Genomic DNA, 144,179 nt, shown 5'->3' with positions numbered 1-144,179 from the left:
CAGTGAAGCTAGCCCTGTAGAGGCGCTGCACAGCTAGCCCACAGCAAGGCAAGTGCTGGTGAGGCATTGCACAGCTAACCCGCAGCAAAGCAAGTGTTGGTGAGGCGCTCCACAGCTTGGCCACAGCAAAGCAAGTGCTGGCAAGGCGTTGCACAGCTAGCCCACAGCAAAGCGAGTGCTGGCGAGGCATTGCACAGCTAGCCCACAGCAAAGCAAGTGCTGGCGAGGCATTGCACAGCAAGCCCACAGCAAAGCAAGTGCTGGCGAGGCATTGCACAGCTAGCCCACAGCACAGCAAGTGCTGGCGAGGCACTGCACAGCTAGCCCACAGCAAAGCAAGTGCTGGCGAGGCGTTGCACAGCTAGCCCGCAGCAAAGCAAGTGCTGGTGAGGCACTGCACAGCTAGCCCACAGCAAAGCAAGTGCTGGCGAGGCGTTGCACAGCTAGCTCAGAGCAAAGCAAGTGGGGCGAGGCGTTGCACAGCTAGCCCACAGCAAAGCAAGTGCTGGTGAGGCTTTGCACAGTCAGCCCACAGCACAGCTAGTGCTGGTGAGGCATTGCACAGCTAGCCCACAGCAAAGCTAGTGCTGGCGAGGCATTGTAGAGCTAGCCCACAGTGAAGCTAGCCCTGTAGAGGCGCTGCACAGCTAGCCCACAGCAAGGCAAGTGCTGACGAGGCATTGCACAGCTAGCCCACAGTAAAGCAAGTGCTGGTGAGGCATTGCACAGCTAACCCGCAGCAAAGCAAGTGTTGGTGCGGCGCTCCACAGCTTGGCCACAGCAAAGCAAGTGCTGGCGAGGCATTGCACAGCTAGCCCACAGCACAGCAAGTGCTGGCGAGGCACTGCACAGCTAGCCCACAGCAAAGCAAGTGCTGGCGAGGCGTTGCACAGCTAGCCCGCAGCAAAGCAAGTGCTGGTGAGGCACTGCACAGCTAGCCCACAGCAAAGCAAGTGCTGGCGAGGCATTGCACAGCAAGCCCACAGCAAAGCAAGTGCTGGCGCTGGCGAGGCATTGCACAGCTAGCCCACAGCACAGCAAGTGCTGGTGAGGCATTGCACAGCTACCCACAGCAAAACAAGTGCTGGCGAGGCACTGCACAGCTAGCCCACAGCAAAGCAAGTGCTGGTGAGGCACTGCACAGCTAGCCCACAGCAAATGCTGGCAAGGCGCTACACAGCTAGCCCACAGCAAAGCAAGTGCTGGTGAGGCATTGCACAGCTAACCCACAGCAAAGCTAGTGCTGGCGGGGTGTTGCAGAGCTATGCCACAGTGAAGCTAGCCCTGGTGAGGCACTGCACAGCTAGCCCACAGCAAAGCAAGTGCTGGCGAGGTGCTGCACAGCTAACCCACAGCAAAGCAAGTGCTGGCGTGGCACTGCGCAGCTAGCCCACAGCAAAGCAAGTGCTGGTGAGGTTTTCCACAGATAGCTCACAGCAAAGCTAGTGTTCGCGAGGCATTGCAGAGCTAGCCCACAGCGAAGCAAGTGCTAGTGAGGCATGGCACAGCTAGCCCACAGCAAAGCTAGTGCTGGCGAGGCATTGCAGAGCTAGCCCACTGTGAAGTTAGCCCTGGTGAGGCGCTGCACAGCTAGCCCACTGCAAAGCAAGTGCTGGCGAGCTGCTGGCGAGTTGCTGCACAGCTAACCCACAGCAAAGCTAGTGCTGGCGAGGCATTGCAGAGCTAGTGCTGGCGAGGCATTGCAGAGCTAGCCCACAGCGAAGCTAGCTCTGGTGAGGCGCTGCACAGCTAGCCCACAGCAAAGCAAGTGCTGGCAAGGTGCTGCACAGCTTGGCCACAGCAAAGCAAGTGCTGGTGAGGCGTTGCAAAGCTATCCCTGGTGAGGCACTGCAGTGTGCCCACATCAAAACAAGTGCTGGCGAGGCGCTGCACAGCTAGCCCATAGCAAAGCTGAGGCGTTGCAGAGCTAGCTCACATCGAAGCTAGCCCTGGTGAGGTGCTGCACAGCTAGCCCACAGCAAAGCAAGTGCTGGCAAGGCGCTGCACAGCTAACCCACAGCAAAACAAGTGCTGCGAGGCACTGCACAGCTAGCCCACAGCAAAGCAAGTGCTGGTGAGGCACTGCACAGCTAACCCACAGCAAAGCAAGTGCTGGCGTGGCACTGCACAGCTAGCCCACAGCAAAGCAAGTGCTGGTGAGGCTTTCCACAGATAGCCCACAGCAAAGCTAGTGTTGGCGAGGCATTGCAGAGCTAGCCCACAGCGAAGCAAGTGCTGGTGAGGCATGGCACAGCTAGCCCACAGCAAAGCTAGTGCTGGCGAGGCATTGCAGAGCTAGCCCACTGTGAAGTTAGCCCTGGTGAGGCGCTGCACAGCTAGCCCACTGCAAAGCAAGTGCTGGCGAGTTGCTGGCGAGTTGCTGCACAGCTAACCCAGAGCAAAGCTAGTGCTGGCGAGGCATTGCACAGCTAGCCCGCAGCAAAGCAAGTACTGGCGAGGCGCTGCACAGCTTTGCCACAGCAAAGCAAGTGCTGGTGAGGCGTTGCAAAGCTATCCCTGGTGAGGCACTGCACAGCTAGCCCACAGCAAAGCAAGTGCGGGCGAGGTGCTGCACAGCTAACCCACAGCAAAGCAAGTGCTGGCGAGGCACTGCACAGCTCGCCCACAGCAAAGCAAGTGCTGGTGAGGCTTTGCACAGATAGCCCACAGCAAAGCTAGTGCTGGTGAGGCATTGCACAGCTAGCCCACAGCAAAGCTAGTGCTGGCGAGGCATTTCAGAGCTAGCCCACAGTAAAGCTAGCCCTGGAGAGGCGCTGCACAGCTAGCCCACTGCAAAGCAAGTGCTGGCGAGTTGCTGCACAGCTAACTCACAGCAAATCAAGTGCTGTCGAGGCACTGCACAGCTAGCCCACAGCAAAGGTAGTGCTGGCAAAGCATTGCAGAGCTAGCCCACAGCAAAGCTAGCTCTGGTGAGGCGCTGCACAGCTAGCCCACAGCAAAGCTAGCCCTAGCGAAGCACCGCACAGCTAGCCCATAGCAAAGCTAACCATGCAAGGCACAGCACAGCTAGCTCACAGCAAAGCTAGCCCTGGCAAGGTGCTGCACTGCTAGCACACAGCAAAGCTAACCCTGGCGAGGTGCTGCACAGCTAGCCCACAACAGAGCTTGCCCTGGTGAGGTGCTACACAGCTAGCCCACAGCAAAGCTAGTGCTAGTGAGGCATTGTAGACCTAGCCCACAACAAAGCTAGCCCTGGCGAGGCACTGCACAGCTAGCCCACAACAAAGCTAGCCCTGGCGAGGTGCTGCACAGCAAGCCCACAGAAAAGCTAGTGCTAGTGAGGCACTGCACAGCTAGCCCACAGCAAAGCAAGTGCTAGCGAGGTGCTGCACAGCTAACCCACAGCAAAGCTAGTGTTGGTGAGGTGCTGCACATCTAGCCTACGGCAAAGCTAGTCCTGTTGAGGCACTGCACAGCTAGCCCACAGCAAAGCTAGCAGTGGCGAGGTGTTGCACAGCTACCCCACAGCAAAGCTAGCCCTGGTGAGGCGCTGCACAGCTAGCCCACGGCTAGCATACGGCAAAGCTAGTCCCGGTGAGGCACGTACTCTTGCAATGAAATCCATTGTAGTCATTTAGAGAAGTGTAGGCCCCTTTTCATTGTAATGTATTGCAGTCCTCTAGCGAAGTGCAGGTACTTTTAGATTGAAATGTATTGTAGTCATTTAGAAAAGTGTAGGCCCTTTTTCATTGTAATGTATTACAGTCCTCTAGAAAAGTGCAGGTACTTTTAGATTGAAATGTATTGTAGTCATTTAGAGAAGTGTAGTCCCCTTTTCATTGTAATGTATTGCAGTCCTCTAGAGAAGTGCAGCTACTTTTAGATTGAAATGTATTGTAGTCATTTAGAGAAGTGTAGTCCCCTTTTCATTGTAATGTGTTGCAGTCATCTAGAGAAGTGCAGGTACTCTTTGTGAGAAGTTGGCCTGGCATATGTTGTCCACTGTCCTAGTGTGTACCTTGCACCAGTCCAAATAACCCCTTACTGATGGTAGGTTAAAGACAACCTTATTGAAAGCTATCCTAGTGGTAGCTGTGGAGAGCACCCTTCAAGCTAAGTCTTGAAATAATGTAAAGCAGCTTGTTTTTCCAGTCTATAATCTTGTGAATGACCAAATGAAAGGAGAACCACACCGGGTATATATATAAAATATATGTATTTTTCTTCTAAACATATCCCTCTAGTCTCTTTTTGAGGCTAGAGGCAAAAGTACATACAGTAAACTTAATAGCTCACAGTAAATTAGCACAATATACGTTGAGCCCTAGGGGCGTGCCAAACCTTATATCAATAAAGTGATATAAGAACAATGACTTGCATAGATACAAGTCCTAGAGTCTTTAGAACCGCTGGAGCCACCAGGAACCACCCAAGGTAGTGACACAAGAGACCTACTGGGGACGGTTTCAGTGTGTAAACACAGCCGCGAATCACCATTAGCTTCTATGGGGAAAGTCGCGGTTGGAAAATTAAAGATAAAGGACACTTTGAGGAAGACTTGGAGCAAAACCTTTTAGAACTAGGAGTTTCTAGAGTCAACCCCCATGGGAGCACCGGAGTACTCGAGTTACCTCACCCAGGGAAGCCGGGTGCATAGGTGTCTTTTCGTGTCGGGTTTCTTCTTCGTTTTCAATGGCGATCTGCTGCAAAGTGCTGCTGCAGTCGAAGAGGAAAGTGTCCGGAGGGATCCAAGCCTGGATCGGAGATGTGAAGAACCTGAAAGCAGAGGGGAAAGAGTCTGGGTCACTTGCCAGTGACCAGGGGCATGATAGTCGAATACCCACTGATGTCGGGTGATTTCAGGTGAAGAAGGTGAAGCTTGACTCTTCAGCCAGGGGGTCCGGGAGTCGTCGACGATGACCAGGAGCTAGATTTGTTCTGTCCAATGAAGGATGTCGAGTGCTGCGGTGTCGGTCCCGGATTGGACTCAACAAGCTTTGGCAACAGCAACCCACGAAGAAAGCAGAGATAGTCTTCGGTAAAGACCAGCAAGGTCTGGGTGACTCACCACTTGGTAGGGAGTCAGGGCACATCTGGAGCAACCAGGGAAGCTCAAGGAAAAGTAGAGTTACCTTTGAGGGGACCCAGCAGTCAACTGACTAGGGAACATTAAGGAGCATCAAGTGGAAATGCAAGAGGAAGACCCACGGAACACTCGTGAAGAGTATGCTCACAATCGTCGATGCAGATGATGCTTGGGGGTTGGGCTACAAGAAACCCAAAGCACAACTTCAGGAAAGCTCGGGAAGTTAATGCACTTAGCAAATGTGCACAGTGTCTGGAGTTCCAGTTCCAAGTCACTCGTTCAGGCTGCAGGTCTCAGCTTTGCTGTGGACTGGGATCAGCATTAGAGAAGTCTGGAAATCCTCTTCCTGGGCTGCAGCTACTTCGGAGTCCGGTGGGAGCTTTGAAGGTGCTGACCTGCAAATGCTTGGTTGGTGCCTGTTTGAACAGGGGAGTCACTCCTTGACCCCAAGGGAGATTCTTTCGTCTTCTAGTCGTGTAGAATGTTGAAGTTCCAGGATATATGTTGCAGAGTTTCGTCCAGGTGTAATCTGAAGTCCTAAGGACTGGGGTCCCAAACTTATACTAAGATAGAGGGTTGGACATACTCTGGGGACCAACCAATGGGAGGGTCTGGGGAGAGGGGTGGTTACACCCCTTTTCCTTTGTCCAGTTTCATGCCAGAGCAGGGGCTGAATGCACCTGCAACTGGTTTGAACTGGGGTATGCACAGGGACATCAAGTGTGCCCCCAGCACGGTCTGAAAAGCATTCTCTGCAGGCACCCACCTAGCCCCAATCCACTAAAGTCTGGCTGGGAGGTGGTTACATCTCTCTGTGACAGGAAACCTATTGTCCAGGCCTCCCCTGCTGGAGTTTCATCCAGCAGCAGGAAGCCAGACTTGTGTCTGTGGTTGCAGCATCCATTTTGTGAAGCTAGGGTTCTTTTAGAATATTACCGGTTAGACCAGTGTGTACATGTCTCTCCTTCTAGAAGGGTGGAATTCCACCCCCGCCGCCAGGACTGCCGGGGGGAAGGGGGAGGGTAAAATACCAAAGTGTTTGACACCAAACACGACATGTTTCGATGCAGCCATTCCAAAGTTAGCATTTACCGCTAGGTTATATGCACTTAAGCGTATATGGTCTGGCTGCATCACAGAACAGCCTCAGAGAATAGATTCTGAAAGCTGCAGAGGGGTCCAGCTCATGCAAGGGCACCCTCTCACACAAAAACTAACACTCTGCCTTCAGGATTGATAAGGCCTGCCATAGGAGTGACTGATAGGTTTATATGTGTCAGAGATTAACGGTAGATATAGGTGACCTATATCTTAGTAGGGGGTGCGGGCACCACCTTACCCAGGCTGCAGTAGCAGACCTGTGGTGTCATTTTGGAATGCTTCCCAGGGGTGGCACAATACATGCTTCAGCCCGTGGTAGGCTTATGGGGTACCTATGCCCTTAGTACCTAATGTACCATATGCTAGGGACTCACAAAGGTAACTCAGTAACCAATTTGGAGTGTACCTAGAGTACATACAATCATTTTAGAGAGGAAGCAGCTAGGCTGGGGTCCTGGTTAGCAGGGCCCCAGTCAGACTAAAGTCGGGAAACAGTGAAACACCAGCAAAAAGTGGGGGTAACCATAGTAAGAAGATCCTACTCTCCTACACAACCCTCCCCCCCCAGACGCAGGGACATTAAACTAACGTTGACCAGTTGAGTCTTCATGTTCTAAGTGGAAATATCTGGAGAGTCCATCTGCATTGGCATAGTTACTCCCAGGTCTATATAGTCCACCCCCTGTAGGAAAATGGACCACATCAAATGTTTGAGGTTTTCACCCTTCATCTGTTTTAGCCATAAGAGGGGCTTATGGTCAGTCTGAACAGTAAAGTGAGTGCCAAACAAGTATCATTCAATTGTGACAGCACAGCCCCTACCCCCAACTAAGATGCATCTGTTTGGACAATGAAGTCTTGGAGTAGTTAGGACTTTGCAGAATTGGTGCAGTGCACACGGCCGGCTTCAGGTCATCAAATGCCTTTTGACAGCTAACTGTCCACTAAACTTTCTTTGGCATTCTTTTAGAAGGTAATTCATTCAGGGGTGTCGCAATGGAGCCATACCCCTTGACAAATCTTCTGTAGTACCTAGTCAGGCCCAAGAAAGCTCTGACCTGAGTCTTGGTAGTTGGAGCAACCCATTCCATGATAGTCTGGATTTTGCTCTGCAATGGTTGAACCTGGCCTCCGCCTACAAGGTGGCCCAAGTACACAACCTGACTCTGCCCTATCTGGCACTTAGTAGCCTTGATAGTTGGACCTGCCTTTTGCAGGGCCTCAAAAACATTTCTCAGGTAGACCAGGTGATCCTCCCAGGTGGATCTAAAGACAGCAATAGCATCTAGATATGCTGCACTATAGTCTTTCAGGCCTGTTAGGACTTTGTTCACCAACTTTTGAAAAGTGGCAGGTGCATTCTTCAGACCAAAGGGCATTACCACAAATTGATAATGCCCACTATGGGTTGAAAATGCTGTCTTTGGCCGAATATGACATCAAGGTCAAAATTCCCTTGCCTGACCACAATATGGCTGCCCCAGTGGTCCCTACCATGCTATGCTATTACTTTAGGACAAAAACTGTACATCGAATTGACTTTCACCTATCCCTCATCATGACGTACAACCTGCTGAACTTACCTCCGACCGGGGAGACCTAGCTATCTGGCCAATGCCCGGTGGAGCTACTTGATAGCTATAGAGGAGATGGGTTGTGGACTTCCCCCTTGACCTGCACCTACCCAGCCAATGCATTTTATTCATTTGAAAATGAACTTCAGGGCGATGAGTGGTGTGTGATCGTTGGGGGGAGATAGTCCTGAGATCCCCAAAGGTAGTCTCATGAACGAAGAGCGCGCTTGATCCAGTGTGCTTGTGATATATGTTGCAAGGAAAGGTTTGGAAAAGGCAAACTCATGTGATAGTGAAGACCTCCCTGGTACGGGCCTGCACTGGGGGGTTCTGGGGTGCAGGATACTTGCTCTTCGTTCATGAGACTACCTTTGGGGATCCGAGGACCATCTCCCCCCAACGATCATACACGACTCATTGCCCTAAAGAAGTTCATTTTCAAATGAAAGAAGCGCGTTGGCTGGAACTTATTACTGTCGGATGACTTTGAAAATAAATGATTTATTGATACAACAAAACAAACCTACATGACTTATTGAGATTACTTCTTCGGAGTAGTGCACCACTCCAACTTTGCTAAGCACAGACTGACTCGTCACATACTTCTTGAGGGGAATTTTAGAGTCGACCTTATGATTTTCTGTATTTTCTGTTTTGTTGCCTCCCATCCTTTGTGGTTTTTTTAGCTAATGAAATTGAAGGTGAATTTAATATACATTATCTGGCAAAGAAAGCCTTAAAGGAATATTCAACTAAGATGTTGTGTAACACTAATAAAGTGAATATATATGGCCAGAAACCTCTGAAGATCCACAGTGAGGTGAAAAGTGGGCTTGAACTTTCCACCAACAATTTATTCACCTCTTGTCCTAGGTCAGGCAGAAGAATCATGTTACTTTTTCACACTAAGGTAGGCAGGTTCACATATTGCATGTAAAGGGGAAAAGTAAAATGGTTCTTGTAGCTACACAGCACCTGACACGTTGGCTCATGTTTTACTCCTCTGGGTGACTTTTCAAAACAAAAGTAGGAAACATATTGGGTCCTGATTTAGAGTTTGGTGGACGAGTTACTCAGTCACAAACGTGATGGATATCCTGTTCACTTTATTACAAGTGCCATAGTATGCAATGTACTTGTAATAAGGTGCATGGAATATCTGTCACATTTGTGATGTAGTAACCCGCTTGCCAAACTAGGCCAGACCCAAAGTTTAGTAAAGAGTACATTTACTACAGTGGATTAAGGAGGCTTGTTTCTATACTCACAAATTACAAGTCTCTGTGCGGAATCATATTAGTTGTGTGAAAAAATGCATAATGTATTGCAATTGTTTCTATTGCCATGCTATGTATTACTCATACAGTGTTATGAATGTATAGCTTTTTATATGTTTATATAGACTAATTATCTTACAAAACATAAACACTTAAAACACAAACTGTGGGACAGATTATTTTTGAAAATTGTGCTTGGGGAATGGTGGGGTATTTCTTTTTTTTACATCCAGTTGCTAGTCAATATGTATTATTTTTATTTTCTCAATGTTTGTGAACTTGAGGAGTGATTGAAAAAATTGTTTAGAGGGACGGGTATTGGATATAAATCTCTTGAGTGTGAGGGAAATCAGAGGCATTTATGCACCCTCACGCTGCTGAAGGGAGAGTGTTGTAAGTTGTGAATACTACCCCTGGTCTAGCCGAAGGGCAGGGGAGCATTCCTTTGTCCTGTCCTAGTTTGCCCATGTGTTGTGAGGGATGTTTACCCAGTTACTCTCAAATTTCCCGAGGGAGTGTGTCTCCACAGTTAAAGTGAAGTTGCGGTTCCAAAGTAAAACTGAAAATCATCTGAAATTCCCATTGGGTACTCTCTGCCATTACCTGCCCCCTGCAAACTCTACATTCCACCATGTTTCAGGATGCACTAACCTTGTGCTCAGAAAACAACAGGAACGACACACTCTTCCGTCCCTCACCACTATCACCAATGGCCACATACACAAAAATATGAGAGGCAGTGTTGAAAAACAGGGACACAGGGAAGTAGGGATGGGATAAAAGAGCAAGCAGAGATTCTGGAGTTCACCACTCTTACTCATCACTTCTGTTGATGAAGGATGCCCCCAGCATGTAGAGAAAACTTAAAAGGCAAAGAGGTATTGTGTTAGTTATGATAGAAGGTTCTATGCTTAATTGTACTAGAGAATGGATATACTTAAGCAATATCTCTGTGTACCCAACTCTCTGTACTTTGATGTGGAGCGTGTAATTCATGAAAACAGGGTGCGGCTCGTACAGACCTATCTCCTTATTAACCCTGGAGGTGAAAGTGCTAGTGAAGGCCTTGGCGTCCAGGTTGCGGTCAGTAATCACCAACATTATTCATCCTGACTATCTGCCTTCATGCTGTTTAGGAGCACACGCCTAAATGTCAGACAACTTCACAGGTTATTGCATAAGACTAAAGCACCTTGTTTTAAACACGCGGCACTCATCTCCCTCAAAGCAAAAATGGCTTTTGACATGATAGAGTGGAACTATATATTTGTGACCCTCAAACAATTGGGTTTCGGCACAAGATTATGTGGCTGGGTGTAGCTCCTTTATCGGAACCCACAAGCTCGAGTGCGAGTCAATGCCACACTATCCAGGGTCTTCTTCACCCTGAAGAAGGGCACACGGCTGGGTTGTCCTCTCCCCCCCCCCTGTTGTTTCCCCTGGCACTCAAGCCCCAACCGGCCTGGTCTGTCAGGACCCCCTACTATGGGTGGTGAGAACTAGGGAGGCACAGTAGAAGCTATTTCCTTTTTTGCTGATGGCATATTGCTTTCTGTCACCAAATCACTCTAGTCCATAGATAGGATCTTGCAGGTCTCCCGAATCTTTGGGTACACTGTGGGTACCAAATCAACTCGGAGAAGTCCCTGATCGTCTCACTGGCAGGAGATGCTCCGATATTACCTTTGGACTGTACCGCACTGATAGTTATCTGCTAGTGCGGGGACACACTAGTTAGTGTAGCCATGTGCTTTATAAATCTGTTTATCAATAATATTATTATAGTTCAGGGTGGGTTTGAAAACCTGGGTATTTATGTAACTTGTGACTTGGAACATTTCTTATGGGAAAACCTTCTTCCCACAGTTGGGCAGGTTGCACAGGATGTGCCGGACCCTCCCGTTGTCACTAATGGGTTGGCCGCCCTTTTAAAAAAGTTGGCATTACCACGCCAGCTGTACATTCTCCAAAACACTCCCTACTAGGTCTCCCTAGATGTTTTTAGGCAGGTTGATCATGAGATCAAACTGCTATTGTGGGACGGAGGTAGTTCCCGCATGGAATTTCGTAGAATAAAAAGGGGCGTCTATGAGGGGTGTGGGTTGGCCTCTCCTGATATTCTCTGCTATTATTGGGCTTCACAACTAGTGGATGTCAATGATTTTGTATTCGGGGACCAAGAGTAACCAGCATTCCATGTCGACAGGGATGCTATGAGGAGCAGAGGTTCGGAGGCAGCTTGGTATATACAACTGAGCAAATGTAACCTACCTTCTCACACACAGACAGTGATCTGAGTGTGGAGGGAGGTGACAAGATACTTGGTTTGGGGGAGGGGAATGACAGTCCAGACCCCGTAATGGAATAGTGACCTCTTGTGGGAAGTTAGTGCTCATATGCAGTTCACGATATGGGCACTGATTGGCATCTAGCATCCGGTTGATTTGTGGAGGGGCAGACGATGGTGACATTTGAAACTCTGTGCCATGACTACCTGATTGTACGGATGTATGATGTTACAACGCGATCATTTAGATCTCGGTACATTACATTGCTGTTTTTACAATGTAAGTCTTTACAACTAATCCTGGGCGGCCATCTACGCTACGCTCGCTAAGTTTGCATAGTTTGTGCTGCTTCACGCTATGCGGATTGCACGTAGCACAGTGCAAAATCACGTAGCGTAGCGTAGTTGCCCTTTTTTGCTCGCTTGCGGTCTTTAACGTCAAGTTGGCGACCGCGAGTGAGCAGAATGACATCCCAGCGAGACTTTTTCCACGTTCGTGATCACCAACATCAAGTTGGCGATTGCGAACAAGGAAAAGAAACCTCCTGGTGAGATTCTCAATGCAGGAAGGTCAGGTTTCTCATTGCGAGTGGTCGCGTATGCTCGCGACCGCCCGCGATGAGAAACTACCAGTCCGCGATGAGAAAACTGCTGCTCGAGTAAAAATCTACTGCAGCGGCAGAAAACGACAGCTCGCAGTGTGCGAGGTGCCATTTTCAGTGATTGCCCAGTGCAGACAAGCATCCAGCACTGTGCAATCAAGGTGTACAGCGCACTACGCAGTTCGCGTAGCGCTACGCGTATCTCGCGTAGTGCGAAGTGCACTTCGCGTAGCGCAACTACGTGAACTATGCCCAGGGTTAGTTACAACGACTTGCGCTGTAGGGCGCTGGACTTAGGAATAGTATGATTTACTACTCCAACTCCAGCCTACGTATAGTAGGGAAGGTGCTGGAATAGTAAATCACACTATCCCTTAGTCTAGAGCGCCCTCCAGTGCAAGTCGAGGTAACGACTTGCGTTGTAAAAGCAGCGATGTAAATGTATTGCAGTGTTTTAACCTCGTTGTTAAGGTCGTTTCCCGATTGCACAGACCGAGCATTACAGATATTTGCAACTTGGGCATGTCCTTCGACGCCATATCCTGGAGGCAGACCAGCTACCAGATGCAGCCCTGCTAGAGGACCGCCTCCTTTCAGCCCCGATGGCGCATGAGATGGTGTCCAGATGTATAGAAAAATAATGAATGATTCCCCTGACCCACTGACTGCCCTGAGGGAGGCCAGGGAGAGAGACGTGGAGACACTTGAGGATGACGATTCGACAGAAGCTATTCATACCCGGGACAGGCATTTTGTATTTTGTCTTTATAGGTATTTGTATAGCGCGACATTCATCCCAAAGGGACATCACAGCGCTAAGTCTGAGCAGAGTGTGGTGCATGTAATTGTAAGAATACTATTTGGTAGGTCAGTATCTAGGGAATAAAAAGGTTTTCAGCTCAGTCAGGCGCGGGTCGTGTGGAAGTTTGTTCCAGAGGACCGCAGCTGATTTTGAGAAAGATCGGTCGCCCATCCTGACTTTAGTTGTACCTTTTGACTGTTGCCAAGGCCTGATGGGACGATCTCAGATTGCGCGAGGGTACATGAAAATCTAATTTGCCTTGCAAAATATGTGGACCTTTCTCATGTAAAGTTCTATGTGCATAGCGCATGAGCTTAAAGCTGGCTCTTTGGTGTACTGGCCGCTAGTGTAACTCCTTCATGCAGAGGGATGCTGAGCTGTATCTACTTTTATTATAGATCAGTTTAGCAGCAGCCTTTTGAACCACCTGGAGTCTGGTGAATAGATAGTCGGCCATGCCCACATAAAGTGCATTGCCATAGTCCAGCCTGCTCAAAATTATTGCCTGTGTCACTGTTTTCCTACAATTCAGAGGGATCTAAGGAAAAAGTCTTCGAAAGAGTTTTATTGTGGCAAAGCCTTTTCCGCACAGTGTGTGTACTTGATCCTGCATTGATAAGGCATCATCAAAGATGATGCCCAGATTCTTTGCAGCCTGCGTTGGTTCAGGGGCGGTGCCCAACGCCTGGGGCCACCAGCTACTGTCTCAAATTGCATGTGCGCCATCGAAAAGCAAGATCTTGGATTTTCCTTCATTTCGCTTTAAACAATGCCTGGACATCCAGCTATTTTCATAAGGCAGTGAATGAGATTGCTTCTAGTGTCATCTTTAATCCACCTGTTAAACAGGGGAATCATCAATCGTGTGTCGTCAGCATAAGAGCATATGTCAAAACCCCACTTCCTGCTGATGTCTGCCAGGGTAAGGGACATTTATACTAAAAAGAGTGGGGCTCAGAGTAGCTCCCTGTGGAACTCCACAGTCAATTCTTTTTGCGGTGGAGGAGTAGGAACCCATTTGGATTATTTGGGTTCGAATTTTAAGGAAAGGTGCAAACCATGCTAGGGCTTTTGCGCAGAGCCCTTTTTCATGGAGGATTTGTAATAGTTTATTGTGAGATAGAAAGCTGCAGTAAGGTCCAAAAGGATCAGTACTACAGCTCTACCTTGGTCGACCAGTGATCTAATATTGTCAGACACAGCAAGCAAAGGGGCATTGGTGCTGTTATTGGCCCTAAATCCAGTTTGTGAGGATTCTAGTAAATTATTAGTTTCAATGAAAGTGGTAAGTTGTCTATTGAACTTTCTCTCCAAGATGTTAGACAGGTATGGTAGTTGAGAGATTGGCCTATAGTTTCCTGTGTCGTAGATTTCAAGGCCTTATTTCTTTAGTAGGGGAAAGACCACTGTTTTTTCCATGTATCTGGAAAAGATGCAAGCTGTAGGGATTGGTTGAGATCTTTAGTGACCTGAGGGCATAATACTGACACCAGTCAGGAGAAAGTTAAATATGGGCAGGGGTCTAGTGGCGATCCTGCCTTGAGTTCTGTCATAGCTTTAGCTACTTGTTCTTCTGAGAAAAGAGTCAGAGTGTCGAGGTGAGCATGTGCTGCGGGATGGGGTGCTACATTTTCCTAGACCGTATTGTCATCGTCATTGTGTTGTAATTTGGCAGGGATCAGGGTTAGCATTTAGCTGAAGACATCTTATCTGCCATGTGCTCACCATGTGCTCTGTCTTTCCTTTCTGTTGTTTGCTCTTGTACTCTGCTCATAGACAGACTATATTTGGGCTCTGCTACTCTGCACATGCGCAGAAGAAACTGTAACTGTTCATGCACCTGTTCTAGTCTGTAACTGTCAGGTTATTCTTACCGGAGTCAGCAAACTGCTAGCTCCTCCTTACTGTTGACTGTGCATTTCTGTATGACCTTTCATGTATGTAAACCTTCTCTTCTGTACTTGTACCGCCTTCTTCCGAGCCCCTGTGTGGTTATAAAAGGAGCATGTTTCTTCTGTTCTGTGTGCTACTTCATACACTACCGAAGGGTGTTGTGTGAATGTAGTTCCACCTCTTGAGGTTAATAAAGTACTTTGTTTTATATTTCAGTTTCCGTGCCAACTTCTTCCTATTGGTCTGAGGACTTTGTGCAGAGAAGGGCGAACCCCTAGCACTGGTAGGCCTGGCTGAGGCTCACCACGACAATTGGAAACATTAAAGGATTCCTAGATTTTTGTCACCTTGTCGATAAAGAAGTTGTTAAGTAGCTCACAATTCTCAGACGTGGGTGCCATAGATTGAGACAGAGAGGTAGGCTTGCAAAGTTCCCAAATTACTTTGTAGAGTTCTTTGGATGAACTACCATTTTCTTCAATCCTTTTCATGTAGTACTTTGTTTTGGCATTTTTCAAGGCTCAATGATACATTTTTTGTTCAGCTAGATAGTTTTGTTTTTCTATGCTGTAGGAGAGTAGGGTCTGCTTCCCTACAGGGGATTGACCATGCCAATGCAGATGGACTCTCCAGATATTTCCACTTAGAACATGAATACTCAACTGGTCAAAGTTAGTTTAATGTCCCTGCGTTTTGCGGGGGCGGGGGGTGTAGGAGAGTAGGGTCTGCTTTCTATGGTCACCCACACTTTTTGCTGTGATTCTCTGGTTTTTCGACTTTAGTGTGGCTGTGGGCCTGCTAATCAGACCCACAACCCAGCTGTTTTCTCTCTAAATTGATACGATGTACTTTAGGTACATACCTTATTGGGTCACCTTTGTGAGCCCTTGTATAGTGTACCATTGGTACCCAGGGCATAGGTGCATCCAAGGCCTACCAGGGGCTGCAGCATGTATTATGCAACCTCTATCTGGCCATCCAAACTGACACCACAGTCTGATCACTCAGCTTGGGTAGGGTGATGTAATCACCCCTTACTTATATAGTATACCTATATCTACCCTTGTATATAGACACATATACACCCATGAGTCACTCCTAGGGCAGGCCTTGACAATCCTGTAGGCAGAGTGCTTGGTTTTATGTGAGAGGGTGCCCTAGCATGAGCTGAGCCCCTCTGCAGCTTTCGTAACCATCCCCTTATAGCTGTTCTATGATATAGTCATACCATATACTCTTAAGTGCATTATAATCCTCGTGGTTAATGCTAACTTTGGTTTGGCTTCATCAAAACATGTTGTGTAAGGTGTCAAACACTTTGGAATACTACCCCCCGCCAGTTCTGGTGGCAGGGGTAGCATTCCACCCTTCTAGAGGGAAAAGACATGTAGTGTAGAAGAGGTGTGGCGCCGCGGCCAGGGCGACTGACTCTGGGATCTGGGGATCACGGTTTGATCCCCGGCACCGGCGGCAGATTAGCCCAGCACCATGTGACTCTGGGCAATAGCTTGCTTAATCTTCCCGACGGCCCCCAGTGCCTAGAGACCCTTATGGGTGATTGTGCGCTTTACAAATGCGATTTATTATTACCCGGTTAAAGTTAAACAGAGCCTCAGCATCACAAAATGGAGGCTGCTGCCACAGACACGAGTCTGACCTCCTGCTGCTGGGGGGAACTTCAGCAAGGGAGGCCTGGAAAATAGGTTTCCTGTCAAGGGAGGTGCTAGCACCTCCCAGACAGCCTGTAGTGTATTGGGGGGGCAGGGTGGGTTGAATGGAAAGATGCTTTTCCAGACACTGCCTGGGGCACACAAGGTGCTCCATGCATAGCCCGGTTCAAACCAGTTGCTGGGGCACTCCAGCCCCACTCTGGCATGAAACTGGTCCAACCATAGTAGGGACCTAGTAGGTAATTCAGCCCATTTCTTTAGTATAAAGATAGGTGCTGTGTCCCCAGGACTTTAGATAATCCTGGAATGAAACGTTGATACAAACTCTTGGACCTTCGACATTCTATACCGACTAGAAGACTGAAGACATCTCCCTTGTAGTCAAGGAGTGACCACCCTGTGCAAACAGGCACCACCAGTAACTTGCCGGTCTGCTTTGTCAACGCTCCCACCAGATCCCGAAGACTCAGTGACACAGGAACTAAACTCAGACTTCTCTGACTCCGACCCACATCCACAGCAAAGCTGAGACCCGTGGCAGTTACGAGAGACATGAGACCAAACACCCTGGACATCCTGCATTTTGCTAACAGTGCAACTATCGAGGCACCCTCACCGTTGTGCATTGAGGTATGAAAAGCCCCAGACCCCAGCGCCATTTGCACTGAAACTCAGCCCTCCACGAGTGCCGCGTGGGGCCCGCTCTTGCATTTCAACTCAACGCATCTTCCCGGTTGCTAGCCCGCTGGCTAGTTAGCCCTCCGAAGACTTTCTTTTGAAACCCAACTGCTTTCCTTGTTGCTCCAGGCTTGCTCCAGCTTCCCTGAAAAGGAGAAGCTCACCAGACCTTGCTGGGCTGCTCCGAAGCCAATCTTCACTTCCTGCGTGGATTGCGGAGACCAAGGCTTGTTGGGTCCAGCCGGATAACAACACCGCAGTCAACTAGATCCTTTATGGGATAGCTTGAATCCAGCTCCTGGTCATCGTCGACACCTCCTGGTACTCGTGACTGTAGAGACAAGTTTCACCTCTTCACCTGAAATCAACTCGAACATCGCCTGGTTACTTCCTGGTTCCTTCCTGGTAACTGGCTAGTGACCCAGACTCTGTCCCCTCTGCTTTCAGGTTCTTCTCATCTCCGATCCACCCTTGGATCTACCCGGACACTTTTTCTCTGGTCGCCTGCAGCACTTCTTTTAGATCTCCATAGAAAACATCGACAAAACCCGACATGAAAAGACACCTATACACCTGGCTTCCCTGGGTGAGGTAACTCGAGTACCCGCGTGCTCCCGTGGGTCTTGACTCTCGAAGAGTCCTAGTTTAAAGGGGTTTTACCATAGTCCATCCGGAATTGTCTTAAAACTGTAACTTTGCAACTTCTTCGTTCTCCATTATAAGTCAATGGTAACTCGCAACTGTGTTTAGACACTGCACGTGTCTCCCGTGGGTCTCCTACTTCCTAACCTTTGGTTGTCTAGTGTAGCCCCAGCGATTCCCTAAGCCCTAGGACTATTCACTATTTCTGAAGTGGTCCTTATACCACTTACTTAGTATATGGTTTGTGAGGCCCCTAGGGAATAACTGTATTTGTGCAACTTATAGTATGCTAATTGAGTAACTTGTGGTGTATTTTGATATCTGACCTCATAAAGAGTGCAGAAGGGTTGTGTTAGAAATAAATAAATATATATTTGATATATACCTTGTGTGGTGTCCTTTCATTTGGTATTCAAGGGATTATAATTGGTAAAACAGCTTGCTTTACATGCTCTCTGAAGTTTTAGCCTAAGACTGCTGCTCCATGCTACCATGAGGATAACTTGTCTATAAGGTTGACTTTACAACCACCATAATCAATAAGGGTCGTTTAGACTGGTGCAAGGTGCCCACTAGAATAGTGGACATCATATGCCAGGCTAACTTCTCACATATGCATAAGTTTTCATTTCAATGTATACCACCTTTTCGATTGGGTTTTATTAGCAGATTTACTAATAAGTTTGGGGGCACACTGATCAAGTGTTTTTTTGATATCTTGTTGTAATTGTTCAGCTACTGTGTGTGCAGAATTCGGATAAAATAAGCTAGAGTCGTGGGGAAAGGAGGCAGTGAACGACTCTTCACTGATTTGATTTCCAGGCCCTGGTCCCTGGCTGATATGTTGTTTCAGCCTTAGATAGTTTATCGGGTAGGCTGGAAGAAAAATAAATTAGGTAGTGATCCATCCAGGATAGGGGTTTAATCTCTTGAATCTTCATAGTTTTTATGTTAGAGAACAATAAATCTAAAGTATGTCCAAACACATGAGTTGGTTTAGTAATCCTCTGGGTTAAATGCATTATAGTCATATCGTTATCCAGGTGTTTGACCCCCGGATTTGTGGGCTTTTCATAATGAAAGATAAAATCCCCTATAACTAAGAACTGATTTTGTTTTAAGCAGAGGGGGAGCAGTTGTGTTAGTATGTTGGTACTTGGGCCAGGATGGTAGCCTGGTGGGTTGTAAATGACCGGCTCTCCAAATAGTTTGTAGTCTCCCTCAGACACTGAGAACACTAGAATCTCATGTGTGCCTGATTGAGTGACTGTAGTAGGAACACAGGTGAGGTGATCTTTGTATAGAATTGCTGTCCCCCTCCTTTCTTGCCTCCCTTCCCTTAGAATTGTGATTTGAGTCTTTCTTTGGATATTGGACATGGTTTCCCCATATACAGTGAAGGCATGTGAATGGGCCTTTTATCTCAGCAGGGGATGCTTTTACACAGCCCATGTTTGCAGTTAGCTTATCTCCTATGGCTAAAAGCGTATCCCTTGTGAAGGAGAGGGGTTTATTTTTGTTTGGTGAAAATGGGCCAGAGTTTCTGGCCCCCGGACCCGTTCGGGCACTGACGGGTACAGACAGGCTTGCCTTAGGCATGCCTTCTGCGTGCCAGCAGCGCACCCGCTGCGCGTGTTCAGTCGTGCACTGACTTTTAATCCTTAACCCCGGGAAGTGGCGAGCGACTAGAGCGCCAACCCTCTTCCCCCAAGATGATGCCCCCGCCAAAGTCGAGAAATCAGCCCAGTTCCCCCTCCACACAAACGAGAGCTCCTGGGGCGGACTAGAGAATGAGGGACTGGTATGTAAGTGATCTGTGAATAGCAAAACTGTCAGTAAACTAAATTAAAAATAGTAAAATACATTTAGAATAAGGTCTGTGCAAATAGCAAATCTTGAAACAATTTATCAGCAAGTCTGTGCGAAATTAGCAGTCATTAGCAGCATATTATTATTATTAATATCATTATTATTATTATTATAGTCATTTATATAGCGCACAGCTACCTCCAATGGAAGTGTTCTGGCGCTAGTCACAACTGCAGAGACCGAAGACCCCATAAAGAGCGGGAGACCAGCCTAATCCAAACCAAACAACCATGTTTTCAGAGCTTTTCTGAAGGCCAATTCCTGAGGAATTTTCCTAAGCTCTTCAGGCAACGAGTTCCAGAGTGAAGGGTCACGTACTGAGAAAGCCCGCCTGCCCATTCTAACTTTTGAGAATCTGGGGACCTTCAGTAAGTTCTGATGATTGGAACGTAATGTCCTTGATTGCACGTGCCTCTGAATTCTAGCTTTCAAATACTTTGGGCCGACATCGTGCAAAGCCCGATGAACCAAAATCAGTGTCTTAAAGAGGACTCTTTTCTTTATCAGCAGCCAATGCAAACTCCCCAGATGAGGGGAGATGCTATGTCTTATCGGAACATTTCTGATAAGTCTGGCTGCTGCATTCTGAATAATCTGAAGCCTGGCCATCAAATATTCCTTACTACAGTCCAGCACTGCACTCAGCTTTGCCCACGGCAGTCACAAAGACCACCCTCCACGCTTCCGCCACAGGCAATCGTCACAATTGCCTGACTGAGCGGTCAGTATGTTGGGTAAAATGGCGGTGGTGCCTAGCAGGCACCGCTCGCCAGATAACAATGCTGGCGTCAGCCAGTCTTTCCATGGCGGTGGAACCGTCATGGAAAGGCTGGCAGAGGCTAGCTTCAGGGGCCCGTTGTGGACCCCCTCTGTGTGGGAGGAGTGTGCATGTGCACTGGGGGGACTAGAAATTTGCGAGTAGCAATTAAGGAATGTTTAGGAATCTCTATTTTAATAGCGATTCCTACATGCATAGGCTTTTGCTATTCCTAAATAGCGATTCCTTAAAAATCGCTATTTAGGAATAGCAAAAGGCTACGTTGTTGCATCTGCCAGTTAATGGCCAAACATTCCCGCCCAGTGATGTGTAATTTAACTGCTGGTAAGAATTTCTAACAAATGTGTGATACTGGGTGATCCTGACCAGTGTTTGGATTCCTGTGACATAGAACACCTTTCATAGAAAAATAAGAATCCTCCATCTCAATAGTCAAAGGTCAGTCTACATTAGTATGTTTTCTTTTGAAGCAGCTCTGGGCATGGATTTGTGATTTCAGAAAACTGATGAGTGAGCCATCTGCACAAACTAATTTGCAAATCCCAAAAAACGTTCAATAGTCTTCACTGAAGTTGCTGTAAGCGACTGTTAAGAAGCGGGGCTCGACTCTCTGCTTAATACTATGTGTACGCCATGCGCCTTTGCTTTGCAGGCGATTTTTGATTTCTAAAAGTGGTGACCATCATGGCGAGTGCAGTTTTGATTGAAGTTGTTTGCTTGCAGAGAATGCTCCGCATGGCAGCGTGCTGGCAATTCGACCTGTGTGGAGTTTGCAGCGTCCTGCAAAGTGACCAAAAAACTCTACAGCGCTACGTGGAGTACGTTAGGTCACACTATCTGCACTGATTTTTAGCGCCGGGTGTTTGTCCCGCACTGGATAATCAGCACGAACAACACCAGGCGCTGCTTCTTTCTGCCACTCTAGTAGATGTTCAACTCGAGCAGCAACTTCTTCCACGGAAGGTTGCTCAACGCGAGCGTGACTCCCTGCGTTTAGAAATCTAGCCGGGATGTGGTTTGGAGTAAAAATGTCCTCGCTCGTGCTCACCAACTCAATGTTGGCGATAACGAGCGAGGAGATAACTATGCTAAATGGAGTGGAGTGGAGTTTTTTAGAATTCAGAGCTGTGTAGAGTGGGAAAAACTCTGCAAACTCCGCAAGTGGAATTTTACACCCTGTCCTACTGACAATAAACTAGCAGACCACTAACCCTTGTGCGGCCCCTAGATATGGGAACCACCTTGGATAATTGGGTGTAATTCTCTTTATGGTTCACAGCATCCTTTCATAGGCAATCGTGCTTCCATATTGCTGCAGCCAGGACGCTACATGAATTCTATAGTTCCTCGCAAAAACTCACTTCTTTTCAAGGGATTCTTCTAAATGGATAATAGGACTAAAGAGATGTGACATAAAGTTGTGTTGTTGATCAAAAAAAGAACTTTGATCTATTTTGTTGAACATTTGGTAGACCTATTCAGACTGGGGTAATATTTACTATGTCACCCTCTGAAGAAACAGGGTGGCCCCTTAAAGTGGATCACTGCAAATGTATTTCCCAAAGTCGTGTATTAGGTATTAGTGGTTCAGGAAGCCCATTCTGTTGCCCGGGCCAGGGACCAACAGATTACTTACTAATGGTATGATATATTTTGCAGTTCTACAAAAGTCAAGTAAACCTATAACTCTTCCTCCACCACAGAATGTGTAGTGATGTAGCTTGAGGTAGGTATCTTAAATGTTCGCGAACGTACTAATGCACGTATATTGAAATATATATTTTTTGTGCATTTAGTTTTAAAGAATTGCCCAGAGCATGGAGAAGGGGATAGACAGGGCCACTGTCCTGGTAAATCCGTTCACAATTCCAGTTATACTTGGTTCTGTGAATCTCAAGATTCTTAAGCTATGTTTGGTCTCATGCGGTTTCACGACATTCTGCGTCCTTTATCAATCAGAGGGTCTTGTATAGCGCGGCTTGTCACCCTGGGGAGGGAGGGGGGTCTCCATGCTTTATCAACCAGTCAAGTGATGAGGCAGCAGTGGTGGAGTCCTGTGTTTCTGTTTTCTCTCTTTTCTCATTTCCCTTCTCCCGCTTGCAACATTGGCCTTCGGATTTCTTTATATGCTCAGGAGGTTCATGCAGTCTGACAGTCACTCAAGTCAAGTCAAGTCAAATAATTTATATAGCGCGCTACATACCCAGAGGGTCTCAAGGCGCTTGAAGAAGGGAGGGGAATTATTTGTCGAATATCCAGGTTTTAAGTTGCTTTCTGAATGCTAGGTGGTTCTGAGTGAGGCGAAGGTGAGTGGGAAGTGAGTTCCAGGTTTTAGCTTCCAGGTAGGGGAAGGATCTTCCTCCCATGGTGGTTTTATTGATGCGAGGTACAGTAGCAAAGGCTTGGTTGGAGGATCGTAGCTGGCGGGAGGGGGTGTAGAAGGAAAGTCGTGAGTTGAGGCATTCGGGTCCAAGTTCGTAAAGCGCTTTGTGTGCGTGGGTTAGGAGGCGGAATGTAATCCTCTTATTGACGGGGAGCCAGTGGAGGTTTTTCAGGTGACCGGAAATGTGGTCTTTACGCTGGATGTCTAGTATGAGTCTGGCTGAAGCGTTCTGGATGCGTTGGAGTTTTTTCTGGAGTTTTGCGGTGGTACCGGCGTATAGGGTGTTTCCGTAGTCCAGGCGGCTCGTGACCAGTGCGTGGGTGACCGTTTTTCTAGTTTCGGTTGGGATCCACCGAAATGTTTTTTTGAGCATGCGAAGAGTGTTGAAGCAATATGATGAAACGGCGTTGACTTGTCTGTTCATTGAGAGTGAGGAGTCCAGGATGACGCCCAGGTTCCGTGCGTTGTCCGTCGGGATGGGTGCTTTTCCAAGGGCCTCTGGCCACCAAGAGTCGTCCCGGGCGGAGGGGGAGGTACCTAAGATAAGGACTTCTGTTTTATCTGAGTTTAGTTTCAGACAGCTTTGCTTCATCCACTCGGCTACTACTTTCATTCCTTCATGTAGGTTGGTTTTGGCGGTGTTCGGGTCGTTGGTGAGTGAGAGGATCAGTTGAGTGTCATCTGCGTAGGAGATGATGTTGAGATTGTGTTGGCGTGCGATGGTCGCGAGGGGGCTCATGTATACGTTGAAGAGGGTGGGGCTAAGTGAAGATCCTTGTGGCACGCCGCAAATGACTTCAGTGGCCTCTGATTTGAATGGTGGAAGGCGGACTCTCTGAGTTCTTCCTGTAAGGAACGAGGTGATCCATTCTAGTGCTTTTCCATGGATTCCGATGTTTCTGAGGCGTTGTAGCAGGGTGCTATGACAGACTGTGTCGAAGGCTGCGGAGAGGTCGAGGAGGATGAGGGCGACTGTGTCTCCATTGTCCAGTAGAGTTCGAATGTCGTCTGTTGCTGCGATGAGTGCGGTCTCAGTGCTGTGTTTGGCTCGGAAGCCGGACTGTGAAGAGTCGAGGGATTTGTTGGTTTCGAGGAAGGTGGCGAGCTGGTTTTTGATAGCTTTCTCAATGACTTTGGCCGGGAATGGAAGGAGCGAGATGGGGCGGTAGTTTTTGAGTTCGGTGGGGTCAGCTGTGGGTTTTTTCAGAAGGGCGCTGAGTTCTGCGTGTTTCCAGCTTTCCGGGAAGGTGGCGGAGTTGAGGGAGCAGTTGATGACGTCTCTGAGGTGTGGTGCTATGATGGAGTCTGCTTTGTTGAAGATGTGGTGAGGGTAAGGGTCTGTGGGGGATCCTGAGTGGATGGAGTTCATCAGGCGGATGGTGTCCTCAGTGGAGATTGGGTTCCAGTCGTTGAGGATGTTCAAGGGGGGTGAAGGTACGGCAGACGGTTGGGTGGGTTGGTCTCCGAGTTGGTTGTCGAAGCTGTTGTGGATGTCTGCTATTTTGTCGTGGAAGAACGAAGCTAGGGAGTCGCAAAGGGCTTGAGAGGGGGTGATGTCGTTGGAGTTGGCTGATGGGTTGGTAAATTCTTTGACGATGTTGAATAATTCCTTGCTGTTGTGGGCGTTGTTATCTAGTCGGTCTTTGAATGCAGTTTTCTTGGCAGACCGGATTAGTTGGTGGTGAATGCGGGAAGCGTTTTTGAAGGCGTCCTTGGTGCTGGTGTTCGGGTCTTTTTTCCATGCCTTCTCGAGGGAGCGGCAGAGTTTCTTAGATTTCTTTAAATCATCGTTGAACCAGGTGGCGTTTTTTCAACGGTGCTAGGATGTCGGCGCTGTTGGTTATCCAATGGGTGAGGTTAATGGCTGCTTGGTTGGCGTTCGATGAGTGGGCAGGGGGGTTTTGAAGAAGCGATGAGGAGATCTGGTCGGTGGTGATCTTGTTCCAGTTTCTTCGCAGAGTAGGTTGAGGATGGTTGTGGGTTATGGTCTTATTGTAGATGAAGTGAACGCAGCTGTGGTCCGTCCAATGGAGAACTGTGGTGTGACTGAAGGAGACATGTTTGCTGGAGGTGAAGATAGGGTCGAGTGTGTGACCTGCATTGTGGGTGGGGGTATTGACGAGTTGTTTGAGTTCGAGGTTGGCGAGATTGTCCAGAAGGGAGGTGGCGTTGCTGTCATTGCTCTTTTCCAGGTGAAAATTGAGGTCTCCCAATAGAATGTAGTCCTCGGAGGGGAGGGCATGTGGGGTGATAAAGTCAGTGATGTCATCACTGAATTGTGCACGGGGTCCTGGAGGCCGGTAGAGGAGGGTGCCTCTGAGTGTGGTCTTGGGGTCGGTGTGGATCTGGAAGTGAAGGTGTTCAGCGCTGGCAAGGTTGACATCTGAGCTGGTTGAGATGCGGATGGAATTCTTATGAACAATGGCGATGCCTCCTCCTGTTTGCTTGAAGCGGTCCTTTCGGATGATCTTGTAGCCTTCCGGGATGGCAATGGTGATGTCTGGGGCTGAGGAGGCGTTCATCCATGTTTCTGTTAGGAAGGCGACGTCCGGAGAGATGGTGTCTAGTAGATTCCAGAGGTCGATGGCGTGTTTGTGGACCGAGCGGGTGTTGAGCAGGATGCATTTTAGGTGGTTGGTGTCAGGTCTCTGTTTGGTGTTCGTGGATGAGGAGGTGTTTTTGGTGCCGTCAAACCTGCAGGAGTTGCAAGAGAAGGGTCCATGGGTGTGTCCAGGAGCGGCTTGGGCGCAGTTGGGGAGTCGACCGGGGTTTAGGGCTAAGAGGGTGGTGGTGTCGTATGTAATGCGGGAGGGGTGGGTGGTATGGGGACCAGGGGGTCTGGCGCTGGGCGCGGGCTTGGCGCGGACGGGCGTAGACGGGCTTACCTTTGGCGCACCTTCGGCGCGAACTGGGCGCGACCGCTGCGCTTGACCGCTGCGCAAGAATGCTTCTGACATATATGGATGGTGGAGGGGGAGGGGCGAGGGAGGGTCAGCAGGGAGGCGGGGCGGGCTGTGGGGGCCGGTCTCTGGGGCACTAACAACAACAACAATGGCGTAAGATGGCGGCAGCTATCTATAAACAACGCTACTTGCGTTATGCTGAGGCTGATGTAATTGACTACGCTTGCAGCTGGAGCATCCTGTTTAAATGGGTGTACAAAGAGAGAGCGCCGATAGTACAATGCCCCCAAGAGTTCCAAAGTCGATTTAAGAGGTCAGTGAGCGCCGAGTCAGCACTCCCCTGTAATTTAAAACTTCCAAATGCGTGTGGCAGCACTCGCGCTGCAGCGCTATGCAAGCCGATCAAGTTAATGCAGATCAAGTTAATGCTGTAATTTAAAGCTCCCAAATGCGTGTGGAAGCACTCGCGCTGCTGCAGCGCTATGCAAGCAGATCAAGTTAATGCTGTAATTTAAAGCTCCCAAATGCGTGTGGAAGCACTCGCGCTGCAGCGCTATGCAAGCAGATCAAGTTAATGCTGTAATTTAAAGCTCCCAAATGCGTGTGGAAGCACTCGCGCTGCAGCGCTATGCAAGCGGATTAAGTTAATGCAGTCAAAAAATTGAACAAAGCACATCCAATTAACGATACCACACAAGGAGCAGGCAGCAGGGCAAAAGGGAGCGGCCGCTTCTGAACTGGTCAGGGCGGTCACAGCGCGAACGGGTCCAAAGCAGGCAGTGTAGTTCGTGGGAGGGAGGGTCAGCAGGGAGGCGGGGCGGGCTGTGGGGGCCGGTCTCTGGGGCACTAACAACAACAACAACGGCGTAAGATGGCGGCAGCTATCTATAAACAACGCTACTTGCGTTATGCTGAGGCTGATGTAATTGACTACGCTTGCAGCTGGAGCGTCCTGTTTAAATGGGTATACAAAGAGAGAGCACCGATAGTACAATGCCCCCAAGCATTCCAAAGTTGATTTAAGAGGTCAGTGAGCGCCGAGTCAGCACTCCCCTGTAATTTAAAACTTCCAAATGCGTGTGGCAGCACTCGCGCTGCAGCGCTATGCAAGCCGATCAAGTTAATGCAGATCAAGTTAATGCTGTAATTTAAAGCTCCCAAATGCGTGTGGAAGCACTCGCGCTGCAGCGCTATGCAAGCAGATCAAGTTAATGCTGTAATTTAAAGCTCCCAAATGCGTGTGGAAGCACTCGCGCTGCAGCGCTATGCAAGCGGATTAAGTTAATGCAGTCAAAAAATTGAACAAAGCACATCCAATTAACGATACCACACAAGGAGCAGGCAGCAGGGCAAAAGGGAGCGGCCGCTTCTGAACTGGTCAGGGCGGTCACTGGATAATTGCTGCCACTTAACTCCGCTTTAACTGTTTTTTTTTAGTAAATTTCCTTTTTTTTGTTAAACATATATTTGGTTGTTCTAACCAAAGCTAACCATAATATCACTTTGACTTTTGTTTCAGAGAGTGTTTGATCATATATTACATGCAATAGTTACCTTCGCCCAACCAACCATGGCCAGCCCGGTCCCGCTGTGTATAGAGCAGGCTGGCTGCCTTGTTTCAGCTTTGGCCAGACCCGGGTCACAACCCTCTGGAGGAGGCCCAACCTTTGTGCACATGGACTTCAGTGCGGCAAGATGGTGTTGGCTACAGGCATCCAACCCCTGGGGTGTCAGGCCTTTGGCTCTGCACAGCAAGGCTTTAGGCTTGGAGGCACTGACAACGCAGGATATCTCAAGTTTCTTATGTGACGGCAAACTTCTGTTGTCCGGGGAGTTTTCCATACTCTTATATCGGCGTCTGTTCCTTACACTTATCTTACCCAGGGTTGCAACAGCCTGACCTCAAACCTGCCTTTTAGTCTTGCTCTCTCCTTCTTTTCTTGTACCCTTTTGCCAATCCTGGCCATATGGTCCCTTAATGCTTGACAAGGCCTGACTGCTAGCTTAGGTTTTGGCATGTGCACCAAACACCAGCTCTTAAAAAAACAGAAATTGGACTTACCTGGTTGCCGCCAGGTGCTGCTGCCTCTCCGCCGTTGTTTTATGGCAAAGCAGCAGGAAGTGCACTGCTGCCCAGAATCCCCTGTCCAATCACAACGTTGTTGTAGCTGCGCTGTGATTGGTCTGAGCGCTGTGGTTCGGTGCTCAGACAAGGGCTCGGAGGCTGGGCATGTAATGCAGCCAGATGGGAAGATGCAAAATGCGCTTGAATGTTTCGCCGACCCAGTAGGGCCGGCCAAGCAGTCTTGCGCACTTAGGGAGTGAGAACAACGCCCCTTTCCCGCCCCTATGCACTGGCCAGCCCATCCCCACATGCCCCACACCCAAGCAGGAAGGAAAACGTTAGTTAATATCAATTTCGTTTTCCAAGCAGTGGAGCGACGCTCCTCCCCCTTAGCGGAGGTCCCGCCACTGGATGAAAGTGCCAGAGGAGGCAGATGAACCCAGTTGAAATGCCGCTGAGGTGCGAACCTTGACCATCAAGCTCCAAGGAGCTGATAGAAAGCTCGGGGAGAGGGTGGAGCTTGCAGATGGGATTTCTGGATCAAGATGAAAGAGGGTCTCTGGAATTGTTCTTGGGTGAATGGATATGAGGTTTAACCTGCAGCCCGAAGAGCTCTCGAAGCTGTTTTGGGGTGCGACTGCTCATAGGTCATTGGAGCCCCTTCTGAGACCGGAAGTTCCTCTCAGGGTGGGTCTAGGCCGTGTGACCGGTGCCACTGCACCGGGCGCTGACTTCGGATGGAGGCGCCATGTTTGCAAGTATATTATAAATTTCAAAGCACCTGCTGCCACTCTCCTGGACTCCAGTAATTTACAAGCAGCAATAAAAATGTCAAGATAACTCCGGTGATTAATGTTCTTGGAGTTTTATCTAGTGGAGGTTTTGACTCATGGTAGGGTAGTGCAGAAGGTTAATATGCCTGCTACAAAGAATGTGTACCACGCAGATCGCAAAATGCATATAATAGAAATAGGTCACTGAGTTACAGATTTTGTTACTTGCAGTTAAATGTTAAAAGCGATTAACTGCTAGCTATTAACTATTAAATGTGAGCTATTAACTGTCATCAAAGAGCTGCATGCAAACTGCAAGTTAAAAATTAGAGTAGTTGTTCTCAACCTGTGATCCAGGGACCCCTGGGTGTCTGTGAAGCCTCCTGAGGCGGTCCGCGACTGCTTAGAAAATTAAATATTATTAACAGATTAATAAAGTGCATATAAATAAAGAAGCTAAAGGTATAATTGATCATTTTAAAACATAGTATAAATGGGAAGGAATTTCTTTTTTGTGTGTTCTTTTTCTAAAAATGCAAAATGAAACACTTAAAAAAAAGTGAAGGAATTTGAAATTGGAGGCTAAACATTAAATTATTGTCCTTAGATTGATTCATGGGAGCAGTGCAAGTGCATCAAATGAATACAGTATGGGTGATGAGTCGACCTTAATTGAATTTAGAAAAGCTCTAACCTTTTTATTAAAATAAAAATAAAATGTATGTGTATGTGTTTGCGAATGAAATAAAATGAGTCATCATTTGTGCATGTGTTTTTTGGTGGTTCAAATCATCAACAATGCTTAGGCTGGGTCCCTGGCTTCCAGTAATGACTGAGTGAGGCGTCCTCGGATTCCAATAAAGAATCAGCGGGGGATTCCGGGTACCAGTGATGATTAAGTTGGGGTCTACAGAAGTCAAAAGGTTAAGAACCACTGGATTAGAGCGTTATGATTTTCTCCCAGTCTTGCATTATCCTAATGTTGAAAAAAAGGTTCATTTGCGTAGAAATCAATTTCTATTATTAAAGAGAATTCCCAACCATGGTGTTATGAATTAAATTCTGAGGGCCTCATTTACGAGGGTTTGTCATAGGGCACCGCTGCAGACCTTCCTCTGTGCTGCCCTATGGCAATGAGCTGTATCTATCAGATAAGGAGCATTCCTGACTTTTTTCCCTTCGCCGGCAGACAATGGGCTGCCGTGTACCAAAGCAGGCACCTTTGTACCATGGTGTAAGGGTGCCTGCGTTGCGGGAATGGTTATATTTGTGCAGGGAGGCCTGCAAAAAACGACCACAAGAGGCCTTTTTTCCTCTTTCTAAGTGTGCTGCAGAAAAAGGAAACACAAGGAAAAATAACGATATTTCTCTTCGTTGTGTGAACATTTTTGGCGCTGCCTCAAATTTACCATTTCTCGTAAATCTGGGGTAGTGTCAAAAAGCCATGAATGTTGCTGGGAACGCCTCCAGCAACACCCATTGCACGCCCCTTTAACACAGAACACTGCGTTAAAGGGGACAATATTTATGAGGCACCATTAAGACTAAAAAATGGCTTAGCGGTGCCTCGTACATATGGAGCAGGCTCCTGCGCCATGGAACGTCACAAAATGTGACGCACCGGTTACGCAAGGGACCTCATAAATGAGGCCCTGAGTTTGGGCTTCTTCAGACCAAGCACTCTTAAACTATACTGCCTACCAGTACGGATGACATGCAACTCTTGCATCTTGTAGTCTTCTGTCTTACGGGAGCGTAGCTTGGTGAGTAAGATTGGAGGCGGTGTGAACTTCAGGTTTCCTCAACAATCATGCAGGTTACAATACATTATACTAGAAGCAAAGCTGGAGGGGGCCTTAGGGAGCAGAAGGAAGGTAGAGGAGCGTGGATTGTGAGGGGTACTAATAACTCACCAATTTTAAAGACCTTTAAAACAGAGACAATAGTGTGTGTGTGTTTCTGCCTGCATGTGTATGTAAAAATCCCAAGGAAAATGTGAGAAATACCTCAGCAACGTAAAGCACTTGTACACAACAATTTACTACAGAATATATTTATTAGGGGGTGTAACACCACAACCCCTCTCCCCTGAAGCTACGCCCCTGCTGTCTTATGTAACATTCCCTACACACTGATTTACACAGGTATGATTGATTGTCTCTGTGCAATATGTGTGTGATGTAAAGTGCTCTGATACCCTACACTGATATGAGTGGCGCTATAAAACTAATTAAATGCACCTGTGTGAGAGTGGTTATGGAGATTTGGTGGCCCTGTTAAACAGTGGTAGTGAGGGAATCCGAGGAGGAGGTGGTAAAGTCAATCTTGATACAAACCTTTATAGCTTGACTCCTGAATTTGTGATGTAAAAACGTCATTCTCTAGTGCTCGATAGTGGCCGCTAGAGTATTCTAGCAGGGCCTAACAGGTCAGTTTTTTGCTGATTACATACAAAATGTTCAGCAACAGAGAAAGTGCCATGATGCATTAAAACAGAGGCTCCTCGAAATCACTAAAAATACATGTTTCCCCCTCCCCCTCCAAAATTAGGGTCATACGAGGTGTCAAATCATACTTCTTTAACACCCTGGAGGCGGAATGGGATTGGCTTGAGGGCTTCAGACAAAGAAGAAGGAGAAGAAGAAGAGGGGAGAGAAATCCCTGAACATTCTGACCAAGACCTGATCCAAATGCTGGTGGACCCAGATGGAATGCTCAGCTCTGATGGAGGAGCCCAGCAGAAGCAGGGACTCTGAAACCTGGTGCAATTCAAATCAATAGGTTGTCCTGTGTCAAGACGTGTGCAATGCTTCTGAACCTTCTGGGGACAATGTACATGCGATGGTGGACATACGGTGCAGGCCCTATAAGATTACGGCTTGCCGCAGTGCAATGCTGCGTGAATAGGACCAGAGTGGGGGCCCTGCTGGATGGACCCTCAGATGATGGCTCAGAAGAGTGGGGTGAGCTAGGGAGGACATACCCAGAAGGCACCACAACGCTTTTTTGTTTTTCTGTTTACTATCGTTTATGGAAAGCCGTTTTTGAGTTGAGGGTGCGGCATGTGAAGGAGTCACCCATGTATGAGACGTGGTTGTCTGGAGCTCCATCAGTGTGAGTGTGCTTGGCCATGGTGAGGTCTGTGAGGCCTGATGATCTATGGCCCTGGAAAAGAGTGTAGGAGCTGGACAGGTGATGGTAGGAGACTGTCTGATGCCCTCCCATGATGATTGACCTATGTCAAGCTTCAATGCAGCCCGCCCCCCCACTTGGCGCCTTTGGATTGAAGCATTAGAAGATGGAGTATTTAGAGAAAACATTAAAAACACATTTACAGAATATTTTGACAAATATTGGAGCTCGCATTGACTAGGGCGATGGAACGGGGTGCATTGAAAGCTGTGATGAGGGGGCTGTTGGTAAAGTATGAACAGTGAGATAACAATTTCAGAAGGAAATTAAGGTTGTGGAGGGAAGGATTGCCTTGACAGTGAAGGATGTTACAGCTCACACGCAATGTTGAAGTAGCACTAGAGCTGAGACTGAGCCAGACAGACCTGAATACATGACTGGATAATCATTGGCACACATCATTCTGCCAGAGGAGACACATTGGGGAAGTTGTTTGCATGGCTATTGAAAAGGGAAACTCAAAGGCAGAATATCCTACACATAAAAGATGAAAGGGGTGAGACTCAGAGGTCCCAAGAAGCTATGAATGGAAGGGTTTGTAGAGACCACAAGGAACTCTGCTGACCATTGCTCCCTCTAGATCACAATAGCATGAAAGAATATGTGGAAAAGGCTAATCCCCCAAAATTTGCTTCTGAAATTAAAGAACATTTGGGAGCACCTTTGAGTACACAACAACCCGCACTTATGGTTAGGCAGGCAGGTACAACCCCAGCAAAGATGAACTCTCGACTTACTTTCATGCAATGCTACAAAAGAAATGATTGGAGGCCCTGCAAATTGGTGGCTTACCGGACTCTCTAAAAAAGACATTGATAGCGATGGTGCAAAACCTGAGTTAGGCAAACTTTAGCTCATGTAGGCCTGTGTCTGTGATTAAGGCTGATGTTAGAAATGTTAGCAGGGCTAAGCAACACGATTGGCAAAAGTGGTACTGCTGCTGGTTCAGCAAACCTAATTAGGTCTCATCACACTGTGGAACATGACTCCTGACGTGCCGGTTAACGCTGTCACTATCCTTTTGCTGTTGATGAAGGGAGCTTTGTACAGTTTGCTGGAACTATTTATCTCAGGTCTTGGAAATCTTTAGCTGTGGCCGATAAATTCTAAAGTGGATAAAGCTATTATATTCTTGCCCAAAGTGAGAGTTAGACTTGGGGTGTCGGGAGATGTGGGGGGGTAGTAAGGAGACAGACTATTGACTCTTCTTGCATACACTCTTAAGACGCAAACTTGCTGATCAGCGTATTGTCGTGAGCAGGCAGCATTGTTCCGCTCTACGTCAATGGCAGCATAGTATTTTTAAGAGAGCTCCCCTCTACTGTGCACTACTCTACTCTATGTTGGAATGCAAGTTGGCAAAGTTGCAATCTGTGACTAACGTTAAAACTTTTATTGAGGAAGCGTGGCCTGAAAAGACAACTCTGAAATCTGCATTGAACATTTGCAAGTACGCAATGAGGTATCTGTGGTCAAAAATAATGTGCTGAAAGGAGAGAAAATAATTCCACCCAGGAGTTTTGATTTAACTTTGCCATGATGGACATTTAGGATTAGTTAAAAGCAAAAAAAAAAAAAATTAAGAAATGTATTGGTGGCCTGGGCAAGAAGTGGTGGTGAAAAAAGTTGTCAGGCAGTGCAGTCTGTATATGAATGTGGATCAATCTCGGGGGTAATTGAAAGCATTACTTTCTCCGCTCTCTCGTCTGGAAATGGTTAGAGAAACATTATTTATATTGCAACTGACCCGCCACCTCGAGGAGAACAACATCCTAGACCCGTCCCAGTCCGGTTTCAGACGAAACCACAGCACCGAGACAGCCCTCATCGCCGCCACGGATGACATCAGGCGCCAACTCGACAACGGCGAGACATCAGCCCTCATCCTCCTTGATCTGTCAGCCACCTTCGACATGGTCTGCTACCACACACTAAAGACATGCCTCCAAGAAGTCGGAATCCAAGCAAAGGCCCTTGACTGGGCCATGTCCTTCCTCTCCGGCAGAACCCAGAGAGTCCGCCTCCCACCCTTCTGATCTGAAGCCACCGACATCATCTGCTGCGTACCCCAGGGCTCTTCCCTCAGCCCGACCTTGTTCTACGTCTACATGGTCCCCCTCGCACAAGTGACCCGCCAGCACGACCTCAACATCATCTCCTACGCCGACGACACTCCGCTCATCCTCTCCCTCACCAAGGACCCACACACCGCCAAAACCAACCTCCATGAGGGAATGAAGGCCGTCGCTGAGTGGATGAGGAGCAGCCGTCTGAAACTTAACTCAGACAAGACAGAGATCCTCATCCTCTGCCCCACCCCCTCATCCTGGGACGACTCCTGGTGGCCGACCACACTGGGAACAGCACCGACACCCACGGACCACGCACGCAACCTAGGATTCATCCTCGACTCCTCCCTCTCCATGGCTACGCAGGTCAACGCCGTCTCCTCTGCCTGCTACAACACCCTCCGCATGCTCCGCAGGATCTACAAATGGACCCCGACCAAACCAAGAAGAATGGTGACACAGGCCCTCGTCAGCAGCAGACTGGACTATGAGAACACACTCTACGCAGGAATCCCTGCCAAACACCTACGACGGCATCCAAAACTCCTCTGCCCGACTGATCCTCAACATCCCTCGCCGAAGCCACATCACCCACTACCCGAGACACCTGCACTGGCTCCCCCTCAACAAGAAGGACACCTTCAAGCTCCTCACCCACACACACAAAGCACTCCACGACACCGGACCAGCATACCTCAACAGCAGACTCAGCTTTTACACTCCAACCCGCCAGCTCCGCTCCGCCAGCCTTGCACTTGCAACTGTCCCCCGCATCCAACAAACAACCTCCGGCAGCAGATCCTTTTCCTTCCTCGCCGCCAAGACCTGGAACACCCTCGCTACCCACCTGAGACAGACCCAAGACCTACTCACCTTCAGAAAACTCCTCAAGACCTGGCTCTTCGAGCAGTAGCAGCACCCCCCTCCCCTCAGCACCTTGAGACCCTCACGGGTAAATAGTGCACTTTACAAGTGACCGATTGATTGATATTGTGGCCCCAATTAATGATGGTAATGAAAACTGGCATGTCTTACTGGCAATGGATTGTTTCTCAAAATGGCCTGAAGTCAAATTTGTAATAAGGTCAATACTAAAAACGCAATTTTGTTTATGAATGAGTTGGTCCAAAGAGAAGGTCTACGAAAGAGGGTGATCACAGATATGGGAGTGCAATTCACAAGTGTGCAAATGGACACTTTTCAGAAGCATTCAACACAATTATCTCAGAGACAATGGAGAGGTTGAAAGGTTTATTTGTGTATTTAAAGATTCATTGCAAAAGTAGGAATCTTAACTGCATGCTCCGTGTCAAGAAAATGGTGTGGATGTATTGTACCACCCTAAGGTAACTGAGTATCGTTCCTTGGTGATAATGAGGGGGAGGGTTCCCTCTAACAAAGGTAATCAAGGGTGGTTGCCTAATTCAAGACTTGGTCAGTGGTCACCTACAGAGGTGAAAAAGAATATCTTGGAGTCTCGAGAAAAATATAAGGAGCACAGGGATAGGAAGAGTGGATCCAATGATTCATGGCAGGGAAAGGAAGCTGTGGTTCATGTCAAATTGCCATTTTAAGTTAAAAAGGTGAAATGTAAGGATGAATGAATGGGATGTTGAATGACTTGGAGGGGAAAGATTACAATTGGCTGGAGTCACACACACTCGATGATGCTGAGAAAATACACCTGTCGGAAACAAACGAAGATGTGTCTAACGAGGTTATTCATGGGAATGGGGAAGGGGAAATGAGACTCCAAACCCAGCCATTTTCACCCTTAGGTTGAGCATCATTGGACTAAGATGTTATGGGGCAATCCTTATGGAACAAGGTGACGCCTCGCTTTGTGTATTTGCCTATTTCTTCCTGTAATTCTTTTATAGTGATCGGGTCTACTGTGCCTGTCTTAACATTGTTAGCAATGACGGCCCAGGATTTCACCCCCTTCGCTGTGGTAATACAGCAGGCGGCAGCCCAGATCTTGCTGGGCACATTAACCCTCCCTTTCAATGTCGTTGTCTTCCCAGGGATGACTCCTACAAGGGCGTAAGTCGTTTCGCATTCCTTAGTGTTTTTCTTCATTGTGGCGTCTTCGTAATCTTTCCATAGCCCCTGGTTGAGTGTACTGTCCTGTGGCACAATGTTGGTCAGGGTGCAGGTGGACTCGGAGGCGTGTCTATCTTTATGGTGTGAAGCGGGGTTGAGGTGTCCTCGGTCATAACCTGACCCTTCGTAATCTGCGTCAACAGCCTGGCTCGCCTTCAGCATGTCTTCGTCAATTTCTATATCATGGCCCGCCTCCATTGCCTTGCTGTTCGAAAGGTCCACAAGCTGTAAAACATACAGTGGGTAGATTTTCAGGAACTTTCTCAAATTATTTTACATTTCACCAGCTGCACACATGCTTCGTGAAAAAGACATCCTATTCAGTCATATTCGCTTCTTTGTCTTGCAGAAGTTTGCAGCTAAGCACTGAGCAGGGGAGCAGTTGGCACCTAAACTTCAAACATGCTTCTCCTCTAACAGATTACATTTCAGGCTTGGGCCCAGATTCTCGTAGGTGTCACGCAACGCAGCGCAGCAGCCAAAGGCGCTGCTCTGCGTTGCGCAAAAGTGAGGGAGCAGGAGAGCACCATGGGCCTCATTTACGCCGCCGGTGTGTCACTTTTTGTGACGCACCAGTGGCGTAAAAAATGCGCCTTGTTGCGCCATATTTACAAAGTGACGCATCTAGGTAGATGCGTCACTTGGTAAACCCCTGCGCCACATTATACCTGCACCAGGTATAATGTATGCAAGGGGGGCGTATTGACGCAAGGAAGGGTCGTAGAAGTGACGCAGTGAAATCTATGAGATTTCACTGCGTCACTTCTAGGACGCCGTTGCGTCAAAATCTTGCGGCTGTCTCACAGCAGGCGTGAGACTAACGCAGGCCCTTTCACATGGGGCTTTCCCCATGTGAAAGGACGCATTGCTGGAGTTGCGTCACTTTTGTGACACACTCCAGCAATGCATCACTTTTGCGCTTACAGAAACGGCAGAAATACTGAGGTATCTGTAACTCCTTGCGACATGATGCGTCATACATTAAATATGACGCATCAGGAATGTCGCAAGGAGTGCGCACTGAGAAGTGACGCATCGCTGCTTTCACGCAGCGGTGCGTCATTTCTCATAAATGAGGCCCCTTATCTACAGAGTAATGGCACTCCCCTCTCCTCTCCTTAGCGCCATAGCGCTGAGGTGTGTGCGTCATTCTAGCATAGGATTTGTACAGGAAAGCTCCCCTTCCACTACAAGATACTGTGCCTAGACAAGTGAAAGTGCTCTTCCTAATTTGTCTGTGGGCTGTGCAGTGCATCACACATGCAAACTTGGAAAAGCATAGAGAAATAAAAACATTTTACCATTTAACGCCTGTTTTTCTTTTTTGGCACAAAATCCTTTCTGGTTCTGATGTTTGAGAATTGAGTTTTGTGTTAAAACCCACGGGTGGTTGCACGGGCACGACCATGTACCACCCATGTAACGCCCCCTTGACGCAAACCAACGCAAATACCAAGTTGCGTTGGTTTGGGAATCCCTAAAAAGGGTTGGTGTCGATTTAGCGTTACAAAACTAACTCTAACCCAACGCTAAACCTTTGATACTCTGGGCCTTAGAGTAGAAGCCTTGAGAAAGATCTGACTCCGCACCAGGGTTACACCTTGGCAATCTTGCTTTGCTTGTTAAGGGATAGATGTATCTATGTTCCTTTTCTGAATATGCCAGGATACCTATTTTGGAGGTCTGATCCACTGGTTTTATGTAGAAATGTCCTTCTAGTGACCACAGAGAGCCAGTGAAGTGCCCTGATGGTGAATGAGAGAAGTGACCTCTTTACCACCCTCTACACTCTCTACTGCACACCCATGAGAGGGGTCAAAGGGCGGCAGTGATAGAGTGCACAATGGCAGAAGGTTGTGCTATTGTGAAGCTGGACATGCGAGGAGGAACAGAGGTGGCACAGCACATCAGAGAAGAGAGGTGTGGGCATTGCGTTTAATCCCTGGTTATGCGGGTGGTTTGAGAATAAAAGTAGAACCCTCCTATGAAGAGCCTTCTTGAGGAAATGCGCTCTAGAGGGCCTATATCAGAAGATTGTCAGCAACACTATTGTTTAAGGGGAATATCGTCTAGATTGGGTGTAGAGCCCATATTGATACGGGCAACACTGACTTTGCATCACCTCTTATCTTGAATGCAAATCAAATGATTGAAGGCGCTTCATGCGGGGGCACCCAACAGACCACTTTAGGCAGTGTATCTACCCCTGAAAATGTACTAAGCGATAGCGGCCCGGAGATAGCTCATGCCTCAAACGCGGAAAGCAGTGAAAAATCCGTTTCTGGCAACAAGAAGGATTGTCAAAGTATTTAGGGCCAGATGTAGGTATCCAAATACCGGTCGGTAACAGCCGAAAATACCGATTTTCGGCCGTTACCGACCGGTATTTGGATACTGAGATGTAGGGCCACCTAAAATACAGATTCGGTAATTTTTCAGATTAGGTAAAATTACTGAATCTGTAAAATTACCGAATCTGTATTATGAGATGTAGGTAGCACTGTAATCAGTGCTACAGGGCTTTTAGAAATCGTTATTTACCACCAACTAGAAGTTGGTGGTAAATAATGAAAAGCCTTGAAAAAGCATTTTGTAATATCTTGATGTCCATAAATCCAGTATATGTAACAATTTAGGTTTATTGTAGAATAAAATCAGGTCAGGTAGATAAATAGAATAAGATTGTATAATGATAGAAATAACCCCACCAGGAGCAGATGGACTTTGTAGTAAACACTATCTTCACTGTTCCTCTCTGGCTAGACAATACTACAATACCTATGACATCATAGAATGCCAGAGTATCTCTCTAGCTGGTTGTACCTCTCTATTGCTGGTTGTGGCAGTTGGTCACCTGAGGCTGAGCTACCAACAGCGAGCTCCTGGTGGGGTTTTCCTATCTATCTACATTATAAAGTAATCTATCTGTCTAACCTGGAAGGAACCTGAATAAAGGATCTTAACCTATCAAGTGGACTCCTGATCTTCCTTTACTACAGTTTGGCGACGAGTTTTAAAAGGAGGAACCTACGCGTGGTAAAGACTATTTAAAGGACTTTTCAAGTTAAAGGAAGGATCTCAAGGAATCAAGATTTAACAAGAAAATCTCTTTTCAGACTGAAGGTAACGCCCTGCCTACCCCACCAGTGTCCTGTTCCACCTGGACAGCCTACACTCTGGGCGTGTGTCTCTCTACAGTCTCCAACCGCCTGTGTTACCTATTTGCCTGCTGTCACCCTGCTGCTGTCTGGATAATGTTGCACAGTTGGTTCTATCTGCTTCATGGGAACAGTAACTGCGTACTTTCCCTGCAGTATCTGCACTGAGTTTTTGGTGTTATTGTGCTCCAGAGCGTTTTTTTTTAAAGCAGCAATGTGGCTCACGGATTTAAACTGTACACACGAGCGTCATTCTTGGTGAGCCGACGTGCGTGTTTGAGGAGACTGCACTGAAGGAGAGTTTCGCCGGTCAGTGGGAGACACTACTAATCTTTAATTCAACCTCTGCCTCTAAAAAACAGGTGAGCCGATGTGCGCGATTGAGGAGGCTAGACAGAGACAGAGTTTTGCCGGTCAGTGGGGGGCACTAATAATTGGCAGTTCAACCACTGCGAGCCCCGCAAGCGCTCTCCATGCACAGAGTCTTACCTGGTTCGTGCTGCCTGCACCGTCGACCGTTGGTCACAAGCGATCTTTCCACCTTCTTGCCTGCTGTCCATCTGATGACGTCCATGGAATCCTTCTTGAGTTGGTGAACGGAGATTCTCCTATGACGCCAGTGTTATCTTTGGAGACACGCTCCTTACGTCGCTACGAGCGACGTGGCGGCCATTTTGGGTTTGTTGGGTTACCATGGCAACAGTGTACTGTGAACCACTTTGCGCTGCGTGAGGCAGCGTCCTGTCATCAACATATGACTTTAGCGTTTAAGCTAGAAGGTTGACTGTGGTAAACGTGCTTTGTCCAAACTATTGTTTTTTTTACAAGTTCAGTGTTGGAGTTTCACACGAGCGTACTTGGAACTTCATTTTCGCCGAGGTGCGATGCCAAGGTGTCCGATCTTCCTGGTCTTTCTTGCTCCTTTTCACCATGCTCCTGTCGAAGTTCGAGTTTTGTTGCTTATGTGAGCAGTGGCAAGGACTTTGCCTCTCGAGGGACTATGGCTCCGGGAGCAGTGTTACTAACACTGCATCAACCTACAAGTCTTCTACTGGGACACAGCAAGTTGAATTAATGTATATCCTTTTTAGTAAACGGTTTGTGCATTTGGATCCCGGGTGAGAGGTCGCTCACCGGAGATAATATCATTTTTTATTAATATATCTGTGTTACAGTTATTTCATGAATGCATTAGAGTTAACACTGTTTTTTTTTCCAGGAATGTGGTGTGTTTTTGATATAACAAATCTGTTATGCTCATATGAAAATTCTATATTCTACGTTAGAGATTTAGTAAGGTGTCTTTAGGTAGTAAATGCTATGAGTTGTCTGTATTCTATGTTAGAGATGTATTTTGGTGTTTTTGGGTAGTCCATGCCCATCCATATTATCTGAGGTATTTTTGTGTGGGTAGTCCATGCCCATGTTATAGTGCATGTTCATCCATGAGGTCAGACCCTACATAAAGGTGGTGTTTTTGGTGTGAGTAGTCCATACCATGTACTTGGTGTTTAACGGTAGTACTTACTCCACCTCTTGTCCCAGGGTTATAGTCTTTACTCTATGCTGTACCCTCTCATAGGGACGTTGGTGTCTATGGTGGTCTATGTCTTGGTTGGTTGTTCGGGGATGTTGATGGGTAGTCAACACCCATAGTAGGTTCCATAAGTATTTATGGCTAGTCCATGCCCCTTTTCCCAGAGATTTTGTTGTTTGCTCTGCGGTGTACCCTTTTTCAGGGGAGGTTATGTGTTTTTTTTGGTAGTCAACGCCCAAATTAGATTCTTAAGTGTTAATGGCTACTCCATGCCTTGTTCCCAGAGATATTTAGTCTGCTCTGCGGTGTACCCTATCCAGGGGAAACTTTGTTTTTTTTGGGTAGTCAATGCCCATGCTGTCCTGCAGTGTTACCATGCTGTCCTGCAGAGTACCCTTCTCAGGTTCAAAGTCTCCTGTTATCGATAAAGATTGTGTTTACACTATGTCTTATCTGAGTCTACCTTCTTGTCGCTACTGGCCAGGGCTTCATTTAGGTAAGATTCGAGTTACATTCTTGTCATACATTAAGTGTTGACATTTCTTCATCAAGGGTTGTGTTGAGGGTAGTCTTGGTTTGTTTCAAAACCTCACTCTTTTGTTAAGGAGAGGGGATGTGGTATATTATGTCATAGTCTGATGTCATAATATTGAATCTTTGTGTTTTTCTCAAATAATAATACCTCATGTTAAAGTCATCTTTTATTGTACACTACTACTTTTGGTTGTTCTAAAATGTGTACTTCCTTGCTGTTTGAGACTTATGAGGTATTGTTACTGAGTTTTCCTTTGTTCTGTTATTTCTCTATAAAGAGAGAGGATATGTAGTAAACACTATCTTCACTGTTCCTCTCTGGCTAGACAATACTACAATACCTATGACATCATAGAATGCCAGAGTATCTCTCTAGCTGGTTGTACCTCTCTATTGCTGGTTGTGGCAGTTGGTCACCTGAGGCTGAGCTACCAACAGCGAGCTCCTGGTGGGGTTTTCCTATCTATCTACATTATAAAGTAATCTATCTGTCTAACCTGGAAGGAACCTGAATAAAGGATCTTAACCTATCAAGTGGACTCCTGATCTTCCTTTACTACAGACTTCAGCTCAGCCTCCAGATGTAACTGTTCCAGCTTTCAAGCAAATACAATTGGAACACAGATGACATCATAGAGACATGCAGAGATAGAAATGAGAAACACCAAGGAAGGACAAAGAAGCAGGATGTAACACAGGATGCAGGATGTAACACATCTCCCCCCTTGACAAAATAAAATAAGATAAGAAAACAAAAGAGAATAAAACATTGATAATAGAACATATAGCATATACACAGGAAGAATTATGGTAAAGTAAAAGAAAGAGATAGAACTTTAAAAAGCGAAAGTACAATAGAAAATACTGTAACCCTCATGGTACAGAATCCATATCACAGAGCAAAAACACAGCTCTTAAAACACACAACAATATGAACACCTCTAAACTTAGAGCACTTAAAAGTGGTTCAATAACTAGATAAAAGATAGCGAACAACAAGAAATTCTACGAAAGAGCAACCCCAGCGGCTCTTTAAACATCAAAGATAGCAACCTGCGGCTCTTCACATTGAAAATAAATGAAACTCCTCCTCTAAAGCGGTACACATCCTAGTATAGAACAACTTTCACTCTCACACATCCTGAATACCTGAACACCTCTAACAAAGTTAGAGCACATTGTGGTTCAGCAAAAAAAAAAACTAGAACTCTTCAAAATAATGAAATCTCATGAACATGGCTCATCCTAAGATGCAAGCCGTAAACACATAAAAATACAATGAAAATGGTAACTCTTCAAAATTATGCAATCTCATGAACATGGCTCATCCTAAGATGCAAGCCGTAAACACATAAAAATACAATGAAAAATGGAGCACCTCAATAAATGAGCACAAAATGTGGCCCCCTTCAAAATACACATGTACACATCCCATGCACATGTCAAACATGCAATCCACAACGGATTTAAATAAAATAACTGAGCACCTCAAACAACGTTGAGCATAAAAATGGCTCACTCCATCGAATAACTAACACACCAGAAATCTGAATAGAAATTACAGAGCACCTCAACATACGTTGAGCATAAACATGGCTCTCACATTAAGGACGATACTATCTGACTGTAGTATAACTAAACACCTTGCAAAATTAAAACAATACTATCTCACTGTAGTATAACTAAACACCTCAACCATCATAGAACATGTGTGTTCTATAAGTTCCAGAACACACATACAAAGTACACACATGCAAAGTACACACATGCAAGCAAATTATATGAAAAGCAATACATGGCAATCAAATAATGCGCAGTTCTCCCCAAAAACACATATATGAAACATCCACCACCTCCCTCTAAAAATAAGTTACAATAAAGGTCTTAATTTTCCACAAAACGATGAATCTATAACACCGGTGAGCGATCCCTCACCCGAGGACCTCTCACAAATGGCTTCCTTTAAACAAGTAGAAAGATTTGCAGTTCTTTGAACACAGTTTAGAGGTTATGATTGTAAATCACTGGGACAGGAAGTTCACAGCTGAAGACTTCATAAGCATCACCCATGCAATTTTCTTCACAGATGACAATAGTCCATGACCTCAAATAAAACTGCCAAAAAAAAAAAAATGACTCCAAAGCTGACGAAAATTGATTCGTGTGAAACAGTGAATTGTCCGTTGAGTTTTAATACCAATACATATCCGCTGCTGTACATATTCGCTGATGTACAATGATAATTAAACTCACCCCAGGACTCCGTTCCGCCATGAGATGAGTAGTCAGATGCAGCGATGTCTTTCTCCCAAAATAAACTTGGATCAACACTTTAAAGGAAACTGCTTGCAAATGCGCATTGCAAAATGGCGGCACGTACACAGACGCTGCACCGGGTGGCTCTCCTCACGCCAAAGCTAGAAAACGTCTATGAGCAGCAAAAATGAAGATGCAGACGTCACAGTGAACGCTCAGAAAATGCCGGTGCTCGAGCGATTGCCCAAGTGAGTCGTTCGTTTTTATTTCAAAAATTGCCTCAATAGCAAAACGTTGACATGTAAAAAAAAATCACTGCTTTAAATGTGCTAGAAACACAGAAATTCCGCTAATGTTGCACCCCACAACAAAATTGTACATTTTTCTTCCGATGCAACAGTAGACTGTACCTTGTGCGTTTGCTCACAACCGCCAGCATCCCTGTCTCTCTCCCAGGGCCAAAACGCTTCTCATCCTCTGAGATATCGAAGAACAAGCAAACACAGCGCATGCACTTCCCTACAGTTGGTAGATGCGTGTTTTCTTGTATAAATCCAAACCATGTGTGTTCCTGGTCAGACCGTTAAAAGCTTTGTATGAACATAGTTCTTGCAAGAGGTCTCCTTAAATTCAAAATTTAAATCTTTTAAGTTCTCTTGAGATTCAGGCCAAATCATAAAACGTGCAGCAAATCTATCTTTAAGTTCTCTTCAGATCATGCAGTTGTAATTCCTTTAGATTTAAGCCAAATCACGCAGCAAAAATTCTAACACCCAAGGGAAACAGGCTGTCCAGATCACACAGGACACTGGTGGGGTTAATCAGGGTGCTCTCATAAAATACCTTTTCCTCCTCTTGGCTTGAAAAATTCTTCAGTTGCAGTAGTTCCAATAGTCTTTAAGTTCCTTAGTTCCTTATTCTTTAAGTTCCTTAGTTGCAGATTTCCATTACTCCATTAGACCAGTCTTTTTCCACGCACAGGTTCTGTACCTCGTCGCCAAATTTGTAATATCTTGATGTCCATAAATCCAGTATATGTAACAATTTAGGTTTATTGTAGAATAAAATCAGGTCAGGTAGATAAATAGAATAAGATTGTATAATGATAGAAATAACCCCACCAGGAGCAGATGGACTTCAGCTCAGCCTCCAGATGTAACTGTTCCTGCTTTCCAGCAAATACAATTGGAACACAGATGACATCATAGAGACATGCAGAGATAGAAATGAGAAACACTAAGGAAGGACAAAGAAGAAATGAAAGCAGGATGTAACACATTTTTTTTGCTTTTCAAACGTTGCCATGTTGCAGACATACATGCCCTTAGGGCACATGTGCACCCATACATGATTGAGGGGTGCAACAGGGTGTCAAAGTGACACGCTGCCACCCTTCAATGTTTCCCCCAATTACCAAATCGGTTGATTTAGAAAATCGGTCCAGCAGGAATAATCTGAGAGTTCTGCAAATTCCTGAATGCACGGAAGGGCAGGATCCACACAAGTTTATTATCGATCTGTTTACGGAGGCCTTCCCAGAACTTACGCAGTGGGACTGGCAGAGAGAGATACAGAGGGCGCACCGTTTTCCGTTTTCCCTCTATCCTTAATCTGATCAAACAGTAACTAGACCTAGAGACATTTTTATATCTCTCAAACATTTTCTTGCCCAGGAAACTGTATTTGAGTTAGCACGTCCTGATAAAAAGAGAGCTGAGAAAGGGGTGGAGTTTTTCATCAGGCCACATTTCTGTCAGAAAACTGTAGAAAAGCGCTGGCAACTACGCCAGCTTATTGCACCATTTCAAGCCAAAGGGGCTCAAGCTTTTTTATTAAACCCAGCTAAATTAAAAGCCCTACATAAAGAGCATTCTCGATTCTTTGGGCAGATGTAGGACGACAAATACCGGTCGGTAATGGCCGATTTCGGCCGTTACCGACCGGTATTTGCTGTTTGACATGTAGGGGGCCTTATAGGTACAGAATCGGTATATTTACCGATTCGGTAAATTTACAGATTCTGTAAAATGCAGAATCGGTACATTTACTGAATCGGTAAATACAGATGTAGGTGGCACTTTAAACAGTGCCACAGGCCCTTACCGATTCGTTATTTACCACCAAATATTATTTGGTGGTAAATAACGAATACCTGTGTACATGCACATCTGTGCATGTACACCTGTGCCATGTGGTACACAGACATGCCCTAAGGGCATGTCTATGTGTCACATGGCACACAAGCCTGAATCAGGGGTGCAACAGGGTGTCAAAGTGACACCCTGTCCCCCTTGCAAAATCGGTAATTTTACCGTATCGGTATTTACCAATTCGATAATTGACATTGATTCCTATGGGCCTCAAGGCCAATAGGAATCAATGGCAATTACTGAATCGGTAAATACTGATTCGGTAATTACCGAATCATACAGATTCGGTAAAAATTACCGATTTTTTACCTACATCTGATTTACCGAATCTAGAATACTGAATCAGTAAAATTCGGTATTCTAGAGTCGGTAAATCAGATTTACCTACATAGGGGCCCCAAATCTCTAAGTTGCAAGCCAAAGAGTTCTTACAATCCTTGAAAGCGTAAAGTAGTTGTTTAGGCTACTTTTGGATGAGAGGCAACATATGGAGAAAAGAAACAAGTTGTTTAGGCTATTGATATACTGGTCATGATGTATCATGTTTCAATTTGTACTACTCTTTTTAGGATGTGCAAGCTTCTGTATTTCTAGGTCTTTTTTGGTCATTATGTGGGTTTTTAGCTTTAATATGTATATTTCCTCCTTTTTTCCTTGCTTTATTGCACCCTATGAGAGACCTTTTTTTCATATGTATAAAAGTACATTTCTGCATTTGCATTATTGGTATGATGTATTGAGATGCGTTGTGTTTTATTGTGGCATCTGTTGCATCTTCCATACATAGGGTGGTATATAGGTGCGGAGGGATATCCGGGTGGCGGGAGCTTGTCATCACTAGGATCATAGGTCCTAAAGCCCTTTTGAAGGGGTCGGCTTGGGTCCGGAGGGTAGGTGGGAGGGAAGGTCAGGTGAGTGGGGTTTTAGGGAGGGGCTGGGGGGGGAGTGTTGGGGTAAAATAGTGAAGTGAAGTGAAGTGAAAGCTATTTATATAGCACGCTACCACTCCAAGGAGTATCTTGGCGCTTGGATTCCAGAAACCACAGGTAGTAGATGAAAAAGAGACTACCTTTGTAAGAAGCACATCATATGAATCCCATGCATTCGGCGTTAGGCAAGGAATAGATCCATGTTTTTAAAAGCTTTCTGAATTTAAGTTCAGTGGAGGCTTGGCGTAAGAAAGAGGGAAGTTTATTCCATACTTTCGCGCCGATGACTGCAATGGATTTTCCTCCTCTAGTTGACCTTTTGAACCTGGGGACGTGGAGTAGATTGGCTGTAGAGGACCTGAGTGATCTTGACGGGTGGTATTGATTAAAGTATTTGCGCAAGTACAGTGGGCCATGATGGTAAAAGGCTCTGTAGGTGATGGTCAGGACTTTGAAGAGTATGCGCTTGTGGATAGGGAGCCAGTGCAAGGCATCCAGAGCTGCCGAGGCCGAAGATTTCCTGGGCAGTCTGAGGACCAGTCTGGCAGCTGCATGCTGGACCATTTGGAGTTTATGAAGGGCTGATTTGTTCAGTCCAGCATAAAGGCTGTTACAATAGTCCAGCCTTGATGTTATGAGGGCAATAGCTACCGTACGTCTGGCACTCAGAGGAAGAAGATCGAAGAATTTCCTCAAGCTTCTGATAATGCCAAAGCATACCCCAGCCACTTCCTTGGCTTGTTGGTTGAAAATCAGAGTGTTCTCAAATTTTATGCCTAGGTTTCGCACGGCACTGATGGTATTGGGGGGGAGCTTCTGCATTTTCAGGCCACCATTGTTGTGGAGAGAAGAGATTGTTGGGTCCAAAAGGTATGATTTCAGTTTTAGATGAATTGCACTTCAGATGGTTTTGTGACATCCATTTGAAGGTTTCTGACAGACAATCTTTTAATGTTTGTTCTGCGTTACGTTGGTTTTTATCAAGGGTCAGAACAAGCTGAGTGTCGTCAGCGTAGGCGACAGTACTGATGTTATGGGAGGAAATAAGGTTTAGTAGAGGAACCATGTAAAGGTTGAATAAGGTGGGGCTTAAGCTGGAGCCCTGCGGGACCCCAGTACCCCAAATACGAAAATTAATCTGCAGTATTGTTAAAGTGTTGAAGTGCAGAGATTTAAGGTTTTGTTATATCAGAATTGAGCAAGTGCTGGCACCCAGTTGAAATCAATGGCTAAGATAGGCCTTCAAATTTGTTCTCTAACGGGCACATGCATCAATATTGCATTTTGCGATTCCTTAATTGCGAAAAATAAGGAATCGCAATTAAGGAATCGCAAACTGCAATGCATCAAGAAATCGCTATAAAAATAGCGATTTCTTAAAATTCCTTAATTGCGATTCTCTAATTGAGAATCACAATTAAGGAATACCTCCCCATTCATTCCTATGGGCCTGGAGGCCCATAGGAATGAATGGAAAGACATTCTTAATTTGCAATTCACCATTGGAAATTCGCAAATTAAGAATGCAATTTCAAGGGTGCAGGGGTGTCCAAAGGACACCCTGTTGCACCCCTGAAATCTGCTTACAAGTACATTTTGCACACTCACATGCCCCAAGGGCATGTGTGTGTGTGAAATAAAACTTTGAAAAATGTACTTTAGTGCTTTTTTCAAAGTTTTCGCAAATTACCATGAAGGTCAACTTCATGGTAATTTGCACCCCTTATTTGCGAATTCCCAATTTTTTTAAGTTTGATGCATTGCATTTAAGGAATGTCAATTTGAGATTCCTTAAATGCAATCGCAATTTAAGAAATCGCAATTTTGCGATTTCTTAAATTGCAAAATTGACAAAATTTTTGATGCATCCAAAAAATGGAAATTGCATTCGCAAACAGCCGAATTTTGCGATTCGCACCGTTTGCGAATGCAATTTCCTTTGATGCATGTGCCCGTAAATGTCTGTGGGTTAAACAATTATAACAAGAGACAAAGAGTTGCCGCAGAGCTTTGTGTGATCAGCCCGATCTAGTGTGTTTGCAGGAAACGCATATACCATGGGGAAAGTGGAAGATCCCGTCAGAATTGGGTTATGTGGTCTTGGCAGCCTCAAAGCAATCTACAACGACTAGGGGGGTGGCTGTGTTAGCTAAATTGGCAATACAAATAACAGGATGTGTGTTAGTTGATAATCAAGGAGGCTGGGCTATTCTGGAATGTATTTTTGGGAAGTGAAATTCACGCTGTGCAAATTACATCGCTCTAACCTCGATGAGGCCCTCATTCTTGAGCAAATACATTTGGAATTTGCACTATGGCGTACTCCACTGTTACTGTGCGGAGATTTTAATATTAATTTGAGTGGGAGATAACTCCAATCTTGTATTCAGAAATATAAAGGTGGGAAACCTAGGGCTTTTAAGGCATTACATCATCTGTTGTTTGATCATGGCCTGATGGATGTATGGGGCACTATCCATATGCAAGATCCGGGGTTTACGTTGTATTCTCACCTGCATAGCAAGCTAGTACGGCCTGATTATTTTTCTCCATTACTATTTACAGGAATTAAGATACACGTTTTTTCGTGAATCACTTCCAATCATGCACCAGTAGTATTGGAGATTCAAGCACTTGGGACATGTATAGCTCCAAGGGGTTTTACTTTTGATAGGAAACTCCTTTTAGATAATATTTGTATTGCTCACTTGAAGGTTTGGATAAAGGATTTCCTCCAAAGCAATCTGCACTCCACGTCACGTTGTATTGTTTGGGATGCACTTAAAGCTTGTTTTAGAGGGGAAGTCCTGAGCTATGGACTACATAAACAAAAGCAAGCTAAACTTGTAGTTCACGAATTATATAAGAAACTCAAAGCAGCAGAAGAGAATCTGGCTAGGGGGGATTTCGGCTGGCAATAATAAGGCTGATCTGCAAACTAGTGTGGCCAGATGCAAAGGCAATATTAACTTGTTATGGCATAAGGACATCACGCTAAAATATCAAATGTTTAAAAAGGATTGCTACGAGTATGGGGAGGCCACAGGGCGCTGCCTAGCTCAAAAGCTGCACTCAAAGCAGGCTGAGAATAGATGGCATGAAGAATGCTCTGGTTAGTATAGTACATGATCCTCAGGAGATCCTTAAGATCTTCTATAACTTCAATACGGAACTGTACACAGAACAAGGTACGGGACGACACCCTAAGGATCTGGGGCTGCAATAATTGTTATTGAAGCGGTTAGATCTGGGGGAAGCCAAGATGCTGGACAGCCCTATCATTATTGATGAATTAAAACAGGCTGTCAATAGTATGACGATCGGAAAAGCTGCTGGTCCTGATAAGCTTCCCTTGGAGGTCTATAGGACATTTTTTTTCAAGATTTCAAAATGGATATGCTTGCTGTCTTTCAAGCAGCTCAAACTGGGGGTGCTCCGCAATCTTGGGATGAGGCTACTATTGTCATATTTAAGAAGAAGGACAAACCATCTGACCTGACGGGGTCCTACCGCCCGATTTCTCTTGTTAACTGTGACAGGAAAATTGACACCAAAATTCTAGCGAATGGATTGGCTAAAGTAATTTCCCCTCTGGTCTCTTTATGACAACGCAGTTTTATACCCAAAAGGGGGACGGTGAACCATATTAGTAGGGTAGTGACTCTATTTGATATCACGCAGGCTAATCTAGGGACCTAGGATTGATCTTGCTCGACGCCAAAAAGGCATTTGATTGTGTCACGTGGGACTTCCTTTGGGGGGTCCTACAGCAGATGGGGTTTGGCCAGAGGTATAATCAGGCTCTTCGGGTTTTATATCAATCGCCCGTGGCCAAGATAAGCTCATTGGGGCTTGATTGTGAAGCAGTACAGGTCTCTAGAAGTACACGGCAGGGGTGTCCTTGTTCCCTGCTCTTGTTCGCTCTGTACATTAACCCCTTTTTGAACATGTTTGAGCGGAGTGACCAGATTAAACCTTTTGTTGTTCAGCAGGATTGTTTCTGTGTGTTGGCTTACACTGATGACATTGCAATTGTAACCTCTGATCCTGTTGCGGCTTTACCTGAAATTGAATATTTGGCACAAGAGTTTGGCTCTGTTTCAGGTTATAAGCTGAACACGTCAAAAACACAGATTCTTTGTATGAACCAAACTTTGGTGAATTATCCCAGAGCGGTCAAGGAAGTTACATATTTGGGCATTAAGATCCAAGTCTGTCTAAAAGAGTTGGTCGAGGTTAATTGGGTTTCCATAATTAGCAATGTTTAACAATCACTAGAGAGATGGGAATGTTTCCACCTTTCCTTGGTGGCAGATCTAATGCCCTTCAAATTAATATATTGCCTAGGGTTCTGTACTAGAGCGGTTCCATTGGAATCATCCTGTGGACAACTTCAATATTTACAATCATTGTGTGCCCCAGGGAAACTGCGTAGAGGTGGCTGCTTCATGACTCTACCGCGGGATAGAGGTGGGTGGTCGGTTGCCGACTTTGCACTCTATTATTACGCGTGTATTTTATCGGATATACGTATTTTACTGACCGGAGAAGAAGTGAATAATCTAGCCGAGGCCCCTTCAATATATCAGATGGACCTGGGGACCGAGGTTAAAAATTGTTTCTTTTAAAGAGTAGATGGTAGTTAATATAAAAGAACCCGTTTTAAAACTTTGGGTTCAGTTTTTAAAGTCTGGAATAAAGTGCGGGAAAACCTGCAGATTCCAGGGCTATCATTGTATACACCTACCACCACAGTAGGGCTACTTCCATCGATTTTCTGGCATCATGTGGTAGGTAATTGGAGACTCAAGGGCATCACGCAAATTGGTGATTTTTATCAGGCTGGGGGGTTATGCTCTTCTTTTTCAAGTTTGGCAGATAAATACCATTTACCTAAAACTCAATTTTTCAAATTTCTACAAATACAGGATTTCTTAGGTAAACAGGCAACTATGATGACACCGCAAGAAGCCATCAGGCGATAGGAAAAAATAGGGTCTCTTTATAAGGTATTGTTAGCTTCTAGGATGGATGATTTAGACAAGCATAATTCTAAATGGGTAAATTTGCTGGGAGAACAGTTTGTGACTCTAGAGAAGTCGATTGATATTGCAGGGAAAATTCTCCTTGCAGCTAATTTAAAAGCCCAGCATTATAAAACATTGTTCAATCTGTACCACACCCCTGCAAAGATGATGAAATGGGGGGGTGGGGCGGGGACATATTGGGAAATGTTTTCGCTGTGGTGCAGACAATGCTGATATCCTCCATATATTTTATTCTTGTGCTAATTTTACTCCTTTTATAGGATATAAAGAAAAGTTTTTATCAGAGGTTACTGGAGTGTCTATAAAAATCTCGGCCTCCATGATGTTGCTAGGGATTGGGAAAGATCTACGCCAAGGGATGCTGATGCATACATTTCATTATTTCATTTTTATTGCTATGGCAGTAGCACGGTTATGTTCAGCGTCCACATGGCTACAGCCCGATGCACCATCTTTCGAAATGTGGCGTGCCAGGTTTTACAGTACCTTCAACCTGGGGTTTAGTCTGTACTCTGTTAAAGGGCCCAGAAAGCAAAAAGTTGGTCTTCATGTCAGGGGGGCAATGACTGATCATATGACGGGCAGACTCCAATATTCACATTAGGGAAAATGGATTTGAATTGCTACTGTGCTCTGATTTAAGATCTATTTGCATTTTTTTTTTGTAAAACAATTTTTATTGCAGAGTTCAATGTAAGTATTACAACATATTTGCATTATTTTGTTGCGGGACCTTCGGCCCTTAGGCTCCATCCGGTTATCATGCACACAGCCGTACAACCCACATCCCGGAGGTCGGGCGGCGTTTCTCGCATTAATAGCATCTTGCAAACCCCATTGGTTAGTGCAGTCAACTCAAGTGGTCTACCGCTCTCTGCTTTTAATTTTTCACCCCCTTCTCCCCCAACAACCATGAGACGCTTATTGTGTCCTCCATTGTTACTGAGATTCTCCTCTCTTCCCCCCCCCTGCCCCCACCTGGTGTCTGTACCCGTGTCTGGTGTCGGAAGATCCAGCTGTGTTGGGAGTTCCAGGAGTCTTAAGTCGAATGATGTGTTCGTGTGTCTGGTGTTGGTGCTGGGCTCGGGACCGCCTCCCCCAAGGTCCCTGGTTCTACAGCCTCTTCCTCCTCTTCACTCTCCACTGCACTATCTCTGAGAGCCTGAACCAGGATTTCCCACGCCATTGCTGCTTCCTGAGCTTTCTCATCTGATCTACGTCGGGCCAGTTGGTACCTAATTGTGCTCTCCGCCGCAGCCCATTTCAGGAACTCGTTCAGCCATCTTCTGTGTGTCGGCGCCACCCTTGATTTCCACCCTCTGGTTAGCTCTCTCTTTGCAATAAGTAAGCCCATGTCTATAAATTTGCTTGATAGTTTGTTTTTGCGTGTGTGCGGAAACCAGTGTAAGATTGCAACCGCGCCGTCATACTGCAGTTCCCTGTCTGCTACCTCGTTCAGGGTGTCGCCCACCTCCCTCCAGTAGTCTTGCAAATGTGGACAGTCCCTCAGCATATGAAGGAGGTCTGCACCTAGTTGCGCACATCTGGGGCATGCTGCGTCCTCTGTGCCAAAATACGTTGCTATTTTGAGCGGGGTGAGGTAGGCCCTATGGATAATGTAAAGATGTATTAACTCGAAGCGGGCGTTTCTGGTGCTTTTCCTGGCTCTCTGAACTAGTTGGGACCACATTGTGTCTGGGATTTCTTTCTGCAGATCAGCCTCCCAATGAGTTTTGAGGCGCGTAAGAGGTTGCATATTCTCCGTATGCATTCTGGAGTAAAGGCACGTAACCGCCTTGAATGTCCCCGCCGCCATCATCGTGTATTGGCACGCTGATGTTGTCTTGGGTTCCATCAGTCCCTCCCCCCAGTGTGCCTGTATAGCCCTCACCACCGCTGCATGTAATAAATAGTCTCCTCTAGGGAGGTTGTATCGCTCTTGCAGGGTCTGGTAGGGTGTTAGTACTCCGTCGTCAAAGAGGTCTCCCACCATCTGTAGACCAGCCTCCTCCCAAAGTGGGAGTCTCGACCAGTCTCCACCATGTGGTAGCGCTGTTATCATGCCTATCGGGATTTCAGGCGCATAGGGGTGTTCAGGACCGGCTCCCTTTTGCATGCGGTTCCAACATAATCTCATCGTCCGTTCTTCTTGGGACAGCCCTCCAAGTACTAACCTTTGTTGTAAGGTTATATACGCCAGTACGTGTCGGGGGGTGCCAATGTCCCTCTCCTGCTCCGGGCCCCGGTATACTCTAGCTACCTCTTGCGTGAAGAACTGTAGTTGTGCTGCCAGGTAATATAGCTCGAAGTCAGGGACTGCCAGTCCCCCCTCGTTCTTCGGGCGGGTCAGAGTCGCCAACGCTATTCTCCGCCTGCCTGTTCCCCACAGGAAGGACACCATCTGGGACTTTAGGCGTTTAAAGATCGCTCCTGGTATCCATATGGGAAGGGTCCTAAAGAAGTACAACAATCGTGGTAGGGCTATCATTTTGAGCAATGACACCCAGCCTGTCATGGATAAAGGGAGGGTGGCCAAGAAGGACATGTTGCCTTGCTGCGCTCGGATACAGCGGCCTATATTGCCATCCAATTGGTCTGCGGGCTCGTGGTAGATATATACCCCGAGGTAGTGTAGGCAGTCAGGCTCCCAGCGTAGTCTGGGACGGACCAGGGAACACTTTTCTGTTTTTCGGATGGGGAAGAGGCAAGATTTCACCCAGTTTACTTTTAAACCAGAGACATCTCTGATTCGCGCTAGGTGCTCCTCCGCCCCCTCCACTGCCTCCTCGGCGTTTTCTAAAAACAACAGGAGGTTGCCTGCGTATAGTGATACATAATGACGGGCCCCTCCAACCTCCAAACCACGGTAGTATTCAACACTTCTAGCCAGTGCCGCTAAAGGCTCCACCGCTAGAGCGAACAATAGGGGAGAAAGTGCCCATCCTTGTCTAGTTCCCCTGTGTACCTCATATCGATCCGATATCAAAGCTCCCACTCTCACTCTAGCACCCGCTGATGCATAGAGTACCTTCGTCCATCGTATGTAACCCTCCCCCAAGCCGAAACTTTGCATCACCTTGTATAAGTAGCTCCACTCCAGGCTATCGAAGGCTTTCTCTATATCGATCGCCAATACCATGGGGGCTCTCGCGTTCGACGGAGGATCCGCTACTAACCGAAGCAGCCTGCGGATGTTGTGCGATGTGTTCCTGGTAGGAATGAATCCCGACGGGTCTCTATGGATCAGGCCTTGCATGTGGGCTACCAGTCTAGTGGCTAGGATTGTGCTTAAGATTTTATAATCTGTCGTCAACATTGACAACGGTCGGTACGAAGCCGGGTCAGTGCTTTCTCTACGTGGTTTTAAGAGGGGGATCATGATCGCCTCGCGCATCGATTGGGGTAACGTGCCCTTCACTTTGGCTTCGGTATATATTATTTGGAGTCTTGGGGCTAGTAGATCTATATATTTCCCATAAAACTCGATGGGCAGTCCGTCCATTCCTGGTGTTTTATTGCGCGCCATTCCTTTTATTGTTCCCCTGATTTCTGTCAAGGTGATCGGGCCTCCGATGGCATCAGTTTGTTCCTGGTCTAGGTGAGGTAGCTGTACCTCGGTCAACAAGGCATCTATCGCCTCGTTTCGGTTCCCCAAGTCTCTTCTATATAGCCGTTCATAATATGCCCTAAAGCAATTTAATATGTCCGGTTGAGTGTTATAGACTTCGCCATCCGACCCTTTCAGGGACAGAATCGGGGTATTGCCTCTGCTAGGGTTGGCCAGCCAGGCTAGGAGCGTCCCCGTTTTTAGCTAGAGTTTTAGTCAGGTATGTTTTGTAATCAAAGCTACGAAGGCGCTCCACCTCCACTGCCACTGCCTCCCGCGCTGCACATACCCTTTCCTGGAGTTCGGGGTGGTTAGGTCGTTCTTTTTCTGCCACTCTCAGTTTCCGCTCAGCCTTGTCCAAATCGTCCATTAATGTCCTTCTCGCGCCCGTGAACTTCCCTATACAGTGCCCCCTCACCACTACCTTGAGCGCGTCCCATTCTGTAGCTCTGGAGGAAGCAGTACCCTCATTCTCCACAAAGTTTTGGGAGATCCTGTCCTCTAACGCTGTACGGAACGGCGGGTCATCCAACGTATCAGGCCGAAGCCGCCACGTCGGGATCTGTGTAATTTCGTTCAACCAATCCAGCGTTAGGAGCAAGGGATTGTGATCTGATATCGTGCGTGCTAAATATTCAGTCCGGGCCACCATCGGCAGTACTGGCGGAGAGCACAGGAAAGCATCCAAGCGGACATGGAGGTCGTGTAAGCTGGAATAGAAGGAATAGTCCCTCTGTGTTGGATGTTGTATTCGCCGTACATCTGTCAGGTCCCACTGCCCTTGCCAGTCTGTTCTATGTTTCGCTAGTCGGTGTATAGGGGATGTATGCAGTGGTGGGTGCGACCTATCTAACGTGGTGTCTCGATAGAGTTGAAGTCCCCTCCCATCAGTACCGGCCCGGTGAAATAGGTAGCCAATATCCCGGAAAGTCTAGTGAAATATGATGCCTGCTCTACGTTTGGCATGTAAGTGCTGCAGAGTGCTATATGGCGACCTCTGAGTAAGCCCTCGACTGCTACAAATCTCCCATCCGGATCTACAGTGTGCCTAGTGACCTGGAAGGGAACCACCGCTCGAATCCAAATTAGCACTCCCCTAGCAAACGCTGAGTATGAGGTGTAGAACAGGTGACCCCTCCATCTCCTTTGCAGTGCTATACCTTCCTTTTTGGTTAGATGGGTTTCTTGTAGGAAGGCTATATGAACCCCCCTGCGGACCAGGTAGGAGTGTATTTTGTATCTCCTTGCCATTGAATTCATACCCCACACATTCCAGGACACACATTTTAATGATCCCACATTATCCATGTAGAAAATAAGAAGTATTGATGTACATAGGCAACGTTCATTTCCCTTTTCCCACTCCCCTCCCTGCACGCACCATGAATATTGTAAAGCATTGACTGCATCCCTCAGCCCGCAAAGGCCTGTACCCATGCGTACATGACAGCCATTTTAGGCACCTTGGCCTCTTGCCCACTCATTAGAATCACTGGCTTCCCTCCTGCGCGCATTTGAGCACCCCCCCCTCTCCCACTCTCACATACATAGACCATGAAACCCAGCACTCTGCGCGACCCTGCTATGAAAGGCAACCCTCCTGCTTGACCCAGGCACCCCCCCCCATTTCCCTCTTGAAAGAGGCATCCTTCGCCTCAGCTGACATAGCCCCCCAGTTGTATCTGACTGCCCCTGTTCTCTCATATACAGGTCATAAGATCTCTTTCTCTCTCTCTCTCTCTCTCTCTCTCTGCGCGACTCTGGCCCTGCATGCACCCTGACCCCCCCCCCTCCTTCTCCTCATATGAGCAAGTCATAAACCCTCTTCTTTCGCAAAGCCCTGTCCTTAAGAGTCACGGCCGCGCCTGACCAGCACCTCCTTCCCTTCCATGAATGCCCCTCTATTGACGAGCCCTCCCTCCGCGCTCGATTGTCCACGCAGGCATGAATACCACTCCTTTGATGACCCCTTCCCCCGAGTTCGGCTGACCACACATGTCCGAGGCCATCGCCTAAGCCAGGAGATACCATTTACTGCCCTTATTGTATGCCTAGCCACCCCACCCCCTGGGCCATGATCAGGCGCACACATCCTACGACACACACTGTTGCACGATCGCCCTTCCCTCTTATCAGCAGGTCAAGGGTCCCCATTGTGAACGTATGTGGAGTAGGATCATCACGAGGATTATAGGAATGTTTTCCTTTTGCGACACACTGACCTGATTGTATCATCAAATGTTCTGCAAATGTATAAAAGCCAGAGTCTCAAGCTCACTTGTTAGAGCACCTCCCGAAAGACACTGTGTTTCGTGTCCGAAATGACTGGCTCTCCTCATGAGAAATAAACTCTGTTCTTGATTCCTGCTCCTAGCGCCCGTCTCTTTATTTGGTAAATTATTCGGAATGGAAACTAAGAGGCGGTTTGCGCCAGCAGCCTGGGCATTGATAGAATTATGGGCTCACCTTCAACAATTGGCGTCCCAACGCGGGGTCCATCAGTGACATAGGGTTCGGTAAGAGAGATCCAGACGAAGAAGTGAACGTCTAAAATGATCGGAGTATACCTGCCTTGAGAGGGCCCTAGCCCGGCTGCCGATCGACAGAACTTCACCAATTCTGAACGGACCTCTCTTGAGTGACCTATTGTCCTGACTGGAATCCCACAGGAATGCTACATGGAGTAAGAGAACGATCGGGCGCTGGAGGAGGGAGTCGAAGAACTGTCCGTATGGTCCGGTCCGGGTAAGATTAAGTAGGGTGTTTTTACGCCTGATTGGTAGGGTGGCTCTGTCCACCTGATTGATTGATTGTTTGTATTGAAAACCGGTATTTGTATACTGGCATTGTTGGTATTGGTTCAGTTAGCTTTGAGGGCTACTTGACATATTGGTTCTCTTTTGAGAACGAGACATTCTCTGTTTGCAAACAGCGGCGAATAGGAACGTCGTCCCTCTTTGCAGATAGAGAAGGGTAGGTAATGCAGACTTTTGTCCCCGTTGTAATCCGTCATGCCTACTTTTCTCCCCACTGATTGTTTGAAGTCGATTAATAATCGATTGTTGCTCTTTGAGATCTTCCCTGTCTACAAACTGAGACGAGTAGAAATATTCTGTCTTCCTTTTTGGATAGCGAAGGGCAGGTAATGCAGACATTTGTCCCCGTTGTAATCCGTCATGCCTGTTTTTCTCCCCACTGATTGGTTGGTTGCCTGGACATTGTTGTTCCAGGAATTGTTTCGTTTGAGGTATTTTCTATTTGCAAACAACGTGAAATAGAAACACTCTGTCTAGTCTTTGCAAGTAGAAAAGGGTAGGTTATGCCCCTTTGTGAATTCGTCAGTCCTACCCACTCCCCACTGGTTGGTTATTGTGGGGTAGCTCGCATGGTCCGCCCAGGAGACTACTCTTATGGAGGACATATGCTCTCTACTCATGGGCCATTTAATAGAAATAGACCGACTGGTCCGTCCAGGAGGCTACCCTAGTAAGTGGAAGTACATCGCTCGGTCTGTCCAGGATGATACCCTAATGAAGGAATATATGTTCCCCTTTTGATCGATAATCTCGTTCCACCCCGGACCATTTATTGGAGGGGACTCGTCTGGTCCGTCCAGATGTACCCCCCTAGTGAAAAGGACACATAAAAATATGAAGTGATCACCGTTCCCTACTAACAGAAAGCTTTAGCTCGAAACACGCTAAGGAAGAGAAAGAAAAATAAAAAGAAATCAGGCTAAGTCAGTAACCCCCTGATGAGCTTTTGACTTCACCAAAAATAAGAAACATTAGAAATAATTCGTAATAAGAAATGTAAGATGGCGAAAAGATTCGATAGCAGATAAATAGGCCACGAGGTAGCTAGGCTTCACTGCCTGTTCCTGTTCCCAACATGTCTGCCTCATTGCCCGCCCCGCCCAAATAACGGTCACATGAAATAGAAACAACTCGATAGGCACCTACCCCCATTCCGGAAGCTCCCGAAGTGCAACAGGTCCGCGGTTACGCCCATCCGGAAGGCGAGGCCTGGAGGCACGAGGGACTCGCCTGGCCACGGTCAGGAGGAGATGATGTTGGGCAGGCGGTCCAAAGGATGACAAGGACCTCTCCGTCTTCTCCCTTCTGCCGCCCTGCAGGCCGCGGGGAGAGAGGGGGCTGTCTTGCCTTGGCCACCGACCACCCCTCTCTCTCACCCGATCCGGCTTTTGCCGAAGGCCGACGCCAAGGCGAGAACGGCGGCGAATCAAGTAGTCCCGCCACATTTCAAATTCGCCGCATGCCATCGCCTGCTGGTCCAGAGCCGAAGCCAAGGCAAGAACGGCGGCAAATCAAGTAGTCCCGCCAGATGCCAAATTCGCCGCCTGCCGCCGCCTTCATAGGTACAGGCAGTCCTGCCACATTTCGGGCTCCCTGGAGAATCAGGTAGTCCCGCCACATGTCAAAAAGGGAGGGGGGGGGGCTGTCTTGCCTCAGCCGCCGACCACACCCCCCCCCCCCATCATCAATGGCTGGCACGGCCAATGTCGAAAACGATGGAGCCGGGGAACGGCGCGGGGTCGCTGGAAGGGGGAGGTGGCGCGAACGACCCTCCCCCACCTCCCTCCAGGTGGAGGCTTCCAGCGACACCCCAACACTCTTTGCTTAAAGAGGGTCAACATCAAAAAGCGGTCTTCTGCCCAGGACGGGCACACGCTCCATATCGTCTCTCCTCGACCTTGAAGATTCTATAAGAGCCGGGGGGCCCCCGACCCTCTGCATGGGTGCCCCCGCCCCCTTCACTGGGAACCACGACATCGGTGCTACTCCTGCCGGCACCAGACTCGGATCGGAAATGGCTAAGATGCCGCCACGGCACAGGCTTGTTCAGTTCCGGAGGAACACCAGAATGACCCGGTAGGAAAATTGTTGCCGCCCTTCCCACTCTTTGACTCATGGTCCATATTGTTAGACTGTTAACCACATAGCACGAGACTTTTTGAACTGCCAACGGAAAGTCTGAGCCAACCATGTGAGACTAGAGACACTCTGACTGTGCTGGAACTTGCCTGACCCCACCCAAAATGGCGCCGACACAAAATGAGACGTTTTTAATGAACTTTGTTGCACCCTGATTGCGCAAGCTTTTTGCCCCGAGATATATATAACGTTTGGATAATGAAAGTAGATATGAAGGATATTGAGTATGTGCTTGGACAATGAATTGACTTAAGGGTGGGTACCGATTATGAGTTGAAAATGAATTGGTGTAATTTAAGGTAATGAATGAACATTGGATAATGTAATTATGAATGTATTAAAGATGAATTACTGACATACATCCTGCTTGCTCTGTAGGGGAGTTTAATATGATTTTATTGCACTGCCGCACTTTATGCAATGAACTGCCACCAGCTTCGTTCTTCCCATGTACAGTTCCAATCTGCTCCGTGGCTAGCCCACCGGGTTGTAGGCCTGTATTTATGTGTCAACCCTCTTTATTAAAGGTATTTTGGAAACAAAAGCATAGTTGTAGCGGATTGCATTAATGAGTTTTGAATGTATTACTACTATGAGCAACGAGAAAGTATGATGAAGGCTAAAGGTTAAAAAGGACCCGATATTTAGCAGCCACACTATGTGTGACAGGCAGCCGGAAAGGTGCTTTAGAAGCCCTAAAACGACACCACAGAAATGCCACCTGACCGCCACCCTTGTACCCGATCAAAAGGGGTTACGACCAAGTAGCTCATGTCGCACAGATCGTCAATGATTATCTGTCTGACCTTTCTGGTCCATCTGGGCTTAAACGCCGTGATGGTAGGGAAATGCACTACGTGAAAATAGGTCGAGTATGTGGTAGGTAAAGCATTTCCGGATTACTGCACGTTGATGAGGTTTTTGAATGTTGCCCCCCACCCCTTCTTTTTCCTCCCTTCTGCAGGTTATGTCGGAACACTGGCTGATGTATGGATGGACGACGACCGAACCGCCGATGAGAGGGGGAAAAAGGGAATATGAGCATGGTCCTTAGGACAAGTAAAAGTTTTTTAAAAAAAGACGTAGACTTAAACATGACTGTTCCTCCTTAGAACATAGCAACGGGAGGATGGACTGACATAGAGACTGGACAAGTACTGAATGACAAAAAAAAAAAATTGACTAGAAACGACGCGTTAAATAATGTAACTGGACGTCTTGACTAGGTAGGGAAAGGACAAAAGAAAAATTGTACGGGTAAGGGTTGCCACGGCACCACCCGCCTAGGAAGTTAGAAATGTTGCCGATGTTCAAAATGCACTGCCCCCTTTCTCACACTCTTACAGATATAGCCAAGCTGTCCGACTGTTTTCCCGATCAATACTTGCCGTCGCCTCAGCCTGGAGAACTTCCCACCAAAGGAGGGAACAGAAAAATGGTTTAAGATCCAACCATGGGTAACTAGCGCGACCAGGTTAATTTCCGATCAACCAACCGAGGTGTGAGTATTGGTAATTGGGAACGTTCGCAGGCGTGACAAACGAGAAGGAAAAGGGGGGAAGGGCAGAAAGAGCTAAGCACGTAGATAAATAGGATAGTAAAGATACGTAGGATATATATAAAAACAGATGTTGTAGACTAACAATTGTTTCCTGTCTTGTTGTGAATGTCTTGTATATGTGTAATACATGTGCCGTCTTCCCTGTCTGAGTTTGTGTGTGTGTAACGTACGAATATATGTCTCCCCTCTGTCTATATCTGCTTGTTACCCGACCTTTGCTGTTCTGTGTTGTGAGCGCACTAAATGACCTATTTTCGTACACGTCTCTCTCTCTCTCCACCCTTTTTCCTCTCTCTCTACATGTCATACGTGTACCGAATGGCTCGTTTAGATTGCGGACGACTCTCACTCTCTATGAGAGTCTCCCTATTTTCTCTCCCTCTTTTTGGTAAAATTGTGCCCCACCGGCACCAGTCTGATTTGATACATATTGAACACGAAGGTGTTCAGCGAAATTGACCGAAACTAAAATGACTGTATCTCGCCATGTTACTGCCTCTCCTTTCTGCAAAATGAATGAACTTGAATTGGCTGAGAAGGAAAGGACAGGTAAGACGGCTAAGGTCCCCCGATTTGGCCTCTTATAGGGGAACTATATGCCAATGGCATCCTAATTTTTATTGTTAGAGACAAGCGCCAAGGTCCAGATTGACCCCCAATGCCCAGGCTGCCCCACCCCTTTGCACCCAAGCACGAATGCCCGAAGCGTCCCCGCCCCACTCTAAAGGGAAATGTAAGACTGTTAAGGCTCGAATTAGAAGGACGAGTCTCTCCTGAATGTTGTCAATCTTGGGGTTTTTGTTGAAATACGCAGGTGATAAGAGTCCGACCTCTGTCCATATATGTCATGAACGAACGCCGATTAGACCTGGTGCGAACGCAGTAGAAATACCCACCTACTTACTTCATGGTAATAGACTTCTGACTATGACCAATGAGCATAACGCCAGGTGTTAGGATTGCGAGTGGAATTCATATGTAAAAATCTCTTCTTCTGCCAGTTCTTTGCGAGTGGAATTCATATGTAAAAATCTCTTCTTCTGCCAGTTCTCTAAAACTTGTTTTTACCCATTTAAAGATACTCAATCACCGGAGGAGAAGGGCCGGACGTGACGCACAGCGTGGCTGCAGATCATGAGACACATGCGACCTCAACCAAAGGTGGAGCCGCAGGACAACAAGAAACGGGACGAGACAGCACTCTCAAAGGCGGTAAAAGAAAGAATGAAGGGCTGTCCTGAAGCTCTCTGTCCGCCAACCCACGTGTGCCTGGAGCCTCCGTCCCTCTTTTCAAGCCCGATTGATGGGCCTGCTTGCTTGTTACCCATTGCTCCCTTGGTCCCTTTGGTGTGTCCCGGGAAAATCTGCCCCCACTCCGCCCTCTCACTCCCATCGACTAACGAAACCGCACACCCTCTTTTCCACGCGACTCTCTGCTGAAAGGAAGAACAGCATCTAGATGGAAATGGGGTTACGCCACGGAAATATAGGTGCCAAGCTTAAGGCGCCACTCAAAGGATTGGTTAGGGAACAGGACTGTGGTCTAACAGCAGAGGACTGACCGCACCCTGCAACGCGTAAGGATAGAACCGAGCTGGACCTATAGCTCCATCGCCGGTGCTCAACAGCGCCAACGAAAGGACACGGACTAGAGCCTACCAGTGATGGCTCACTGATAAAAGACACTGTGACAAAGAGATCTTGCGTATTGAACTGAATTCCTCCCTTGACTACTTGGTCAAAATGTTCATTGGTCACATTTTTAAGTCAGAAACATTTATGCTATGTAGTGATTTGAAATGATAGGAACTCGACAAATGCCATCCTCTATGTGCTGCGTTCTGCCAAATACATCCACTGTCCATGATTATATGACATATGTTAGTATTGACAAATGCAAATTCTTCGATCGCACCTGTTTATATGTACCTTCATCGACTGCAAAAATGAACTTTGCTATGTAAAAAGGGGCGACTGTAGAAAATAAGAAGTATTGATGTACATAGGCAACGTTCATTTCCCTTTTCCCACTCCCCTCCCTGCACGCACCATGAATATTGTAAAGCATTGACTGCATCCCTCAGCCCGCAAAGGCCTGTACCCATGCGTACATGACAGCCATTTTAGGCACCTTGGCCTCTTGCCCACTCATTAGAATCACTGGCTTCCCTCCTGCGCGCATTTGAGCACCCCCCCCCCTCTCCCACTCTCACATACATAGACCATGAAACCCAGCACTCTGCGCGACCCTGCTATGAAAGGCAACCCTCCTGCTTGACCCAGGCACCCCCCCCCCATTTCCCTCTTGAAAGAGGCATCCTTCGCCTCAGCTGACATAGCCCCCCAGTTGTATCTGACTGCCCCTGTTCTCTCATATACAGGTCATAAGATCTCTTTCTCTCTCTCTCTCTCTCTCTCTCTCTGCGCGACTCTGGCCCTGCATGCACCCTGACCCCCCCCCCTCCTTCTCCTCATATGAGCAAGTCATAAACCCTCTTCTTTCGCAAAGCCCTGTCCTTAAGAGTCACGGCCGCGCCTGACCAGCACCTCCTTCCCTTCCATGAATGCCCCTCTATTGACGAGCCCTCCCTCCGCGCTCGATTGTCCACGCAGGCATGAATACCACTCCTTTGATGACCCCTTCCCCCGAGTTCGGCTGACCACACATGTCCGAGGCCATCGCCTAAGCCAGGAGATACCATTTACTGCCCTTATTGTATGCCTAGCCACCCCACCCCCTGGGCCATGATCAGGCGCACACATCCTACGACACACACTGTTGCACGATCGCCCTTCCCTCTTATCAGCAGGTCAAGGGTCCCCATTGTGAACGTATGTGGAGTAGGATCATCACGAGGATTATAGGAATGTTTTCCTTTTGCGACACACTGACCTGATTGTATCATCAAATGTTCTGCAAATGTATAAAAGCCAGAGTCTCAAGCTCACTTGTTAGAGCACCTCCCGAAAGACACTGTGTTTCGTGTCCGAAATGACTGGCTCTCCTCATGAGAAATAAACTCTGTTCTTGATTCCTGCTCCCAGCGCCCGTCTCTTTATTTGGTAAATTATTCGGAATGGAAACTAAGAGGCGGTTTGCGCCAGCAGCCTGGGCATTGATAGAATTATGGGCTCACCTTCAACATCCATTGTCTCGTTGCCTTCGGACCAGGTCCATTTCCTTTTGTGACCAGGCTACAGGTTTGACACCAACCCCGCTCACCCCCAACAAAACTTCAAAACCCCTTCCCTGAGCCCTGTTCCCCCCCAGCTCAGTCCCTCCCCCCTTCCCCCCAAACTACGCCCTGAGTCACCCCAACCTCTCCGGGCCCCCCCCTCCCCAGAACAGGACCTAACTGCAAAAAAGGTATCCCCATCCAAACTGGAGAGCAACGTGCTCTCAAATCTTCCTACTCCGCAGTCTGTACTACGGTGGCCTTATGGGCCTCTGGGTACGTGTACTAGCTTCTGCTACGTTCAGTTGCCTACTCCGTTCCCTCGCCCTGCAATGTGCATCAAGACTCACGTAATTCAGTCTTACAGCCGCCTGCTCAAGTGTTCATGCACGCCGTATCAGCCATTTCCGTCATTGCCAGACCCTTATGTTCCATATTCAGCTGCCGAAGATTTCTTCCGCCGTTTGTGGCGTGACCTTCGGACCCTTTGTGCTGTCCTCCTCCGATAATTTAGTCTCTGAGCCCGTTCGTAGCTCCTCCGAGTTCGATTCCCTCTCCAATGGCGCCGATGCTGTGCCAGAAACCTCTTTCACTGCTTGTAGTGCTGCTTTCCGCTCCTCTCCTGTCTGAGATTCTGTCGGTTTTTTCGATCCTCGTCTATACTTCCGGAGCCTCTTGGATTGTCTTGCTGGGCGCTGTTGGAGGTCGCCTCCGGCTCTGAAGCGGGCCCCGTACGTCCCAGCCTTGTAAGTGTCCCACCAGGCCCACGCCTCTGCCGATGTCATGAAGAATAAAGCCTTCCCATCTACTATTATTCGGAGCTTGGCCGGGAATAAAAGCGAGTATTGCAGTCCCTCCGTGCACAGTTCTTTCTTAATGGACAGGAATGAGGCACATAGTTTTTGAGTTTCAAAGGTGTAATCCGGGAATAGTGTGACATTTTCATTGTCGACTTGGAAGGGACCCACTTCCCTTGCTCGCTGTAGTAACCAGTCTCTGTCCCTGTAGTGGAGTAGTTTGATCACCACTGGTCGAGGGGGTAGACCCGGCTTCGGGGGCCTGGCCGGGACTCGGTGTGCTCGCTCTATGGTGAAGAAGGGGGATAGGCCCTCCGGGGCCACCACTGTTCTCAGCCAGTCGTCTAAGTAACCCATCATGTCCGCCCCCTCTTTTTTCTCCGGAAGACCTACTAAGCGCACATTATTCCGCCGACTGCGATTTTCGGCGTCTTCCGCCCGTCTCTCCAGTGCTTGTATGCGGTCCAGTGCTTTGGCAAGCTTCCCTTTCATTGCTTTATGTTCCGGCACGATGTCCTTCAGAGTGATTTCTTCCTCCTTGACCTTGTCGGACAATTTCCCATGGTCAGCTCTCAGGAGTCCCAGCCCCGTCGATACCTGGGCAATGTCCCGGTGTAAGGTGTCTTTTGTGGCTGCGATAGCATCGAGGATCTTGTCTTGCATCAGCTGCAACTCCGACGGGGGTTGCGGAGTGTTCTCTGGAGTCTCCGTGGTCAGGCCTCCGTCCCCCTTCGGTCCCCGCAGCTTCCCTATTTCGCCCCTGCAGAATCAACTGGCTTCGCCAAGGTAGTCGTTGGCAGTCGGTTCTCCTAGCAGACGGCCGACTCTCACTCCTCAGAGATGTGCGCGTTGTCTAGGTGGTGGCGTTTCTTGTTTCGCGGAGGCTGGCGCCCCCCCTCCGGTGGTGCCTGTCGGGTCCCAGGGATCTTGCCGCTACGGTGGTGCGTTTACCTCTTAGGGGAGCAGTAGGAGTTTCTGTAGGCGCCCTTCTCAGTGATGGGGCCCAGCTGCGTCCGGACCCTTCTCCCTGCTCGGCTCGGGGTTCCCGACCACTTACTTTGGACACCCCACCTCCAGGCGGTTCTTCATCGCGGTCGTGTGCCTCACTGGCTGCTGCGCTGGACCCCCGCCCGTATTCCTGCGCACACAGGGGGGGGAATAGCAGGCCCCAAAGCCGGGAAGTCGAGTTTTCATCCCCGGGGCGGGTAGCCCCTCTCCGCCGATGCCGATCCTCTGGGTTTCACACCGGGTTGAGCAGGGGCTCCACACCGGTGGCGTCACAAGCAGCTTGGAGCATCTGTGCGGATCCTTGTAGTTTCACCCCCGTTGTTCCGCCGGGTGCTTAGTCCGAGGTCCCACCCCCGCCGGCAGGAGGTCCTGAAGCCGGGGACCGGGCGCAACTTTTGTGGGTGAGGTGGGGCCCCCGCTTGTCAGTGTTCCCCACGCCCAGTGCTCAGTTCTCGTCGCCCGGTGGTGAGCCGGCCACCGCTCTGGCCGTCTTCAGGATCAGGGTGTACCTGCGGGGCAAACAGGTCCAGCTCCGGGGCACACAGTGCAGCTCCCAGCCGGGTAGGGCCCCGCCGAGGACGTCCAGGCTCCCCACCGGCTGTTCCAGAGCAGGCCAGGCGGACCCCCAGGCAATCCCTGCGTGCTTTCCCTGCTGCTCTCTCACCTCCGGGTCACTGGGCCTCAGGGCCGGAGCCACCGGTAGCTGCCGATCGTCGCGGTGTCCGCCACCCAGCAGTCCTGCATCTAACCACCGCTGATGCCGCGGGTTCTGCTGCCTGATCCTCCTTCAATCGCGGCTCCGTTCCCGCCGCTCGTACAATCGGTGGGGCTCCACTGACAGGGCCGCAGGCCCCTAAGCCGGGGTGTAAATTTTGTCTGCTCTGGGCTTGGACTCCGCCAGGCCGCCCGAGCCCCGCACTGCTGCTCCCAAAGACCGGACCCACCTGAGTGCCTAGACAGGCCAAGATCTTCGCTCGTTCGTTTGTAGGTCTGCAATCTCCGTTCAGCTGGGCACTGGGAGAGATCTGTTGTCCGTCAGCAGCCGCCGACGATTTTCATGCCGCCATTTTGCGCTCCTCCGACCTGGGCTCTCCGCGGCTCGTTCCGCTCTTTGCAGTTGTCCCGTCGGCTCGCCACTCGACCTGAGCAGGCACAGACGGTAATCGTGGGATCGATCCGAGTTTCACGGGGATCCAACGTCTGGTTCCGGATGTAATCAGGATAATCGGGCTGAGGGTCGGGAGCCTCTCTAGGCTGCGTCCGTCCTCATCGGCTGCTAGCCACAACCCCCCTTAAAGATCTATTTGCATGTAGTTATTTTCAACTTTTTTGGGGGCATTGATTGAGCATGTGAAGGACAGATATTGACGCTCGCACAGGGGAATGTATTGAATTGTTACTGTGCTCTGATTTAAGATACTTGTATACTTATGTATTTCTAATACTGTGATTTTTAATAAAAAAATGAAAGGTAGATTGGGTATAGATTCTGGTTACGATATGCAGGCACCGTACCGTTTGCACTCCATACAACAGATGAGCATGTTGCCTTTAATATGAAGACTCTACTCTCTAAACTCTCTAAATGTTTCCCATGTGTCACCTGTGCTGAGCTCCTAGGAGCTACCTGGAAAACACAGGTGCATTCACAGGCGGCACTCCTTCTGTGTGCAAGAAAGACGTTCTAGGATGCCAGAAAACAATGAAGTATTCCATGGCATGGAACTGGCTTAGTCTCAGAGCAGCAACTGGCATCACAGAATATTCCTCTTCAGGAAATATTCGAGGCCCCTTCATGGTCTTTGGGGTTTGATTAAAATGCATGACAAGCCCCTTGGTTTGAAGGAGGTCCAAGAGAGGAGCAGTGGTTCTGTCCCACTTTGCGTGCACATTGGTAGGCAGGATGGGACTGTTTTGGTCTGAGATCCGCATGGCTGCGTACTGGAACTGAGACAAAATCCTGGTGACAGTCTTACTGCTAACAAACATCTTAATGCAACGAGCGACACAGAATAAAGACGTTTGTTCATTTCTTAACAAACATGTTTGTACATCTTTTCTAAAGCCCGCTGATTATTTAATGTAATTGAGTCTGCAGTAAAAAGTTCCAAATGTGTGGACTTATGTCTCAAAATCCTCACACTACCTTCTGTCGGTGTTTCGCTTAAGCAATATGTACGTTCTTTAGAATTCATGAGCGAAATTTGCACGTAGGCGAATACTCAGCAATTTTGTCTTTCAGATCAGGGCCGGCTCTAGGCATGTGCAAGCTGTGCACCTGCACAGGGCCACCAAACCCCAGGGGCCACCACGCCAATATATATCCTTCATATAATAATCCTCTGAGGATGGATACATATTTGCGTGGTGGCCCCTGGCAGGGATTTGGCGGCCTCCGGCTCTGTTCCACTTCTAAACTCCCTGACCCCCTCCCCTCTTTACTAGCCTGCGCGCTCCGCCCCGCCCGGACCCCCTCTTCCGGGCCCCCTACCTACGCTCCCTGCCCAGGGCCACCATGAGCCTAGAGCCGGCCCTGTTCAGATAAAGGGGGACCGTTTTCCTTATGCTGTTGAGAACCAGACATGTAACTTTAAAGCTCATGCACTTGTAACCAGTGCTAAGTTGACCTTTACAAAGGTGGATGTTTCTTCGGGTTAAGCACCGGTCTCGGGGCTGTTTTACACATAGTGCAGCCACACAATTTGGTTTGGTGGGAGCCCACTTAGTTCACCTTTCATACAGTCCAATTATGATTGCAAGTTTTCTAGCAGAGCTGTTACAGATCTGCAATGGTGACAGGACATTTGCTTTTGGCATGTCAGTAGGTAGGAAGCCCCTTCATTTGTAGAGTCATGTAAGGAATGAGGTTTAAAAGGCTGCCTAGTTCTAAGGTAAGAGACTCATAAGGATGTTGAGTTTATTTTTAAGTTATTTGAGAAGTGGCAAAGTAGGTTTTTGAAAACTAGAGAATTTACATCCCTCCCCTCCTTTCATATCTCTTCCTCTCTATTCTCCTTTCCCCTTCCCTCCCCAGCGATGGTACATACCTGGGACTCTATCGCCCTTTCAATCCTCTCCTCCCCCCACCCTTCATATCTCTTCCTCTCTCTACTTCTTGTACCTCTCCTCCCCAGAGATGGTACATACCTGAGGCTGGATCATCCAACAATCCACTCCTCACATCACTTTCCCTCCTCCCCTCCATCATCTTCCAGACCCTCAACTCCCCAGAGATGATACATACCTGGGGCTCTATCATCCATTTAGTTCTTTCAGCCGACCCCTTTTCGTAGATGTAAGCGGAGTAGAGTGGAATGCGAAGAGCGCGGTCATACATGGTGGCAAATTGATACTTATTCTGATAGACTTGGCAAATCCGAGCTGCCTTGGAAGGTACAATTCCATCGGGCTCTGTCTCTCCGTAGAAAAACTTAAGGCAGCCATCTTTAAATGTGTGCTTCATAACCTCTGCATTCCCCAGGGTGAGGCTGCACAAGATCACAAGGTGCATATAAAGCAGATACATGTTGAAGTTGTGTCTTTCTAAAAGTAATAAAAAAAGAACTGGTTAATTTTGAGAAGAAATTATTATTGTTAAGACATTCATGAATGTTGAGAGTAGTAGAGTAGGAACTATTGGTAGCAGCATTGCTGGCACGATACAAACAAAAGCATTAGGTACCACTTGGAAGTACATTTCAGAAGGATGACACAAAAGCATCAGCTTTCTCCGTCATGAACATCATTGAAGCAGTATGTCGCAACACCAGGAGCTGTATTATAAAAGTGCCCCAGGGCACTAAAGGCTAGTGTACCAGCTCTTTGCACCGCAGGAAACGTTGGTATTACAGAAGAGGCCGCACAAGCTTGGCCGACACCTTCCACAATATTGTACCGCACAGGCATGAGTCTATGGGGCGTGCCCTCATTTGCATGGGGGAGTTGCAAAAGGAGGTGATGCACTTTGTATTGTGCAATACATAGAGTCGACACACAGTCAGCGCACCTGCAGATCGCGCCCCTTGTAAGGGACCCTCTGACCAATTCCCTGCAGGTGGGTGTAGTCACTGGCAAGCACAGAGAGGAACAGTGCACCATATGATGTTATATGACTGCAAGAGCGGCAGTGCGTAGCAGTCCACACATGGAAGTTGCTTTAACCACCAGGGCATGTTACATAAAGTGCCTTGGGCATTTCCCCCCACTTTTTGAACCCTCCCACCCCCCATGTCACTTTGTTTTTACAGAAGGGACCACAGGTACTTGTGCTGCATCTTATGTAACATGGTCTGTGTCCCACAGCATGTATGCCAGTGGGAATCATAAGAGAAAATGTTTCATTTGCATGGGGACATAGCTTCATGCAATTCAATTCAATTCATAAGCTTTTATTCGATTTGAAAGTACAAATCATACAAGCAAACATTAAAATACAAATCTTATATATACAAAATGACTCAAAATGTTTACAAGAGTAGTGCATAAAAAGGGGGCATGCGAAACATGTACATCGGTTAGTGGGCAGCAGTTAATAGATTAAAAATATAAGTAATATGAGGTTTATACAAAGAATCATATGTGTACAGACAGGAAATCAATATCATAGCTTCATGCAAATTAGAGAAAGAAAATTCTTGGTGCCCGTCTATTGTTACCGACCTGGACTAAAAAAAGGTGCCAGGAGGCCTACTGCAGTGGCGGCTGGTGACATTTAAAAGTGGTGAGGTGTAAAATGATTGTCATACTGCACCGCAGCGAGCGAGCGTAGCGAGCGAGCCCTAACAACCTAAGGAGGGTTCGGGGGTTTTCCCCCGAGAAATTTTTGAAAAAACAGTGGACAAATGGTGCATTTTCAAGCAAATTTGAGAAAGCAGGAAGGTTAATAAAGCAATTGTGAAAGTGCATTTATTACATTAATAAAGAGATATCATATAACATAGGTATCTGCTTATTCAAGCTTTCTTTCAACCCATAGTCTAGCAGGGAGTTGATACAAGACAGATAAGAGAAAAAACAGTGTGGTCCTCCACCAAGAAGACACTCGTATTTCGTTGGTAAGAAGTCAAAAGATTGGTCAAATTGAAAACCTGAAATGCAATACGCAATCCAGCAATTTGAAAGTACATCTCATCTATGTTCAACAAGCCATGTGTTACCCATGATTGGAATTGTGAATCACCAAATAAACTGAACCACTGAAATCAAAATCAACCAAATCTGTGGCTCAAGGTTACATATTGGCAGAAACAGTATAAAAAAGAAACACAGTCTAAATAACTATAAAAGTGACACATAAATATTGACCATGCAACTCAAACTCAGAAATTCCAGATCCAATTCATTGCCAAAGCAGGCCTCCCACGTGTCATTTCATGTGGGCTAAGTGCAGTCTACAATGCATGACTTGCCAAAGCAAATTAACATTCTCTCATATTTAGAAATTCCTGTAGCAGACAAAATTTTAAGTTACCCAAAAGCGGGACAAGACTTTTCATTCCAAGATTCAATGGTCTGTTTCAGTGTCTGATTATAGTAGACATAACTGTGTATGTATGCACATACCCATATCTGTCTTACTTCCTATGTCCCTCTTTTTCTCTCTCTAGCTCAACATACTCGTTATACCCATCTCTCTTTCTGCCACAATCTCTCATTCTGGCTCTGCTTAACTCCATCTCTCTCTGTTTTTTCCCCGCTCTCTCGTTCTCTCTAACAATCCATTGCTTCTCTCTCCCGCACACACACACACACACACACACACACACACACACACACACTCTCACTCTCTCTCATTCTCGTTCTTCATCTTTCTTTCAATTTCGCTTCATCTCTCTTGCTTTATTTATAAATCTATTCTCTCTCTTATGTTATCAATTACATCCAGGTTAGTTCCATTACACACCAGGCATGACATTTTGGTTTACAGGTGCGTTCTGTGTCTCTCTTCTCTTCGCTTTCCATTGACTTTATCTCCAAGTATCTATTTTTTGTCTCTTTCTAGGCCTGTATCTCTTTCTGTCATTTTATCTCTATCTACATCCATATTTATGTCTTTCTCTTCTTTGCACCCTCTTTCACTCTCTGTGTCTGTCTCTTGATTTCTCTCTACTGTCTCTAGCAATCTATTTGTTCTCTCTCAGTCCTCCGTAGTCACACTCTCTCTTTTGTCACTCGCTTCATATCCTTTATTTCGTCCTTCAGTTGGTCCTCTCACCTTGAGGCTATCCGTCCGTTCGTCTATCTACATTAACTATCTATTTATTTTTAATCTAACTATAGAAGCCACCCCCCTCTTCCTCATATATCTGTAAATCTACCCATCTCTCCCATCCCCCTTCAGTCACAACCCCCGCCTCCCTTTTTGGGTGCTTTGTTTGCAAGTCTGCTTATAAGGCTTCTAGCCCGGAGTGTCCCTATTTGCATGAACAGTTTTATTCAAAGGATGTGTATCAAGGATGCAGGTTTCCTCGCGCCACCAAATCTTCCTGTGCCTGCTCATAAATCCTTCTGTTCTGTGCAGGTTGCATGTTTGGGATGAATTAAGCAGAGCACAGCCCATTGCAGACATCACGCCACTGTCACCCATTTCTGTTATCAAAATGCAGTGCATGTTTCTGCTTGTCCCGTTGGGTAACGGCTGCAAGGGCTGACTCGGTCTGTAGCAGAGCATCAACAGTTTGGACTCCAGGCCGCTGTCCCACGTGGGATCTGACTAGGCCCGGCCGACTCGAGTCCCTCAAAGAGGATGTAAGAGGCCCCAAATACGGATTCTCAGCTGCCTATATTATAAATTCAACACTGAATGACTCACGGACTCGAGCTACCGCAGACAACAGCACTGGACACTTAACCCTCACTCCACGCACTTATTTTGCTTTGGCTGCCAGCAATACATTCGTATTGTTTCCTGCTGTCTGTGTTCTTGTTAGTTTCTCCATTCTCTCTCCCCTCTGCTCTTCCCTACTTTATGTTCCCATCTCTCTGATTGTCACCTTTCACTGGCCTCTCCTCCCTGCTCTCTGACGGCCTCTCCTCGCTCATCTGCGCAGATCCTCTACCTCAGAAGCAGGCTCTGGAGAGGGATGGCATGGGCTGAGGTATGGTCAGACCAGCTCCTGACCCTATGTCAGCACTGATTAATTACTGCACGGGCTGTGCATGATTATTTCATGCAGTCTAAGAGATTGTTACAGTAAATCACAGATAAAGGGAACATCAGACAGCATGTACCCACAAGCACACTTCAAGTGCACTTCAATCCCGGACGTAGCAGCCAGTGACCGCTGCAGTCAAGAGTATCTCCCGCAGTGCCGCACTGCAAAAACCGTGCATAACATGCAGCCACACTGCACCTTTTCTTTGCATACAACTCCAGTCCAAGTGGCCCCACATACTCACAGCGACAGGCAGTCAATCTGCATTGTACACATTATACACTGACTGCACAGCGCACCATCTACACAGTGCAGGCGCCATGCCCATAGAGAACTACAGTGATTTGCCCCGCACCATACACTGCTGCAGTGCAGTACAGCCTCTCTGCACACCTACAATGCAATTGCACAACACGAAGCAATGCAGCACAACAAAACTGGGCAGCACAACATGAGAAAGTGCAGCACAACAAGAGACAGGGAAGTGCAATAGGGGAAGGGCAGGACAGATTAGTAAGAGACAGGGATGTGCAAAGACAGGGCAGACCAACAAGATGGGTGACATTCCAACAACCAGTGTGTAGATGCAAGATGCAGAGCAGTGTAAGAGGCAGGACAGCGTAAAAACAGACATGGCAGTACAACAGACAGAGTAGCATAACAACAGACAGGGAAGTGCAGCAGGCAGGGCAGTGCAACGAACAGGGTAATGCAGGGCACATCAGGAGACAGATAAGCAGAACCAGAGACCAGACAGTGCAACAGCCAGTGTAACGCAAGACATCACAGGGCAGGGTAATGCAAAGGCAGAGCAACATGAAGGGCTGTGCGCAATAACACAGTGCAGCAGAAACACAGAGGCAAGAGTAACAGACTAGATATTGCAACAGACATGACACCTCAACAACGCATGTGGCAGCGCAGCAACTGACAGTTCAGGGCAACAACCAGGGGGCGCAACAATATATAGGGCAGTGCAACATACAGTGTGGCAAAATAAACGAGAGGTCAATGCCACAGAAACACAAGAAACAGGTCAGCGCAAGAGAAAGGGGAGTGCAAACAGAGTCAGGGCCGACTAAACACAGACAGCACACTGCAACAACCAGATCGTTACAACAATATGCAGGCTAGTGCAACAGACACAGCAGCACAAACACGGGCAGGGCATGCCAACAGACAGGAGACCGCAACAACAGATAGGGATAACAGCAATGATTCATCCCTTCTGAAATTTTGTAAACTACCAAATTGCATTTGTCATCGTAAGCCTTTTCCATTACCTTTTTAGTAGCTGTACTTTTTCCCTTTACAGCCTCAAGAAACCTTTTCCGGGGGAGTAAATTCTGCTTCATAAAATCCCCCAAACAGCATAACAGGGAGTAGTCTAGTACAGGACAGCTCTATCTATATCACCAATGTAAAGCTGCCATGTGCACTGTATTGAGAGGTGTTTACAATAGGAGAGGGTAATGGACACTGCTTTTAATATTGATAGTGTATTGCAGAAAGGAGACCATTAAAAACAGCTATGCTGCTATTCGACTAAGCAATGCCACTCGAAAGACGAAATGAAGGAATGTCAGGTAAAGGACTACTATTGCTATCAGCTGGAATCCAAGCCCTAGAATTTCGCTCTCTGTCAGTCCCACGTATACTCTGCTGCTCAACCCAGCCCTCCAAAGCGGCCAGCTGATGTTGTGTGCAACCGTCTTTATTCACCAAATATTGTGATCAAGGCTTGCCTGCAATTAAATGCTAATTACAGTTTACGACCCCTTATGGTTTAAGGGAGCTATCATAAACTTCGGGATTCCAGCCACAAACTAATGCCTGACAGGAGGGCACGAACGAACACAGTTACAAACTGCTAATCACTTGTAGCTTGCTGAGAAATAAAACAGGCGCATGCATTTTAAACACGACTTTATTCTGGAAATATGTAACTATAATTTTCACTTACCAGAGGACGTGCAAGCAAGTATTCATTTATGACGCAGCTTCTTTCTGTTCACCTTAGCCCGCCCTTGTCTGATTGATCACAGGGCCCTTGTCTGATTGGTCACAGGGCAGGGTAGGGTGGGGGTGACAGCGAGGCTTGGTGAAGTGTGATTGACGTGTAGCCCTGGCCTCTGCAGAGCTGAAGCAGACAGCGCCCAGGGCTAACTCTATTGGCAGGGGAGGTCTTTCAGCAAGTAATACAATGGCATTGCCGAGCTGGTGACGTCACGAGCCTCAGGGCTCTGAGCTCATCAGCCCAGCAAATCTCGGAAAGCTGGCGCATGCTCACAGTGCGTGATTTATGCCAGCCATAAACATGACTTGCAAACGCTGCCTCATGCCTGAAGTCAATGTCTGCGTAGCCGACAGCCTGAGGCAGTTTACTCGCAGAAATTATTGTTTTACTTTCAGTTTTTTGAAGAATAGAAAAGCACAACTAGGGTGCTGAAAAAGGACTGGGGTGTAGCCCCTCCGCCCATACAAAAGAACCGCCACTGGCCTACTGATTAATCAGCTAGTGTAGGGAAGTGCCCTTTTAGAAAGGTGATGAGCACTAACCTCCCTCATGGTAGTTCTCATCGTTTAAGCGGAAGAACCTGGAAAGGCCATTTACGTTGGCATTGTTCTGTTCTACTACAACGTCCATCCCCTGTAGGGAAATGGACCACCTCAACAGTTTGGGGTTCTCTCCTCTGATCTGCATTAACCACCTGAGAGGCCTGTGTTCGGTTTGAATGTTGAGGCCTGTTACAAACAGGTAGGCCCTCAGCTTCTTCAGGGACAACATCACAGCAAAGGCCTCCCTCTCAATGGCACTCCAACGCTTCTCTCTGGGGAGGAGTCGACTGCTAATGTAGCCAACTGGTTGATACTGGCCCTCATCAGTGGTTTGTGACAACACTGCCCCAATCCCATGTTCAGAAGCTTCTGTTTGAACAGTGAACTGTTTCCCAAAGTCTGGTGCTTTTAAGACGGGTGCTGAGCACGTGGCTGCTTTCAGTGTGTCAAAGGCATTTTGACAACCTGTGGTCCAACTGACCTTCTTTGGCTGCTTACTTTAGGTAATCTCAGTGAGAGAGCCCACAATTGTACCATACACCTTCACAGACTTCCTGTAATATCTATTCAGGTGAAGGCTTGGTCTGGGTCTTGTGAGGCTCTCTGTTCAGAATGGTCTGGATCTTGGGTTGGAGAGGAGTCACTTGGCCTCCACCAACAAGGTGGCCCAAATAGACAACAGAACTCTGTCCTATCTGGCATTTACTTGTCTTGATTGTGAGGCCTGCCTGTTACAGGGCGCGGCGGAATGGCTGCTCTCGATGGATGCTACGCCGGCCGGAACACGGATCCGACCAAAGGTGGTGCATTTGGTCAAAAGGCATGCAACTAATACGTAAATATAGAGATCGAAATACAGCGGCCATTAGCAGATGTGGTCAAAAGTTGAGGAGACGCGATGTATCCAGAGAAAAAACCGAGTGAGTCTCGTGAAGGCGCTTCGGTGAGGGACAAGATGGCGGACGAATTTGTGAGGAGCGCCCGATTACTGACGAGCTGAGAGAGGCGCAAACAGGTGTGCGCTGGGAGGCCTGACTGTGCTCAGCGCCGCAGTTAATTCATGTGGAGATGCTTTGTGGTGACAGCGGGAGTGCCCACCACGCTGCTGATCGCACTGAAGTAGAGCCGCGAGCGAAGGTCCATAGAAGAATGCTGGGGTTTTTCAAAAAGCTGCCTCTCCCTGCTGCTGACCGGTAAGCCAGATCTGACTCCAGAGGGTGGCGGCGTTGATACCCCCCCAAATAGCCATATTGCTGAGAAATGTGACATATTCTGAATGGTGTTAATTTAAGTAGGGTCAACCCTGGACATTTGGGGCTTGCCTGATCCTAAGATGGCCGCCGCCAGGGACAACTAACAGGTGGTGCTGCTCCCTGACGAATCCCGAGCAATATAACAGGCAATCAACTGAGCAGATAACTAGAAGGATGCCTGAAAGGCACAGTAATTGGACGAGCCTATCCTGAACAGACCCCCTAAAGACATGCGGACCCTGGCACTGTTCATCATGCCGATCCGCTGCTTAGGTTGCACCCCTTTTCATCCGGATTATAGAAAATTATGGTGACCCTCTGAATTCGTATATCAAGGTCTCATCCCCCCCTGCCTGTTCTCAAGACGGTCGCCCCAGTCATTGACTCTGTGAACCCTCCATCAACACCTGAGACCCAGCCATTTTGACTGACGCCCGGTGGAGCTACCTCACGAGCTAAAGAGGAGATGGGCTATGGATTCCCTCCTTAACCATCACCTACCCAACCGGACTTGGGCAAATTCTCCTGCGTTTCCCCTGACTTTATCTCCCTCCTCCCCCTACCCCTACCTCGCGATCTAAGGGGGAGATGAACTTTGGATTCCCAACCGGACTTTGGGCAAACTCTTCTGCGTCGCCCCTGACCTTATGTCCCCCTTTCCCCCTACCCCCACCACTCTCCGCTTTACTCTACCCAGCTACTGACCTTTGCCCTCACCTGTCCTTGCCCTTTGTTCCCCACCCTGATTATCTGTGAACTTTTCCTCGCCACTTGAGACCTAGCTATTTTGACTGATGCCCAATGTAGTTACCTTGTTTAACTAAAGGGGAGACGGGCCATGGATTCCCTCCTTGGACGTCACCTACCCAGTCGGTCTTTAGCCAGATTTCCTTTCGTGTCTTCCCTCACCCTCCCTCTTCTCACCTCCCCTTTCCCCCTCCACTATTTTCTTTCTCCTTTCTCTCCTCCCTCAATGTATTGCTTATTTTTTGACAAAATGTGTAAATGTGATAATTTTCTGTTACATTGTGGAACCTAATGTGAAGCGCTCTGATACCTTCTGGTCTAGCCAGCGCTATATAAAACTCTTTAAATAAATAAATAAATAAATAAATAAATCTCTGAGGTAGACCAGGTGATCCTCCTATGTGGAGTTAAAGACAGCAATATTGTCCAGATATGCAGCACTGAAGTCATCAGTCTTGAAAGAACTCGCTTCACCAGCCTTTGAAAAGTGTCAGGGGCATCCTTTAACACAAAGGGCATCACTTTAAATTGAAAGTGCCCCTTTGGTGTGAAGAATGCAGATCTCTATTTCGATCCCTGAGTCAGACCAATCTGCCAGTACCATGATGTCAGGTCAAAGATACTGAGAAACCTGGCTTCCGCTACCTTATCAATAAGCTCATCTGTTCTTGGTGTGGAGTGAGCATCAGTCTTTGTTACTGCATTCAACCCTCTGTAATCCACGGAGAACCTCATCGCAGGGTTCCCACCTTTCCAGTCACCCATAGCATAATTTATTTTAAATTAATCCTCATTAGCCTCTAAAAACCCCATTCCATTCGCACCTGTGAATAGAGTATCGTGCTCTTTTGTGCTGGAAGTATAGCGGAGAGAGGAAAGAAAGGACGGACACCAGCTTCGTCCTTGACCGCCCTCGTTTGAAATTGAAGCACCGTCTTCCATCGTACACTCCCTAGCCATCACACCCCAGCTCACCCCCATGTGCCAAAGCACAGAATAGGGAGCATGGGGGGTAGTGAAATCAGACAGCCAATCGAGGCAGATAAGGCATAATCATTGGACTGTATTGTTCAAAGGTTGCACACACCACTCATTTAAGGGGGACCAAAAGCCAGGCTTTTGGGGGCCTTCAAATCCAAACTGGCAACATACTTTATGGAGATTAGCCAATCAAGGAACCTGGGGGGGGATTTAGCAATCCACTGTTTGCAAATTTCTCTACGTGTTTCAAGGTTTTCCTGACCTTAAACTAGGTCTCTGCCAGGCCTCTCAAGATCTTAAGCTGGACCTTCTTGGAGTATTTGGAGTCTGCGTATTTACAAATAAAGCCAAAACCGCCCCTGGCTCCTGACATGCCATTACTCCCAGTAGCCTCCCAATCTCTGATATTGTAGGTGCACTGAACAACATTTTCCAGTTTTTTAATAAAAAGGCCCAAGAATAAAATAATAGATCAGAAACAGCCAGGCCCCCTTTCTCCTCCCTCCTTCTTAATTACTACCAAGCAATTCTGGGGCCTTTACTAGCCCAAATGAAGCTGCTAATCTGACCTTGTAACTTTTTAAGCACTTCACTTCACTATCAAAAGGGAGGGGAATAGTATCAAACAAAAAGGTACATTTTGGGAGAAACATCATTTTTACTAAATCTACCCGACCTAATAAGGTGACCTGAAGATGGTCCCAAATTTTTAGGAGCCCATTAATATCTTTTTTTACCTTCTCAAACTTAACTTTGGTTAATTTGGAGATGTCTTGTGGAACCCCCAAGTATCTCATTACCTCCCTATTGGTTTCGTCCCCTACTTCCCTGTTCCAGGACATAACCTCAGTCTTACTTCTATTTATCTCGTAACCCGAGATTCTCCCAAAGTCTGATGTTAATACTGTAATGCTATTCATGGTGTTTCGAAGGTTGGTAGTGTAAATAAGGATGTCGTCAGCATATAGGCCCAGTTTCTTACTCCACCCCTCAAAGCAGAAAGGAATAATCTCTGGATATTCCCTGATTTTCCTAGCCAATGACTCTATGTATAAATTAAATAATAGTGGTGATAAGGGGCACCCCTGTCTCGTCCCCTACTGATAAAAAACAGTTCTGTCAGGGAGCCATTGATCAAAACTCTGGCTATTGGTGACCTGTAGATGGCTGCCAAAGCTCTACAGAAATTCTGGCCAAGGTTAGCAGATTTGGTCACAGTCTGAAGGAAGACCCTGTTAACCCGGTCAAATGCTTTGGTAGCATCCAAAGCTATGACCGCAAGTGGAAGCTCATAGACAGATCCCAAATCTATTTAACCTATCAATGAATAGGTCAGCTCCTTCCTAGACCTGCCACGAATGAACCCCTTTTGATCCGCATGGACCAGCTCTGCCATGGGACAATTTAGCCTGTCTGCCAATATCTTTGCAAAGATCTTATAATCGCAGTTATGTTATGTTAAAATATGTTATGTTAAAATAAATTTATCAAGCGCGCGTTCACCAAAGGTTTCATGGCGCTAATCATAAAAAAGACTGCTGCGAGAGACCAATTTAGCAGGGTTGCCCGAAGAGCCAAGTTTTCAAGGCCTTTCTAAAGCCCAATAGGCTGTCACAGTTCCTAACTGAGAGTGGGAGTGAGTTCCAAAGCCTGGGAGCCAAATAGGAGAACCTACGTACACCCTGCCTTTTCAGTTTAATTGAGGGGGTAGTGAGGAGATGGAGATGAGCGGAACGAAGGTTACGCATGGGGACATGTCTGGTGATCAGGCTGTTAAGGAATTTAGGGCTCGTGCAATGCAATGCTTTAAAGACTATACAGCCCGTCTTAAAAGCGGTGCGTTGTGCTATGGGCAGCCAGTGTAGTTTAGACAGTAAAGGCCTGGCCGATTGCCATCTCGGCTGTTTGTAAATCAGTCTCGCCGCCTGATTCTGAATTATTTGAAGGCGGTTAAGCAGGCCCTGAGGAAGACCAGTGTAAAGAGAGTTGGAAAAATCGAGACGAGAAAGCACCAAGGCTATTACTACCTGGACCAAAGCTTGGTGGGTCAGCAGGTACGCGTTTTTTATTATTTTGCGTAATTGAAAAAGGCTGGTGGAGACCACGGTGCCCACATGTCCCCTCAGTGAGAGATCGGAGTCTATAGTCACCCCTAGACTTTTTACTGATGGAGAAGGGACAGGAGGAGGGCTTAGTTCGCCCGGCCAAAAATGAGGTCCCCAGTAGGTGGAGCTTTTTTCCCGGCAGCACCAGTTCCGTCTTGCCAGGGTTGAGCTTCAATTGATTCAGATCCATCCAGGGTTGGATATGTAGCATTGTAGCTTGGAATTCGACAACTGCGTTTGGAGAATCCAACTTAAAGACCAGCTGAGATCATCAGCATAATTGAGAACAATAGTTCCCATGGCTTTGAGTGAGTGAATGAAAGGACGAATATACAGATTAAACAATAGTGGGGAGAGGGACGAGCCTTGTGGAACATGGAGTGGACAACTTAGGGGCAGTATAGTTCCCAAGACTCACTGCTTGGGTTCTGCTACTTAGAAAAGACTTTATCCACCTGAAGGCCGTTCCCCGGATGCCAGCTTGTTCGACACGGTGCAGCAAGATGTTATGGTCGACAGTGTCGAACGCAGCCGACAAATCCAGGAGCACAAGTGCCTGCGGGGTCCCCATGTCAGCGTTGGCCCTCAAGGTATCCATCGCCGCCAGGATGATTGACTCTGTAGAATGAGCAGGCCGAAATCCGGCTTGATTAGGTTCGAGGTAATTTATTTATTTATTGGGCTTTTAAAGCGTGACAGCTACCCAAAAAGGGTTTCCCGGCGCTAGGAGATACTAAACCTCATGGACAGGTCGATTAACTCAGGGGAGAGGCAAGAGCAAGTTACTGGTTAAAAAGCCAGGTCTTAATGGCTTTACGGATGTGGATGTAGCGGGTTTCCAAGCGAAGATGCTGAGGGAGGGAGTTCCAGAGCTTGGGGCCCAGTAGGGAGAAAGGATCTTCATCAGATTTTTCAATACACTTGGAGAGGCACCTAGCCACGTGGGCCTCCAAGATTTTTGAGAAAAAGGGGAGAAGGGAAATAGGGCAGTAATTAGAGGAATTAGAGGGATCTGCTCCTGGCTTCTTAAGAAGGGGAATGTAGCGTTTTTGAAAGCTCTGGGTACTTCTCCTTTACTAAGAGATTCATTAAGGAAGGGGAGGATACTATGAGGTAAGGCTGAAAATATTACCCTCAAGATAGAGGGGGGGCAACAGTCTTTAGGAGAGCCCGACTTAACTCGGGACACTAACTCCAGTAGATTGTCGGGCCTATGATCATGAATTGATTCATAGTAGATGAATTATAAGGATTGTCATCTAAAGGTTTCCCATAGGCTGTGGAGGGAATACTGGCCCTGATGGTTTCTATTTTATCCGCAAAGAAGCTGTTCAGTGACTTGCACAGCTTTTGAGTGGGGGCCAGACAGGGTGAAATTCTGTCATTGCTACTGAGGTCATTTACAATCCTAAAAATTTCTCTGGATTTGTTAGGGGCCGTAAGAATCTTTGTGGAAAAGTACGAGGTCTTAGCGGCCAATAAGGCTTTCTTATAGTCCCTGGGAGCTGACAGGTAGAGCTGTCTATCTTCGCTAGCATAACAATGCCTCCATTTCATTTCAGACTGATGCAGCAATAAGTTTTGTGTTTTAAGTTCAGTGGTGAACCATTTAAGGGCTTCAGCATGTCTGGCCCGTGAGAATTTAAGAAGTGGGGCATGGATATCACTGGCCGCCAATAGCCAGTCGGTGATATCTTTTTCCATGGAATCAACATTAGAGTTGGAATTAGCAGTGGGGAGGGAACTAGCCAGTGTATCGATAAATTCCTGGGTGTCGAGTGTTCTCCACTTTCTGATCAGGCCTCCTGCTACCTTCGGAGTCTTTACCCTACCATTAAAGGTGGCTATGAATTTGATTAAATGATGGTCCGACCATATGCACGGGGAGATAAGAGGTGGCGAGAGTTCTATGTTATGCAACCAGATTTGGTCCAGGATGTGACCCTTAATGTGCGTATGAGCAGTAATATGTTGGACCAAGTGGATATTAGAGAGCAGTTAGGAAAGTTCAGCCGACTGAGGCCCCCCAACTTCATCATTAAACCAGTAATTCAGGTCCCCAATAAGCATGACTCTAGCATGGTTCATGGTGAGAGTTGCTATCTGTTCACTAAGGGAAAGAGGGAAGGAGGGCATAGACTGGGGAGGGCGGTAGATAAGCACCAGAGCCAACGATCCCGAATTAGTGTTGAGATTAATAACAATGTTCTCGACTTCTGGAAGAGTCAGAGAGGTCACGTAGTAAAATTATGGCTTTTATGTATAATAGCGGCGACTCCCCCTCCCGTCTTCCCTGCAGGCCAATTAGCCGATACGATGTAATAGTCCCAGGGGAGTGCCGCTAAAATATCTGGAGTGGAGTCTGGTGTGAGCCAAGTCTCGGAGAGCAAAAGAACGTCTGGTTTAGCAGATACCAACAGCATGAAAATATCCAGTTGGTGTCTCACCAAGGAACGGGTGTTAAGGTACAAAACCCAGAGAGAGGTGGAGTTGGTTTTAGTTGGGTAATCAGTGGGCAAGATAGGAGGCGCCTCTGATAAGGGGATGAGATGGCCCACTTGATCGTGAAGGATACCGTGATCCCTGATGTGATCAACAACTTCATGAGATAGCAGAGCTTTAGGTTGCTCCAACAATCTAAGTTCAGCCGGGGAATAAATAATAATTTGGCCAGGGTTTCTGGCCCCTGGGCCCGGGTGGGTGCAGACGGACTTGCCTTTGGCGTGCCATCGGCGCGCCCGCTGCGCGCGTCCGCTGAGCTTCCGCGTGCTGGTGTGCATATATGCCCTGGCCCCGCCTCTATGCTCCGCCCGCACCGGCCGATTGGCTGAGGCCGCTGGGAGGTGATCAGTGAGTGTTCCACTTTCAATTCCCAATAGTTTAACAAAGATATTGGCTGATACAAGTCGCAATTTGAAGGAGACTTTCCTGGCTTCAGAATCAGGGTAATTTTAGCATCATTCCATGAGGCCGGCATTTCAGCCCTCATTATATAAAAGTCATTAATGTTCTTCTCTGATGCAAGGTTGTTATCTGAGCTCCAACCCATCCATGTTTCGACTTCATCCTGTGTAAGGTTTAGATCGTCTTGGTACACCCGACTGGAATAATTGTGAAAAGCCTGCTCAATCTCCTTTGCATCGCTTGTAATGGCACCTGTGTGTTCACAGTTAACCAGGTCGATCCTGTTTCTGACCTGCCCTCTTTTAACCTTTAGCCAGCAGTTTGCTATAGCCTTCGCTGTATTCAAAATGCGAAAGGCTGTCTACTGGCTTCCTATTTTATTCACCCCTAGCATCATGCTTACTTCGGCATTGATGCTTGCTTTGACAGGTCAGTCAGTCGATAAATCTTGTTCTTGACAGGGAGGCTACATCACAGGTACACCAGGTTATCTGCCCAAGGGTCAAAGAGAAGAGCTCTCTGCAAAGTGGCTGATGATTTGCTTGCAGTCAGGCTGCTGCTGTACAGTGAGAATGTCATACAAGACTACATCCTCCACTGTATCATCTTATGGGTTGATTGATAACAGGTCAAAGAGGAGTTCACTTTTATACTCCTGTCCTGCACAATGACCATCAACATGGCCATGTCTTGCCTGTTTTGGTAAGGCTTTAGGCGATTTACACGGAGTACCTGGTGAGAACGACCGGGGGTGCCCAAGTCTACCAGGTAAATAACAACCCCCTTATTTTCCACAATGGGGTAGGGCCCAGTCCGCTTATCCTGGAGAGCCCTGGGAGCCACAGGCTCCAACACCCACACCAACTGACCTAGTTAGTACTCAATCAAGGTTGACTTTCAGCCATACCAGTACTTGACTGGCCTGCAAATTCTTGTTTGCTTTGTGAACTCAGGCCTGGTACATAGTCCACTATGTCTTGTATGGGTTACTTGAGAGGCCCCTCCCATCCTTCCCGCACTAAACTTAGAGGACCGCTTACAGGATAGCCAAAACAGAAGTTCAAATGGGCTTCTGAGGCACCTTTCTATATACGAACAAGAGGCATGGCAACAGGACATTCCATCTACTTCTGAGCTTCTCTGGGAGTCCCATGACCTTAAGTGTCTTGTGGGATCTCTCCACCAAGCCATTAGTCTGGGGATGATAGTGGGGTAGTGAATTTGTAACTCACTGAACATTCATCCCACATAGCTTTTAGGTATGCAGAGATGAACTTTGCCCCTTTATCAATGACCACCTCCTTAGGAAACCTAACCCTGTTGAAAACTGCAAGGAGGGCCTTTGCCACTGCAGGAGCAGTTGCAGGAATTGCCTCCGGATATCTAGTGGCATGGTTCTCTACCACTAGAATAAATCTGTTCCAGATGCAGAATGTGGGACAAGGGGACCAACCATGTCAAAGGGAGTCCCAACCACTGATAGAGTGATTAAGGGAGTATTTGGTTGTGTGCCTGTTTTTCCACTGGCTCGACAAGTTGCACATGAGCGACAACACTTCTTTACGTTCGTAGAGATCTGGAGGCAATAAAAATGAGCAGCCAACCTGTCCCAGGTTTTGATTTGACCAAGATGTCCAGCAAGTGGGATGTTATGGGCTAAAGTTACGATGAACTCTCTATATACCTGGGGGACCACAACTCTCATGGATACCCCTAGTTTGGGATCCCTGGCCTCAGTATACATCCTCCCAATAAACCCTGTTAGTGCCACTGGCATCTCCCTCTTCTTGCCTAGCAGCCTGCTGCCTTGGACCATCAAGAATAGGACATCTCTTTTGCTCTAGGCAAAGGTCATCTCTGGAGGGTCTCCTGCATCAAGAAGCTCTGCCCGGTCATTCCCAAGCTCCTCAGCTGCATTTCCTCCTCAAAGCGATACCAAAGGGGTTGATGGATGGAGCGCTTGAGCAAATCAAACACTCACCCTCAGTCACTGATCTGGGTTTAATCTATCATCATTTTTTAGCTCACTCCAGGCAGGCTAGCTTGAATCCAGTGGCAAAGTGAGCAAGGGACCCACGTCTGGGCATACCCAGCCAACTTAGGGCGAACAAAGAGATACCAAAGCTTTGCCACTGGGTACAAGCTAGCCTGGCTGATGACAGCTGATTAGCCAGAAACCGGTCCCAGGATGCTTGTTTCAGCTCCAGGGAATACATGGCTTGGCAGTTCGGGCTGGACTGTTCCCATGAAGCACAGGGTCAGACTGATTTGCATATGGCCATGTCTGAACTGGGGTGGTGGAGTCAGCTAAAGAATGATAATGGATTAAACCCAGATCAGTTGACTAGGGGTGAGTGTTTGATTTGCTCAAATGCTCTGTTCATCATCCCCTTTGGTATCTGTTAGAATTGGGGGTCTCTAGTTGGCACAGGTTAGGTACTTGTGGCAAATAGGTACCCCCTCCTCTAGTCAGGTTAAGGGGATTATACTCCTAAAATAACCCTTGCTCACCCCTTTGGTAGCATGGCACGAGCAGCAAGGCTATTATTTCAGAAGCATTGTAAGTTAAGCATTTGTGACCACATACAGTAACCCAGTGACAACACTACAAATGGACACCACACAAGGCTGTATATAAAAAATAAGTATATTTTATATAGCGTTACCACAAGACCAATAAACGACAAAAAGAATCCACAGTACTATTAGATTTCAAGAGTTCTGTTTAAAAGGCTTAAATCAAGGTTCTGTGTGAGTCGGTAGCCTTGTCCGGCTACAGCGTTGTTGAAAATAACACAGAGTCTTGCAAATCCAGCAGACCGCGTTGGTACGGGCCCACTCAAATGTCGACAGACTCAGTCACAGTACCTTTTACTTGAGGGGGCCGGCACGGATGTGCGAGCCGGTTCCGGTGTTCGTCGTGGTGCAGAAAGGAAGCGTTGCAGGATGCGTTGTGCCTCGATGCGGTGCAGGCAGCGGCCCATTGACAGAGTCAGTGGATCGAAGGCTTGCGTTGCAGGGCGAGACAGTGCTTCGTTGCGGTGCTTGAAGCTTGCGGTGCGGCGACCGAGCTGGAGTTCGGGAGCTGGCGTCGATCAGTCCGGACAGTGGTGCGAGTCGGGCGGTGCATTGCAAAGCGTGCGAGGTGGTGCCCAACTCCGGTGTGGACACCGGACTTGAAGTCAGCAGCAGTGACCGCGTCGGTTAGACCAGTTCGATTTGGTGTAATGAGGCGTTGCATGTCGTGGTGTCCTTCCAGTCGCGGTGCGGGCTACTGCTCATTGACGGGGTCAGGACGGAGTCGGTGAGCGCAGATCTTGCGTTGTTCGAGGCGGACGTTGCTTGATATGGTGCCTACAGGACACCCGGCCGGTCGTGAGAGTCGGTCATAGCGCCCTGCCTCTGTAGCCACTGAAACAACGTTTCCAGCAGCAATTCACAAAGGCTGGTGAAGTCCACTGGTCCTGGGACTTGAGTCAGGGGGCAAGCTCCACAAAGTTCTTTCTCCTCTCTTTGGCAGTCAGGCAACTACTGCAGGCCAATCCCCCAAGCAGCACTTCAGCTTGGGAATAGTCTCTCCTCAGTTTCTTCAGGTTCCTCTCCTAAGCAGAGGTTTCGTCTTGTAAGTTCAGAAGTGATCTAATTTCTTGGGATCAGGGTCCCAATATTTATACCCGAAAATCCTTTGTTTTCTGAGGGTAGAGGGGCCTGTGCCCAGTGCAAACCAGTTCTGAAGCACTCTGTTTACCAGACTTCTCCTTTCTTTTCACAGTGCAGGGCAGGAACATCAGACGACCCGCAGGAGGTGAAGCCAGCATTGTGGAAGGCAAGTACATCCCTGGAGCACTTTGTTGACAGTCTTCCTTCTTCATTCAGTGTGCAGGGCAGAGACATCAGACGCACCAAAGGGTGTGGAGCCAGCACTGTGGGGGGCGGGCACAGTCCTATGCAGGTCCCAGGTGCAACTCCTTCCTCCCATCTAGATGCAGATCTCTCTATTCACCACAAAGCTACCCCAGCCTGTCTCCTGTAATCCCCCAGCCCTGTCACTCACAAACCCAGACAAAGGAATACACAACCTAGCAGAGACAGGCTTGAAAGGTTAGGCAAGCAAATACCTACTTTCTAAAAGTGGCATTTACAAACACAGAATATTAAAATAAACTTTACTAAAAGATGTATTTTATTATTCTGAGTCCAGGCATACTAAACTCGAATTTCTACCATGTTCTCTGAGTCTGTTAGGATTATAGAATGTAACAGTCCTAACAGTCCATTCTGTCCTATGAAAAACAGGTAGCCTTGCAATAGTGAAAAATCGAAAATGGCTGTAATTCACTTTTAGGACTAGGGGTGGGCGTACTTCGCAAAGTAGCGCTACGCGAAGCTACGCGAAGTGCACTTCGCACTACGCGAACTTCACGTAGCACTACGCGAGCTGCGTAGTAGCATGTTCGCACTGTGCAAGATGCATTTTCAATGATTGCACAGTGCGGACAAGCATCCGGCACTGTGCAATCATTGAAAACGACATCTTGCACAGTGCGAGCTGTAGTTTTCTGCTGCTCGAGTACATTATTACTCGAGCGGCAGCTTTCTCATCGCGAACTGGTAGTTTCTCATTGAGAGCGGTCGCGAGCATGCGCAACCACTCACAATGAGAAACCTGACCTCCCCGCGTTGAGAATCTCACCGGGATGTCATTTTGCTTGCTCGCGGTCGCGAACATGACGTTGAGGACCGCGAACAAGCAAAAAATGACCGCTGCACTCTGCACTACGTGTGTCCGCACTGTGCTACGTGCCGCTCGCGTAGTGCGAAGTTGCACAAACTTCGCAAACTCCGCGAGCGTAGCGTAGTGCTTCGCCCAGGGTTAATTAGGACATGCCACACACATTAGGGCTTATCCTACCTTGTACTTACAATGCACCCTGCCCTTAGGTCTTCCATAGATGTGACTAACATGGGTGCACTTGTCCAGTCAGCATGACAGTACCAGACTGCACGCAGGTTCTGCAATGCCAGACCTTAGACACATTTTACAAGGCCGCTTCTGTGGGTGGCACAACCAGTGCTGCAAGCCCACTAGCAGCATTTGGATTTACACGCCCTGGGCACACTCAGTGCATTATACTAGGGTCTGACAAGTAAAGCAAATAGTCAATCATGGAATCACCAATTAATACCTCAATTTACAATACGGAGAGCATATGCACTTTAGCACTGATCAGCAGTGGTAAAATGCCCAGAGTCATAAAATAGCCAACAACAGGTCAGAAAAATATAGGAGGAAGGCAAAAAGTTCAGGGATCCCCCTGCAGAAAGGGTCAAGTCCAACACAACCCCCTTCCAGCCAAAACGCAGGGTAGACCAATCACTACCTTGATGGGCTTCCCTGCTTAGGGCGATAGAACATGGACCTGGCCCACAACAGCAGGGGCATATTCCAGTTCTACGCCAATCTGAACCCATTTCAATTCCTCTGTCCATACTCCCAGGGTCCACCAAGATAATCCATGGGAACTCTTCTCCTCACCTGTGGACACCACCTGTGCAGCATCTAACCTTAACTTGCTCACAGGTGTGGCCCAACAGACAAACAGCAAGTCACTGTGGCCACTGACAGTAGTCAGGGATTAGACCCAGGCCTTATGTCTCTCAGGGCTCTCAAGCCTCTGTGGCATCCGAGAGCAGGGGGCAGTAGCCCCAGGTGCTTGTCACCCTTTTTCCACTCTCCCTCCTGTCAGGTCAGGTATGACATCCTGGCACTGACCCACCAGCCCCAGGCCTGTACCCGGCAGCTGGACCAGAGACTGTGGTGGGCTCTCCCACTACCGCTCCTCCTCCTTGGGGCTTTGTACTCTCCCACCTAGAGCGGTACCCCCTTCCAGAATTGTCAGGGTATCTGTGGCAGGTGTCCTGCCTAATTCGCCACCAGTTCAGTTGTGCTGTCCTGCAACTGGGCAACCAGGTCAGGGGGGACACCCTGAACCTGGCCCTCCAACCTAGGATCTGAACCCTCTAGTTGAACCGGGGTCAGAGGCGAGGACTCCCTCCCTCTGCACCCCCTTCCGGAGTGCTGTACCCTCCCACCTGGAGTGGTACCCCTAGAAGCTACATCCGTCAGGACACTGATTACAGTCACCCCTTCCTCCAGGTCAGACAACACCTGAACATGGCTTCCCAACCCATGGAACAAACCCTGCGTTTAAACACTTGCCTGGCGCACCCGGACTTCCTTGGGAGCATGCATGCCCCGCCCCCTGAGGTTAACACATAACTCATTTGTTGTGTGATAGTCTGCCTGGTGCAAATCTCCCGACCCCTGTCCATCTGACAGTGCACGAAAATCCCCCAGGACAGAAGTGGTCATTCACTGGTGACGCAGCCCTTCTGGCTGGCCCCTGACTCACTGGTTCTTCCACTGGGGACTCTTTCCCCCTCTCACCCCTCACTCTGCACTTCTGCACCCTCCATTTAAGAGCGGCACTGCCAGACACCAGAACTGACGGAGGCCTGCTTACAGACATGCCCATATCACCAGACACTAGGGGATGCCCCTCAACGGGCGGCCCATCAGAACAGCCTAGGCTCCCTACTTGGTGTTCCCTTAAAAAACAATCCAGGCCCTGAGACTGGGTTTCGGGCACCTGGGGACACGCAGCCCCACACTCACTCCTTCTCCACTGAGACAGGCCATGAGTCCCTACACCCTTCCCACTACGAGACCTAGCTGGGCTACTCTGAACCACTTCCACCACTTTGGTTGGAAGATACCTGAGAATCACCCCCAAATGCCTCTCCAGACCCACTGGAATCCACCAAAAGGTCTGTCTCCAGTGTGAGCTCCCTGGGGTCAGAGAACTCACTCTCCAACAGGTGTTGGCATGCTCTCCCAGAATTGGATCACACAGCCTCTGTAAATGTAAATGTACATGTATTTATATAGCGCAAATCACCGACACGGTATCTAAGCGCTTGCTTAGGGAACCCGTCCTGGTATTCCCCTGTGAGATACCCCGGCAGGGTATCCACAAGGTGAAAGCCAGGCATCCCACCGCGAGGGGCCGTTGTGGAGATTAAGCAAGCTATTGCCCAGAGTCGCAGAGTGTGAACCCATGAATCGAGTAGGCACCGGAGCGAGAATTGTCGAGCCCGTGGACATTATTTTTTTTTTTTTAGGACTCAAGACCCGCCGAGCCGGGAATTGAACCCTGGTCCCGGGGTGACCTCTGCTTCCAGGTCTGCCTCCTCTAACCAGTGAGCCACACTTCTCCACTACAGGGGTTAACCAAACTATCCTTCACCTCACCATCCAGTGCCTCACATACGTACTCCCCACCACTCTCCTGAGACTGGCAGGACAGTATCTGACTGTCTCTGTCACACAACCCACACTCTTCTGAGCGGTCTTCACACTCACATACCAGGACTTCAACTTTGGGGGAACCCTTGTTCCTGCACCTCTCATCTAGAGTCAGTAGAGTGTCCCTCCCACCACTAGGCCCATGAACCCCTGCACTAGTTCCCCTGTTCCCCTCAGGGACACTGTGCACTACTGGAGCTACCTTATGTCCTTGAACATCCTGGTGTATGTTAACCCCCTCCAAGTCAGGTGCCACATCTCTTGGTCTGTGTACTACTTCCTCAGCACTAGATAACTGAATATTGCTGCCACCATCTGAGCTGGACTCCACCTCCAACTCAGCAAAGCTCAATCTCTGAGCTACACACATTTCTTGTTGCTGGGCTAAGACAGTCATTGCCTCAAGCCTCTCGAGTTCCATATCAAGCTTCATCATTATCAAGTCATGCTCCATTTGCATTTTCTTTTCTTCAATGGCTAATTACCTGCTTTCTAACTCCAGTTGCCCATTCAATTTGAGCTTCGCCATCTCCATTTCATGCATCTTGTTTTCTTTCCTGTCTGCGAACCCTTCTGGCGACAGACCTCGGGCAGAAACACTGCTACCCACTGGGTAGGGTGCACCCCCCTTTCCAAGACCCAGTGGTCCATCAAGCTGCTGCTCAGCATCCTCATATGCCATCAAATTTCCAGGGGCATTCCTTGCCTCGACCTAGGCCCTCAGCGCATTTTGGTACTGTTCCTTCTTGGAGACTCCGGTCATGGAAATTTTAAACTTTTTGCAGAAGCTCCTGAGCTGGTTGTTCGTGTAGCTTTCTAGTTTCTCTTCCTCCCAATCACAGTCAACAGATGCAATGGAAGCTGCCTTTTCCATTCTGATTGAAACTGGCATTACTTTGCAAAAATGGAGATCCCTGGCAAAAACAAGTATCAGAAGTACGTGGTTGCGTTATGGTCTGCACTCACTATGTAGTGTTCACCAATCACAGTATATGAGTCGCAAATGCAAGTCCAGAATCCTCCCCTGACCAACAATGTTAGAATTGGGGGTCTCTAGTTGGCACAGGTAGGTGCTTGTGGCAATTAGGGACCCTCCCCTCTATTCAGGGAAAGGGGTACACTCCCAAAATAACCCCTGCTCACCCCCTTGGTAGCTTGGCACAAGCAGTAAGGTTTATCTCAGGGGCAGTGTGTAAAGCATTGTTAACACATACAGTAATCAAGTAACAACACTATAAATGGACACCACACTGGTAGTATATCAAAAATAGTTAGCTTTTATGTAAAGACTTAGCACAAGACCAAATCACGACAAAAATAACCCACAATACTATCAGCAATAAAGAGTTCTTGTTAAAATGCTTATTCTTAGAGTTCTGTGCGATTCGTACCCTTTGTCCGGCTCTTACGGTGATGAAAAGAATACAAAGAGTTAGTGCTAGTCGTACACAGTACCTTATCTTGGGGTGTCCGGCACGGACGGACGATGCAAAAAGAAAGTGTTGTACGGTGCGTTGTCCTCCTGTCACGGTGCGAGCTACGGCTCGTTGATGTCGTCTATACGGATCGTTGAGCTCCGAGCTGCGATGATTGAGGGGACGGTGCTTGGTGCGGTGCGTTCAGTTTACGCTGCGGCGTGCGAGCCGTACCTTGGGAGCCGACGTCTTTACAGTCTTTGAACGCAGTGCGAGGCGGGCAGTACGATGCGGACTTGCGAAGCGTACCCAACTCCAGGTGCGATCATAGATTTGGATTCAGGGGCAATGTACGCGTCGTTCCAACCAGTGCAATTTGATGAGACAAAGTGTTTGTACTTTGTGTTGTCTGCCAGTCACGGCTCTGCGCCCAACGACTCGTACCAATGAAGTCAATGAGCCGTAGCTCGCACCGTGACTGGCAGACAACACAAAGTACAAACCCTCCAGAGAAGTCTTTTGGGGGCCTTTAGAGAACTCTTGCTTTTTACCCTTGAAAGTGCTCACCTCATTCCCTATTGGAAAGTCTGTGCAGCCTTCTTGGGGTCACCCCCCCTTGGATCATTTTCTGGGATACCCTAGATCTGAGCCATTTGTCTGCCTTCCTTTTCAGATCTCTGGGAGAGGACAGTTTAGAATCTACTAGATGCTGACACAATAACTCTGTGGTACAATTAATCAGGATATGCTTTTTTTATCAAAACATTATACAGCCCTTCATAAGTGTCTACCCTATGACCGTTTACCCAGCCTTGACTGAGGAGTCAACAAAGTCTATCCAAGTTTGGTTTGGGCCTTTATAGGTCTCTCTAAACTTCATTTCTCTGTGGTGAGTCCAAATCCTTATATGAGGGTCTCTTTCAGGTGCTGGTAGGACTCATCAAACAACAATGACCAGGTTCCTCAGACTACAAAAACCGTCTTCTGTTATCTTTTAATTTGTATTCTACGTGGAGATTTGTAGTCTACTTCATAACCCTAACTCAACTTAAGTTTGTGACAAATTTCATTTATATTACATAAAACCCCTTTTTAAACTTTGTTGACAGTTTTAAAGAAACAAGGGACTCACACAGCATATGCTCATCAGAATCCCATAAACACGACTGTTGTGAAAAAAATGTGAAAAGGCAAAATTACCCCTCACGAGCGCACCACCAACAGGGTAACTGGCAGGTACTCACCAGATAAGCCCATTTTTCTCATCATTGGCGGTCATTTTGCCCAAATAAAAAGTATCCAAAAAGAAAATAAAAGTGTATAGAAGTGCATACAGTGAAGTGACAACAAATCTCACTCCACGTTGTGGCAACAAGTGATTAAAATTGACAAAGATTCATTCAAACTTGCAACAATTTTATTCTTTACCAAGTGAACCAAGTCAAGAATAAAAGCCAAGTAGGAAGCTATTTATGCATACCATTACTGAATTTCAACATGTTACACTGCCTTTCGTTTTTTGGGGCAGTTTCTTCAGGGCCAGACTTTTCGCCATAGCACCTAGGTAGGACGCATCATTCTAAAAAACCTCAATAAGCCACCGTGTCTCCTAGCAGCTTAGAGGTACATGAAGTGATGAAAACAGGCTCCCCATGTGAGTCCTCCTTTTCGATTCCGTCCTTCAGACGTTACATGAATCGACCGAGGTAGGACTCAGCCAAATCCTCATTAAGTGTCAGATGTATTTCTCTGCCCTTCACTGAGAATAACTCCCAAAGTAGACAGCCCCAGTGTTGACAACCTAACCTCCTCCTTCTGCAAGCTCCTTCAAAAGCTGCAAACCATTTGCAATGTTGTGTTCATCACTGTACTTCTGGACAATCAGTTTGTAGATCTTAGGGTCAAAAGACTCCTATATTTGAATTGCTGCCACCATCTTTGAGAACTAGGCCCATCGTAGCCCTATTTACCTCAAGGGCTAGTCTCCTATTCTCTAGTTCAAGCTTTCTCACATCCAGGGAGATTTGGGTAAGTTTTCCTCGAGGTCGCTTACCACCCTACCTGTAGGGGGGGTACTAGAGTAACTCTGTCACTTCCTGCTGGTGAGCGGGGTGTGGGGAAGTGTGCTGAGTTTTGGTCTTCACTTGCTTCACCTTGTCCATTTGAGCTACAAGGTCATCCTCATCTTCTATCTCGAGCTCAGTGGCATGACTCTCCTTATCCTGCTCTTCGTCGTAAGAGCTGAGGAGTTCATTTACTAAGATTTAACTCTGTATTTGCGTCACAAAAGTGACACAAATGACACAAAATCTTATTTCACCTATTTACTTTCTAGCGTAAAGCCTGTTTTACGGTGGAAAATAACTTGAAAGTAACACAAAGCAGCGCTGCTTTGCATTACTTATCACCAAGAGGGCTTGTTATGTTATGTTAAATCTATTTATTGAGCGCGCTAACACCATTAGGTTTCTTGGCGCTTGGCTTGGCTTTCTTGGCTTACCATGGGTGGCGTTCCCATGCAACCACCCAAAGTTTCTGACGCTAAGCCTTATTTACTTAAAAAAGTAGACAGGGTGCTACTTACAGTGTGAGTAAGTTGCACCCAATTCAAATAGGCGCTATGAGGGAGACATGTTTTCATTTCTCCTTTCTTTTTCGACTTTGTATGTGTGCTACACTCTACAGCACAGATACAAAGTGGGAAAATATTTCAAGTTAGATAAAGCATGCTAATTTGTACTGGAAGGATTCATTTCCAGTACAAAGCCTATGCTAGACTCACAGAGACGCCATTGCACTATGGTGCAAGGGTGTATCCGTGCCGCACTGCAGCATATTTCTGAGTCAGCGCTAGGGAGAGGGGAGGAGAGTGCCATATTTCTGTAAATATGGTGCTCTCCTGCTCTCTGCTTCTCACGCAGGGCAGCATAGCATGTGCGGCTGCTTCACTGCACTCCGTGAGAATCTAGTAAATCTAGCCCTGAGTGCCTTCACAAGGTCTTCTTTCTTGGCAGTAGCTCTAAAGCTAATGCCTCTAAGTTTGCACAGAGATCTCAGATCATTCATCTTGAGAGTGGAGAGGATGGGCATATCAAGAATCTGCCCATCCTCCATTGAGCACTACTTTATCTAGAAGTAGGGGAAGTTAGAGGAACATGTGTAATGCATCTTACTGTAGCAAAATTAATGATACGTAATAGACCTGACTATAAAAAAATCTTACACCCATTTATAAAATTAGAGATTAATTTTATATAAATGTAAACACCAAAATAAAATCAATAAAAGGGGGAAAACCAGAGTTATCGATTTTAAAGTGTTCAAGAAATCAGTACTTTGCAGAGCTGTCAAATGTTACCATTGAGGTCAATGAAGACAATCTCGGGTGACACTCGGTCACTTACGGGGTGAGTTCAACGGATCCCACTTGGAGTTCAGGTCTTGCGGGTCCATTGACTAAGCCTCGACAGTCACAACAATTTTATCTTGCCCGGGGAGTCTGAGTGCAGAGGTGCCTTGGCTTTCCTTGATGCTGAACGGGAGCCACGGGAACTGCCCAAAAAAACAATTGCCAAAACAATGCTTGCAGGTTGAGTTCAGAGGAGCCCCATGAAGGGGAAGCTTGGTGGGGCCCCTGGACCAGGAATAACCAGGTAGAACAGCTCTACTTAGCTCAGGCATCACAGGGGCAGAGGTGCGCCTGGCTATCCCAGGTGCTGAATGGGACGGTGGGTGCTGACTTTACCAGGCTTGGCAATGATGTCCTCTTTGGGATGCAAGAACTTGACAACTGCGCAATGGAGTGGAGGGGGGACAATGCAGAAGCTTCACTTTGCGTGGAGCATCACTTGAAGCAGTTAGTAGTCAGCTTGACCACCAACAAGTCTTGGTCTCGGAAAAGGTCAAGACTAGGCCAGTCTTCTTCTAGAGGTCCTGGGAACGCTGTAGAGGGCTGAGACTCAGTGAGATTCAGGACTCGGCTCCCCAGAAGGTACCTGGCTTGTTACCTTTGGGTTGGTCCACGAAAGAGCCTGATGGCCAGTCCTTCTTTGGATTGTGGAAGTACAGATTGTGCCTGCCATCTGCAAGGGACTAATACCTCTAGTCAATCAATCAATCAATCAATCAATCAATCAATCCATTTGTAGAGCGCGCTACTCACCCGTGAGGGTTTCAAGGCGCTGAAGGGGGTGACGCTATTGCTCGAATAACCAGGTCTTGAGGTGTTTCCTGAAGGTGAGATGGTCCTGGGTCAGCCGTAGGTGTGCGGGGAGGGAGTTCCATGTCTTGGCTGCCAGGTAGGAGAACGATCTTCCTCTGGTGGTGGTTGTGCAAATCTGTGGGATGGTGTCGAGGGCGAGGCTGGTGGAGCGGAGCTGGCGGGTGGGGGTGTAGAACGAGAGGCATTCGGGGCCCATGTTGTGGAGCGCTTTGTGTGCGTGGGTGTGCAGCCTGAACGTGATCCTATTGCTGAAGGGGAGCCAGTGCAGGTTTCTCAGGTGGGCGGATATGTGGCTGTGGCGAGGGATGTCGAGGATGAGTCGTGCGGAGGTGTTCTGTATGCGCTGAAGGCGTTTCTGAAGTTTGGCTGGGGTTCCTGCGTATAGGGCGTTCCCGTAGTCCAGTCGGCTGGTGACGAGGGCCTGGGTGACTGTCTTTCTGGTTTCGGTGGGGATCCACCGGAAGATCTTTCGGAGCATGCGCAGGGTGTTGAAGCATGAAGACGAGACTGCGTTGACTTGCTTGGTCATCGTGAGGGAGGAGTCCAGGATGAATCCCAGGTTGTGTGCGTGGTCCGTGGGTGTCGGTGCGGTGCCCAGAGTCGTGGGCACCGGGAGTCGTCCCAGGCGGATGGGGATTGTCCGAGGATTAGGACCTCCGTCTTGTCCGAGTTGAGCTTCAGACGGCTGTGCTTCATCCATTCTGCGACATCTTTCATTCCGTCCTGGAAGTTGGTTTTGGCGGTGAGTGGGTCTTTGGTGAGGGAGAGTACCAGTTGGGTGTCGTTGGCGTAGGAGATGATGTTGATGTTGTGTTTGCGTGCGATGGTGGCGAGGGGGCTCATGTAGATATTGAAGAGGGTTGGGCTGAGTGAGGAGCCTTGGGGTATGCCGCAGATGATCTCGGTGGCCCCGGAGCGGAAGGGAGGGAGGCGGACTTTCTGGGTTCTATCGGAGAGGAACGATGTGATCCAGTTCAGGGCCTTTCCTTGGATCCCAGTGTTGTAGAGGCAGGTTATTAGGGTGCGGTGGCAGATGGTGTCAAAGGCTGCCGAGAGGTCCAGGAGGATGAGAGCGGCTGTCTCTCCGTTGTCCATCAGGGTCCTGATGTCATCAGGGGCTGCGATGAGGGCGGTCTCGGTGCTGTGGTTGGCTCGAAATCCGGACTGGTATGGGTCGAGCGAGTTGTTTGCTTCGAGGAATGCAGTCAGTTGTTTATTGACGGTCGTCTCGATGACTTTGTCCGGGAAGTGGAGAAGAGAGATGGGGGCGGAAGTTCTTGAGGTCTTTAGGGTCCGCTGTTGGTTTTTTCAGAAGGGCATTGATTTCTGCGTGCTTCCAGCTTTCAGGGAAGGTGGCTGATGTGAAGGAGCTGTTGAGGAAGTTCCGGAGGTGGGGTGCGATGATGGTGTCGGCTTTGTTGAAGATATGATGAGGGCATGGGTCGGAGGGGGAGCCAGAGTGGATGGTGTTCATGATGTGGGTGGTGTCTTCAGTGCTGATGGGGGTCCATGCGCTGAGGCTGGTGGAGGGGGTCATTGTTTGGAGGCTGGAGGCGGAGTCTGGGGTCCGAAGCTGTCGTGAATATCTGTGACCTTGCGGAGGAAGAATGTGGCGAGGGACTTGCAGAGGTCTTGCGACGGTGTGAAGTCGTTGTTGCTGGCGCTGGGGTTTGAGAGCTCTTTGACGATGCTGAAGAGTTCCTTGCTGTTGTGGGTGTTGTTGTCCAGCCGCTCTTTGAACGATGTCCTTTTGGTGGTGCGGATCATCTGGTGGTATTCGCAGGTGGCGTTCTTGAAGGCTGTCATGTTCTCTGATGTCTGTTTGTGGCGCCAAGCTTTTTCGAGGGTTTGGCATGATTTCTTTGTGATTTTGAGGGCGTCTGTGAACCAAGAGGTTTTTCTGTTGCTAGTTTTGCCTGGGGGTTTCTTCAGTGGAGCGAGGTCGTCGGCGAAGTTGGTGATCCACTGTGCGAGATTGTGTGCTGCGTCGTTGGTGTCAGGGGTGTCGCCAGGTGGGTTCCTGGGTAAAGTCCTTGGGTCACAGAGGGGTTCATCTTCCTTTTGGAATTGTCTCTGGTCTTGGACGAGTCGTAGTCTGGTGGGTGCAGGGGGGGCTGCCACAGGTGCAGTACTTCGCACCTCATCTTTGTAGATTCCTGCCTTGCACTAACACAGGTCTCTCCTTTGTCCTTTTCTTCTTCAGAGCAGATCTGGAGTTCTGGTGTCAGGGGTGCCCCTTAAATCCTGGATTTTGGTAGTGTTTAGGGGGAAACAACCTTTACAACGCAACTTTTACAACGCACTACCATTAAAACAAAACTTTTACAACGCAACATCCATTACAAGGCATGCATTTACAACGCAACCATTACAACACATGACACTACAACGCACACCACTACAACGCATGCCATTACAACACAGTCATTACAACGCATACCATTACAACGCAGAGCATTAAAACACATAGTACCCTTACACTACCCAACACTTACCCTACTGTTGCACCCCCTGGAGTTAGAATAGTAATTTTTACCCCTACACTATCCAACACTTACCCTACTGTTGCACCCCCTGGAGTTAGAATAGTAATTATTACCCCTACACTATCCAATACTTACCTTATATGCAATGTAATCTTATGCGTTGTAATGGCATGCGTTGTAAATGTAGTATGCGTTGTAGTGGAATGCGTTGTAAAGGTAGTTTAAAAGTATTCGTTGTAATGGTATGCGTTGTAATGGATGTTGCGGTGTAAAAAATGCATTGTAAAGGTAGGCGTTGTAAAAGTATGCGTTGTAACATCATACATCCGTGTTTAGGCATGGAGGGCTAGTAGCCAATAGGTTACTAGTCCTGCAGCTAACCCCCCCCTGAGATGACCACATCTGAGGGCTGTATGTCACCAAACTATCCAGAACCTACTATTTTTAAGAGTTTTCAAGATGGCACTGGCCATCCTCTGCTGTAAGAGGTGTGCCTAACCTTTGGAGGGTGTATGCTTTCTCAATACCTAATTTCCTGGCTGCCCCCATACATGAGTGTCTGGAGGCAAGGGGGTATTTGTCTCCACTGGGAGACAAGTCACTTACATATCAGAGGTAGCAAATCCTTTGAGGCTCACCACGCTGATGGGTCTTTCACTAGCCACCCTGTGAGGGCTAGCCACCCTGTGAGGGCGGAGGTGTGACCTCCTTCCTGCCCAGGCCTTTTGTCTCACATCCTTTGGGAGTGATAGCACTCATCAGCAGGAGGTCAGACTTCTGTCTTGGTGGCAAATACCTCAGAAAGCCTGCCAAGGCACAAGGGAACTCGGTATCTCGGCGGGTAACCTCTAAGGATGGCACCTGGGTGCATGCCAGCTCACCCTCGACACAAGAATCATGTCAGAGGTGAAAATGCAAGGTGTTTGATACAAAACAGGACCAAATTTGGTTGTGCTATCAGTAGCCAGGCCACTTTAACCTATGGATCGCTGTTCACTTACAGTAAATTTGAATGGCAAGTTTACTGTTGAGGTATATATGTCTGCACATACATGTCTGCACCATTCATTTAATGCACCCTTCTTCCTGGGCTTTAGGGGGCCTACCTTAGTGGTGACTTACATATTTTAAGGCAGTGAGGGGACTCTTATCACCATGGTGTGGGCAGATTCAAACTCGAGCAGGGAAGCTGGTCGTGCCAGCTGCCGTAGCCGCCCAGGAGACTTTACTTTTTCTCAGGTGACTCAGGGTAGCACAGATAGTGCTGCAGCCCCTGGTGACTCCCTTAACACCCTTTCCCCGGGTTCCACTGGTGACATATACTCGGGACTTATAAGGGAGGGGTTAAAGTGTTTTGCGAATTGGGTGTTGTAATGTTACCGATTACCCCCAGCAATAATGACGCTGCAACCTGGTAGTGTTTAACCTAGTTTATTAAACACGTCTCTCTCTGAAGAGTGCCCAGCCTCAACTGCCGATTAACGGTTATGCGCGCCAAACATTTACGCAGCCTGCGTAGCCTTGCGCGGGCGCGGCACGTCACGTGGCCCACGTGACATGCGTACACTAGTGCGTGCTACTACATATCTCCCCTTTTTTCCAACGTGGAGACGGTTACTCATTGTCCACTGTACAGTTCATAGTCTCTGAGTTTTGCTGGTTTAACCACCACCCTGCCACTACGGGTCAGTCTTACCGGGGTGTTGAGGTTCTCACATTCGTTGCTTCCTTCTGACTCCTGCGCAGCCGCGCCTTCTTCTCTCCTCTCCGACATTCTCGTGCCATCCGCTCCTGCTCGCGTACCATTGTCTCTACCACTCCTTTCTTTCATACCTGCTGAGATCGTGACTGTGTTTGGCGCTGGTGGACAGAGGAAGCGCACTACAGATCTTTGGAAGCGCTCTGCAAGGCGCTACTCTTCGCCGGACCCGCTCCGCGGGTCCCGCTTCACAGCTGCTCATTGCCGTCATCCTATCAGGGCTGTAGGCTAACAGGGCTGCGAGCGTGTGCACTGCTGGACTCAATCTCCCAAGAGTCCCAGCAGTCTGAATCACCAATTCCACCCGGTGACGCTCTCCCTGTAGGCCACGCCCCCTGCTGTTTGGAGAAAAGGCACCGGATTTGTCCAATCTGCGGATACCACTCCTTTCTTTCATACCTGCTGAGGTCGTGACTGTGTTTGGCGCTGGTGGACAGAGGAAGCGCACTACAGATCTTTGGAAGCGCTCTGCAAGGCGCTACTCTTCGCAGGACCCGCTCCGCGGGTCCCACTTCACAGCTGCTCATTGCCTTCATCCTATCAGGGCTGTAGGCTAACAGGGCTGCGAGCGTGTGCACTGCTGGACTCAATCTCCCAAGAGTCCCAGCAGTCTGAATCACCAATTCCACCCGGTGACGCTCTCCCTGTAGGCCACGCCCCCTGCTGTTTGGAGAAAAGGCACCGGATTTGTCCAATCTGCGGATACCACTCCTTTCTTTCATACCTGCTGAGTTTGTGACTGTGTTTGGCGCTGGTGGACAGAGGAAGCGCACTACAGATCTTTGGAAGCGCTCTGCAAGGCGCTACTCTTCGCCGGACCCGCTCTGCGGGTCCCGCTTCACAGCTGTTCATTGCCGTCATCCTATCAGAGCTGTAGGCTAACAGGGCTGCGAGCGTGTGCACTGCTGGACTCAATCTCCCAAGAGTCCCAGCAGTCTGAATCACCAATTCCACCCGGTGACGCTCTCCCTGTAGGCCACGCCCCCTGCTGTTTGGAGCAAAGGCACCGGATTTGTCCAATCTGCGGATACCACTCCTTTCTTTCATACCTGCTGAGTTCGTGACTGTGTTTGGCGCTGGTGGACAGAGGAAGCGCACTACAGATCTTTGGAAGCGCTCTGCAAGGCGCTACTCTTCGCCGGACCCGCTCCGCGGGTCCCGCTTCACAGCTGCTCATTGCCGTCATCCTATCAGGGCTGTAGGCTAACAGGGCTGCGAGCGTGTGCACTGCTGGACTCATTCTCCCAAGAGTCCCAGCAGTTTGAATCACCAATTCCACCCGGTGACGCTCTCCCTGTAGGCCACGCCCCCTGCTGTTTGGAGAAAAGGCACCGGATTTGTCCAATCTGCGGATACCACTCCTTTCTTTCATACCTGCTGAGTTCGTGACTGTGTTTGGCGCTGGTGGACAGAGGAAGCGCACTACAGATCTTTGGAAGCGCTCTGCAAGGCGCTACTCTTCACCGGACCCGCTCCGCGGGTCCCGCTTCACAGCTGTTCATTGCCGTCATCCTATCAGGGCTGTAGGCTAACAGGGCTGCGAGCGTGTGCACTGCTGGACTCAATCTCCCAAGAGTCCCAGCAGTCTGAATCACCAATTCCACCCGGTGACGCTCTCCCTGTAGGCCACACCCCCATTACCTCGTGACGTATTAATAGAGTGTTAGCATACCGCTGCGCGGTAGCGCGCGGGTAGCGCCCGGGACAAGGGCGGGCCCTCTGAGGCCCTCAGAGGCACGAGAAGGCCAGGCTAGGCCAGCTCTCTTACTCCCGTTAAATCATACTCTTGTCATATATTACTTGTGATTCTGTTGGTATAGTCGGTTCATTGCAGGCCTCGCATTTAAGTAACAGACCCTAGAAATATTTCCTGGTAGCTTAATCCCAGAGTTCTCATAACAATCTTGGCCACATTGTTTCTCTGCTTATCCGCGTTATCACTTGCCTGCGATGTTGACAAAGAAACTAAGGTCTGGGAAAATAATAGTAGGAAGATCAGGCACCAAAACAAGATCGAATCCCCTCCGAAACAAACGTAGTCAAGCCGCTAGTATGAAAAGCACTTGTCAGCTCTTCAATTTCTGGGAAAAGGGTAAGAACAAAGCTACAGGGGTGGACAATAAAGCAATGGACTCTAAGGACTCTGAAGCTATCCATTTAGATTCTGTCCTCAATAACACGCGAGTGAGCCCTGAAATTAAAAAGATAACTGTAGAAATGAGTCCAGGGACAACAAGGGCGACACAATCGCCCCCCAAGTGTGAGTTTTCACCCCCCCTATTTTCAACTTTGAAAAACAATATTGACCTCGTACCTGAGGTAGTTATAAGAACAAAAAAAGGCATAGAGCAAGATAATTTAAATATCATGACAATACCTCACGATGATGCCACCCAGCCAGGTAACAGTTCACCAACTAAAATGTCATTTCACAATGGATTGTCCCCTATGATTTTAGATGAAGACCTATGTCAACGGTATTTAGAATCTGACCCAACAAAAGTCGAGATACCCCAGAATACCCCGGTAATGCCGAATCATGCCGGCTTACATCTCTACAGTAGTACTCCATCTAAGTCCTCACATTCACACTTTTCCTCAAGCCCAAACCTAAACTTGACCGGAATAAATACCTTCCAATGTAAGGGGTCCGATAAACCGTTTTCCGATTCCCTTCACATTTTAGAACACTTACTGGCATCCATCTTACAATTATTGGAAAAATTCGTAGGGGGATCTGATTGTGTGCTCGATACAGTGACTCAAATTTTAAAAGTCCTGCTGAGGTCCCAAAGGGAGAAGGACGTGGACGGGAAGGTGCCCACTTCTCCTTTTTTGGCCTCAGATAAGATAGGTATAAAAGATCAATCTCCAGCAGTTAAAATCACTACAAAAAAAGCACAGGAAGAGGAAAAAATATGTGTTTCCCAGCCTCCCCCCCTCCTAAATGGTTTGTCATGTAATGATGCTGAAACAAAACCTTATGGGGAAATCCCGCTAAAAACTGGAAATGAGCTGTTCCCGATCTTTAAGAAGCAGAAGGGAGATGGGGACATAGAGGAGGAAGCTATCCTGGGAGAAAATGATAATAAAGGGAAAATTGAGAAAATAAAAAAGAACGGAAAGAATAAGAGGAAACTGTTAAGACGGATAGAAAAAAATAGGCGGAGGAAAATCCTCTTTAGAAAACATCTAAACTCCCCCTTACCGAAAGTGACACACCAAGTACAGATGGCAGTTGGAAAAAATAAAAACTTCGACAATATGTCAGCCAAAGAAAACATTGCCTCTCCATCTAAGGCAACGCCAGCCCCCTTATCCATCTATACATCCTCCTCACCTGCAATAGCTGACATATTCACCTTCGGTCAGCAAGGTAACAATAATAGGGATACTAAAGTGGTACACAAATTGTCCTCTCCAGGTCAGGTGCAAAATCCCCCTTCCCAAGTTGCTCCATCACTTAATCCCTTTGCATCCATTTTCCGGGGTGCAACCTCCATGGGTGTTCCCCCACAAGGTTCTATTGAGGCAGATAAACTAATCTCCTTAGAGCATGAGCAAAATCCCTCTGCCCAAAAAGTCTCATCATTCAATCCCTTTATAACTGCTTCTTCGGGAGCACCTGCAAAGGGTACCTCGTGTAAAGAATCTAAGGAAGATAATATAGATACTGTATGGGTAGAATTCTCTCCCCTTTTTGAAGCTGATTACATCCTGAACAGATCTCTCTTGTTGAAATACTTTCAAGAATCTGCCAATTTGAAACTTATCCAATCAGCCGACCTAGATATAGTTCAACGGATCACTGAAATAATATCGACGGACACAATATCGACTTGCCAGAATATCGTGGACAAAATATCGACAGTCAAAATATCGAGTTTGTATCTACAAACAGGTAAGTACAAAAATATCGAGTACAAAATATCGTTAACAATAATATAGATGTAAAAAATATCGACTTTATTAAAAACAGTGTTAAATTAAATTAATATTAAATTTAAATTACTAAAATATACTTAAAACTACTTAAATTAAATTATAATAATTAAATAATAAATGAAAATAATAAAAATTATTTTTTACAATCTTATTAGTTGACCCTGAACCCTAAAAATACCCCTTTACCCAAAAACCCCAAACTGACCCTGAACCCTAAAAATAACCCTTTACCCAAAAACCCAAAACTGACCCTGAACCCTAAAAATGCCCCTTTACCCAAAAACTGAAAACTGACCCTGAACCCTAAAAATACCCCTTTACCCAAGAACTGAAAACTGACCCTGAACCCTAAAAATGCCCCTTTACCCATGAACTGAAAACTGGCCCTGAACCCTAAAAATACCCCTTTACCCATGAACTGAAAACTGACCCTGAACCCTAAAAATGCCCCTTTACCCAAAAACTGAAAACTGACCCTGAACCCCAAAAATACCCCTTTACCCTAAAACTGAAAACTGACCCTGAACCCCAAAAATACCCCTTTACCCTAAAACTGAAAACTGACCCTGAACCCTAAAAATGCTCCTTTACACAAAATGTATCAATATTATTTAATTACCAATTAATTATTAATTAACAATAACAATAAAGTAAATATATTAGAACATTAGCTGTAATTATTTTAATAATTAATATTATTTTTTCCAAATTAATTACTTAAAAATAACACAAAATTAAATATATTAAAAATTTACTCTAATTAATGTAATTAACTAATTACAAATAATTAATTAACAATTAATTACTAATACAAAATATGTTCAAAATTATATTAATTAATTAACTAATTAATAGTAATTAATTATCAATTAATTATTAATTAAAAATATTAACAAACATATATTAATTAATTAATTATTATTAAATTACTTCCCACCCTATTCCCCTATAAACCCACAACCCGCTACAGAATTACATTACGCAATTATTATAAAAACAAAATTCATTTAATAAAATATTTTATAACATTAATACACACTATTCACACATATTATTACATAAAAATACACTATAAAATATTATATATTATTAAAAATTCGATATTTTTGCTATCTATATTTTATACAGTCGATATTACTTCACTTACCTGAAAAACGATATTTTTGTAGTCGATATTATGTCCAGTCGATATTATGTCCAGTCTATATTTAAAACTCGATATTATGTCCAGTCGATATTTTGGAGTCGATATTTTGTCTGTACACCAGTTCAACAACTAAAATCTGAAGTGGGGACGGTAACGAGGGTGAAATTTCATTCCAAATTAGTAGCTAACCTCATTCTACAACGGGCAGAAGACCTACAGAGTAGAGGAACAGATGTAATCCCTGTATTAATGCACACTAGACGGAATAATGTTCCTAAATCTTTAAACCAACAGAAACCCCCCTCTTCTCTGTTGCTAGCTGCAACAGGTAACATAAATAAACTAGGGGAAATCAAAGAATTAAAAATAAGCAAGTCTAATGATTCTCGAGTAGTATCCTATGTTAAACCCTCTTTCTTATCTTATAAAACTACTACGGGAGAGGAAAGTGATCAATGGAACTGGCTCCCCAGAGTACTGGCTGAAAAATCTTCAAGCAAACCATTATCCAACCCGTACCTTTAGCAAAGATCTATCCATAATATCTTGGAATACAGCAGGTTTAAAAAATAATCCGGAGAAAATACAATTCCTTTTGTCGCTAGAGGGTAATATAATATGCCTCCAGGAGACATGGTGCAGCGGAAATATCCAAATAGGGAAAGACTATTACGTACTGGAAGGTAGCGCCACTGCAAATAAAAAAGGCCACGCCAGTGGGGGTATAGCTTGTCTCCTATCAAACCGTATAAACTGGGACTATGATCATTTCATGGACCCAAGTAAACTTTTTCAGGTAGTAACTTTATTTGGGTCAGGCAACCCCTTAGCCGGTATTCGCCTGGCTCTGATAAATGCTTATATACCGCCTGAAGCAGGTTTTAATGCAATCTTAAACAAAATCTTCCTCCATATACAGAGTATAAAGGATAAAGACCCAAGAACGTTTATTATCCTAACCGGGGACTTGAATTGTAAGATCTCCAATTTTAGCTTAAATTTATTCTGCGATAAAATAAGAGAAGAAACACTCCATATTCCTCGAGCAACGTTCCCCGAAAATATATTAACAAATAAACGGGGTAAACTATTATTAAACGAGTTGGCAGAAACAGAAGGGATAATCGCAAATGGGCGACTCCCTTCGGATTCCCCAGCAAACTTTACTCACAAATCGTATCAAGGGGAATCGATTCTTGATGACGTCATAATAGGGTCTCAATCATTTGAGTTATTAAAGGATATCGCCGTAATCGATACTATATTTAGCGATCATAGAATCCTATTTATCTCGATGAATGTAAACCCTCCCAAATGTGATCAATGGACTCTGAACAGTGACCAAATAAACTTTGGTAACAGTTCAGGAAGATGTTACTGGAACGCAAGGGCACATCGAGACTTGGAAGTTATGCTCGATGTAGCAATATCAGAGCTCCCCGCCTGGTATGGTCGCGAAATCGAGCTTTTTTCCTTGTTTCTGAAGTCGGTGATAACAGGGGCACAAAAACAGAATAAGAAAAAGTCCATCAACATAATCCCCTGCCCTCTGAAACTGCTCAACATAGAACTGAATAAATTAATAAGAGCCCAATATTTAAATAGAACTAACGCCTTATCTCGACAAATAACAACGCTAAGAAGGAAAAGGAGAAGACTCTTACTCTCACTACGCAAAGGAAAAGAGGACGCCATCTGGGTAAAAATTAGGGAAGCTGCAACCAATGGGGAAATGAGACAATTTTGGTCCCTTATCGGTGAGGGGTGCGGAACGAGAACTAGTCCGCTACCCATCCCTATCGAGGAACATATATGGAGGGATTTTGTCTCAAACCTTTATGCTAGAAACCACACCGTATCCCCCCTAATATGGCCAATGGAAACGAGTCCGCCGTTAGAGCCTTTTTCAGAAAAAGATATAGACCTTGCCATTGGGGAAATGAGACGTTCAGGGGCTATGGGCCCCGATGACGTGCCCATTAATGTACTAAAGCAGAACAGGGCCAAATGGAGCAAGCTCTTATGTCCAATTTTTAATATCTGCCTATTAAGCGGAAAGGTCTTACCCTCCTGGAAGGGAAGCATCCTGGTCCCATTGTTCAAAAAGGGTGATCGTCTTCTCCCCCAGAACTATCGCCAGATTGCATTGTTGGACGCAATCGGCAAAGTTTTTACTAGATGCCTGCTCAAACGGATAAATGCATGGGTGGAGTCCTCAAATGTTCTTCCACTCGAACAGACAGGCTTTAGAAAAAACCATGGGACCATGGACAATTTAACCGCCCTCCAGGTAATAATTGACAAATATATTAGAGCAAGAAAGGGGAGAGTCTATGCGGCATTCATAGATTTCTCCACGGCCTTTGATAAGGTCGACCGTCAAGTATTGTGGAGAAAGCTGCACACCCTAGGAATGCCACACAGACTCTTATGTTTGGTCCAGGATCTGCATGACAACACATGGTGCAAAGTGCTGTTGGGGGGAGAAAGGGGTCTTTCCCGGCTCATTCCATCGGCAAACGGCCTCAAACAGGGCTGCCTACTAGCTCCCCTCTTATTTTCCCTTTATGTTAGCGACCTTCCCTTCACTTTATCGACATGTGCAGGAATTGCGCCACGCTTGGGTGAAAGACACATCTCTTGTCTAATGTATGCGGACGATATTTTAATTTTAGATCTCACTCCTAAGGGTCTCAATAATCGTCTACATGCACTATACACTTTCTCCGAAGAGCACTTCCTGAAAATAAACATTTCCAAAAGTAAGATAATGTGCTTGGAAGGACGAAATAAATTAAAGTTGGACCACATTAGCTGGGAATTGGGAGGTCAAAAATTAGAAAGAGTAAAAACGTATGTTTTCCTAGGTATGGTTGTCAACAGCAGCTTGGGTAACAAATCACACATAGAAAACAGCTCCCGAAAAGCAAAGTCTCAGGGAAACGGCCTAAGAGCATTGTATAAATCAACAGGCAAAAGACACTTTGTTCACTTGCTGGAGGCCTTTCGGGCAAAAGTCCCCCCGACTTTGCTTTATGGTATAGAACTAATTGACCTAGCGGAATGGGGCTTCTTGGACACAGTTGAGGGCTTCCTTTTGAGAAACTTAACCTCGGTTAACAACAGTTGTAGTGCAGCAACCCTGCGTTTAGAACTCGGTCTAAGGAGCAGCTGGGCACAAGGCCTTGCAGGAGTTATCCGTTGGGTTACTTGTTTGATTAAAGGAAAGCCAACTACTCTCAGATCTCTTATTACAAAAGAGTTGATGGGCCCATTAAATGAATATTCGACCCTCATAAAGAACTATAGGAGAGCCATCACTCTCTTGGACTTGGAGGAAGCATCTCTCCTAGAGCTTTCCATGAACCAATTAAAATTACAATTAAAACAAGCTACATGGAAGCTAAGCTATGAGAGGGATCAGAATCTGATAATACAAAAAAAGGGGGTCATACAAGCTGTCGATTCCTGTATAATTAGACAAGTACAACCTTACCTGTCATGGAACATACCCCACGGTTTACGCCGCTTTTGGCTACTCCTTAGGCAAGACTCACTCCCCCTGAATAAGTTGTTGGCCAAATGGTACGGCATATCCAATGTGTGCAATTACTGTAACCTTGCAATTCAAGATTCTAAACACGTCCTGCTAATTTGTCCAGCATTACTGACTTACCGTCGCCTCTGGATAAAACCGGCATGTGCCCAGTTTGGAATTTCTTCTGCAACAGCCTTGTTGGACGCTATCTTTAGTCCCCCAAATGGAATTTTTTGTAACAAAATTTTTAATTTTTTTAAATGTTTCTTAGAGCTTTACTAGTTGAACGGTATACTGTTTATGTATAATTCCTGCCTGCATGAGTTGTTTATATACGGTTTTATTTTCATATTTCGTTTGTTATTGTATAATATGTGGATCTCCACGGAGTTCCAAAAACATATTTAATAAAATTGAATTGAATTGTACCATTGTCTCTAGTTCTTGTGAGCTTCCCCCATTCTCCTCAAAAGCTATTTCCGGAAGCTCCTGCTCCCCCAACTCCGTCTCTTCCTCATCCAAGTCCGTGGTCCTCTGGTCCCAGCTCAAGATTTTATTACACCTCGCCATGCGGTCTTGCGACCACACATTGCCATCACTCAGTAAGGCCGCCCTGCCCCGTACTTCCTTCACTTGCATGGGCTTGCTGTATTTGCTCTCTCCTTTTCTCTGCGCATTGGCCAACCTCACTCGCACCCACTCTCCTACCTCTAGGCCAGTGTCCCGTACATTCCGTCTGCGATCATAATGTTTGGTGTAGGTTGCTTGGGCTCTCTCAAGGTTAGCTCGCACTACAGCGGGCGACCATTCACTGGTGACCGTTTTCTCCTTCCACACTCGGTTGTCCTGTGTAAATGGTTCTCGTCCTCTTAGTATTTGAAATGGGCTGTATCCTGTGCTTGTGGGCGTGATCCTGTAGGCCCAAATCATATGCCAGATTTCCGCTTCCCAGTCCTTTTCATCAGCTATGGCAGCTTGGATGGACCCCATCACCACCCTGTAGAACCGTTCCACTAAGCCGTTTCCGGCGGGGTGATAGATGGCCGTGTGCTTGGCTCCAATGCCATTTCTGTTCATGAATTTGTTCCACTTCTCTGACTTGAACTGGGGCCCATTGTCGCTAAGCACTGTCTTGGGGATGCCTTCCCTCACGAACGTATCCGCCAGGAACTTGATAATGGCATCTGCGTCCATGGTTTCTCCTATCATTATCTCAGGCCATTTCGAGTACCTGTCCACCATGACGCACACTTACTTCTGAACTCCTCGCATATCCAGAATTGGGCCCAGGATGTCCACACTCAGTTCTTACCAAGGGTTCTTTGGTAGTTCGAACTTGCCCAGTTCAGGGCGGAGAGGTTTCAGGGTCTTATCCGCTCCTTGACACCTGATGCAGTTCCTGACGTGTCTTTCCGCCCTCAAGTCCATTCCAGGCCACCAGTAGTCTTGTCTGGCCCTCAGCCTCAATTTGCAGATTCCGAGGTGTCCCTCATGGAGTGTGTCTAACAGTCGGTTGATGAGGTTCGCAGGTGGTATTACTTTCTCGCCCCTGTGTACAAACACTCCCTTGTCACTTATCGCTAGTTCTTCTCTGACTTCATAGTAGGGTCTGAGTTCCCCTCCTAGTGTTCTCTTTTCGGCACCCTTGCATCACGAACTTCTTCACCTCCTTCAATGCCACATCCTCGTCATATGCCTGTTCCCATTCTGTGAGACTGATGGAGGCCTCCTGGTCCTCTGTGAGTGCCACCCATTCCTCCGTTCCTACCTTGCTCTCGCCACTGGATTCCATTGCAGCAGCCCTGCTTAGGTAGTCTGCCACCCGATTCCTGTTCCCTGGTATATGCTCCACGTCATACCGGAACTCTAGCAGTTTTAATGACATTTTTGAAATCCTTGGCGTGGCTTCGGCGTGCCCAATTGACGTCAGCACCTTTAGCAGGGGTTTGTGGTCCGTCCTCAATAGGAACCGTGTGCCCCACAGAAACTGCCTGAACCTCGCGGTGGCCCACACCACTGCCAGCATCTCCTTCTCAATTATGCTGTACCGATTCTCGGTGTCCGACAGCGTGCGTGAGGCGAAACTTATTGTGTCCATCTGCCCTTGTCCTCTGTCCTGCATGAGGACTGCTCCCAGTCCTTTGTCGCTGGCGTCCGTGGTCAAGACCGTTCTGCCTTGGGGGTCATACCCCTGGAGGGGGATGGCTTCCGTGATCGCTTTCTTGACATCATCGAACTCACACTGTGCCTCTCCTGACCATTGAAACTCGGTGCTATCCTTCGTTAGTTGCCTCATGTGGTGGGTCCTGGAGGCGAAATGTTGCACAAATTTTCCGTAGTACTCGGCCATGCCAAGAAAAGATCTTACTTCATCCTTATTGATAGGCGGGAGCGCCTCGCGGATTGCCTTGACATTTTCAGCCTTCGGGGTCACTCCCTCCACGCCTATTTCATGTCCTAAGTATGCTACTGACGACATTCCGATGCGACACTTTGACCATTCTGCCGTGAGACCTTTCCCTTCCAAAATCCTTAACACCCTTTCTAGTTGAGCGTCATGGTCCAGCTTATCTCGGCCCATTATCAGGATGTCGTCCTGAAAGTACTGGACGCCCGTGGTTTTTTGGAAAAGCTGGTACATTAATTTTTGGAAGACTGCAGCTGCTGATGCTAGCCCAAATGGCATGCGGAGAAACTGGTAACACCCAAACGGGGTGATAAACGATGTAAGGTGGCGGCTCTCCGGATGTAGGGCAATTTGGTGGTAGGCGGAAGTTAGATCGATGGTGGAGTACCATTTGATGCCCGGGTGCTGGCCAGCCTCTCCTCAATTCTTGGCAGGGGAATCTTCTCTACCACTATGTTCTTGTTAAGCTCCCTGAGGTCCACGCACAACCTGACCTTTCCGTTGGGTTTCTTAACCACCACCAATGGCGCCAGCCACTCCGCACATGTGATGGGCTCAATGATCCCCTTCCTTTCCAGATCCTGGAGCTCTTCTTGTACCGCCTCTCGCACTGCGATGGGAATATTCCTGGCCCGGTGAGCCACTGGTACTGCCTTGTCCTTCAGGATGATTCTATGTTTGAATTTCTCTAGCTTCCCCACCGTGCCTCCAAATACCTTGGGGAATGTCTTCTTCCATCTGTCCTGGTCAGGCCACAATTCCTGTTCTGTTAGTAAGATTTGTTCCACGCCTCCGGGATCCAGCTTGATGCCCAGGTCGCCCTGGTCCAGCCACCCCAGCACGGAGGGTCCCTTCTCAGGTACGTAGAGCTTGCAGAAGGCCGATCGGCCCCGGAACTCGAATTTCAGTGGTCGGAATCCCGCCTTTGGTATGCGGTCCCCGTTGTACGTGACTGGGCGGATGTCCAATCTCTCCAGTTCCGGGCCTAGTCGTGGTGAAAACTTCTCTTCCCACACTGCCCGCTGGACGATGGTGTACGGCGAGCCGGTGTCGGCTATTACACTGATCATGATTCCTACTATGGCCATTTCAAACACCGGCTTCATGGATCTTTTGTCATCTATGTTCATAACTTGTCCATCTACTCCCAGTACCTGGTCGTATATGTACAGCACCGTGACCACGTCCTCCTCCGGTGTCTCCTCCTGTGTATCGCTGTCATGGCTGATTAGTCTCACTGTGCTCTTTGAGGCTTTCTTTCTGCACACTTTCTCGAAGTGTCCGATTATTCCACAGTACATGCATTTGGCGCGAAAGGCCGGACATTTCTTGTCATGCGCTTCGTGGGCCCAGTTTCCGCACCTGTAGCATGGCTTCCAGTTGGTTCCCGCTTGCCTTCCTGGCGGTCCGCCATTGCCGCTCCACTTGGCGCCACTTCTTTCCACTGTCCTTTTCGTTGGGTGGTCCTTGCGGGACTCGTCCTCGTCCACCTTGTTCACCATGACGGCGGACGCTGTCTCTTTCTTTGTTGCGTCCGCACACCTCCTCGCCAGCTCTGCCCTCTTGACGATGACCATCACGTCTTTCAGGGTGGTTTCTCCACTGGCCCATAGTTTATCTTGTACTGAGGTGCATGTGGTGTGCATTACCACTTGGTCCTTTATGAACTCTTCCTCCCAGTTGTCATACTTGCACGTGGCCGCCAGCCGTTTTAGTGCTGACACATACTCCTCTACCGTCTCCCCGGGGCGTTGCTTTCTTTGTTGAAAATTATACCTGTCCACTGACACGCACACCGCTGGTCTGAAGTGTTCGTTCAGGTCATCGATCGCATGAGCATACACATCATCGTCCGTGCTGTTCCTTTGCTTAGGCACCAGGCTTTTGTATACTCTCAACTCTTCAAGACCTAAGTTCAATAGCAAGATGCGTTTCTTCCTCGATGGTTTGAATGTCTCTTCGCTCTCGTCCTCTAGAACGCCAATGAAGTTGTCGATGTACTCTCTCCTGTCCTCCCACTTCATCAACGGTTCTCCCGGCCTGGGCAGGAATTGCACCGGCGCTGTCGCATATCCTGTTTGCACGCTCATCCTTTCGTTCTTAATCGTGGGCTGGTGGCTCATTTGGCCTTTGGGGCTTCCTGGCGCACTATCTCATTCTGCTTTGTATGTGTGGTTCTGGGGACCACCTGCGTCAGCCCCCTCGCTCTTTATCAAGGTATCCAGCTCGTTCTTTGGCCCGGTGGACACTAACCTTGTAGGCTCACTGCTCGAAGATTCAGGTTGTTCGGCCCTGCCGCGCTCTTCAGAGTGCTCGCTCGGTGGTTGTCTTGGTTCACTGCAGGGTTGGGGATCGGCTATCCCACCCTCGTCGCCATTGTAATGTTACCGATTACCCCCAGCAATTATGACGCTGCAACCTGGTAGTGTTTAACCTAGTTTATTAAACACGTCTCTCTCTGAAGAGCGCCGAGCCTCAACTGCCGATTAACGGTTATGCGCGGCAAACATTTACGCAGCCTGCGTAGCCTTGCGCGGGCGCGGCACATCACGTGGCCCACGTGACGTGCGTACACTAGTGCGCGCTACTACAGGTGTTCCAATTCATAATAACCAATGATGGAAGGAGCACTGGCACTGGGCAAAGTTAGCAAGGCCCAGATCACTGTCAGTTATGAAACTACACCATCCAGTGTAAACCGTGTGGGGGGGGGGGGGGGATGTCCATCCAAAAAGGGCACTTTCCTACAGCAATTATGAGGTGCACACAGTCAATGCACTTCTCAACAGAACCCCTTCTGAGGTGGATACAGGATTCCCAGGGACCCTTAGGCAACTCCCTGCTAGAGGGTGCAGTCACTAGCTGTAATTGTTTGCAGGGAGATCACTGCCCATTCGTGGGAAGCAAAGTGGCATCTTTAAACAGCTGGTCTCCCTTTCACTAATCACACAATTGCACCTGTATAGTGAACAGCACATTTGTTTGCAATTGGGTACACTGTCCTAGTCTGTTCCTGGCGCATCACGGTGCAAAAAGGTACAGTGCATCTAATGTGTAATTCGTGCCCTGGTAGCATGACACAAACAGGAGCAGCGGCTGCTGCCAGAAGCTACGTTGTTGTAGCAAGAAAAACAAACAGGAGCCGTGTGCCCAGCAGGAATGGCAGCGTGGTAGCACAACTGAAGCAGGAGCAGCAGCAGTCACTGAGGGCTACTATGCAGTAGAAAAACACAAACATGAGAATCTACATTGCCACAGCATGACGCAAACAGGAGCAACAGGGCCCACCTTCATTTACATTGCAGTAGCTTTACATCGAGAGGTGCATCATCCATGGCCACCGGGCGCTACACAGACAAGAGCAACAACAGCCGCCAGACACAACCAGGATAAGCTGTAGCCACCACAAGCTACTCTGTGCTATCCTGGAACAAACAGAAGCCACAATCACCAAGAGCTACATCGCAATAGAAAGACAGAAACAGGAGCTGACCTAGCCACAAGGAGCTACAGTGCAGCAGAATGACAGACACAGGAGCAGACATAACCACGAGGAGCTACTCTGCAGCAGAATGACAGAAACAGGAGCAGAAATAGCCACAAGGAGCTACACTCACCGAAGTAGAATTACAGAAACAGGAGCAGATACAGTACCAGGAGCTACACTGCAGCAGAAAGACAGAAACAGGAGCAGCCATCGCCACGAGGAGCTACACTGAAGCTGAATGACAGAAACAAGAGCAGCCACGAGGCGCTACACTGCAGCAGAATGACAGAAACAGGAGCAGCCACGAGGAGCTACACTGCAGCAAAATGGAAGAAACAAGGAGCAGCCATAGCCACGAGGAGCTAAACTGAAGCTGAATGACAGAAACAAGAGCAGCCACGAGGCGCTACACTGCAGCAGAATGACAGAAACAGGAGCAGCCACGAGGAGCTACACTGCAGCAAAATGGCAGGAGCAGTCATAGCCAAGAGGAGCTACACTGCAGCAGAATGACAGACACAGGAGCAGACGTCACGAGGAGCTACAGATCAACAGAATGACAGACACAGGAGCAGTCATAGCCACAAGGAGCTACACTGCAGCAGAACGACAGAAACAGGAGCAGCCATAGCAACGAGGAGCTACACTGCAGCAGAATGACAGAAACAAGAACAGCCATAGTCACGAGGAGCTACACTGCAGCAGAACGACAGAAACAAGAACAGCCATAGTCACGAGGAGCTACACTGCAGCAGAACGACAAAAGCAGGAGCAGCCATAGCCAGGAGGAGCTACACTGCAGCAGAATGACAGAAACAGGAGCAGCCACATGGAGCTACACTGCAGCAGAATGACATAAACAAGAACAGCCATAGACACGAGGAGCTACACTGCAGCAGAACGACAAAAGCAGGAGCAGCCACGAGGAGCTACACTGCAGCAGAGTGACACAGAAAATAGGAAACCATAGCAATGAGCAGCTACATTGCAATCACCTGGCACAAACAGGAGCAGTGATAACTCCGAAGCTACAATGCAGTTACAGGACACGGGCAATAACAATGGGATACTCTGAAAGCTTCACTGAAGAGACAACTAAAAGGATATCAAACCTGCATGATTCTCTATGGTCTATATTCAAGTACTAAAGAGCAGTTACCTGTCACTCAGGGATGTAATTCACGCTGGTGCATCACTAGATGAAGGCAATCACAAGAACACCTGCTAAGGACTTCAGCAATGGACAGGTCAACACTCCTTAACTGTGGTGTATTTACACTTAGGGGCATATATACAATGAAATGGCATGGCGCGGCACCACAGCCAATTTTGCTATGCTGAGCTGTGTCATTTAAAAAACGCAAGGAAGAACCATATTTACAGGAATATGTTGCATCCATGTTCTCGCCCCTGCACTTAAACAGCGGTTATGCACCAACGCAGGCACCCTTGCACCCTGGTGCAAGGGTGCCTGCGTTGCAGTGATGATTGTGTTTCCTCATGTTGGGACACCTTCCTGCACAAAAACAATCATTAATTTTATTTGCTCTCTATATGTGTGCTGCAGATCAGGGTGCAAGGTGGCAAAATTTCAGAGCACTGTGAAGGTGTCAGAGAGAAACATCTCATTTAGTTTCGGCACCTTTCAAGGAAATTAAAATATATGTTACATATTCAGTGTGCTAAATATTTATTTTGGTCTCTGAGGCTGGGAGATTTATGCAAACTCAAAAGCTGAATCTGCATGGGTACACCCCAGGGTCGGTGGCACCTGAAGGCACAGAGCCGCCTTATGGGGGCTGTGATGACACCAGAGGACTGTGGAGACCCTTTGAAAAGAACCTATTTCTGTCACTCACTGCTCCAACTAGACTAATGGTTCTGAACCTTTTGACTTCTGCGGACCCCTTTGAATCGCACCTGAAAGCCATGGACCCCCCCCCCCACCCCCTGGCCATTTCAACGATTTGAAGCTCAACAATAATACATAAAACTTCACTAAGCAATGCATAATATATCGACACCGCGCCTTTACGTTCCTCTGCAACGGCATGTTTAGATATGAGTGTGAATACGCAGTAGAAGACCCAAGTCATATCCACAAATCAGTAGGTAGTCATGTGAAATCCAAGCTCTCAGAAGAATTGCAGGGAAAGAAGTCGAAATGTGCCTGATATTGGCTTCGGAGAGACACCGAGCCGCAACTGAGATTGGGGCGGACGAAGCTGGAGACCATGAAGGGCCTTTGTGTCAAAAGGTAACAAAGACAGCCATTTAGGTACGTCGGTGGGAAGAGAACTTTATACTTTTACTCCGGTGAAAGCTTCCCGGGCTTTAACATAACAAGTATTTGTAAAAGTGCGCGTTTGGCCAGAACTTAAGGGTCTTTTAGTGCTGTACAACTGATGTTTATTGTTACCCAACTCTACTCATTTTAATGACCTCAGAAGGATGAAAGGTTGAGTGGACTCAAACACATGCCCCCTCAGTGGACTCAGTCCTCCACTAAGCCACCAGACCCGGCCTCAGTTCAGAATATGTGATGACTGCCGGGAAGCGGAACTGTACCTGTGGATTCATTTAATCTCTGCTGAATGTGCTATCTGTAACTGCCTAAGCATGTAAAACAGTGGATGGGAGAACATGCAGCCTGGAAGGACCTCTTGCAGTGCTTAATTTGTAAAAACATAAGTGCTGGGACCCTTGTCAGGAGGTCACTGCAGCTAGACATCTTAAACCACCCACTGCCCCTGCCAGTGCTGCCAGTGACAATTGGCAGAGACAATTCAGACCATTCCAGGCTCCCAAAGCTATAAGAATGGCTTCGGTGGCAGGCATTAATCACTTTTAAAGTATATTGAATTAATACACAGCTGTTGTTTCACTTATCTTTAAATTAGACATACAGCCCCACCGTGTGGCAGACAGCCATGAGTGCCAGTATTGACAATTAAGTGCCAGTGCCTAGCGCCCCGAAACCACGGCCTCAAATTAAGCACTGGGCTCTTGGGCAGTCTACCTGTGTATGGATGCATAGATCACTGAGTGGTAAGAATACAGGCTGTTCAAGTTTGCAGACACGTATAACATTCTCTAAGACTGTTAGCAATTCAAGTACTTTTTTTGTCACAAGTTGATTGCTAGTTTAGGACAGACCGAGTCTGAACTCGAACAGTGACTGTGCAGAACCACATATGCTCCATCCAGAACGAGCAATCACCTTCCGATTAAAAATAGTCTTAAAATGCTTTATTGATTTTATTAATGTACAGGGTCAGACTGATTTGCATATGGCCATGTCTTAACTGGGGTGGTAAAGTGAGCTAAAGAACGGTGATGGATTAAACCCAGATCTGTTGACTGGGTTGACTGGGGGTGAGTGCTTGACACTCAGTCCATCATCCCCTTTGGTTTTGCAAGGCAGGTACAGCCATAAATGAAAAGATGCAGAGAAAATGTGTGCCCTTGAACCCAAGAGCAAATGTTTACTTTTTTAAATAAACAATCTGGATGAAGGATATCGTAAAGACAGATCGCCTAAATAAAGATTTCCCCCCTCCAAAAAATAATCCATCTAAAAATCTAAGCTAAAATGTGAGTGCTTTTAATAAGCTTTATAGACCAACCTGTTTTGTAGACATTAAAAACCCTATACTAAGAACTTTTTCGAAAGAGAACAAGTGTCTGAAAATAAATACAGCACACTCCTTTTAGCTATCAAACTAACCAAGTTATAGGAATGCTCACATTATAGTTCCATATGAGAGAAAATATTTTAAAAACCTGGAGAGAAACTCAGCAATAACAATCACAAAATGTGTAAATTATATTAAAATGACAGAAAGCTAACCGGAGTTACAACCACGAAGATGGCCAAGTGCATTTGGGCTGCTGCCCCCTGGCCAGAGCCTTTGAATTCCCCTGACTTTGAAACTGTAGGGGCCTCATTTATGAAAAGTGACGCATCGCTGTGTGAAAACAGCGATGCGTCACTTTTCACTGCGCACTCCTTGCGACATTCCTGATGCGTCATATTTAATGTATGACGCATCATGTCGCAAGGAGTTACAGATACGTCAGTATTTCTGACGTATCTGTAAGCGCAAAAGTGACGCATTGCTGGAGTGTGTCACAAAAGTGACGCAAATCCAGCAATGCGTCCTTTCACATGGGGAAAGCCCCATGTGAAAGGGCTTGCGTCAGTCTTATGCCTGCTGTGAGGCAGGCGCAAGATTTTGACGCAAACAGCGTCCTAAAAGTGACGCAGTGAAATCTCATAGATTTCACTGCGTCACTATTACGAGGCTTTTTGAGGGGGAACCCCCTCTGCATACATTATACCTCACGCAGGTATAATGTGGCGCAGGGGTTTAAAAAGTGACGCATCTACCTAGATGCATCACTTTTTAAATATGGCGCAACAGGGCGCATTTTTTACACCGCTGGTGCGTCACAAAAAGTGACGCACCGGCGACGCAAAACTGACGCAAGGCCCTAGATTTGGTCATTCAGGAGATAAGTAATTACGCCAAATTGCCTCCAACCGAGCCCATTAGCAACAGGTCATTGCCATCCCTGCAATTCTGAACGCATGCCAAAGGGAAGGTCTTTTGATAGCAGCTAATGCCTGACAGCCAATTGCCAATAGTTTGCCTAACTTGGGGGCAGATTTACAAGCCACTTGCGCCGCCGGTGTGTCACGTTGGGTGACACACTGGCAGTGCGACCTGCTGCGTGATATTCACAAGCACAGGTAAAGCCACCCTGCAGCGGCTTTACCTGTGCTTGTAAATATTGCCCCTTTTCAGACAACACTTTGCGTGTTAGGGGTGTGCCATGGGTGTTGCTGTGGGTGTTCCCATGCCCATGTCCACTAATGCATTTCCAGATTTACAAGCAATTGTAAACCTGGAAATGCATCTGTATACTTCGCCAACCTCGGGGTGGCGTAGAGAGGTGCAACAAGGAGAAATGTATTAATTTCTCCTCGTTTTGAGTCCGTTTTCAGTGCATGCTGCATTCTACAGTCCGCATTGGAAATCACCTGAATTGATTATTTTTGTGCAGGAAGGTTTCCCTTCCTGAACAAAAACAATCTCCTCATGACGCAGCCATCCATGCACCATGGTGCAAGGGTGCCTGCGCCGGCGTATGTCAGCAGTTTGTGCACCAGCACAGGGGAGAGCACAGAGATGCAACATATTGTTGTAAATATGTTGCATACCTGTGCTTCGAAAGTAATGCGATTTACAAAAGGGGGTGGTGATGAACAGAGTGTCTGAATTGAGCAGACCACTCTTACCCAGTCCAAAGATCAGGGCTTGATCCATCACCGTTATTTATCTCACTGCCCCATCCCAGCTCAGAACCTGGCTATATGCAAATCAGTCTGTCCCTGGCCCAGTGCATCATGGGAACAGGGCAGACTAAACTACCAAGCCAATTCTTTACCAGAAAGGAGACAAGCTACCGGGGACCGGTTTCTGGCATTTCAGCCTCTTCGGCCCGGCTTGCTTGAATCCTGATGGAGCAGTGAGAAAGGGACTCATGTCTGAGTATACCCTGCCACACCTATAGTGGCCAAAATCGATTTACAAAAGGGGGTGGTGATGAACAGAGTGTCTGAATTGAGCAGACCACTCTTACCCAGTCCAAAGATCAGGGCTTGATCCATCACCGTTATTTATCTCACTGCCCCATCCCAGCTCAGAACCTGGCTATATGCAAATCAGTCTGTCCCTGGCCCAGTGCATCATGGGAACAGGGCAGACTAAACTACCAAGCCAATTCTTTACCAGAAAGGAGACAAGCTACCGGGGACCGGTTTCTGGCATTTCAGCCTCTTCGGCCCGGCTTGCTTGAATCCTGATGGAGCAGTGAGAAAGGGACTCATGTCTGAGTATACCCTGCCACACCTATAGTGGCCAAAATCGATTTACAAAAGGGGGTGGTGATGAACAGAGTGTCTGAATTGAGCAGACCACTCTTACCCAGTCCAAAGATCAGGGCTTGATCCATCACCGTTATTTATCTCACTGCCCCATCCCAGCTCAGAACCTGGCTATATGCAAATCAGTCTGTCCCTGGCCCAGTGCATCATGGGAACAGGGCAGACTAAACTACCAAGCCAATTCTTTACCAGAAAGGAGACAAGCTACCGGGGACCGGTTTCTGGCATTTCAGCCTCTTCGGCCCGGCTTGCTTGAATCCTGATGGAGCAGTGAGAAAGGGACTCATGTCTGAGTATACCCTGCCACACCTATAGTGGCCAAAATCGATTTACAAAAGGGGGTGGTGATGAACAGGAACAGACTAATTTGCATACAGCCAGGTTCTGAAACTGGGATGGTGCAGTGAGCTAAAAAACGGTGTTGGATCTAGCCCTGATCTCTTGACTGGGTGAGAGTATTCTGTTTAATTCAGAGACTCTGTCCCTCACCACCCCTTGTTGTAAATATTTTTGTCCACCCTAAGCGTGGAAGGGTATACTCAGATGTGAGTCCCTTGCTCATTGCACCATCAGGATTCAAGCAAGCCGGGCCGAAGAGGCTGAAATGCCAGAAACCGGTCCCCGGTAGCTTGTTTCCTTCCCAGTGGAAGAATTGGCTTATGTAGTTTGGTTTGCCCTGTTCCCATCATGCACTGGGACAGGAACAGACTAATTTGCATACAGCCAGGTTCTGAAACTGGGATGGTGCAGTGAGCTAAAAAACGGTGTTGGATCTAGCCCTGATCTCTTGACTGGGTGAGAGTATTCTGTTTAATTCAGAGACTCTGTCCCTCACCACCCCTTGTTGTAAATATTTTTGTCCACCCTAAGCGTGGAAGGGTATACTCAGATGTGAGTCCCTTGCTCATTGCACCATCAGGATTCAAGCAAGCCGGGCCGAAGAGGCTGAAATGCCAGAAACCGGTCCCCGGTAGCTTGTTTCCTTCCCAGTGTAAGAATTGGCTTATGTAGTTTGGTTTGCCCTGTTCCCATCATGCACTGGGACAGGAACAGACTAATTTGCATACAGCCAGGTTCTGAAACTGGGATGGTGCAGTGAGCTAAAAAACGGTGTTGGATCTAGCCCTGATCTCTTGACTGGGTGAGAGTATTCTGTTTAATTCAGAGACTCTGTCCCTCACCACCCCTTGTTGTAAATATCGAAAGTAATGCAGCACAGCAAAATGACTTGCCGCACGGTGCAGCGTTAGTTTCTTGGACATCTGCCCCACGGAATTTCTGACAGCCAAGAACACCAGATGCTACGAACAGGGTTGCCCTAAGCAGAGCCCAAATTATAGAAAAAATGTAGCAACCACAGGATGCAGCGGGATCAGAGAAGTCTCTGGAAATGGTGTCATATTTACATTGAGCTTCCAAATCCGAAGCTCATGGGAGGAAACATGATGTCCTGAGTGGTTTGAAAACAACAGGTAAACTAATTAAATGTGGAATATTTACCATATGATGCACACAATTTAATTACAGACTTCAAAGGGTGAGTTTGCATTTTCCCTAAGTACTTCCTTCAGTACTTATGAATAGCACAGAGGCGAACACGTTAGTAAGAAAATTACACCTAGTGCAATCATATCTAGAAAGATAAATATCAAATGTACTACACGCTTTAGGGCTTGGCTTGGGCACGAAGCTGCATCTCTGCTTCAAATTCCCATAACTAAAACTAGAATAAAGACTTTTACACCAGAGAGTGGTACTCACCCACACCTTAACATAGACTTCTTTCGCCACAGAGCTGTGCTAACCCACACTTTAACATAGACTTCTTTTACTACAGAGAGCGGTACTCACCCACACCTTATCAAAGACTTCTTTTACAACAGAGAGCGGTACTCACCTACACCTTAACAAAGACTTCTTTCACAAAAGAGAGCAGTACTCACCCACACCTTAACAAAGACTTCTGCTACCCCAGAGAGCGGTACTCATCCACACCTTAATATAGACTTCTTTTGCCACAGAGCTGTACTCAACCACAACATAACAAAGACTTATTTTACCAGAGAGAACGTTACTCACCCACACCTTAAGTAAGACTTAATTTACCAAAGAGAGCGTTACTCACCTACACCTTAACAAAGACTTCTTTTAACACAGAGAGTGGTATTAACGAACACCTTAACAAACACTTCTTTTACCACAGAGAGCGGCACTAACCAACACTTTAACAAACACTTCTTTTACCACACAGAGTGATATTCACTCACACGTTAACAAAGACTTCTTTTACCACTGAGAGTGTACTCACCCACACCTTAACAAAGACTTACTGTACCACAGAGAGCTTTACTCACCCACACTTTAACAAAGACTCCTTTAACCACAGAGAGCGTTACTCACCCACACCTTAACAAAGACTTCTTTTAACACAGAGAGCGGTACTAACCAACACCTTAACAAACACTTCTTTTACCACAGAGAGCAGTACCAACCAACACCTTAACAAACACTTCCTTCACCACAGAGAGTGATATTCATTCACACATTAACAAACACTTCTTTTACCAGAGAGAGCAGTACCAACCAACACCTATACAAACACTTCTTTTACCACTGAGAGTGTACTCAACCACACCTTAACAAAGACTTATTTTAGCACAAACAGTGGTACTCACCCACACCTAAACAAACACTTCTTTTACCACAGAGAGTGATATTCACTCACACGTTAACAAAGACTTATTTTAGCACAGAGAACAATACTCACCCACACTTTCACATAGACTTATTTTATCACAAACAGTGGTATTCACCAACACATTCACAAAGACTTCTTTGACCACAGAGAGCGGTACTCAGCCACACTTTAACAAAGACTTCTTTTGCCACAGAGAGCGGTACTCACCCAAACCTTCACAAAGACTTCTTTTACCACAGATAGCAGCACTCACCCACACATTAACAAACACTTTTTTTTACCACAGACAATGGTACTCACCCACACCTTAACAAATACTTCTTTTGCTATGGACAGGGGTACTCCCCCAGACCTTAACATAGATTTTTTTTTACCACAGACAGTGGTACTCACCCACACCCTTACTTTACCACAGAGTGTGGCACACACCCACAGCTTAACAAAGAATTATTTTATTACAGAGAGCGGCACTCACCCGCACCTTAACAAAAACTTCTTTCACTACAGAGAGTGGTACTCACCCACAGCTTAACAAAGATTTATTTTACAACAGAGAGCTGTACTCACCCACACCTTAACACAGACTTCTTTTACCAAAGAGAGCGGTACTCACTCACACCTTAACTAAGATTTATATTGAAATGGAGAGCGTTACTCCCCCACACCGTAACATAAACTTCTTTTACCACAGAGAGCGGTACTCACCCACATCTTAACAAAGACTTCTTTTGCCACAGAGAGTGGTACTCGCCCACACCTTAACAAAGACTTGTTTTACCACAGTGCGGTACTCACCCACACCTTAACAAAGACTTCTTTTGCCACAGAGAGCGGTACTCACCCACACCTTAACAAAGACTTCTTTTGCTACGGAGAGGGGTACTCCCCCAAACCTTAACATCGATTTTTTTACCACAGACAGTGATACTCATCCACACTCTTATTTTACCCCAGAGAGCCGCACACACCCCCAGGTTAACAAAGACTTATTTTACTATAGAGAGCGGTACTCACCCACACATTATCAAAGACTTCTTTTACCACAGAGAGTGGTACTCACACACAACCTTAACAAATACTTCTTTTACCACAGAGAGTGCTACTCACCCACACCTTAACAATAACTTCTTTTACCACAGAGAGCAGTACTCAACCCGACCTTATCAAAGACTTCTTTTACGGAGAGGGTTACTCCCCATGGCCTTATTTTACCACAGAGAGCTGCACTCACCCACACCTTCAGAAAGACTTATTTTACCACAGAGAGCGGTACTCACCCACACCTGCAGAAAGACTTATTTTAGCACAGAGAGTGGTATTCAGCCACACCTTAACAAAGACTTATTTTACTATGGAGATGGGTACTCCCCCACACCTTATTAACAAAGACTTATTTTGCTATGCAGAGGGGTACTCCCCCACACCTTAACATAGATTTTTTTACCACAGACAGTGGCACTCACCCACACCCTTTTTACCACAGAGAGCGGTACTCACCCACACCTTCACAAAGAATTATTTTACCACAGAGAGTGGTACTCATCCACACCTTAACAAAGACTTCTTTTGCTACGGAGAGGGGTACTCACACACACCTTAACAAAGACTTATTTTGCTATGGAGAGGGGTACTCCCCCACACCTTCACGCAGATTTGTTTTACCACAGACAGTGGTACTCACCCACACCCTTATTTTACCACAGAGAGCGGTACTCACTCACACCTTCACAAAGACTTCTCTTACCACGGAGAGCAGTACTCACCCACACCTTAACAAATACTTTTTCTACTACAGAGAGTGGTACTCACTCAAACCTTAACAAAGATTTCTTTTACCTTAACAGAGATTTATTTTACCACAGAGAGCAGTACTCACCCTCACCTTGACAAAATGTATTTTACAACAGAGAGCTGTACTCACCCACACCTTAACAAAGACTTCTTTCACTATAGAGAATGGTACTCACCCACAGCTTAACAAAGACTTATTTTGCCACAGAGAGCGATACTCACCCACACCTTAACAAAGACTTCTTTTGCCACAGGTTGCGGTACTCACCCACATCTTAACAAAGACTTCTTTTACCACAGAGAGTGGTACTCCCCCACACCTTAACAAAGACATTGTTTTACCACAGAGCGGTACTCACCCACACCTTAACAAAGACTTATTTTACCATAGAGCGGTACTCACCCACACCTTAACAAATACTTATTTTGCCACGAAGAGCGGTACTCACCCACTCCTTCTGTGTCTCCAAGTAAAGCTGATGCCCGAGTGTCTGAAGTTACTGTATTTATGCACTGCCATCTGAGCCCATCCTTACATAAACACGCCAGGGCTGTCTGGGTGATGAAAGGCTGGTGCCATAGGGGTTAGTGAATTTTGCATAGCGTCATCTTCTTGGAAAATTCACTTCCTCTACAACTGGAATTTCAGACATGCGGCGCCTATACAAGCGAGGGCAGAAGGTCGATCTGAGTGATCAGTGCTAGAAAGGACTCGTCTAAATCACGTGGGGGCGCTGCTGCCTGGCCTACCCGTGCACTGCATCATGAAGTGCTAAGTTCTAGGTTCACGTTCATCACTACAGCTCTGTACAGCTCCCACCTGCCAGCCTCGCGCTGCACTAACTTAATTGTTAAAGGAATGGCTAATGGGGGTTGTCCGTGGGCAGTCCTGTAGTTGCTTTACCTCCTTGTAGACTTGCGTCCTTCTAGTGACTCTCTGGTGTGGAAGTGGTCGAGCAGCCAAGCCTACCCTAGAACCTTTGTTGCACTTTTAGTGTCAAGCAAAGACAAACAAGCAGGCTCGTACTCCATCTACCGTATTGCACTCCCTGGTGAGGACTGCAACAGACTTGTGACCAGTGTGCAACCAGTAGCAGTTGTTACTTCACATGCTTTTACTTCGGCAGTCATTACACACCAGTAATTACATTGTTATTTGGTTTACATGGAAGTCAGTACTTTATGCCAGGAGCACTCAACTTTGCAGCTAAGTTGGTATGTTTTGATTCTAACCATATACATACAAGAGCGTCTCTTTAGCCGGCTGCCGGGTAAATAGTGAATTTTCTCTTCCATATACCAGGCAACTGAGCTATATAGTAGAAATTATTTACTATTTGGCCAATCGCCTTAAAAATAGCAGAGAAACTTCAATATTTTCCAGGCCGCTGGCTAAATAGAAGGGATTCTGAACTGGCCAGCGGATGTACAAATAGCTACTTGCTACTTGCTAAATAGTAGAGATTTTGCATTATTCATTTGGCTGGCGTGCAAATTGCAGAAAAATTGCACTCTTTACCCGGCCACTGGCTAATTAGTAGAGATCCAGCACTTTTTCTCAAGCAGTTGTGCAAATAATAAGGAAAGTTGACTATTTACCCGGTCACTGTTTAAACAGCAGAGGTTGTGCACGATTGAGCAGCAGTCAAGCAAACAAGGAAACTTAACTCATTACCGAGCTGCTGGTAAAACAGCAGACATGTACAGCTAGGCCAGCAGCTGTGTAAATAAACTTAATTATTCATGTAGATGCAGGTTAAGTAGCAGAAATGTTATATTATTTGACCAGCAGCCAGGCAAGTCTAAAAAAATGTCAATATTACCCAGCAGCCAGGTATATAACAGAAATGATGAAGTGCAGTGGTTCTTAACATTTTGACCTATGTGAACCCCTACTAAAACTCTGGGACCGCCTCGGAATCATTAATGCAATCTAGGAATCCCCATTCGCTAAGCATTTTTTATGATTTGCACCTCAAAACAATAGACAAAAAATACAGAAAAAAAATCAAACTTTCAATTTTAATGGAAATGTTGGAGCTTTTCAAACTTCAGTTGAGGTCATGCGTCATCCAAACTATATTCTGTTTGCATTTGCACTGCTCCCACAAATCAATCTTGGGCAGAGGATGTAACATAACGGCTAAGGTGGTTGACCTCAAATGTGGGGAACCGGGTTTGAGTTTCAGCAACAACGCTCAACATCCTGTGATTCTGGGCAAATCATTTCATCTCACCGTGTATGTAAAAGCAACTGATGCTCATGTAAAGCACTCTAAAACCCGACACCTTCTGGTCAAGTTCGCACTGTATAAAACTCCATAAAAAAATAAAAGAAATCTGTAGATACTAACTTAATTTTTAGCCTCCGATTTCAAATTCCTTCACGCTCACAAACTGTTTTAAAATGTTTTATTTTACAATCTGCTTCTTTATTTAAACACTATTTATTAATCTGTTAATATGATTTAATTTCCTAAGCAGTCACAGGCCCCCTGAGAAGGCTTCACAGACCCCAAGGGTCCCCAGACCACAGGTTAAGAATGACTAATGTACTGTATTGCTGACGGCATTGCAAATAACATGGTAAGAAGCTTCATTGTTTACCTGGTTGCTGGATAAAGAGTAGAAAATGAGCAAAATGTGGCCAATAGCCATTCAAACAGCATAGGAACTTCACTATTTACCCGGCTGACGCCAAAACAGCTTAAAATGTGTTTTATTATGCCTTATGCTGATGTCAACAGGTGCTTGCACCAGGTAGATCTGCAATCAACAATTGGCATCCATCTCCCTATGATAATTAAGTTCTGATGTATTAATATTTTATTCACAAAAAGTGGTCGCAAATTTCGCACATATGTTTTTATGAATGAAATGTATTTTAAAACCTATATATGTACTGTTCGGTTGGTTCACAAAATACTGAATCTCAGGGGGGGAGTATTGCAGAACGACCGATCTAATTAATATTCATTAGGCCGGTGCCAATTTGCAACCCTCTGTGATTGGCTACAATCACATATAGTGGTCTGCAATGAATTATATGCACCATCATCTCTATGACTGCATTCCAAACTGGAAACCATTTTGTTTTCAAAGCAGCCTATGTTCCCCAAAGGAATCAGTGCTGGTTAAAAAAAAAAAGTATTAGATTTTGAAAAACTTCTCTCCTGTCAGGCTACCAAATTGATTTCTAAGGGGACCGGGGTCCTAAGGTGACCCCCTACCACTTTGAAAATGAGTTACTTCCCTAACTTATGGGTCAGTAGCTCATCAATGGTTTGCGCTAGCAATTGCATGTAAAGACTAGCAATAGATTAATTTCCGAATTGGAAAGGGGGGGAGGAAAGTTTTATATAGCGTGAACATAACTTCTAAGGGTATCAGAGCACTTTACACATATACAGAGGCAAAGGAAACAGATATTGCTCTCGGATACAGATGGATACAAAGGTAAGTACATGAAAACAGTAAATAAAACAATCATCAAAACAATGACAGCAAGCAATCGTTATGCAAGTAGTGTATGAGAGCAGTATCTTTCCACTCACGGCGTCCACAGAGAAATTTGTGTTAGATTACGCCATTGCTTGGTGTGAAGGAGATTTCAGATACTTAGGGATCCACATAGAAAAAGATAGGGATGAATTATTGCGAGCAAACTATGGCACGACCATGACCCGTATTGTAGATTATATCACGAGATGGATTACCCTACCTCTGTCCATGGCGGGCAGAACGTCCTTGATAAAAATGGTAATTTTGCCTCAGTTACTTTATCTGTTTTTGAACATTCCATTCTATCCGGGCAGGTATTTTTTCCAGCAACTCCCAACGGAACTTACTCGCTTGGTATGGGGTGGAAAATCACCTCGACTCAAATGGGACACTCTCATTAGGCCATACAATCAGGGCGGATTTGGCGTTCCCGATTTTGAGCTGTATTACTATGCTGCTCAAGCTCACTATGCCTACTTCTGGGTGTGACAGCCCAGGTATATGCCTCAAGTGGCGGCGGAGCACTGGGTAGCTCATCCAATCCCAATAGAAGGGGCACTATACGCCCCGACCCAAGGTAGAGATAAGACACCTACAACAGTAATGAGCACGGTAAATGCGTGGACCCGACTGTAAGCTATGTTACAGTCTGACATGCTCTATTCGCCATTTCTGCCCCTCACTTATCATCCGGATATGCCCTTACTACAGGAGGCAGTTTTTTGCAAATTGCTTAAAAGCATACATGTCACAACATAGGGTGACCTGTATCATGCTGGAGTTTTCCAATCAATGGACCATTTATATGAAGGCATTCAGCCATCTCCACTTGACACTTTCCTGTACATTAGATTGCATCAGGGATTGAAAGCACTTACACCTGATTTTCCCCATGAACCTCCAATTCTTGCACCATTACAACGCATCCTTCAAGATGACACATCCAACAAACTGGTCTCGACAATCTATAGAACAGTCCACACATTGGTAGACTCTCCACCGCTAGTGGCCAAGGCAAAGTGGGATCAAGAGCTGGGGGTGCCACTTACAGACAAGCAATGGGAGTTTTGCCTACAGCAGACTGAACGTGTTTCATCAAGCAGCAGATTTAGAATTATACACTACAAATTCCTACACAGATTATACTACACTCCGGTGCGAATGCATAGATTTCAGCTACGCGCCACTGACAACTGTGACAGATGTCATGCCCCAGGGGCTGACTTTCTACACCTGGTGTGGGAGTGTGATGGAGTGCAGATTTACTGGCGCCAGGTGTTTGCAGCACTGTCCAAAATGATTAATACTGGGAAGAGCCCTCCCCCATCCTGACTCTCTTGGGGTATGTAGAACCAATACAGGCGGTACAACGCAAATTTACCGCTTCAGCCTTCCTCTTGGCTAAAAGAAGAGTCGCTTGCAGATGGGGTAGGGGCAGTACCCCGAAATTTAAGGACTGGCTACGCGATCTTACATATTGCCAGTAACAGATAAATACATATTCTGAGATATTACCGGTCTCTTCACGGCCAAATGATATTTGGGCTCCATTGCAATGTTACCTCCTAGAAGGGAACAACTCCACTGATGCAGAGCCACCTCAGTCAGCACAAGCTTGAAGGTCCTCTATGATATTTCGCTTGACACGCATGCGCGGGCTGGGCCAAGAGAGATTGGAATCTGGATGCTAGATTGTATGCCAAATATTCGATAATACCTGGGGGGCAATGCTGCCTTGTTGTCCTATCATGCATTGGTTGGATTGCCTTATCGTTGTTTAAGTTCTACTGCTCATGCTTCAATAAGTTGCCGTAATTAGTATTACAATGGAGGGACTGTTATTACTGCATATCTGATGTTGCCGCACGTACTTTGTGGTATCGAGCGTACGGAGGGCAGGTCTGGGGCGAGAACATCTGCTTGTTGTCCAATGATGATGGCATATATTTTGTGTGTTTGTTTTTCTCTGGCTACGTAGATGCACTGTTGACCATAAGCTGGAATGTGTACACATGAATGCACCTTTTTGATGTATCGTTGCTAAAATTCAAAATAAAAGTAAAAAAAAAAAAGGTAGTGGATGAGAGCAGGTTAGGCACTGGGGCAGATATCCTAGGATCTAGGGCAAATATTTACTCATGAGTAAAGACTTCACTTCTTTTTTGAAGGAGGAAGTTGAGGGATTCAATCTGGTTTCTGGGGCAGTGAGTTCCAGATCCGCGGGCGATCCCAGAAAAGGATTGGTTGTATGTTTTCTTTTTGGAGGGTCTCTGTGGTTTCAGCAGTAAGATGCTAGAGCTTCTGGAAGACCCATCGCCACATGAGAACACCAACTTCTGAGCCAGATATCTTGGGGAATTGAAGTGAAGGGCTCTATGGGTCATGAATTGAATTCTTGCTTAATAGGGGAGTCAGTTGAGAATGTTAAGGTCAGGAGAGAGATGCAGCAGTTTCTTTTGGATCCTGTGATGAGTCTAGCAGCTGAATTAAGCTAGGCTCTTATGGGAGCCGATGTAGACCTGGGAAGACCGCAAAGGGTTGCACTACGATAATCCAACCTAGGGATTATTAGGGCTCGTACTGCAGATATGAAGTCAATGTGGGGAGGAAGGGTTTTTTATTTCCTCAGGATGCTCATTTGTAGGTTCGCTCCTTTGGTGGCGGCGCTGATATGCTTCTGCATGTCAAGGTTTTTGTTGAGAGTTAATCCCAGAGATACTGCTGAGTCTATAATTTAAGGCCGGCAGTTGAGTGCTGGTATTGTTCTAGCTTTTGCTCAATAATGGGTGACTGGTTGGGTGGAGCGATTAGTAGGAATTCGGTCTAGAGGGTGTTTAGTTTGCAAGCCTTAAGAGAACTGATATCTTCAGGGGAGAATACTTTCAGGTACAGTTGGGTGTTGTCCGGATGCATATGATAATGAATGTTGGATGAGCTCAGAAGTTTGGTGAGCGTCTCCATGAATAGGTTGAAGAGGGTGGGTGAGATAGCAGAGCCCTGCTGGACACCTAGAGGGGCAAGAATGGACTTAGATAGAAATTGGTTGACCGTGACTCATTGAGATAAATTTCGGAGAAACAAGGTGAACCAGTTTAGGACGTTTCCTGATAAGCCCATCATCTGCCTCAGGAGATCTAATAAGTTGTTGTGTTTAGACGTGTCAAATGCAGAAGATAGGTCAAGAAGGATTTGGAGGCAAGATTAATTTTGGTCCAGCATTTTTAGAGCATCATCCACTATGTGAGTCAGAACTCATTTGGTACTGTGCCCCGGGCAGAAGCCAGAAATGGTCCAAAAGGAAGAATTGTTCAATGTGTTTACACAGTTGGATGATGACACATTTTTCCAGGAACTTCGCCAGAGTTGAAATGTTAGAGATCCGGCGGAAGTTGTTCTAGATGCTTATGGTCCGCTGACGTTTTTTTCAGGATGGGGGACATGTGCCCTCGTTTTAGGCAGTCTGGGATAATGCCTTGCAGTAGAGAAGAATTGACAATATTGGTCCATTGTGGTAATAATGATGATTTGATCTCATTGAAGAATGAGAGGGCAGAGGGTCGACAAAGTGGTTAGCAGGTTTCAATGCTTCAAGAAGTTTGAAGATTTTGCCTTTGGTAAAGGTTATGAAGGAAGTCCATGAGGTATTGTTTTTGAGGAGAAAGGGAGGCACTGGAAGAGAGAGTATGATGCTTCAAAGCCCTCAAAGGTCGAGCTTCATGTTTTCAGTCTTCTGGAGGAAGAAGGAGGCAAATTCCTCACAACTAGGTAACAAACGGGCTCCAGCTTATTGAAAAGGCCTTTTGGTTGTGATTTTGCAAGTACAAATAGTTTTATGGGTTGGTTTTAGCTTGGTCTAGTTAGTTTCTATATAAATTAGCTTTTGCTCTACTGATATTTTTATAGTAAGAATTCCTAGTTGTTCTCAAAAGCTTGAGGTGATCGAGGGACGGAGAGGCTCTTCACCGATGTTAAACTCGTCTTAAGTTATGTCTTTCAGTACTGAGCCTCCCATTGTACCATGGCTTGGAGTCTTTGGTGGAATTTTTTTTAGCTGTAGCCGAGCAATGGAATCAAGAATCGTCATAGGAGCTGAGGTAGTGGTTTGTAAGAACCTGTACATCGGATGTGACTTCAGGGGAAGGCATGAGGTTGCCACTGAGATATGTCAGTTGCTCAACGTTAATATCTCTTAAACATCTTTTACATATTTTGGGCCTGATTCACAGAACTAACTTAAGACAAAATCCTAAACGTACTACCATTTTGGTATTGACAGAAGTCACTTACTTCTTTTGATATTCACAGAAGGCACTTACTTATTTCGGTATTCACAGAAGGCACTTACTCATTTTGGTATTCACAAAAGGCACTTAGGGGCATATTATCAAGCCTGTGCGCTAAAATTATCGCCGCTTTATCGGCCGAAAACGGCCGATAAAGCGGCGATAATGGGCTTCATAATATGCTCTGTGGAATTCCAATCGAAGCCCATGTTAGATGTCTTCACATGGGCTTCTAACATGGGCTTCGATTGGAATTCCACAGAGCATATTATCAAGCCCATTATCGCCGCTTTATCGGCCGATAAAGCAGCGATAATTTTAGCGCACAGGCTTGATAATATGCCCCTTACTTATTTCGGTATTCACAGAAGGCACTTACTCATTTCGGTATTCACAGAAGGCACTTACTCATTTTGGTATTCACAGAAGGCACTTACTCATGTTGGTATTCAGAGAAGGCACTTACTCATTTTGGTATTCACAGAAGGCACTTACTCATTTTGGTATTCACAGAAGGCACTTACTCATTCCGGTATTCACAGAAGGCTCTTACTCATTTTGGTATTCACAGAAGTCACTTACTTGTTTCGGTATTCACAGAAGGCACTTACTCATTTTGGCATTCACAGAAGTCACTTACTTGTTTCGGTATTCACAGAAGGCACTTACTCATTTTGGCATTCACAGAAGTCACTTACTTGTTTTGGTATTCACAGAAGGCACTTACTCATTTCAGTATTCACAGAAGTTAGGACTCCTAACTTTAGGACTCCTAGATGCCTTCTGTGAATACCGAAAGTCTTAAAGTTAGGATTTTTCTCAGTTTACGAGTCCTAAAGTTATGTTCTGACAGTCAGTTGATTTTTACCTGGCTTGTAGACCCACAGGTGCAGAGTAGTCCAGGCTGTCCCTGGTGCTGAAGAATGGGAACCGCATGTGCTGGTTATACCACTTTGATGGTGCTGGTGAGAAAAGGGGTGCAAAATTTTGACAACGGGGCAACCGAGGTGTCAAGTTGAAGATCCTGCGGGGTCCCTTAGAGGTACAGAGTTCAACAAAGTTAGTGGTAGCCAGACTGGCCACCAGCAAACCTTGCCAGCGGCAAGCTCAGCTTTCAATGTGCTGGATTCTGGCGGGAATATGGTAGCCGTCTGAAACTTGCGGGAGGTCAGGGCTATGTTTCCCACAATGCACTAGACCATTTACTTTTGTGTGATTTCCTCGGTGGGCCAGATGGCCAATGATTCTTTGGATCTGGGTTTGTTGACAGGCTGCATGAGATTAGTCTCTCTAGTCCGAGGGAGTTGTGGAGTTGCCTTTGGCTTGCACAGGGGTTCTTCTTTCCTTTGGAACCAGTCTCTGGTCCAGGACAAGTCGTAGTTATGCAGTTGTAGGGTGTTTGCCACAGGTGCAGTCTTTGGTGCCTTTTCTTTGTGCATGTCCTGAAGTCGCAGACTAAGGTCTATTCTTTGTCCATGTGTTGCAAGTCGATCAGATCTGAGGTTCAGATGCCAGGGGAGCCCTTTAAAACCTAGATTAAGGGCTTTAGGAGTGTGGGGGCTTGTAGCCAATGACAAATAGCCCCAGTGGCTAATCTTCCCCTGAGGTTACTACTTCCTGTGGAGTGTGGCACCTTTGCCATCCAGAAGCCTCTATTCTGCCACTTCTAAAAACGACAGTATCCTTCTTTAGCTGTGCAGCCCAGTTAGCCCACCTTAGGGGTGTGGCTAATCTTCTGGGGGTGGAAGGCTCCTGACTATTCAATTTTTCCACCTTTTGCATTTTGCAAATGTGCCTGCAGCAGGGGTTTGGCTTTTACTTCCTCGGGGAGGGTCTGGTTGCTTATCAGAGGTGATGGGAGCTTTAACGCTTGTCGTCTTGATTTGTTAATTCACTAGCCAACCCAGACAGGTCTTGTTTCTGACTCCTGGGAGTGTTCATACCTCCGGGAAGGGGTCAGATTCCCGCCTTGGTGGCAGCAGCTGCAGGCTGTCGGCCAGAGTACAGTAAAGGCTGTAATAAAAAGGGTTTTCTGGACTTCATTAAGCCCACTGGGGTCTTTAAACCCTACATGGTCAACCATGTACCAGGGACTTATAGGTAGGTTGTCTTGGCCAATTCTAATTACTCCATTTACCATATACCATTTGGGGACAGAGCACTGGGCCTGGTCAGCAGAGCCCCGAGCACTTTCAGAGTCAGTAACCACCAGTATCAGTCACAAAAATGGTAGTGTTCAGGGCAAAATGCATGGCTTTCCTACATAAATGTGTATATCTATCTATATATCGAGACTCCAAACCCTGGGCTGGCAATCGCTCCGAGAGAACCCAGGTACCGACCCCAGCGCGCTCATCAAGCTCTCACGACTGCATTGCTGATTAATGCAAGAAGCAGTGAAGTTTTATTGAAGAATAATCGCCACCAGATGATTAGGCATAGTGCCTGCCATGACGTGTTTCGCTCGCATCACCCAGGCTTGATCACATGACGAGACTCATGATCGGCAGACAAAATAAATAACAAAAATAGCAGAAAATGCTCAACTGCCTTTCAACACAATGTAAACACTGTGAAAAATAGAGAACAGACTATACACAAGCAATAGAGGCTTAGATAACGAACTGTAGCAAATTGACAAATAATGGCTTTTTGTAGTGAAAATAAAAATAGAGCAATGACACGTTCTAATATGCAGGGTTACAACTGATTTAAATTACAGTACTATATTTCTCCCTCAGTTGAGAAGTATTGCACACAACTTGACCGGTCAAATGTACAAATAAAGTGCAAATGCAAAACATGTGAACATCAATAAAGTGTACACAAGTATAAAGTGCTCGAACAAAAATTCCGGAAAATATGTACGTATAAATCACTTGTTGATAATAAGCTGCAAGTGCAAGATTATTAAAACATCCCAAATGAGATATATCAACTGACCAACAAGCAATATATAATTTGATATTAAAACAGGGGACTTAAAACAATTAGCAACTGAATACATGATTTAAAAACACTCACAAAATAGGGTAATTAATATAGTTCAAAATAGCAGCAACCGAGACATATTAAAAATGATTCAATTTCATACAAAACCTAGCCAAATAGCAAAGCTACACGCTCAAGAAAAAATGCCAGTCCTACCTAACAAAAGTGCAAAAGTATGTGCAAAATCTGCAAAATTGTGCAAAATAAGTGCTGTGCAAAATTCAATATCAATAGCAGCAACTGTTACCCTGAAACTTGATTGATCAGCATCATACAATACTAATGATCATGAGCTCATATAATATAGGATCAAATTTGAAGTTAAGACCAAAATTATAAACGAGCAGATACAAAAATGAATATGTTCTAAAAAGACGGTTGTAGAGGACACAGAAAACACTAATGAATTCACATGTACAGGCATAAAAGAGCATATAGTAAGTATTATAGGAAATTGTGCATATCTTCACTGGTGTTCATGCCATTCAGCATTCTCGTGTCTAGGGCTAAAATAAATTGTGTTTCCAATTGCCTAAGTCTTTTTCCTCGATTCCCACCCCGGCCCGGGTTGGGAACGACACCTAACACAGAATATGTCAAATCTTTCTACTTGGTCTGGTGAACTATCTTAAAGTGTCGGGCAACCAAATAGCTTGAATCAGAGTTCACAATAGCCCTTACATGTTGAAGAATACGTTTGTGTATTGGAAGCTTAGTATTCCCTATGTAGGCAAGACTGCAAGTGCATCTCAGAATGTATATGGCAAATCCAGTGCGGCAGGTCAGGTATTCCATGATCTCAATTCTTTGGTCACTAAATGCCATCACATAGTGAGTCATATTACATGCGAAAGTGCACGCAAGGCATAAAGTGCATTTATGGAAACCCCTGTTGACCAACCATGAACTTTTAGGAAGAGTTTCAGGACTAGGTTTAACCAGGGCATCCCTAATTGAGGGTGCCAGCCTGAAAGTAATTTTTGGTAATGTTGGTAATATTGACCCCGAAGTCATGTCGGTGAGCACAATAGGCCATTGGGAGTAAATTATTTTACGGATCGTCTGTTCCTGTACACTAGAAGTGGTTATCAATCTTATTTGCCATTTCCCCTCAGTGTTGAATGCAGAGGAAGCTCCCTCCACAGGAACAGTTTGTTCTTTATGTTTCAACAATTTTTCTCTTGTGTGGTTATTAGCTTTTTCCAGGGCTATAGTGAGTTGTGACATTTTAAAATCTCTATTCAAGAATCTAGAGAGAGTCTACTGCTGGCATATATGTGTATCAGTGACTATACTACAAATATGGCAACTACGCAAGAATTCACAGTGGGGAATGCTCTTGATCAGATGGCGGGGTGGGAACTATCAGCATGTAAAATAGAATTACCAGCAGTTTGCTTGCGATGTAATTTGGTATGAACTTTGTTGTTGTCAATATATACTAAGATATCCAGAAATTCCATACTTTTATCATTGATCGTTGCAGTGAATTTCAAATTCAACTCATTTTGATTAATAGTGTTGACAAATTCAAGGGCTATTTTCTGTGTTCCATCCCAAATTAAACAAACGTCATGTATATAGCGCCAGTAATGTACAACATGTTTTTACATGTCCCTATATTTGGCCATTAGGACATGCTCCTCCCACCAACCCACATGAAGACATGAATAGCTGAGGGAAAAACATGCCCCCATGGTCACCCCTCTAAGTTGCTTGTATATTGTCTGATCAAACGAAAAATAGTTATTGTACAAGCCCATTTCCGTCATCTCAATTAGCATATTATTCTGTTCTTTCATACCAATGTCCCTTCTGTCCAAAAAGTACTTGGTTGCTGATAAGCCATCCAGATGATTGATGCTCGTATACAAGTATTCAATATCAATGATAACAAGTAAATATCCAGGATGTCAAATAACTTCATCGATCTTACAAAAAAAATCTGTGGTGTTCCGAACATAAAATGGTAAAGATGTTACATGAGGTTGAAGAAAATAATCCACGTACTTCGACACATTTTCAAGAAATCCAAGAATAGGACCAGTCTTTTTATGCACCTTAGGCAAAAAATACAAAACGGGGGTAACCAAGTGCTCAACATTCAGAAATCCATATCCTTATCCCAATCCTTTTCCACTTAGACAAGCTTTTAAATACTTTATCCTGTACCTGTCGCATGTCCTGTTTGGAAGATTTTCTGTAGCAGCAAACGTTGGAGAGATGACGATCAGCTTCAAACATTTATTGCTGGCGAGGCCAAATAACTATATTGCCCCCCCTTATCTGATTAATTGATTACGATGCCATGATTGTTATGAAATTATTTAATGAGGGACTGGTATTGGGCATTTCTATATGTTCTTCAACCATCCTATCACTAAAAATGTCCATAGCATCTTTAGGCATGAGGGGGATAAATGTAGAGGTCGGTTTAAATGGACTTTTGGCTGCTTTGTTCGCTACAAGCTCCATTGCTGACATAGCCTCCTGTGTTGATAAGTCAGCAGTGTCTTTAGACAAAGAATGTAATGTCCGAAAACTCTGCATATTCCTTACCTGAAGGGTGTCTACAGTAGTTAGTTGGCAATGTCCCAGTAGGTTTATTCAAATGAAAATATTTAATTAACTTAACCATACAAATACATTTTAAAACGTCAATTATGGTTTGATTATATGAGAATTGGTTAGGTGGACAGTACATAGGACCAAGAGATAATAACTGAATCTGTGCTCTATTCAACTCTGTGGGCCCAATTCACAGAACTAACTTAAGACAAAATCCTAAACTTACTGCCATTTTGGTATTCATAGAAGGCACTTACTAATATTAGTATTAGTAGAAGGCACTTACTCATTTTGGTATTCAATCAATCAATCAATCATAGATATTTATAGAGCGCTCTACTTACCCGGAGGGTCTCAAGGCGCTAGGGGGGGGTGCTGCTACTGCTCGAACAGCCAGGTCTTGAGCTTCTTCCTGAAGGCGAGGTGGTCTTGGGTCAGGCGCAGGTCGGTCGGGAAGGAGTTCCAGGTCTTTGCGGCCAGGTAGGAGAAGGACCTTCCTCCTGTCGTCCCTCTTCGGATGCGGGGGACGGCGGCGAGGGCGTGACTGGCTGATCGGAGGTGTCGTTTGGGAGCGTAGAAGTTGATGCGGTTGTTGAGGTAGCTCGGGCCTTGATCATGAAGGGCTTTGTGTGAGTGGGTGAGGAGACGGAAGGTGATTCTCTTGTTGACCGGGAGCCAGTGCAGGTCTCTCAGGTGTCTGGAGATGTGGCTATGTCGTGGGACGTCGAGGATGAGTCTGGCTGAGGCGTTCTGGATCCGTTGGAGTCTCTTCTGGAGCTTGGCGGTGGTTCCGGCGTAGAGGGCGTTACCGTAGTCCAGTCGGCTGGTGACGAGGGCCTGGGTGACCGTCTTCCTGGTCTCAGTGGGGATCCACCGGAAGATCTTACGTAGCATGCGCAGGATGTTGAAGCATGACGTGGAGACGGCGTTGACTTGTTTGGTCATGGAGAGGGAGGAGTCCAGGATGAAGCCCGGGTTGTGTGCGTGGTCTGTCGGTTTGGGTGCGGAGCCCAGGGCGGGGGGCCACCAGGAGTCGTCCCAGGCGGAGGGCGAGGATCCCAGAATGAGGACTTCCGTCTTGTCCGAGTTCAGCTTCAGGCGGCTGGTCGACATCCACTCGGCTACCTCTTTCATCCCTTCGTGGAGGTTGGCTCTGGCGGCGGCGGGGTCGTTGGTCAGGGAGAGGATCAGCTGGGTGTCGTCGGCGTAGGAGATGATGTTCAGGTTGTGTTGGCATGCGATGGCCGCGAGGGGGCTCATGTAGACGTTGAAGAGGGTTGGGCTCAGCGAGGATCCTTGGGGTACGCCGCAGATGACTTCGGTGGCCTCTGACTTGTACGGTGGTAGGCGGACTCTCTGTGTCCTTCCGTCGAGGAAGGAGATGATCCATTCTAGTGCCTTCTCCTGGATTCCGACGTTGTTGAGGTGCTGCGCTAGGGTGCGGTGGCAGACGGTGTCGAAGGCCGCGGAGAGGTCTAGGAGGATGAGGGCCGCTGTTTCTCCGTTGTCCATCAGGGCTCGAATGTCATCGGTGGCAGCGATGAGGGCGGTCTCGGTGCTGTGGTTGGCCCGGAAGCCAGACTGCGAGGGGTCGAGGGATCCATTCGTCTCAAGGAAGGCGGCCAGCTGCTTGTTGACGGTCTTCTCGATGACTTTGGCCGGAAACGGGAGCAGCGAGATGGGGCGGTAATTCTTGAGTTCGGTGGGGTCCGCTGTTGGTTTCTTGAGAAGAGCGCTGAGTTCGGCGTGCTTCCAGCTCTCAGGGAAGGTGGCGGTGGTGAAGGAGGTGTTGATGATGTCCCGCAGGTGGGGTGCGATGACAGCGTCGGCCTTGTTGAAGATGTGGTGAGGGCAGGGGTCGGTCGGAGATCCGGAGTGGATGGAGTTCATCATGCGGACGGTGTCTTCGGTGCTGATCGGGGTCCAGGCGCGGAGGGTGGTGGTGGGGGGCGTTGGTTCGGTCGTGTCGGTCGTGGCGTTCGTCGGTTGGGTGCTGAAGCTGTTGTGTATGTCCGCGATCTTGTTGTGGAAGCAGGAGTCGAGGGAGTTGCAGAGTTCTTGCGATGGGGTGATGTCGTTGTTTCCGGCGTTGGGGTTGGAGAGCTCTTTCACGATGTTGAAGAGTTCCTTGCTGTTGTGTGCGTTGTTGTCCAGCCGGTCCTTGAATGCAGTTTTCTTGGTGGCGCGGATCAGTTGGGGGTGCTTCCGGGTGGCGAGCTTGAGGGTGGTCATGTTGTCTGGTGTTGGCTCCCTTCTCCAGGCTTTCTCGAGGGCTCGGCAGTCCTTCTTAGAGCTCTTGAGTTCGTCGGTGAACCATGGGGCCTTCTTGCTGCCGGGTCTGCTGGGCGGGGTCCTCAGTGGGGCAAGTTCATCCGCGCAGTTGCTGATCCACTTTGTGAGGTTGTCGGCGGCCTGGCTGGGGTTCGCTGAGCTGGCGGGAGGGTGCTGGCTCATGGAAGCGGTGAGCTGGTCGGCTGTGATCTTGTTCCAGCTTCTACGGGCAACCTGTTGCTGGTGGTGGTGGATCGTCGTTCTTTTGAAGGTGAAGTGGACGCAGCTGTGGTCCGTCCAGTGGAGTCCACTGGCGTGGGTGAAGGCGATGTCTGCTGGATGAGAAGAAGGCGTCGAGTGTGTGACCGGCGAGGTGGGTGGGGGTGGTCACCAGCTGCTTGAGTCCGAGGTTGGCGAGGTTGTCGAGCAGGGTGGTGGTGTTGCGGTCGTTGTTGTTCTCCAGGTGGAAGTTGATGTCCCCATGGAGGATGTAGTCATCAGAGGGGAGGGCATGCGGGCTGACGAAGTCGGCGATGTCCTCGCTGAATTGTGTGCGTGGTCCCGGGGGTCGGTAGATCAGGGTGCCTCTGAGGGTGGTCTTCTGGTCGGTGTGGATCTGGAAGTGTAGGTGTTCGGTGGTGGTCAGGATGTCGTCGGTGTTGGTCGTGATGCGGATGGTGTCCCTGTGGATGATGGCGATGCCTCCTACCATCTGGTTGGCGGTGCGGTCCCTCCGGGTGATCTTGTAGCCCTCTGGGATTGCGATGGCGATGTCGGGCGCTGAAGAGGCGTTCATCCAGGTCTCCGTGAGGAAGGCAACGTCAGGGGCTGTGGTGTCAATGAGGTTCCAGAGTTCGATGGCGTGTCTGTGGACGGAGCGGGTGTTGAGCAGGATGCACTTGAGGTGGTTGCTGCTGTTGGTCGGCTTGGCGGATGCTGGTGCGTGGCAGGTCCGGATGCAGGTGAACTTGCAGGCGGTGCAGCCGAAGGGTCCGTGGGTGTGTCTCGGGGTGGCTTGGTAGCATCCCGGGATTCGGCAGTCGTTGAGTGCGTTGAGGGTGGCGGCATCGTAGGTCCGGTGGGTCGTCTTGCTTCGGCGGGGGCCAGGGGTCCTGGCGCTGGGAGCGGTCCAGGCGCAGATGGGCTTACCTTTGGCGCCCCTTCGGCGCACAATCGGCGCGCCTGCTGCGCGTGACCGCTGCGCGTTCGCACGGTCGCCATGTATGGCGAAGTGCGAGGGAGGGCGGAGCAGCTGGGAGGCGGGAGCGGGGAGGGTACAGAAGGAAAAAAGGGGCGGGGTTAGCGGCGGTGGCGGGAAGCGGGGAGTGGGGAGGGAAGAGACAGGGGCAACGAAAAACAGGCAAACAGGCTCAAAAGAAGAACAAAATTACAAATAAGTACAATGCAAACAGGGGTACAAGGCAAGATAGCGGGGCACAGGAGCCTGCAGGTCAGGCGAGCACAGACCACGCCGCTCGATGGCAGGGGGCGTGGTCACGCGGCGGCAGCCGGGGCAGCGAGGCAGGCAGGCGGGGGGCACACGCAGCAGCTGGTGGCCGTGCGGCGCGGGGGGTGTCCTAAACTAGGTCACACTCACCTGCGTCGCACGGTCGCCATATATGGCCAAGTTGCAGCTGGGAGGCGGGAGCGGGGAGGGTACAGAAGGAAAAAAGGGGCGGGGTTAGCGGCGGTGGCGGGAAGCGGGGAGCGGGGAGGGAAGAGACGGGGGCAACGAAAAACAGGCAAACAGGCACAAAAGAAGTACAAAATTACAAATAAGTACAATGCAAACAGGGGTACAAGGCAAGATAGCGGGGCACCGGAGCCTGCAGGCCAGGCAAGCACAGACCACGCCGCTAGATGGCAGGGGGCGTGGTAACGCGGCGGCAGCCGGGGCAGCGAGGCAGGCAGGCGGAGGGCACACGCAGCAGCTGGTGGCCGTGCGGCGCGGGGGGTGTCCTAAACTAGGTCACCCCCCGCGCCGAAGTTAGGAGTCCTAACTTTAGGACTCCCAAATGCCTTCTGTGAATACCGAAAGTCTTAAAGTTAGAATTTTTCTCAGTTTAGGAGTAATAAAGTTAGGAGTCCTAACTTTAGGACAGAAGGTATTTAGGAGTCCTAAAGTTAGAAGTTGGGAATACAATGATGCAGATTTTTAATTTATTAAATTTTATGAGTGGCCCCCCAGGAGGGGCCCCCCAGCCTCAGGGATCGTCACTCTTCAGGG

At 47.2% G+C, this 144,179-nt stretch overlaps 1 protein-coding gene across 2 annotated transcripts; it reads right to left on the bottom strand.

Moving 5' to 3' along the window:
- Positions 1 to 34,841: 34,841 nt before the first annotated feature.
- Positions 34,842 to 126,806, bottom strand: LOC147725666 (endonuclease domain-containing 1 protein-like). 2 transcript variants are annotated; one of them, XM_086964340.1, is made up of 3 exons: positions 126,788 to 126,806; positions 69,669 to 69,967; positions 34,842 to 35,933 (listed from the first exon to the last, which is right to left on the bottom strand). In XM_086964340.1, the coding sequence occupies exons 2-3, from the start codon at positions 69,948 to 69,950 to the stop codon at positions 35,400 to 35,402; spliced, it is 816 nt and encodes a 271-aa protein (XP_086820466.1). In that variant the 5' UTR covers positions 69,951 to 69,967; positions 126,788 to 126,806; the 3' UTR covers positions 34,842 to 35,399. The 2 variants fall into 2 exon arrangements, with proteins under 2 accessions (XP_086820466.1, XP_086820467.1); XM_086964341.1 differs by lacking the exon at positions 126,788 to 126,806 and adding an exon at positions 75,542 to 75,621.
- Between the last annotated feature and the right edge of the window lie 17,373 nt (positions 126,807 to 144,179).

This window comes from Lissotriton vulgaris, chromosome 3_2 (genome assembly GCF_964263255.1).
Source record: "Lissotriton vulgaris chromosome 3_2, aLisVul1.2, whole genome shotgun sequence".
In the NCBI taxonomy this organism is placed as follows: domain Eukaryota; kingdom Metazoa; phylum Chordata; class Amphibia; order Caudata; family Salamandridae; genus Lissotriton; species Lissotriton vulgaris.
This window is presented reverse-complemented; position numbering and strand designations above follow the sequence as displayed.

Coding starts and splice junctions, on each gene's coding strand:
- LOC147725666 (XM_086964340.1), bottom strand. CDS start 69,950: ATGTATCTGCTTTATATGCACCTTGTGATCTTGTGCAGCCTCACCCTG. Junction 35,934..69,668: donor AATGGATGATAGAGCCCCAG/GTATGTATCATC, acceptor TATGTTTTACAG/CTTGTGGACCTTTCGAACAG.